The sequence below is a fragment of the Brienomyrus brachyistius genome, chromosome 16 (genome assembly GCF_023856365.1).
Source record: "Brienomyrus brachyistius isolate T26 chromosome 16, BBRACH_0.4, whole genome shotgun sequence".
NCBI classification, from domain to species: domain Eukaryota; kingdom Metazoa; phylum Chordata; class Actinopteri; order Osteoglossiformes; family Mormyridae; genus Brienomyrus; species Brienomyrus brachyistius.
In genome coordinates this window covers 19,246,898-19,391,076 of record NC_064548.1, presented here as the reverse complement: position 1 = coordinate 19,391,076, position 144,179 = coordinate 19,246,898, and the positions used below count along the sequence as shown (strand labels likewise).

The 144,179-nt window shown below is 40.7% G+C and overlaps 4 protein-coding genes across 4 annotated transcripts; 2 read left to right on the top strand and 2 right to left on the bottom strand.

The window, feature by feature from the left end:
• The first annotated feature begins 4,251 nt into the window (after positions 1 to 4,251).
• dis3 (DIS3 exosome endoribonuclease and 3'-5' exoribonuclease) lies at positions 4,252 to 13,066 on the top strand. Its single transcript, XM_048979193.1, has 21 exons — positions 4,252 to 4,775; positions 4,898 to 5,055; positions 5,442 to 5,635; positions 5,741 to 5,814; positions 5,904 to 6,071; positions 6,544 to 6,702; positions 6,968 to 7,081; positions 7,217 to 7,354; positions 7,443 to 7,589; positions 7,960 to 8,076; positions 8,162 to 8,263; positions 8,421 to 8,485; positions 8,566 to 8,650; positions 8,724 to 8,851; positions 9,066 to 9,152; positions 9,289 to 9,445; positions 9,773 to 9,987; positions 11,307 to 11,475; positions 11,896 to 12,054; positions 12,250 to 12,372; positions 12,535 to 13,066. The coding sequence occupies exons 1-21, from the start codon at positions 4,557 to 4,559 to the stop codon at positions 12,601 to 12,603; spliced, it is 2,847 nt and encodes a 948-aa protein (XP_048835150.1). The 5' UTR covers positions 4,252 to 4,556; the 3' UTR covers positions 12,604 to 13,066.
• A 30,149-nt stretch (positions 13,067 to 43,215) lies between these two features.
• LOC125710037 (uncharacterized) lies at positions 43,216 to 44,879 on the bottom strand. Its single transcript, XM_048979199.1, has 4 exons — positions 44,756 to 44,879; positions 44,428 to 44,533; positions 44,248 to 44,306; positions 43,216 to 43,503 (listed from the first exon to the last, which is right to left on the bottom strand). Exons 1-4 carry the CDS (start codon positions 44,852 to 44,854, stop codon positions 43,411 to 43,413), a joined length of 357 nt encoding a protein of 118 aa, XP_048835156.1. The 5' UTR covers positions 44,855 to 44,879; the 3' UTR covers positions 43,216 to 43,410.
• Positions 44,880 to 48,380: 3,501 nt separating this feature from the next.
• LOC125710030 (dachshund homolog 1-like) lies at positions 48,381 to 128,043 on the top strand. The gene is made up of 11 exons (XM_048979190.1): positions 48,381 to 49,078; positions 83,900 to 84,015; positions 89,368 to 89,514; positions 104,014 to 104,186; positions 104,780 to 104,915; positions 105,132 to 105,263; positions 119,264 to 119,415; positions 119,946 to 120,093; positions 121,383 to 121,526; positions 122,887 to 122,955; positions 125,236 to 128,043. The coding sequence occupies exons 1-11, from the start codon at positions 48,582 to 48,584 to the stop codon at positions 125,271 to 125,273; spliced, it is 1,752 nt and encodes a 583-aa protein (XP_048835147.1). The 5' UTR covers positions 48,381 to 48,581; the 3' UTR covers positions 125,274 to 128,043.
• A 12,151-nt stretch (positions 128,044 to 140,194) lies between these two features.
• LOC125709525 (N-arachidonyl glycine receptor-like) lies at positions 140,195 to 142,419 on the bottom strand. The gene is made up of 2 exons (XM_048978083.1): positions 142,319 to 142,419; positions 140,195 to 141,399 (listed from the first exon to the last, which is right to left on the bottom strand). The coding sequence occupies exon 2, from the start codon at positions 141,383 to 141,385 to the stop codon at positions 140,420 to 140,422; it is 966 nt and encodes a 321-aa protein (XP_048834040.1). The 5' UTR covers positions 141,386 to 141,399; positions 142,319 to 142,419; the 3' UTR covers positions 140,195 to 140,419.
• Between the last annotated feature and the right edge of the window lie 1,760 nt (positions 142,420 to 144,179).

Here is a 144,179-nt window from a genome sequence, read left to right as displayed (position 1 = left end):
GGGAGGGAAAAAGGCGGTAGAGGAATATGTCACCTCTGCATGGCATGTGTGTTTGATCTAAAGTTTCCTGTTAGTTTCTCTGAGTGCAGTCAAGTTCAAAGTGCTTCAGAGCCTCCAAGTTGCCAATCTGGTGCTACGCAACTGGAAATAACGGGTTACAGGGAAGATGAAAGATGCTTCAAATTGTTTTTCCAATGGCATTACACAGACAGCTCAACAGCTCTCAGAGATGGTCTGTTACACCAGAAAAGGACTAACTGGACTTACGATTTAAATAAGCGTGTAGAAATAGCCCAAATATGAAACTCTATGGATAAATATTTCCTGTAGATAAACCAAAGGCGCATCTAGGGGTATGATATCGAATAATATCGGACAGGTGTTTTTCAAAATAATACTCATCATTTCAGCATTATTTAATTTAAAGCTCGGAACTGTGATAATTTCATTTTAAATATAGTCTTGCATTTTAAACAACAGATACAAAATTAAAAGAAAACACACGCACAAACCTGCTTCAAATAAGAATGCGTGAAATATGCATTTCTTTTTCATTTCCATAAATAGCACAGCACAAGCAATTCCTTAAATAATGTCAGTAGCATCTGTCATTTCTGGCTCACAATCTGGCCCTTATGTGAATGGGAACAATCCTTTCCCCCTTAATATAAACTCTGAGTATGCTCAGCAACTGTGCTGTGGATCTGCCGGAATGTCAGGCATGCGCTCACAGCTACCCAGCTCCAGTCTTCTCTGACCTGCGCAAATAAGGAATGCCAAGTAGAGATGGAGCAATCACCCCCTGCTCCGGTGCAAGACCTCATGCGATCACTGGGTTGGCGCGCAACGCCATACTCTGCACTGTCATCTCGATCATTTTAATATGCAAACTTTTTTCTTTTTGCCAGACAATAAAGATGTTCTCACATCTGAGGGCAGGCTTGCTATAAAAGGGGTGCTTCCTGTCAGTGATAAAATAATCGCAAGAAGATTCTTCGTGTTCATTGCATCTTTGCTCAAAACCCGAGAAATACAGTCAATGCTTTTAGTCAGTGCTTCATTAATAAATGACATCATATGGAGAAAACTGAACAACCATATGTGTGTAAACAAAGAAAGAAAAGAAACATGAATGTGACAAAATAAGCAAAACTCACATGCTTACCGAAAGTACTGCTATGATTCAGCCTAAATATGTTTAAACAAAAAAAGTTTGCAAATTCAAGTTTAACCAACAGTCACAGCTCGCTGTAACTTTTTCAAGCTATGAAACTTGAATGAAATGGTTTTACTTTGTTCAGTAACTGCCAGCAACAACATAAAGCTAATTCATTTGGCTAATTCATTATAAACATTGCTTTCAATCTTCAGTTTGAGTCCTTTAAATCTTTACATCGCAGTTCACCAGTAACAAATTCACTCATCTGTTTGATCTAACCATCAATCATTTAGCACATGCCAGGATGGTAATGTTTATTATTTTCTATTGTTTAATATGTTTGTATTATTGATGTCAGTAGATCTAATGAGAATTATATGGGACTTTTTCATTCTACCACCCAAATGTTAAAAGCTGGGAAAAGGTACTGTGCTGTGTTAATCACCAACCTATTAGAAGTGGTCATTCAAGTTTGTTAACAAATGTCATAAGTCACAAAGGGAACTGATGTCAGCTTCCACATTTGCGTGCCTGGCTTCACTTAAAAGAACACAAACACACACGCACTAATTACAGGTATTGCAAAAGTGTTCCTAAGAAATATTCCTGTGTGGAAGGTTTAGTGTAGGGGAAAAAAATGCCATGGCCTGCTTTAACGATAGGCTTTGCGGAGCCAAAATTCTCTCTTTATAGTAACTTTTAAAAGATTGTCCTTAAGCATGCTTAAGCATGTAGCCCTGTTGTATGTACCTTCAATTCACATGTAGAACTAGTTAGGGGAGAAAGCCTGCTTAACATGTTTACTTTGGTGCCTGACTTCTTCCCAGTTCTAATTCCAAATGTTTGAAGAATCATATTCATAAATGACAACTTAAAAAACCAGCTGAGGCCCATCGTTCGACACTGGGTGAATCCATTTTGTCTTAAAACTGCTGTATTCGCTTATTAATACGTTTCCAGTCATACAAACTGCAGTGCATTGACACACACCCATAGCGAATGACAGACCACCTGCAGAAACTGTATAAACCAGTATCAGTATGATCAGCTAGTACTGCACATAAATTCACGTTCCTTCTTTTAAAGGCCCAAATTCATGCATGCATACATGATATACCCATTATGTCATTAATTCAAACCGTGTTTAAGGGTAAGATCAATTGATTGCGACGAGTACTGAATATTCAGGACCTAAAATGTGCACTGTCAGTATATGAAGCTGCCCTTTGAAACTCTGCAAGCTTTGTGAACTGGCTTTCATCCTTTCTGACAAATCGCATGGATTCTGAGAAGGATTCAGCCAGATCTTCTACTTCATCTGCTTTCATTGCCCCAGAGAAGACGGTTTAATAGTGTGCTGTCACATTCCTAATAACCACTTCACAGAATTCTAGAATCCCACACTCTGTGTTTGCGAATAATGATAAAATGTGTAGAAAGTCAGCTGAAATGTTTTCCAGCCCGTGAGTTGCATTGCCTTGGCTTTAACGTTCTGTTTTCAGATCCAATCTGGTGTTGCAATCATAAAGTATGAGTGAGAATTGACTCCCCCCCCCCCCCATTTTTAAAGGCACTGGAAGATCTCAGACTTAAAGGAACCTGTAGGAATTGAAATTATTCTGTATGAGGAACTGGAGACAGGACATTCTGGTGGAATGCTGTCTGTACTGTAAGCAAGAGTCAGCTTCATCTTGACCACACCTAATAATTTTAGTAATAAAAATAATAATAATGATGACGAAGATGATGATGAAACAGAGCGATTATATCACAATGACACAAATCCTTGGGAAACATAAACACTCTTTAAACCACTTTAAAATATATAGTTTGTAAATATGTACTGTACAGTGCAGTATTTCCACTAGTTCAATCGATTTCTCACTGAACTGTACAGAGTAAAATTCACTGGCAGCAAGGCTTATGGTTATAATCAATAACAAATAAGTATTTCGACTACAGGACAAGGACTTTTACTAATTATATTTAATAAAAGCATTAAATAAAATTTATCAAATATTAAGAAAATCAATATTTGTGATAAAAAAAAACACAGCTGAAGGAGCTGATTCATTATAACAGAACAGTGACGTGAGGTTCGTTCTCTTTTCGCCCAGCCCCCCTGGAGCTGGGGGTTAAGGACCTCCCTCAGGAGCCCGACTGAGACGTGATTATTCTGCTAACGCTTGAATCAGCAACCTCCTGATCACAGGCACAGCTCGCTGAGCTACACACCTCCCTTTTAACTAGTACATAGTTAAAAAGTAATCTTGAAACTTGAAATTACTTCCTATTAATTCTAATTATTTCTGCTCAAATCATTACCTGACACAGTCTGAGCATTGCACTTGACTGTCTCCCTTTGAGTGCCAATGTTCGTAGAAAAACTGAAAAAAAAATAACTCTGTTAAAGGAATTATACTTTATATAACTTTAAACATCATTTAAGCATGACCGGCATAAGAATCAAGTGGTGTGAATAGTATATAGGGTGACTGGAGAAATGGGGGGTGAAAAGCACATGGTTGCTGTATAAATTATAAATTAGGAGTAAACTGTGTATTTTCCTTATTATGGATCGCCCGTATTACTTACCAAATATAGGGTGATGGTGACGTTGCTATTTGATGTTATTTAAAATTAAATGTGGAATAAACTAATCGATAACTTACATAGAAGAATTCTGTAGAATTCATATCATGTTCATTACAAGAAAAAAATAGAATTTCAGAAGAGCGCTCGATCTTTCCATATTTCATTCTTCCTCATTATTTAAGATTTAGGTAAGATTATTGGCGGCTTTCTCTCTATAAGTCAGGCATTTTGTTTTCATTGGAGGGGATATTACATATTCAACATATATACATATGACCAGTCTGTTTCCAATACATAATATATGAATGTAAGAACACATAAAATTTTATTTGGAACCACGAAAAAGTAGAAACACAGAAGGCCGATAAGTGAACGCGCAACCTCAAAGCAGAGACCTACCGCTACTATGTGTGATGATTCAGTCTAATCACTAGAGGCGCTACACTTACTGAACGTAGTTTTTTTGTCTTTCTACTTAATGTTGGCCGACTGAACTTAAAAGAGTGAACGATACAAAGGCATTGTAGACACATAAAGGCTAGTCTATTAAGAATAGAAATACAAATTATATATTTGCTAATAAAATTATATCACAGCATTCTACTAAAACATTTATAGTACGGGTAGCGTCCTTTATAATATATGCAATAGACTGCCGCGTACTAAAACACCGGAAAGAACATATTTTGGACAGCAGCCTACACGTGGGTTTCTTAATTCACGAGTGCTTGTTGCTGTGTATGTACTGGGCAAGAAAACTTATGTATTATCTTAAAAACAGGGGAAATTAGTAAGCTGCAGAATGCTTAAGTCAAAAACATTTGTGAAAAAAACCCGTTCCGGTGGGATTATGAAGATAGTCCGTGAGCATTATCTAAGAGATGACATTTGGTGTGGAAGTGAATTTTGTGTTGAATGCAAACATGATTCAACTGTGCTGCAGAAAGAAGCATACATCGAAAGCGACTTGTGTTCGTCCCCTCACTACATAATTCCAGATACAAACGTTGTATTACATCAGGTATTGCAATCTTCGTTCGTGCGTGTTTCGGTTTGTGTTTGATTAATTTTTCAGATTAAAATGATTATAGCTCTGCCATCTCAGTACGTGAATTGATTTTAAGTTTCCGCTGTTTACTTTAGATTGATATTCTGGAAGATCCTTTGATCAAGAACGTGATAATTCTGCAAACAGTTCTGCAAGAGATCAGACATAGAAGTGCCCCAGTCTACAAAAGAATCAAAGACGTCATCCATAATGCAACAAAACATTTCTACACTTTCACTAATGAACATCACAGGTATTTGTACCACTTGTGTCTTTTTCAGCCATTACCGGACATTAGTAATGTTCGTTTTTTACACAGTAGCTAACACATTAGCCTAATATTATTGTGTTTTATAGATGAATGAAAACCACTTCTGTGAACAGTAACATGCTGATTTCCGCAGATGTGTCTTTTTTAATTCATTGTCAGAGTATTCCTAGTTTAATTTTTAATTCTGTCTAGTACTAATGCAAAATGATGACTGCTTGGACATGTCCTTCTTATGATCCAGTTCAGCCAATGTTTTCTATTTCCCTTTTCTGTATGGCAGTTGTATTACACTAAGCTGATATATTCTGATATATTCTGATATATTTTTATATGTATATTCTCACATGCCTACAATAATTTGTTTACAGGGAAACGTTCATCGAGCGAGAGCAGGGAGAGAGCGCAAATGACAGAAATGACAGAGCGATCCGCACTGCAGCGCAGTGGTACAGTGGACACTTGAAAAAGGCCCCAGATGCTCAGGACCTGAGGATAATTTTACTTACGAATGACAAAGCGAACAAGCAGAAAGCGGAGGAGTGTGGTCTGAGTGCATATAAATGTAAGGCATGCCTACAATCATCCCGCAACATATTGCTGGTATCTTTGGTTTTCTCTGCTAGTTCATCCTTAAAAAAACTGTTTTATTTGCTTTTAATGACTACAGGTGAAGAGTATATAAAGAGTTTGATTGCTAATCCTGAGCTGGTGGACCGACTTGCTTTAAGTTCAGATGACAACGTATGTATCCAGGCTATCAGTGTGTTGCTCGCCTTCTGATAGTAGTAAGTCTCGCGCTCACGGATCTGAATGCTTTTACTTTTCCGCAGAATGAAATCACAACCAGTAAAGTTCTCTTCCCGGAGCATCTTCCCCTCTCCCGCATCCAGGCCGGGATCAAGAGTGGGAATCTCCTCCAAGGGACATTCCGCGCTAGCAGGGATAATTACCTTGAGGCCACTGTCTTCATACAAGGCGACGGAGAGGATAGCACGGAGGCAAGTTTTTTTGAGATCTATTGGTTAGTTCTGGAAAGTCGGAAGTTTCAAGTTGCAAGTCGTAAATTTCAACTGTGACGCTCCCTGAAGTTGGAATCTCTTCAGAAATCAAGAAGGCAGCACCTGTCTTCAACCAAAGTAAAAACTGCAGTCATATACTGTTTATTACCCCTTATGTATTACTTGTGTCTCATACAATCAGTGATACACACATGACTGTCCAGCCGCTATCTGTGGATATGTTGCTACGGTGTTTGTATGAGCAACGTGCTGCATGATGCATTCTCATCAACTGGTATTGGTAAATGGCTTTTCAGTTTGTACTGGAAGACAGTTAACTCGGGTGGTCCTACATGGAATTCAGCATGTTGGCTTGTTCTGTAGGGTCCACTTGGACAGGGGCCATCAATTTATTGACTGAAGATCATTAACCTCCAGTTGCTCCTCTACTTTCCTCTGGAACCCGCCTCAGGTTCTGATCCAAGGCCTGCAGAATTTGAACCGGGCCGTTCACCAGGATGTGGTGGCCGTGGAGCTGCTGCCGCGGGATGCCTGGGCTTCCCCCTCCTCCTTGGTTCTCCTGGACGAGGGCCCCAAGGCTGACTCTGAGAACGTGGAAGAGGAGAATGTGGTGAGAAGCCATCTGCCTGGGTGTTAGAACACGGTGGTGTGCTGGAGACAGGAATGTCCTTTACACTCTAAAATGACCAGCCGAAATCGAATATTATCCACTGCCTGAATGATTGTTGGACCTGTTTGCAGCTAATTTACGCTGAATTTGCTTCGTGGTTGAAGTTGCTTGAGGTGTATCACTGGTGTTGGTGTCGTTCTGACTGATTTGATTGTATATCTTTAGTCTTGTATGTTTAAATCCTGCTGTAATGTTTCCTTCTCAGCTGAAGGGCTCTGCCAGCAGCACCGAGTCGAAACCTTCCGGAAAGGTGGTGGGCATTATTAAACGAAACTGGAGACCTTTCTGTGGGATGCTTTCTCAGTCCCAAATCAAAGAGGTGATGCAGAAATGTAGTAATACTTAAGTTATTGCTGAAAATTTAAAATCAGTGATTTGCTGCTGTTCGGACTCCCTGCTGTGCGTGTTTATATTTGCATGTATTTATATGCCGTATTAATTTATGTCTTTACAGGCAACAAGACATTTATTCACACCGGCTGACCGTCGTATTCCCAGGATCAGAATAGAAACCCGGCAGGCCGCGACCTTGGCGGGTCAGAGGATCATGGTGGCCATTGATGGCTGGCCCAAGCATTCTAGATACCCCAACGTAAGAGTGACGCCTCTCATCTGCCGGTAATAGCTACCAAAGGATGAAGTACCAGGGCTGAGGTGAGAGGTTCTGTTGGTTGATTCAGGGTCACTTCGTGAAGGCGTTGGGTAACGCCGGGGATAAGGAGACGGAGACGGAGGTGCTGCTGCTGGAGCATGACGTTCCTCACCTGGCTTTCTCTCAGCTTGTTCTCAGCTTCCTTCCCAAAATGCCTTGGGCCATCACAGAAGAGGTAATAAGACCCATTCATTTGTACACAGCAGGCAGTGAGACGTTCTGAGTAATACTGAGCATTGAAAGTTAAGCCCCTGAAATCTACCGAATGGTTCATCTAACTAATGTATTAGTCATACGGGTGGTGTGTGGGTTTGCAACCTGCCTGTGTCCAGAAGGCTGCCGGTTTGAATCCCACAGCTCCTAAGGTATTAATAACACTGTTAGGCTCTTGGCAAGGACCTTAAATTCAATGGCTTTCACCTTTATAGATGTGTGTGTCAGGGAGCCATATGGAGTATGTGGGAATTACAGTTTGCCTACGGAGTTCAATATAGTTCTTGCTTTCTCTTCTGTTACACATTTATTCACTATTTGTTTCCCTCCAGGACATGAAACATCGCGTTGACCTGAGGAAGTTGTGTGTGTGCAGTGTGGACCCTCCCGGATGTACGGACATTGACGACGCCCTTCACTGTCGAGAGCTGGAGAATGGGAATCTGGAGGTGTGTTGTTGTTGAGGTTGGGGGGGGTGTCATGCACTGAAGATTGATTAATGATATATCACCATGGGGTGTCTGCATGTTCCAGATTGGTGTCCATATAGCCGATGTCAGCCATTTCATCAGGCCTGGGACTGCACTGGACCAGGAGGCAGCTAGTAGGGGCACGACAGTGTATCTCTGTGAAAAGGTGGGACCACATCCTGTGTTCAGTCGGACCTTCATGGAAACTCGTGTTTCAGTGATTTTGGCTTGTTCGTGGCTCCTCGGGCCATGATAAATAATCTCTGGTGGACTTAAGTATAATTTATTCAAATTATTTCTTAATTCGTGGTCTTATTTCACAGAGAATCGATATGGTGCCGGAATTGCTGAGTTCCAATCTGTGCTCTCTGCGTTGCAGCGTGGACAGGTGAGGGCTTGCTTTACACTCTTACTGAAAGCTGCACTGTAATGTGTTGGTTTGGACTCTCTCTCTGGTTCGTTCCACAGACTGGCGTTTTCCTGCATATGGGAACTGAACCAGGACGCTGAAGTTCTCCACACGCGATTCACAAAAAGCGTAATAAACTCCAAGGTATGCGGCTGCAGTCTTCCCTCCTTATTCTGAGAGTGGGAATGGAACGGTGACGATGCTGTCTTTGCTCTAGGCCTCGCTCACATACGCCGAGGCACAGATGAGGATAGACGATTCCAGCATGAATGATGACATCACCAAGAGCCTGCGGGGGCTAAACAGGCTAGCAAAGATGCTTAAAAAGAAGAGAATTGAAAAGGGGTATGTGATGATGTTCTTTAACTGGCCCACTCTACATTGTAACAACTTACAATGTCAGAATGTTTCAGTGAACTTTGGAGAATGTTCATGATTTGTCCACATGACTGTGCTCAAATGAGTTCTGGCTAAAGAATAATCTGTATAATATGGTTCTACATTCATTGTAATTGTGTGGCACACATTGATCGTAATGCTGAGCTGTACTGAATTTCAGTGCACTGACCCTGTCTTCTCCTGAAGTTCGCTTCCACATGGACAGTGAGACCCATGACCCAGTAGATCTCCAAACCAAAGAACTCAAGTGAGCTTTTCCTATTGGATGGATGGATATTATTCTGCTTAAAGAAGCTATGGAGTACTTAGTACTTTATAGCCATTGGTATCCCTTTGTTTATTTCACATTTTCAAAGTAAGGAAGATTTCTGTTTTGTTCGTAGGGATACCAACTCCATGGTTGAAGAGTTCATGTTGCTGGCCAACATATCGGTAGCGCAGAAGATCTACGATGAGTTTTCTGAGTGTGCTCTGCTCAGGAAACATCCAGCTCCACCGCTGTCCAACTATGACATCTTGAACAAGGCTGCCAAGTCAAGAGTATGACCTCTCCCAAGCTGTGCGGTCTCTGAAATTCCTTAGCAGTCAGATCAGATTGTGTGTCAAAACAAAATGATAGATTGGTGAGGCTTGCATACTGAGGCACAGTAGGTTGGGGTGCTGTGCCTGTGATTGGAAGGTGGATAGCTGAAATCCCAGGATCAGCGGTGTGATGCCATCGCTGGGCCCTTGAGCGATATCAGGTTTAACCTCCGGTTGCCAAACGGATTGTCTGACTCCCCTCCCTCAGTTGTATGTTGCTTTGAATTAAAGTGTGTTGTGTAGGATGAACTCGAAATGTATCTTGGTGCTGCCGTGTTTGTGCAGGACGTTGTGATCCAGACAGACTCCGCTAAGACCCTGGCTGACTCGCTGGACAGGGCTCAGATTGAGGACTTCCCGTACTTCAACACTCTGCTGCGTATCCTGGCCACTCGCTGCATGATGCAGGCTGTCTACTTCTGCTCCGGAATGGACAGCGACTTCCACCATTATGGTCTGGCATCGCCCATCTACACCCACTTCACCTCGCCCATCAGGAGGTCAGTGGCCTGCTCTCTCTCTCTCCTCTCACTTATGCAAGTGTCCCTTATCTTGTAGGGCCACTCATTCTCAGCCAGTACTATAGTAGCTTAACACAGGTGGACTGAAAGGTTCACTGAGTGAAATGAAATGGATGTCAAAATAATCTTAATATTGTTCCAGCTCAGGTTATTTCTAATTGTTCCAACTTACCTGTTTATTGCACTTTGATAACTTAAATCACGTTATTCATTAATGTAATGTCAGTGTTGTTTTGTGAGGACTGACTAATATTTTGTTTTACACAGCAAATCGTTTAAAAATTATTGCAGATGCTGCAAATATAGCTGTATTTCTTTGTGAAATGAGAAGGAAATGACACTCCATGGTTAATTTATCAGCAGGAAGAAAAAAGAATATATACAGTTGGCACGAGTTTAAGTGTGAATGTACTCCTACTTGTCTTAAGTAGCAGTTACATTAAACCAATTATCATGGAAAAAAAAAGCTTTTTGGAATCCACATGTTCATACCATGTGACCCCTTGAATGTCTATCATGTTACTGAAGCCTGAATGTTTCATGAATTGTTTGGTTTTTTTATACTGTGTTCGGTTGTGCCCAGGTTGGACTTTTACATTAAAATAAACTGCTGCGTTAATGCTAATTTATACCTCTGCGTCGAGCCTACACCGCTGCGGCCTGCGCAGGCGGCCTACACCGTTATGAGCGTTTATACTCCGTGCGCTGGTGTGTCTGTCACTCAGCAGCTACACCGCGAAAAAACTAGGCGATGCGTAGTTTTGGATGTCGCATTTATTGTCTTGCCACCCTGCGATACATTCAATTGTTTAATCATGCTATTGAAATAGGAAAAAAAGAAAGAGATTTGTGCTGCTCCAAACTTCCCGTAGACACATCCGGAGGATTGTTAAGCTGCTGCAGTCACTTTATGTGTGTTTTCCCTTCTGAAGTTAGTGTCTATGCTACTTCACACTTTTTTTTTTTTAAGTCTTGTAAAGTACGAATGAACTTAAGAGGTCAGTGAAATAGGCGCCGTCACCTTGAATGTTTTGTAGACGATGCATAGGGTGGGTTATGTAATGATCGATATAAATAATGCTTTAGTTTCAATCAGCAGTATAAGCACACCTGGGATGTACGCTTTCTTTGCTCCCTTTAAAAAATTAATGGTACCACGCAGACCAAGTTCTCAGTTCTTGTGGTGTAGTTAGGAATTTTCTCTAAGGCTCTGAGGCTGCAGCATAGGCTACGGCGTAAGGTCCACAGCTATACAATACAGAAGTACAAATCAGCCCTTGTTTCTGTTTATTTTGCAGATATGCTGACATTATAGTACACCGGCTGTTGGCGGTGGCCATTGGAGCGGACTGCACCGACCCGGACCTGCTGGACAAACATAAGCGGTCGGCTCTCTGCAACAACCTGAACTACAGGCATAAGATGGCTCAGTATGCCCAGCGGGCCTCTGTCGCACTCCACACTCAGGTAAACCTGTAGACGAGGCTCCCTTTTGGGTTACTTTAAGCTGCTAGTTTAAGACATAATCAAGAGAGACCAAGAGCAAATAAGTTCTGACATTAGTAAATAGAATTCCAGCACAAAGTGAATTTCACTGCACCAAAGACTTCAAGTCTAATTTCAGCCTTTGTGGCTAAATGATGCGTTACTGCAAGTTATACTGAAAACCAGTCATTGGAAATTCAGGTCTGTATTGTACCTATGGATGAGGCTTCCTTTGGGGAGTGCTGCTCACATTTGTATTTTCTCCATGTACGTAGCCTTAAGCATATAATGCTTGGTGAGCTGAACTGACTCTCACTGTTGTTCTGTCTTTTGACCCCTGTCAGCATTCAGACAGACATTGGTGTTAGTATCTGAGTTGCCTTTTTATAATTGTCATTTCAGCTGTTTTTCAAGAGCCGGGGTGTTCTGAACGAAGAGGGTTTCATCCTCTTTGTAAGGAAGAATGCCATCATTGTCCTCATCCCAAAGCTTGGGTTGGAGGGTACAGTCTTCTTCGAGAGCAAAGACAGGATCACGCCCCCTCTGACTTTTAACGAAGAGGTAGCTGTTGTGATTTTTGTTGGCCGTCTCCTTTTGCTGCTGTGGTAATATATTCAGCTTTGTAAGCGCTTCATGTTTACCTTAACCCACATGTACATGCATGGGAGCTCCAGGTATTGTCCTCATGTCGTTATTCTGCGTAACCTCTTGTTGGTCTTTCTACCGCGTGTGGCAGTAACTAACCATGTTTTCCAGGGGCCCACGCTGACCGTACAGAACCACACATTTCACTTGTTTGACAGAGTGAAAGTAACCCTGAGTTTAGATTCGTCAAACATTCAACACCAGAAAATAAGAATGTCCATCATAGAGCCAGTGGTGAGTTTTCCTTAAAACTGTAAATACCTTTTTGTGGTCCGTATGTGTGTATCACACAATGGTCTCTTCTGATTATGCACATCTGTTAATGTGTGTGCTACAGTGAGTACAAATGTCAAAACAAGCTTATTTATTTATTTTTTTGAACTTGTCCTTTTCTAGATTCCAGGAGTCAGTGTTGATCCCCCTGAGATGGAGCCTCAGACGAAGAAAGCCAGGCTTGAGCACTGAGATCAGGGCTCCGTTACATCCGCTCTTGGTGTATTTACTCACCTTCCTGTCATACTTAATTCTCAGTTTTTTATAAAACATTTAACCCACATTGGTACATTTTAAGCATGATATATTTTTTCTGGGACTCCTTGCCAGATCCTTAGAAAAGCAAGTTTGGAAAGTACAAGTAATTTAAGTCTCGAGCCTGGAAACACCTGGTTAAGACTTTGAAATAAATGTTAAATTAAATCCCTTTGCCAGTGCATTTTAAGGATATTATGAACTTTTTTCCCCCTGATGGTGATCTATTTTATAATTTATATTTTTGACAAGATTTTAGAATTTTGTACTTACTGTAGAAATTCCTTATCTTTTTTTTCCATTTCAACTTCCCGGTTTATCAAAGCTTCACAGCAATTCTGTGTTACACATTATCTGACTAATAAATCTTGCTTTACTAAAGGATTTTTTTAAAAATGAATTTTCTGAATTTTCCATTACTGTTGAAGGGAAATTTAACTCGGACTGCTAATATCAATGCTAATATTTCACAGTACTGTTGTGCTCCTGTACTGTTAGATATTTCACACATCTGCCCACTAGATGCTGCTGTTTCCCATCACTTGAATCACATGACGAGCATATATACTACGTATCAGTTCGAGGAATATAAGATTTTTTTTTTCATACTGCTTGGCGAAGAATGCATTGCTATCATCACCATGACACCGTCTCAGATTTCAGGTTAAATATTGCTGGTTGGTAAAGATTTTAGTATTATTAATATTCAGTGATATATTAGAAAATTAACTGTAGTCTTTTATAATAATTTTCTGATATTGCTTTAATATAGGGGGAAGGAATGTAAAAAACAAACATGAAAACACTGTTATATGAGCTGAAACGAACAACCAGCCAATCTGGGTCATTGTTGGTACGCAGAATGGTTTTAACTTTATTGGAGGTTTCTTGGTGTTAATTATAACATTGTAGATAACAAATCTGAATGGAATCCATTCCAGTGATGTTTTACCTGAGTGATACTGCAAACCAATGTGACACCTGGTATACTGTGATATTCTGTGATTTAAATTGATGCTTAAAATGAAAAGCAGTGTGAAAAGGCGTTTAAATACACCATTAGATTTGTATTCAATCAAGAGTTTAACTGTAGCAGCCCTTCTCAGAGTCTGGCCACCCACCCTAGGTCTGGGTTCATAGCCTTTACAAGGCTGGCTGAAGATGTACCTGTCTGCTGAATCCTCTGTACGTACAGCCGACCCTTTGGAGCACAAGCCCCATTCGATCTGGAGAAACTGTAGAATTTTTTGGTCCCTTTGGGAAGCGAACTGAAAAGATAAAAGAGAAACGTGAGATGTAGTGATCTCACAGTAATCTTTGCGCGATCCCACATCGGAGGCTGATGTAAACACGCTTTCAGTCCTTCATGCCCACACTGTACGTATATTTTGCGCATTTATGAGCATTTATGAGTTACTAAACTTTCTCTGCGTTGTCTGCTAGCCTTCATGTGTCCTCTGTGGCCTTCGCGAAACACACACACAAAAAATCGCAATTAATTTCTTATGCCAAAACTACAATAGGAAAAGTCACGATGCAGAAGGGGCAACTATTTTGTGTTTAAGTGCTCTTTAAACGAACCCATTCTCCTAAATTCGGGTATATATATGCAAGTGCTGCTTTGTCTAACGAGAGTCAATCCAGTGTGTTCGTAACAGCTCAGTGACAGCATTATGGATCAATCCAAGAACTATCACTCCAGTCAGCAGTTGATGAGAGCGACCGCTGGCGGATTTTGCGGCCCTTATCCTGACACTTTTACTGGGCTGAATAGGGTTTGCACAACGCGAACAGTGTTTTGTTTTCATTTTTCAAAAGAACAATACATATTTCTGCAAACTCTTCGGTACTAAGTGCAATAGTGGGGAGCATGAGTTCCACATTGGATGTCAGCAGGGACATGCTTTGATCATATCTCTTACAAAGTCATCCAGCAGGAAGACGTAACAAAGCTGCCCACTGAGAATGACAAAAGATGTAACTTGGAGATATCTTCGGAGGGTACAGGCAAATTAAATTAAGGAAGCGGGGTATGTTCACTGTTGTTTGGTACAGGGTCGTCTTGGGAACATAATGAATTCAAAGGCATATAACCTTTCCCCCTGTCCATTGTTTGCTTTCCAAGAGACCTGACAAAGGAAATTCCACATACTGTAATCTTTATCATCTCCTTTCAGTTACACGTAGCCTAAATATAGATTATATCTGTATGTGATGTTTTTCTCGGTAATGTGTTTAAGCTATGAACACGACCGAATGCAGGCTCTCCAGCGTTTAGTATAATGTATGATTGATTTGTTCAGCAGATTTTGTCCCAGCCCCAGACTGCTAAAGTACAATACTTAACATAGCATATGGAAAGTGAAGTTATCCGAAAATCCCATTTGAAAGCCTAGCACGACAAAAACATGCAAAATCGCAACATAATCGTTCGAAGTCTACGTTATAGTACATTGTACAGGATCGGCTCTGCCATTCAGGGGCAGTAGGGAAAGCCTTATATTAGAGGTATATCACAGTTATCACAGACAATCACATCATTGTATTGCACAGGTAATTTTGGAGGGAATCTCTGCTGATAAGACTTTATACTTCTTGTTGATGTCTATGTGTTTCCTTATGGACATTTGAACTGTGTCTCCACTGAACTACAGAATAAGTCCATGTGGTTAATTCATTATAATCATAGCTCTACATAATAAAGAGTAAAAGTTTTTATAGTCATACTAGCTGGTACCCTAATAAACTTTGCCTTGAATTTTTATTTATCAGTTTTGGAAGCATTAGACAACCATTTTGTTACCAATTAGGAATCTGTACCCTTCCCCAGTAATACAAGGATGTCAACAGAATTGGCCACAACTATATATTCATAAAGTGTCCAGTAGATGTTTGGACATAAAAATATTGGATTAGACTTGAATGTCTAAACCAAAATATTCTGGACAACATTGCTGTAAGATTTCTTTCTCATTAATGCTGAATACAGAGTTATATTGATCTTGTTTTGAAGATTAGCTAGTATAAACGCATGTACCCTGCAGTACTTAAGGCTCCAGCTTGCGACAGGCCCCCTCCAAGGATAAGTGGCTGCAAGATAGATGGATGAATATAATTTTCTGCTCTTTCTATTATAGTCTAAACCCTCATCTTAAGTCTTTTGGGTGAGGTACAGCTGTGTATGATCTTCTGCTATGTAATAAAATTTTTGTACACTGGTAGATTTTATTATTTGCGATTGTTTTTAATATTACTAGGTCCATTAAAAATGGAAGAACACCATCATTTTGTAATTACTATTTGTAGTTTCGTCAATGTAGCATCAATTATAAATTCCATGAAGCATCGAATGGACATTGACTGGGTCTCCAAGAAGCACCAAAGAAATACGCAGTTGGATCTCTATAAAGCACTGAACTGACATGTACTGTGGTTTCCATAAGGCACTGAAAATCATTTAATTAACATGTAGTAGAGACTCCATATGGCGCTAAATTGACATGTAGTCCAGACTCCATAGAGAACTTAACAGACATGTAGTAGGGACTCCATAGGGCACTAAATAGACATGTGATTAGATCCCTATAAATCGTCTGACATGCCTCTTTAAGGTATTCAGCTGACATAATGCACTGGACTATGGCTATTCAGCTTTCTTATATTTTACAGACAATATAGTTATTTTATAATTCACACGGTGACACCGGGAGCTTGGGAATATTTTATCACAACCTAATCGCTTAACCTCTTCTTGGAAATATCCACATATTCATCAAAGACACGAAAGAACAACCTTCAAAGCAGTGAGATTTATGCCAAATCTCATACACTTTAATTTTGTGATGTCAGTTGTGGTATTAGAACAAAATCGCTTCTCATTGCCTGCAAATTAGCAAAGACACTTTCAGCTTTGCTGTAGATTTAATTCAAATTTCTGTTCCTATTAAACTGCAGATTTTTTGTGGCAGATTTTCATTAGACCATCTGGAGTAGAATCAGGTATTAATAGCAGAGTTGAGACCACACTAGTCATAATAATTTATGACTCTGGTTAACTTGAGTGTTCCCCATGCAGATGACTCTGAATACAAGTTCAGTTAAAATATGGAATCACATTACAGATATCTCTTCAAAACCAATTCCTGTTATTTTTAAAACAGGGAATATTTGTGTGTTTCATCCTTTTTGTTTCATATCATATGCATTCCAAAATAAAAAACTTGTTTACGGGATGCATTACTTTGTAGAGTCAAGGTGGAATTTAATTGCTGTCTTCCAAGAAACATTCATATAGCTATTTTAACATGCTGCTCTAAGAGTTGTCTCGGTTAAAGTTCAAATTTTCAAGGTCAGCTTTTTATTGAGAAAATCATTGTTTATGCAGTCATGAATCCGTGACATTTATAGAGGATTTAACACAAACATATACGGACATCCATATGTGACAGAACTGAGAACAGTTTTTTATACATACTGAGCAAAAATGAAATGTTTAAGAAATAATTTTGAAAGTGATCCTGCTAGTATTGTGTTATGAAACCACTACTGAGAATATCACCTGCTGATTCCCCCGCCATGTGCAAACAAATCTCATATTAGATGTTTTTCAGGTGTGTGTCCACTCTGATGGAATGAGCTATCCAAATACATTCATTCTGCAGAGTTCCTCACAGCCTTCAACAAACATCTTGCCTCACTGCTTCCAGGAACACCAGAACTTTGCTGCCACTGGCCCTGACTCATACTAATTATCTCTCTTCATTTCCTGCTCTGTTGAAATGGATTCAATTTTCCCTGAATGATTTGTTCTTGTATGTTGCACTTCAGAGGTGGATAGTTTAGGTCTAGCAAGTAAAAATCCAGACCAAGATTAGTTTAGACCAACCAGCCGAAAACTCTGTAAACAGTATTGGGGAAGTTATTCACAATAGTAATCAATTACAAGCAGTTCAGGTCCAGAAATTATGAATCCAGACCAAGGTTTTGTTTCAACCAACCAGTTGAGCATAAAGAGTGACAGTCACAGAGTACTCAGCTGGTTGGTTGAAAAAAAATCTTGGCCTGGATTTTTACTCTCTGGACCAGAACTGTCCACCTCTTTCGATACTGCACTAGTACTGCAGCTCTTCCAAAAATCTACGTAGGTTAATGCAATTATCCTGTCCTCTCAACTGTGGTTGCTGTTTGCGTTTCTAATCAATACAACATGGCAGCAAGAAATAAAATGGCAGCTTTACTCTGCTGCCAACAGAAAGAGCTTGAAATGTTATATAATTAGACACAGCTGCCATCTAGTTCAAATTGTACAGATATTAAAAGACATTGTGACTTACAAGAGAATGTCTGACAGGTGACGAGCGATACCTATTTTAAGAAAAGCTTTAATGCAGCATTCTGCTGTGAAGCCAATTCAAATTAATCCTTATTAACCTATATATGTTTGCCGTGCCTTTACAGGGAGATGGATATATGAAATATGATCTTATCGTAACTCCTGGAAAATCTTCCTTCCTTGTTGTTTCATTCCTTTGGTTTTCACACAGGTCACTCAGATACCTAACACAGCATTCCTCTGGCGAAATCAAGAACTGTACCTAATACAAATGTGTTTATATGTAGTTGAAATTGCTCAATGATATTACAGGCAGAAGGAGTTAAAATCTCGTACACCAAAAGGGGTATTTATGGCCTGAGTGATTCTAATAACTGCCAAGTACTGTAATAAACATGTTTACCGCATAGGAAGGACGTTCTCAGGAAGTTAGCTGTATCAAAGCAGCAGCTGTTTAAGCGATCACACATTGTGACAAGCAAAAACGAAACCTGCCCCTCTGTTATTGTGATACAGAGTGATCTGTTTCTGTCACTGGCAGAAAAACAACAGTAAGAGGAGAGTGAAGCCAGCAGCAATAGAACTAGCGGTAGAACTTTGCATAATAAGAACTAAAATGCCTCTTAAGGCCCGTTCATTAAGCAACAATAGGATGGAAAAGCTGCTGTGATGATGCAAAAAGACCATCAATACTGATTAAATGGCACATTTAGGGATGACAAATCTGCCTTTTCAATCACAGTTGGAATAGTTTATGCAAGTGGCACCGTCAGAGACAAGCTGAGCACCCACTAAGCTGATGTTCTCAGGCAGCTCCTACTCCTTTAGATGCTGATATGCAAATATCACGTTCCAACAGTGATTTCTCATAGTGTTATGTGCATAATTGTGTGCAATCCTGAATATGAAAAAATAAGCAAGGCTTGTGCTTTAAGAAGTTTAACATACATCTATGTGAATGTTTCTGGCTGTGTACACATTCGTCCTATATACTGGTCTGGAAAAAAAAATTAAGAGACCGCAGCAACATTTTCAGGTTCACTCATTTGTCAATTTAGGGGTTTGCTTCTGTGTAAAATATTTTCTTCGCTATCTCCAGCCTGACTCTTCTCTGTTTCTCATTGATGAAGGGCTTCTTCCTTGCTTTGTAGGACTTAAGTCGTGCTTCTAGGAGCCTGATACAAACTGTCCTAGCAGTGAACTTCACACCACTTAATGTTTCCCATTCTTTATGGAGGTCACTTGAGGTCATCCTCCGATTTATGAGGCACTGCCGGATAAGTTGACAGTCATCTCTGGCATTAGAAAGTTGCTTCTGCCCCCTACCTGACTGATTTTTGGTTGTTCCCAGTGTCTCCTGCTTCACTTTGTTCTTTGTGAACTGCCGTCCTAGAAACTTTGAGCCTGGAAGCAGCCTGCCTCGCAGTGTAGCCTTCTGCCAGCAGAACCAGGAATAACCCAGGATTTAATGATGCAGATCATTAAAGAGTATGGAGTGGTCTCTCAACTTTTTAACTAAATAAAAAATAATTAGTTAATTGTTTAACTAAATAGAAATGATATGACTGAATTGATATTTACTGTAAACAGTCTGATGTTTGTGTGATGTTGCTGGTGCAATTTTAAATATTGATATTTAAATATTCTCTTTCTTACATTGTCTTTAGCAGAAAATTCTCAGCAAAGGATATAATTTTCAACTTCTAGTAGAGCACAAAAGACAACTTTATTACATTTTATATTTTATGGGAAACAGAAAAGCTAAGAAATTACCCAGCTCTTTTGAAAACCTTTTGCTCTGCATAATTAACTGTATTTGACTGGAATTAAACATGATGTCTTGGACTGGGATTTAATTAATGTAAATCACCCAACTCGGTCCCAACGATTAATTCCAGTTAATTAGAAAACAAAGCTTACTGGGAAGAGTAAATGTGTGTAAATTGTGAACGGGTTAGTCATTTTCCTTTCCACATCTCTGTAACTGGCACTCTGGGGAATCCAGCCCCCCCCCCCCCCCCCCCCCACTTTGCTTTGATCATTAGTGTGGAGCCCCAGGTAAACACTGTGAATTCTAATCTGATGGAAAACTGTAGCTTTCAGCACCCAACTAGTGATCTTTAACTCCATAGGTTTCTGCTTCTGGAAGATCTAAGGAATATTTGTCACTTTTATGTTTACAACAAGTTGTCCCAATTTACATGTTAATAGTGTCTTTCTTTTCTAGGATTTGTGTTTGGTTGTAAATCACCTAGAATCACGGCACCAGTACTACTACTACTACTACTACTACTACTACTACTACTACTAATAATAATAATAATCATAATATGAAGGTGGTAATGCTTCACATCCCCACACCTTCATTATGCATTGATTATACATTCATACAATATTCACTGCACCATCATAATCCATTTATAATGCATTCATAGAGCATTCGTAAGCACCGTGTAAGTGTACCTTAAGATCCTAATGTACCATAACAACTTTAATATACATTAATTACAAACATTTCAAGATTATATATATACTCTTTATTATAATAAATGTCTGTTATTAATGTGTATGAAAGCTGTGAAGGTATGTGGGATGGGTGACACAGTGGTTTGCGCTGTTGCCTTCCTCCTCTGTGGGAGTCTGGGTCTCTGCCGGGGCTCCATGTGTGGGGAGTTTGCATCTTCTCACCATGAGGTTACCTCTGTCCCCCCCCCCCCCACAGTCCAAATGCATAATTGGAGTTATCAAATTGCCAAATGGGCTTCAGACCTGAATAGGATAAGCGGTGAGGTGTCTCCGGGTGTAAAGGAATCGCTACATGCTTCCTATGAATGCATTATGAATGAGCACTGAATGTTTTACGGATGCATTATAAAGGCATTTTGAAAGTGGAGTTCATGTAAAGTAACTTAAATTCAATTCAAATCATGCCTGTGCTCCGTCTACCTGTCCCACTCCAGTGTAAAGGCAGCCTGTATGAGCATAAGCAGTTAGCAGAGGTATGGATGATAAAAGTAAATTAGGCATGTTAATAAGGCTGGTGGAAATGTGTTTGTTTTCATGCATAACCTACACAGAAGTATATTATTTTATAAGTAGAAGCCTCTAATCAGGCATTCCTGGCAGTATCTGCATTTATTACACATGCTGGTGTGCAAATATGTATGTGTTGCTTCCATCGATTTTGCGCTTTTAGTATTTCTCTAGTAGATTTCCCTTCTTAGGAAAGCCCCACATTTTCTTTTGAGGGCAACGTGTGGCTCAGTGGGCTAAGCTTGTGTGCCTGTAATCCGAAGGTCGCAGGTTCAGCCTCAGCACGAGGTTTACACAAGGCCCTTAACCCCCAGCTCCCTGGGCGCCGCTCCGGGTGGCTGCCCTTTGCAGACAGCTTACTCTACAAAGAGCAAGCTGAGGGGATGTAAAGACAATTTCCCCAAGGGGGATCAATAAAATATCAATTATTATTTATTATCATTTTTGACTCCAGTACATCCTCCTGGACTCATCTCTATCATTTCTGCTGCTTGCTTCCGCTTAAACAGACTGTTCTCTCCCAGCGGCAGGATCCCTGAATTCAATTTAATTAAACAAAAGTGCTTATCCGTCATATTTGTGTAATAAGCTACAGCGATAACTGCATGCTGATTTGTAACCTTGGGTTAAATTAATTGTTTTCTCAATTGTTTGAGATGGTGAGGAAAAATCTCACTGGCAAAGTTACTCTGAGCACATAAAACCTTAACATTTATGTACGTTTCAGTTGTTTATAATAGAAAGAAGTGCTGCTGGCCATAATTGTGGAAACACCTGGCATTTCTGGAATTGTGCTTTAAAAATTACTACACGAATATTGGCAGTGATGTTTATAAACAATCAAAGGATGTTTAGAAATTTCATATATTAGATTAAATAAGTAATTGGAATAACTGGAATAAAGTTCTGCAGTCTCTGAAAATCGGAAGGGTTTCCACAATTTTAGGCACAACTGTAGTAGCTGCTCATACTGAGAGGTTATTTATGATTGAAAAAAAGAATTTTACCGTATGACACCAGAAACAGCAAATTCTCATCTTTCAGCCAGATTCAAAGTTATTAATTTGCAGATTTGAGAATATATGTTAAGAGACAGAGTTGGGTAATTCAGGTCCAGAGATTGAAAGTCCAGACTGGGAATTTGTTTCTACCAACCAGTTTAGTTCTCTGTAACTGTGACTCTTTATACTCAACTGGTTGGCTGAAACAAAATCTTAGTCTGGACTTTTACTCTCTGGACTTGAATTACTCAACTCTGTCAAAAGATGACACTGATTCAGGGTTGACAGTCTCCTTCCAGCTACATCTTCCCTTATTACCCTGTGAAAACACTCTGCAGGCATTAAGACTGCTCTCCATAGCAAATATCCATAGCCAAGCCATCGTACAGATTTCCTTATTAAAGTGTTACTCTCTTCCAAAATCACAGAGTTCATATACCGTGGTACATTTTTTAAATGTTATAGTGTACTGGTCTGTAGGTTTATTGTAAATAGTTCTTGTGTTGCTGTTCCTGGTGTAATCCCTAGGGGGTAGAGTGACTGAGGGTTACTGTAAGACCCTGAACCTGAGGGCCGGTGACACTGAGCAAAGCCATTTTAAGATAATGTCTGATTTATTAACTATAGCATTTTATCCTGTCAGGCTAAGGTACAGGTGCCAGGATTTATTAACTTAACATTTTTAACATCATTTGATGTATTTTGTATGGCAGCACAGCTAAAACCACCTTTTCTGACTATGAAATGTGCCTTGGGATACAAGCCTAGTCTATTAAACTCCAGAGTGGCTCTAGGTTCCATCCATCCATTTTCCACACCGCTTATCCTACTGGGTCGTGGGGGGGGGGGGGTCCGGAGCATATCCCGGAAGCAATGGGCACGAGGCAGGGAGCAACCCAGGATGGGGGGCCAGCCCATCGCAGGGCACACTCACACACCATTCACTCACAAATGCACACCTATGGGCAATTTAGCAACTCCAATTAGCCTCAGCATGTTTTTGGACTGTGGGGGGAAACTGGAGTACCCGGAGGAAACCCCACGATGACATGGGGAGAACATGCAAACTCCACACACATGTGACCCAGGTGGAGACTCGAACCCGGGACCCAGAGGTGTGAGACAACAGTGCTAACCACTGCACCACCATGCCGCCCCAGCTCTAGGTTTCATATGTATAATATAATAATAATAATAATAATAATAATAATAATAATAATAATAAAAATCTACGTTCTGCTGCCAGGGTCTTGCTCGTACTGACAAAATATAAGCAGCCCTGTTTACATTCATAATGATGTTGCCATTCAGAACATAATTCACCTAATGAGGTTTTACTTCCTGTTTCTTTACACACAATATTGCACATGCTTCAGTGTGACAAAGCAGACTGCTTGTACTGCATATAAGCCAAGTCATCAAACACTCGTATATCTCCCATCAATGAACTATTTGCTTTTTTCTATCTGGAATTCAGTGCAATGGGACAATGGAAACAAATGCTTGGTTTATTTCTGTTCAGACAGAACAGAACAGAACAGATTTTTATTATTCTGAAATAATAATAAATGAAAGGCTGTCTGTTCCATTTGCCTCAGGGTTCAGAAACCTGGAGTTATTTTCAAGATGACATCTTTGGAAACCTCTACGATCACCACTGGAAAGCATGTTAATGAACCCCCTTTGTGGAGTGTGTTACTCATTAAGCGGAGTCATTGTGATGCTGTGGTAATTCCTTGATGTGGCGACGCGATGCTCTACATTGGGGATTACCAAACACGCAGGGACAGGTTCATGTTTTTGAATGAACCCACAATGAATGAAGGCACAAAATGCCATTACTCTTTCAGAGCATGTGAAAGAAAGACACAAAATATCTATTACCTGCAGGGGAGCAGAGCAAGCATTGATATTTCCTGTAATGTGGGCTTATAATCAGCACTACAGTAATGTTCAATATAAACAATCTCAATATGCTAATGGAGAAATTAAGTGCAAACACTCCAATTTACTGAAACAAAGACAAAATGCCCAACCATGAAGTACCAAAATACATCAGAAAATAATAACTAATTCGGTAAAGTAGAGGTAGACTTTGCAAACAAGTTAGCTTTATTAATTTAATTCAAATTGAATATTCACATACCAATTTCATAGTTGTAATCCTCAGTGTTCCAAACATCTCCAGGAATCTGGGAAAAAAATATATACGCATAGAAGATGAACAAATGCTTTGCGGAATAATTACTCCACCAAACCCATAAGTGAGTTTGAAATCCTTTCAGCTGAGCGCAGCATCAAATTTTGTTTTGTGTAGCACAATTAAACAATCAAGTGACATCCCAAGAGTGACAATATAAGATACGCTGCAAATTATTCCATGACCTCCATGGAAGAAAAAAGGAACCAGGAGAAACATTTGATGTTTAACTCCCTGCCAACGTGGAGAATCAAACAGAGAAGCAATTTGCTCACAGATTGTAGTTTATTGAGATTCTTCTTACCAGATGGAAACACTTCAGGGAGGCATTGAGAAGCAGCATTATACCGAGTCTAACTCCTGTGATTAAAGCAGAACGCGGTTTTTTCGCTCATACAGAGGCCATACATTTCTGAATCTAACCATGCAGGGAATATGTCACACATGCATACTAGGTGGAATTATTGTAGCACGAAGGTATGTCACTGCAGGAACATCAAAGCCTGCAAAATTATGTATAATTGGTTTAAAACCCATGAATGTCTGAATCTATGTCTTATCAGAGATCTAAGGCAACTCTCTGTCTTCCAGCTACCCAGACCTGTGTATTAGCTATAATCGTCCTGATGGACCATTTATAGGTACTCGCTCGTACTCGCTCGCTAGGTTTCCTGTTTTGTGTTTTTATTTTTCCTTCCTTATCACGATATTTTTCATTCCATGCCCCCAGTACAACACTTTGCTGAATCTTCTCCCACTGGGGCATATTTTGTTTTCTTTCTTCAGAATCTCCATCTCCATCTTAGATATGCATCGTTGTCTTGTCGTATCAGTTTTGCAGCTGCTATATTCAAATTAACACCATTCAACTTAAGCCCTCTTGATATCTTAACCAAATATACAACTGGATGACGTTCAGACTTGTTTCTCTGGGAATGTTAAAAGTGTTAAAATCGGCAGTGGGACCTGCTAAAATCGACAGTTTTATACGTTATTTTTAGTATATATGTAGGACATAATAATGTAAACTTGGTACAGGGTAACACAAATGTATTTATGTCATACAAAATGCGAGAGATGAGAAAATGCCTGTATTTACAAACAGACTTTCTTGTATAAGTAACATATTGCATAAAACAAACATCCCCCATTTCAGTTAACTTGGGGACTCGGATGACAGATTTTTGTCAGGGTTTTATGCTACTGATTATTTTCAACTGTTCTCGCTTTTGTTCCATTTCATTTCAGTCACAGTAACCTAGGCACAAACTTAAATGGCAATCCTAAGATATAAAAGAGTCATTTGCTTTACTTTGTTCCATACCACAATTTGCCAAATAACACACTGTTTCCTTTTTTCATTTTTCCCTGTATGTTTGGCATTTGAATGGTGACAATCCCTTCCTTTTTCCACCATTCCAGAATAGGAGACTCTTTATACATCCCCTTCCCTGCACAATGCCACAAAGTTCTTTTTGCTTTTGTGAGCAGAATGAATCCCACACTGACAATTAAACAATTAGGACACTGTGAGAAATGGACAGTTAAAGAGTATCGGTATCAGAGCGAATGCGTCTGCTGTCTGCGACTTTAATCCAAAGGGTTGCACTGAGGGGGATAAATCTAGGTGCTGAGGTAATACGGTAATTACACCTTGCTGGATCTTAGTGTGTATGTGGCAGAGATTGTGAAAGGCGGGACCCTGCAGCCAGAGAGGCACCTTGAGCATGTGGGTAATTAGTAAAGGCTGTAGGGTGCTGTGCTGTTTTGGCTCTGCTCAGTCGAGGAAGGACAGAGGCCAGAATGATAAGTAGCAGATTGGTAGAAGTGGAACAGGTTCTACTGATACAAGCTGCAAAATAACTTTTTTTTTTATTTTAACCTTGGGATCTCATTAAATTTTTAGCTTTGACAGATGAACTCTCAAAACTGTAGAGGGGAGTCCATTTCGCGACTGACTGTCCGCTAAACCTGGTCTGCAACATGTATTGCTGTCCAGCCGAGCTCTTCATTAATTATGTCTCATTAGGCTGTTGATTTAATTGATCACTTTAATTATAAAATGCAAAGATTTTAGTTAGATTCTTGTACAACTAAATGACTTTGCTTGCTAAAAGACAGTTTAATTTTTTGCCCCGCGAAATTATCCATACAGTGTTAATTTTAATTACTTTTCGATGAATCAGTCATTGTTGATCATAGCCTTTGAATAATTAATAAAATTAATTCATAAAAATGATTTTGAAATCTGCAGATGAATTCAGGTTTGTGAAAGTTTCAGTGAGGGGATACTATGACTGTCTGATGATCATCCATCTATCCAAAGTCAGATTATGGATTAATATTAATTTCAGCAGTATTAGCCAGAACACACGACTTCTAGAAAATAATAATTAATAATAATTCAGTTGTAAATGAAGTGTTTTTAATATCCTTGACTGCTCTAAGCGTAGCAATGCTTATTTTTTCTAGTAATATTCCCATGTTCCATAGAACTGGATATTAATTTGAATAAATGGTCTCCATAAGGTAAAAAAACAGGTATTAGGTATATCTAGATCACACACATACACACATACACACACACACACCTTGGGTATACCTATCCTTATGGGGCCCGCTCATTCACTTATATGGGAAAAATGCTAATACTAACGATGACAACTTTAACCCCTAACCCTGCCCTAAACATAACCATAAGTAACCAAGCAAAATACAAGAGTTTTTGCATTTTTCGTTTTTTCATAGCAGTCACCAATTTTTATAAAATTGAGTTTTTGCCTTATGGGGACCAGGAAACCGGTCCCCATAAGGGGAAAAAAACGGATATTTATCACGTTATGGGGACATTGTGTTACTGCTTTGCAGTGAGCCAGTGCCATACAAGAGCAAAACCCTCATAACTAATAAGACCAGTGACCTAAACCACACGAGTTTCTCGTGGGGGGATAATTAGTATAAATATTTACTGCGTGATGCATTTCGATGTTTTTTAAAAGTCCCTTCCGTGATAACAGGACTTGGGTCATGCGTCTCTTTTTTCACAACATTGCAGTCACATCCTACAGAGGGCGCTGTTGCTTGGTGTTTGTAAGGTTTTATTATTGCCTTGAGTTGACTTGGAAAATTTGTTTTAACTGCTTAGAGGTAATGTCCATCCATCCATTTTCCAAACCGCTTATCCTACTGGGTCGTGGGGGGTCCGGAGCCTATCCCGGAAGCAATGGGCACGAGGCAGGGAACAACCCAGAATGGGGGGCAAGCCCATCGCAGGGCACACTCACACACCAGTCACTCACACACCATTCACCCACGCATGCACACCTACGGGCAATTTAATATCTCCAATTAGCCTCAGCATGTCTTTGGACTGCGGGGGGGGGGGGGGGGGGGGGGGACCGAAATACCTGGAGGAAACCCCACCATGACATGGGGAGAACATACAAACTCCACACACGCGTGACCCAGGCGGAGACTCGAACTTGCGTCCCAGAAGTGTGAGGCAAAAGTGCTAACCACTGCACCACCATGCCGCCCCTTACAGTGCTAACCACTGCACCACCATGCCGCCCCTTACAGTGCTAACCACTGCACCACCATGCCGCCCCTTACAGTGCTAACCACTGCACCACCATGCCGCCCCTTACAGTGCTAACCACTGCACCACCATGCCGCCCCTTACAGTGCTAACCACTGCACCACCATGCCGCCCCTTACAGTGCTAACCACTGCACCACCATGCCGCTCCATACAGTGTTAACCACTGCACCACCATGCCTCCCCCTACAGTGCTAACCACTGCACCACCATGCCGCCCCCTACAGTGCTAACCACTGCACCACCATGCCTCCCCCTACAGTGCTAACCACTGCACCACCATGCCGCCCCCTACAGTGCTAACCACTGCACCACCATGCCTCCCCCTACAGTGCTAACCACTGCACCACCATGCCGCCCCCTACAGTGCTAACCACTGCACCACCATGCCTCCCCCTACAGTGCTAACCACTGCACCACCATGCCGCCCCCTACAGTGCTAACCACTGCACCACCATGCCGCCCCCTACAGTGCTAACCACTGCACCACCATGCCGCCCCCTACAGTGCTAACCACTGCACCACCATGCCGCCCCTTACAGTGCTAACCACTGCACCACCATACCGTCCGTAGAGGTAATGTAATACAAAAAAAAACACACGTAAAAAACAAATCCAGAACCTTTAAATGGATCTGTTTTCAAAATTTTTAAATGTACACACAGATTTTCTACATGTGCATGTTACTCACTTAACATTTACTAAAAATACACTCAGCATTCTTTCCTAACAAACATTATTTTTTAGATTTTCAGTGCCTTTATTAGCAATAAAATGCAATATCTTTGTTTCATCAAAGTGACCTCCTCTAGTAGTTATAACAGCAGAGAAAATTTGAGGCATTCTTCCCTACAAGGGACATTAAATACTGCTCTGTTTCATGGGACTAAACAGGTAACTGGTGCATTGAAAGTTAAAGGACAGTCTAGAATTTGACTGCCGTCAGCACACAACCAGTTAATAAGATGTGCACTGTTTTATACTCTTTCCATGTTATGAAGGAAACTTGTTTTATTTGACTACATTTTCAGTGTTTTCATTTATAGTTGTTCACTCAACTTTTCCACGTTTAAAAAGAATGAAAAGTTTATTAAACAAATGAAAAGGTGATATAAACCTGTGGTGTGCAAATGCTATTGACTGGTGTGTAAGTAGTGTAGAAAGTAGTAGTTCGTTCGTTCGTTCATTCGTTTGTTCTCTCTCTCTCTCTCTTTCTTTCTTTCTTTCTTTCTCCTTGGATTGCCACACAATTGCCATACAAAAATAAATCGAAGTGGATTGAATCGGATGAATAAGGCTCACTAAAGACGGTTTGCCTGAATCGCGGTTACCATTCATCCACCCATCTTCGAAACGTTCTCCCTGGTCACGGTCACAAGGGTTGTCATTCATAAAGAATACAAAACTTTTGTTGATAACAATTTGTAGTTGTTTAACGTGGCCCCCTTTTCTCAAGACCCTCAAGTCCTTTCAGACAAACTCTAACATGATCTGTTACGTCTCAGTGTATTAGACGTAAATGATGCATCATCAACATGTATTCAGACATGTCCAGCACTTGTAAGATCAATAAATGAATATTAGACCTTGGTCACTCTCACATATTTTGTCTCAATTTTTATTTGAAGTATTTAATTTTTTTATTCTTTGATGACTTAAATCCAATCAAACAGTAATATTGTTTCATGCAGTATTAACACTGTATCTATCTACATATGCTAGCTGTCAAACCCAACAATTACAAAGCACAAACATAATTTGAGATTACATTCTAAATCAAATGTATCCATCTTACAGCTGTTTATCCTTGCTGGTGAGTTGGGAACGTATCCCAGGCAATACTGGGCATCCAGAACACAGACTGCAAGCTCTGTGAGGTCAACCCACGTATAAACAAAGTAACAGTTGGCAGTAAAGCATCCTGCTACATGATGTGTAAATTGTGGAATGGTTTGCCAGCTCATGTTCGGGATGCCGAAGCGGTCTCAGTCTTCAAATCTCCACTGAAGACCTATTACTTCAGTTTAGCTTACAGGCAACCTAACACATAACACACCGTAACTATGACTGCTGGTGCCGCTGTACTACTGGTGTACTGTCTACTGTCCTCGTCCATTGATGTCTCAATGCATGTTCTAACCACCCATGCTCTCTGCCTCCTTCCCACATGTCCCGATGGTGCCGGGGGTGGGCACCATCTGAGCTGGAGTCCAGGCTCAGTCCGATGAAGTATGACATAGTGTATGAGACTTACAAACCATGACATTGTAGATGCAGCCTTCAATCTCTCACAGGCTGGCACCAGGACTGCACTGATTGATGGACTTTGGTTTGACCATGACCACAACTTACAGCTTCCTTTTAGCAAACAAGCCCATTCGTTCTTGATTCTACAATGTTACTATGCCTAGGGGGCTGGGCAACAAACTGACCATAATAATAATAATAATAATAACAATAATAATAATAATAATCTTTATTTATGTAACACCTTTCATACATGGAATACAGCTCAAAGAGGGTTTTTTCCTCCATTCTCATCTGGCTTTTTTTTCTTTCATTCTGTTTCTTCTTTTTCCCTGTTTAATTTATTATTCTTCATGAATGATGTAATAATGTTTTATGCAGCAAAGTCTTTCGATAGCAGTAACAAAACCGAATACCCAAAGGAAGCCCGCATGATACAGGAAGAACATGCAGACTCCATGTTTACAGTGCAGACACAGGAAGAACATGCAGACTCCACGTTCACAGAGCAGACACAGGGAGAACATGCAGACTCCACGTTCACAGTGCAGACACAGGAAGAACATGCAGACTCCACGTTCACAGAGCAGACACAGGCAGAACATGCAGACTCCACGTTCACAGAGCAGACACAGGAAGAACATGCAGACTCCACGTTCACAGTGCAGACACAGGAAGAACATGCAGACTCCACGTTCACAGTGCAGACACAGGAAGAACATGCAGACTCCACGTTCACAGTGCAGACACAGGAAGAACATGCAGACTCCACGTTCACAGTGCAGACACTGGAAGAACATGCAGACTCCACGTTCACAGTGCAGACACAGGAAGAACATGCAGACTCCACGTTCACAGTGCAGACACTGGAAGAACATGCAGACTCCACGTTCACAGTGCAGACACAGGAAGAACATGCAGACTCCACGTTCACAGTGCAGACACAGGAAGAACATGCAGACTCCACGTTCACAGTGCAGACACAGGAAGAACATGCAGACCCCACGTTCACAGTGCAGACACTGGAAGAACATGCAGACCCCACGTTCACAGTGCAGACACAGGAAGAACATGCAGACCCCACGTTCACAGTGCAGACACAGGAAGAACATGCAGACTCCACGTTCACAGAGCAGACACAGGAAGAACATGCAGACTCCACGTTTACAGTGCAGACGCAGGAAGAACATGCAGACTCCACGTTCACAGAGCAGATACAGGAAGAACATGCAGACTCCACGTTCACAGTGCAGATGCAGGAAGAACATGCAGACTCCACGTTTACAGTGCAGACACAGGAAGAACATGCAGACTCCACGTTCACAGTGCAGACACAGGAAGAACATGCAGACTCCACGTTCACAGTGCAGACACAGGAAGAACATGCAGACTCCACATTCACAGTGCAGATACAGGAAGAACATGCAGACTCCACGTTTACAGTGCAGACACAGGAATAACATGCAGACTCCACGTTTACAGTGCAGACACAGGAAGAACATGCAGACTCCACGTTCACAGTGCAGACACTGGAAGAACATGCAGACTCCACGTTCACAGTGCAGACACAGGAAGAACATGCAGACTCCACGTTCACAGAGCAGACACAGGAAGTACATGCAGACTCCACGTTCACAGAGCAGACACAGGAAGAACATGCAGACTCCACGTTCACAGAGCAGACACAGGAAGTACATGCAGACTCCACTTTCACAGAGCAGACACAGGAAGAACATGCAGACTCCACGTTCACAGAGCAGACACAGGAAGAACATGCAGACTCCACGTTCACAGAGCAGACACAGGAAGTACATGCAGACTCCACGTTCACAGAGCAGACACAGGAAGAACATGCAGACTCCACGTTCACAGAGCAGACACAGGAAGTACATGCAGACTCCACGTTCACAGAGCAGACACAGGAAGAACATGCAGACTCCACGTTCACAGAGCAGACACAGGAAGAACATGCAGACTCCACGTTCACAGAGCAGACACAGGAAGAACATGCAGACTCCACGTTCACAGAGCAGACACAGGAAGAACATGCAGACTCCGCGTTCACAGAGCAGACACAGGAAGAACATGCAGACTCCGCGTTCACAGAGCAGACACAGGAAGAACATGCAGACTCCGCGTTCACAGAGCAGACACAGGAAGAACATGCAGACTCCGCGTTCACAGAGCAGACACAGGAAGAACATGCAGACTCCGCGTTCACAGAGCAGACACAGGAAGAACATGCAGACTCCGCGTTCACAGAGCAGACACAGGAAGAACATGCAGACTCCACGTTCACAGAGCAGACACAGGAAGAACATGCAGACTCCACGTTCACAGAGTAGATGCAGGATTTAAACCCGCAGCCCTGCACGTGTGGGGCAGCAGTGCCACGAACACCAAATTTGTGAGAATGAATAAAGACCCAGTCACTTTCAGTAATGACGGCAGCCTATTCTGCCAGCTGACTAATAATGTTAGTCGTGTCAGGCAGAATTTCTTTAATTTCCGTTCAGATATAACGACTTTGCTACATTTCACATAGCTCTACTTTGCCAGATGCGCTGTGAATGACTGAGAAAATGAGGCATCTACTAGAAATGTTTTTTGTTGTCCATAAGGCTATTTATTTGTACTATATATTTGCACCTGCAAACCTTGATAAATGTCCTTGTTATGAACAATACTCATTGTCTGTTTGATTGTCTGGGGACTGTACTCTGGTACCATGTATAGTGAAGTAAGTTTAGACATCCAACAATATCCTACCACTTTTACAATGTAGTGAGCGACAATGCAGGAATAATCCAGCGTGCTATTTTGTGGATTTTCAAGGTCTGGTAAATGTATAAGATCATTATTGTGATAACAGTAAAACAATACATAAAATATATAATAATTGGCCTGAAATGTGTACCAAATCACTAGCAAAATATTAATACATCTAAAACGGAGCTGAAAAAGAGGCTGTATCATTTACAACCAAATTATGTATACTAGTTACTGTTAATTGTCTTTTTTGTATGGTCTGCGTGTGCAGGTTTGAAACGCAGGTTTTTGAAGCTCTTTTCTCAGCATGACAGGTGAGGCCATAACTGACATCATCTTTTTAAAATACATTTAGCAACTACACATATTAAAAATTAAACTAAAGTGTAATTTTCACAATGTTCACCAGTTATAAACACATATATGCCTTTAAAATACCTGGTGTCAGGGCATTAATAACATATGACTATTATTAATAAGTTCAACATATCATAAAACATATCAGTTTCATTAATACAAATGTAATTAAAACACGTAATTATACCACAAGGTTCAAGCTTTATGAATAAAATGATAAATTTGAAATGAAAAATGATTAAACGAAAAACGTAATTAAAATGTCCAATTAAGAATCCTAATCATATAAACTGACATTTAAATTAATTACATTTAAACTGCTTTTCAACATAGTTTTATTACAGATTTAAATTGTAAGTTAATAATTACAGTCCTTATATAAATCACTTCATCTGTACATATATGAAACATGTCATTTTTTGGAAAGGAAACTCTTTTCATTATCTTATCATCCAAAACTAAATACCAAACTGATTTTCAGCACACAATCCATTCTTCATCCCAGAATAGCAGCTCTGTGAAATGCATTATTCGGCAAACACTTTTACCCACAGTGCACAGGATTTTTATTTTTTTTTTGGACAAAGCAGGGTCTACCAGTTCCTGAAGCAACTGGGGACTAAGGGCTTTGTTCAACAGCGCAACAACGAAAACACTCTGCCGACCGAGGGATTTAAACTGGTGATTCTCTGCTCACAGGCACGGTATCCTAACCCAAAAAACGTCTGACCATGTTTATTAAGTCATAGAAAGGTACTTGTCATGCCCGGCTCGTCCGCTCCTCGTGTGTGCCACGCCCCCTGCCTTCCCACGTGTATTTCCTTGATTGTACCCTGCTGTATCTGCTTACTTTGATTAGTCTTGTCTGGTTTTAAGTCCTGGTCTTACCTGTTAGCGTTGTCTGTCATTGATGTTAGTCGGCGTGCCATGTTCCCAAGTCCTCGTCCTTCCAATAAATCCCCGTTTTGCCCTAAGTCTGCCTGCTTGCTTGCCTCTCCGCTCATCACCTTACCCGTGCGCCTCTACCGCCGACGTATATCGTGACAGAATGACAGACCACGCAAAGAAGCGGAGCAAGCAAAACCCGGAAGAACCGGTACTCCGTCTGGGAGCCTGCGCGTTGGCCAGGTTTTGGCCCTTGAGCGAGGAGGAGGTGGATGAATCCCTGCTACTGTGGCCATCCGAACCGGACGCCACGGAGTTGCCACCGCCGCTCGAGCGGAATTGCTTCCGGCCTGAGCGGGTGGCGAACAAAGGGGCCGCCACTGTACGAGATGCCATCCCGCGAATCCCGCGGCGTCTTAAAGGGACCAAGCCCGTCTCATCTGTGCAGGCTCAGCTCGTCCCACCGCTTACGGCAGAGACACTCCGGCCAGAGGTAATCGCTCCAACCCCGACTCACATTACCCAGTTCTTCACCCTCCAGGGGTTATACTGGAGGGTGAGGGATGAACTGGCCGGGCAGATGTCGCCCGAAGCGGACCAGCTCGTGATGCAGCTAGAGGAGGGGTTCGCTGCGTTCACTCCTGCTTCCCCCCCGGAAGTCCTGGAGCAGCTCGCAGCGGATCTCCGAGGGCTGCTCCTGCTCCGGAGAGCGGTGGATCCCACTCCAGAACGGCCGTCACTGTCCTCGGACCCTGCTCCAGAGCAGCCGCCATTGCCGCCTTCGCCGCTGCCGCCGCCTGCGCAGCCGCCTTCGCCGCTGCCGCCGCCTGCGCAGCCGCCGCCTGCGCAGCCGCCTTCGCTGCCTGCTGCAGCTCCCGGGCAGGCGCCCCCACTGCAGCAACCTGCAGCTCCCGGGCAGGCGCCCCCACTGCAGCAACCTGCAGTTCCCGGGCAGGCGCCCCCTCTGCAGCCAGCTCCTGTTCCTGACCGTGTTCCAGTTCCTGACCGCGCTCCAGTTCCAGCAGAGGCACCCCCTCTGCAGCCGCCTGCTGCAGCTCCCGGGCAGGCGCCCCCTCTGCAGCCGCCTGCTGCAGCTCCCGGGCAGGCGCCCCCTCTGCAGCCGCCTGCTGCAGCTCCCGGGCAGGCGCCCCCTCTGCAGCCGCCTGCTGCAGCTCCCGGGCAGGCGCCCCCACTGCAGCCAGCTCCTGTTCCTGACCGCGCTCCTGTTCCTGACCGCGCTCCTGTTCCTGACCGCGCTCCTGTTCCTGACCGCGCTCCTGTTCCTGTCCAGGCGCCCCCACTGCAGCAACCTGCAGCTCCCGGGCCGGCGCCCCCACTGCAGCAACCTGCAGCTCCCGGGCCGGCGCCCCCACTGCAGCCGCCTGCTGCAGCTCCTGTCCCTGACCGCCCTGCTGCAGCCGCTCCTGAGGTGCCCCCGCTGCAGTCCCCTGCAGTTCCCGGGCGAGCACCCCCACAGCAATTGCCTGCAGCCCCAGTTCCTGATCTCGCCCCAGTTCCTGATCTCGCCCCAGTTCCTGATCTCGCCCCAGTTCCTGATCTCGCCCCAGTTCCTGATCTCGCCGCAGCCGCTTCCGAGACGCTCCTGTCCCCGCCTGCTACAGCCGCTTCCGAGGCGCCCCCACTGCAGTCACCTGTAGTTCCAGGGCGAGCGCCCCCACGACGGCGGCTTGCAGCGCCTGGGCCGGCGCCCCCACTGCAGTGTCTTGCAGTTCCAGGGCGAGCGCCCCCACGACGGCGGCTTGCAGCGCCTGGGCCGGCGCCCCCACTGCAGTGTCCTGCAGTTCCCGGGCGGGCGCCCCCACGAGGGTGACTTGCAACGCCCGTGCCGGTGCCCCCTCTGCAGCGTCCTGCAGTTCCCGGGCGGGCGCCCCCACGACAGCGGCTTGCAGCACCTGGGCCGAGGTCCCCACTGCAGCGTCCTGCAGTTTCCGGGCTGATGCCCCGGCAGCCTGACCGTGTTCCTGTCCCGGCGCCCCGGCAGCCTGACCGTGTTCCTGTCCCGGCGCCCCGGCAGCCTGACCGTGTTCCTGTCCCGGCGCCACGGCAGCCTGACCGTGTTCCTGTCCCGGCGCCACGGCAGCCTGACCGTGTTCCTGTCCCGGCGCCACGGCAGCCTGACCGTGTTCCTGTCCCGGCGCCACGGCAGCCTGCAGCAGCTCCAGAGGCGCCCCCTCCGCCTGCAGCAGCTCCAGAGGCGCCCCCTCCGCCTGCAGCAGCTCCAGAGGCGCCCCCTCCGCCTGCAGCAGCTCCAGAGGCGCCCCCTCCGCCTGCAGCAGCTCCAGAGGCGCCCCCTCCGCCTGCAGCAGCTCCAGAGGCGCCCCCTCCGCCTGCAGCAGCTCCAGAGGCGCCCCCTCCGACTGCAGCAGCTCCAGAGGCGCCCCCTCCGACTGCAGCAGCTCCAGAGGCGCCCCCTCCGACTGCAGCAGCTCCAGAGGCGCCCCCTCCGACTGCAGCAGCTCCAGAGGCGTCCCCTCCGACTGCTGCAGCTCCAGTCCCTGTCCTAGTCCCCGAGGTGGTCCCGGACAACTCCATCTTGGCTCCTCCCTCTTCGGAGGTGGAGGAGCTGGAATGGGACCCCTCGGGGACAGAACTTGTAACCCCTTGTCCCTCGCCCCGGCGACTTCGACCCCGAACTAGGGTCGGCCTGTCTGTGTCCCGCAGGGGAAGGGGACACAGACGCAGGGCTGGGGTCCCGCCCGCCCTGCCCCCTGGCTCGCCCTCCCTCGCCTGCGCTCTGGCTCGGCTGGCGCCTGCGGGTCCTGGCCCTCCGGGTCGGCTGTCGCCTGCGGGTCCCCCTCCGAGGCTTCGTCGCCCCGCCTCGCTCCCCTCTCCAGAGCCTGGTCGGTCGCCTGCGGGCTCCCCGACGGCGGCTCCTCGGTTGCCTGCGGGGCCTCTACCTCCGGCCCTCCCCCGGACGTCACCGCCTGCTGCAGCTCCCCCCTCCTCCGGGCCTTCGCCGTGGGCCCCTCCAGCTCCCTCGTCCCCTTCCCCGGTGCTCCCTCCTGCTCCCTCCCTGGCCCCTCCGCGGGTCCCTCGCCCTGCCTCCTCGGCCCCTCCGAGGTCCCCTCCGGCTCCGGCCTCCCGGCCGCCTGCGGCCCCTCCGGCTGCCGCCCGTCGCCCGCTGGGTCTCCCTCGGGCTCCCCTCTGTTCCCCCTCCTTGTCTCCCTTCGCTCCTCCCTTTGTCCCTTCGGTCCTCTCTCCTCCTTCCGCCTTTGTCCCACCTCTCTCTGCTCCCTCCGGCTCTGTTCCTCCTGTCTTTGCTGCCCGTCCTCCTCTGTGCCCTCCGTTCACTCCTGGCCCTTGTGTCCCGCCTGTTCCTTCTGTGTCCCCTCTCTTTCTCTGTCGGTCCGTGTTCCCCGTCCTCTGTCAGGTTTTGTCCCTGGTCCTGTCTTTGTGCCTGTTCTGTCTCTCTGTTTAGTTCCCGGTCTTTTGTTCTTGGTTTTGGGTTTTGTTTTTCAGGTCTTGGTCCCCTCGTCCCGTTCGTCGCCTCCTCCTGGGCGCGCCCGGTGCAGCGCGCCTTTGGGGGGGGGGCTCTGTCATGCCCGGCTCGTCCGCTCCTCGTGTGTGCCACGCCCCCTGCCTTCCCACATGTATTTCCTTGATTGTACCCTGCTGTATCTGCTTACTTTGATTAGTCTTGTCTGGTTTTAAGTCCTGGTCTTACCTGTTAGCGTTGTCTGTCATTGATGTTAGTCGGCGTGCCATGTTCCCAAGTCCTCGTCCTTCCAATAAATCCCCGTTTTGCCCTAAGTCTGCCTGCTTGCTTGCCTCTCCGCTCATCACCTTACCCGTGCGCCTCTACCGCCGACGTATATCGTGACAGTACTAAAGTCCTTTTACCATTTTCAATGCAGTGTTTGGTAGCAAATACTCAGAAGAGCGTGGCATGTGTGTGGAGAAGAGTCCTGCTTTGTCAAATTCTATAAGTAGATGCTGTATATATGTTGGGTAGGAGGAGAGTTAGGGAGATGCGGGTCTAGGCAAATACTTGTTGAGGTGTGAACTTTACTAAGCCAGGTGGTTCATTAGGTAGCAGTGATTCCTTCAGGGTGTCTATCCTCCAGGATCTGCAGGCACTTTGTGCACGTTTGTGGCCGGCTGAACCTTTCCTTCTTTTTGGTTTTAAGCTTCGCAGAGGGAGATTGGCCCGCTCTCTCGCTGGGGAAATTGGTGCCAGCTGTATTGTGTTTGCAGTGCTTGAGGAAAACATGATTGCTGTGGACCTGCATGGCGCTGATCGGCCCCTGCTGCCGCATGGTACATTCCCAGTTGGTCGTCATGTGACGCATAGTGCTCTGTGTTTGCCCTGATTTACAGTACAGCTATAACCAATTGTGTGGCTCCCTGGAAGGACATGGAGCTGTCTTGTTGCTTGTTGTCCAAAGACAGTAGGTTAACTGGGGGGGGGGGAGCAGTCCTGGGGGGGCGGAGCCCTGTGTAGCTTAGTTCTTTCCCTGTTCCACCACAAATGATTCAGTTCAGGAGCTGAGTGGTAATTAGCACAAGGAGTTGAATCAGGTGTGTTAAATGAGGGGAAACCCAAAAATGTGCAGGGCTCCGGCCCCCCAGGACTGCAGTTTGACACTCCTAGTATAGATGAATGCAGAAAAGCTACAAATATATATATATATATATATATATATAGAAAAAAAAAACAATTTTGCATTCTCTTGCCCTGTATAAATTAAAAGACATAAAAAATGTCCTGATAATGAAAAAGTTTTCCAAAGAATTACATCAATATACTTTTTCTTTTACTATTAAAGTTATTGAGAAAACTATTTGGAGCACAATAGACCCTAATTTGTAAAGAGATAAAGGTAAGAAAAATGAGGAAAAACTCCTATTTGCTTGACATACTCTATCCAGCGGGGCCTGGCGATGATGCTGATTGGGAAATTGGAGGCGCCTAAGGGTATAAAAATCCACCCTGGGATGCTGAAATCCTGCACCTTAGCTGTGTCCCTGATTTAGCGACAGTGTATGGAACTGCAGCACTTGCCGTCTACGAGGGATCCCATCATTTTGGTGTTGGCCGGTGGATAGAAATGCCGCGAGATGTGTCTCTGTAACCTGTTTGAATGTCCATACTTGGTGACTCAGACAGTCATAGTTACTTAGCTCTTATTCATTTTGACCACTCATGTGCTTGGTATGGGGGCACTGTTATCATAGGGGATTACATCTTACAATGGAGATGATTCACCATATCACAAACTCTGTCAGTCACAATGGGCTTGTATCCACTGGCATTTACCTTGTTTCTTAAGGGAATGAGTGGATGCAAATCAGGCCAACACAAGATACAGCAGTACAGCTTCCAGAACCATACAAAAAAAAACTTATTGAGCCTGTCAGTTTTATTTGACATGCTAGATATAGTGACTGACGTGAGCGCAGAGTTAAGGGTGGCTAATTTAACAACATATTTTTTCTTCCATAACAGAGGACGGATGACATTCTTTACACCACTTTCCTGGTTTACACACAGTAAACTGACCATCATGTACTCGTCTCTGAATTTCCCGTTGGACTGTACGCGGTAAAATTTCAGCTCTAGTCTTATATTATTTGCAGCGGAGTGGTCCAGAGATTCTCATCAGCTTTGCCTTGTAAGCTGAAATAGCAAATTAACGTCTTTGTCCATGCACTTTTGTAAATAAATGCCATGAGCAGCCTAAGCAGTCGCCGTTACTAAGGTATCCCCCCCCACCCCCGAACTAATTCCTCTCCCCAAATCCCCAATTAAGATCTCTTCTTCTATCCATAGCATGAATTATTGTAAAATAATGACCGACCAGGCCACCCTATATTATTTATAATAACCTCCAGGCCAATGGCACGCCGATTATTTATTACAGTAATGAAACTAAGCAGAAACACCTGTTTTATACCAACACTACAGCACCCCTTTACTCAAGCGTTTTCTTTTTTTGAGGTTGAACCTGAAGAATATGTCAAATCACTGATGTTTCAATGTGTTCTCTTTTCTGTGCCCAACAAAGTTTTTAAATTACGGAAACTTTGGCCTTGGTAGCGGCACATTTTGCCTAACGTGACATCTCTTTTGAAAACCATGCCCCCAGATGACAAATTTGCACAATTCTGGCCAGACTCAAATGGGTAATTACATTGTTTTTCCAGCGCCAAGGATCTACGGCCACACTGGCTTATGGTACCAGACGGGTCTGCTTTTAAAATAGCAACTGCAGCGCTGGAATCAAACTTCAATTCATTAAACTGTTCATTACCTGTCGCTCATGATTAAAACTTCAGCAGATAACGGTCTCTAAACGTGGATTATTTAAGTAATACACAGTAAATTTCTTAAATAAATGCAAAAAGGGGCATTAAACACACTTATTAAAATAACTTTTTTTTTGTGAATAATTCGAAAGAAGACACATGCTTCATATAGCATAATTAGCAGGGAGATGTCAGTGAGTAATCGCGGAGTTTCCTGTGGGAATGGCAGCCGGGAGGCGCGTACCTGCCGCCGGTGTTATGCCGAAAAAGGCATCCCTGCCGTAGAATGCATGCCTGTCTCGGGAGCGCGCACCGCTGAAAACAGCGAAACGAAAGCTCTTTTTTATAATGCGTAGAAATGATCGTTCCTGTTTACTTAAACTCATAAAACTCACGTAACACATCACATGACGTTGTATTTTGTTAAAATACAGATATATAACACAAAACAAATAAAATAGATCGCTGATCTGAAAACGCTTTGTTACTTAATGGGCTGTCACTGTTGATATCGATTCAAAAGTTCAAACCAGCAGACATTAACGTGGCAATATAAAGCTTGTTACATTATAAGTGTGTATCAGATGCACAGCAACACTGTTTTTTCACGAAAAAAAAAATTGTTACTCAATCTTTTTAAAATGTCTGGGTCTCGTTTTAATTAATGGCTAAAATAGTGTTGCACCATGTAGCTCAGATGACACTGACCTGTCTCTAAATTGTATTAGTTAGACGTGCATGGGGTTAGTGCAAATATAATGATGAAGTTGGTGAGGGGCTATATTTTTTTCTGTGTGGGGGGGGGCAGCGTGTGGCTTGATTGGCTAAGCCTGTATCCATGTAATCAGAAGGTCACTAGTTCAAACGCAGCCTCAGCATGTCTGCAGGTTCTTCAGCAAGGCTCTTAGCCCTCAGCTTTCTGGGTGTCCCACCAGATGGCTGCCCTTTGCAAACAACTTACTCTATAAATAGGGAGGTGTAAAGACAATTTCTCCATGAGTATCAATGAATTATCTATTATTATTATTATTATTATTGTTGTTGTTGTTGTTGTTGTTGTTATATACTTGATGATGGGAGCTACACAAATCCAAAATCCAAGGGGATGCCTTTTTCGGCAAGCACCTGCCGGAAAAGGCATCCCCCCCGTTAAAACTGGCTGTACTGCAGCTATGCAGCTGAAATTTGCACAGGTAACTTAAAACTCTCTAAAATAAAAAGTCCCAAAGGCACTTGATGATTGGAGCTGCACAAGTGCAAAATCCAAGGGGATGCCTTTTTCGGCAAGCACCTGCCGGAAAAGGCATCCCCCCTGTTAAAAATGGATCTACTGCACCTACACTGCTGAAACTTGCACAGGTGACTTAAAACTCACTCAAATACAAAGCCCTAAAGGCACTTGATATTGGGAGCTACACAAATCCAAAATCCAAGGGGATGCCTTTTTCGGCAAGCACCTGCCGAAAAAGGCATCCCCCTGTTAAAACTGGCTGTACTGCAGCTATGCAGCTGAAACTTGCACAGGTAACTTAACACTCTCTAAAATAAAAAGTCCCAAAGGCACTTGATGATGGGAGCTGCAAAAATGCAAAATCCAAGGGGATGCCTTTTTCGGCAAGCACCTGCCGGAAAAGGCATCCCCCTGTTAAAACTGGCTGTACTGCAGCTATGCAGCTGAAACTTGCACAGGTAACTTAACACTCTCTAAAATAAAAAGTCCCAAAGGCACTTGATGATGGGAGCTGCAAAAATGCAAAATCCAAGGGGATGCCTTTTTCGGCAAGCACCTGCCGGAAATGGCATCCCCCTGTTAAAACTGGCTGTACTGCAGCTATGCAGCTGAAACTTGCACAGGTAACTTAAAACTCTCTCAAATACAAAGTCCCAAAGGCACTTGGTGATGGGAGCTGCACAAGTGCAAAATCCAAGGGGATGCCTTTTTCGGCAAGCACCTGCCGGAAAAGGCATCCCCCCTGTTAAAAATGGATCTACTGCACCTACACTGCTGAAACTTGCACAGGTAACTTAACACTCTCTCAAATACAAAATCCTAAATGCACTTGATGATGGGAGCTGCAGAAATCCAAAATCCAAGGGGATGCCTTTTTCGACTTGCATTTCTTGGCTTTGTTTCCATAGTCTTTCTTTGCGTTTAGTTTGGCTCTTGTTAGCTCTTGTTTCACCTGCCTGCCTTTATTTTGACCCATCATTGTCCTTGTTACTTTTTCCTTTTGAGTTTCTATTATAATTAAGTCCCCTTGTTTCTAAGGTGTGCTGTGCACTACCCTATATCATACCATGTTGTAACTACATCTTATACAAAGCACTTGATAATGGGAGTAACAGAAATGTAAAACTTTTTTGGACCCTGGCTTCTGGTTAATCTGGCTGTACTGTAACTACACATGTGATACATGCACAGGTAAAATAAACTGATCAAAATAAAGCATACTGTAATTGTATATGTACTCATAACTACAGTCCATTTACTCTTACATTGTATTACATTTTTTTCACAATCACAATGAAATCTAAATGGAGTAATTTTACAGTAGGATTAAAATGATGATAGGACACCTTTCTCTGTATTACAGTTTGCCATAACATTGTTGGCTTAGTAATCATGCTAATAACATCGTATTTTATGTTTAAAAGAAGTTATGTGGTTTTGAGGGCAGTATATGGTGAAGAAGTAGAAAAGTTTAATTTTGTTTTAAAATTACAAGACAAAAACAATACTCAAATTATTCAAATTTCACAAACAATAAAAAAATAAATAAAATAAATAACATTGATAAATAGTTCCAAACAAAATATTAATACAATAATTTGAATAACAATAATAATAATAAATAATAATAAATAATTATTATTTGTACAAAATAAAATTACAAGAACATGAACAAATAAACAAAAAAATAACAAATTGCTCCAAATTAAAAGAACAAGAATGAATAATTAATCAATAAATAACGAATTTTTCCAAATTAAATGAACAAGAACATAAAAAAATAAATGCAAACAACAATTAACAAAAAAAAGCAAGAACTGAACATTTATTTACATGCAGGGCACAGGTAGTTCTTGTGCAGTGGCGGCCTCTGTACGCACTCATGGTGGTACCACCTCCCACAATTATCACAGCAGATCTGAAAAAATAAAGTGAAGTGATTATCATTGATGACACAGCACAGCACACAACAATGTGCCCTACATGTTCAGCCCATATGTGACATCATAACATAGCAGTGTGCAGCTATTATTTAGTGCCTGGGGAGCAGTGTGTGGGTATAGTAGCTTGCTCAGGATATTTTGGTGGTACTTTCCTGACTTGGGATTTGAACCTGAAACCTTCCAGTCACAAGCACACTTCCCTAACTAAAGGGTCACCAATGCCCTTAAATCACCACTTCTACTGCTGAGTGCCATATTTTGTTTTACAGAAGCTATCTCCTTTATAACTAATGTAATACACTAAACATTACATTGCTAGTCTGGCACAAATAAATTATCTTTATCCATCTGGGTAATTAGAATTTACATATAGGAAGCTTTAGTTCACATATTAGGCCCACTATATGAAAGTAATGATGTAGGTTCTCAGTAGGCACTACAATACAGGGGGTGCATGCATCATACACCTCAACCTGCCCCTTTCCATCCTCAAAAAAAACTAAACCTTAAGTCTATGGACATTATCCTAAGATGTTCAGATTACATATTTCGCATTATTCATCCTTACCGAGTACCTAAAAACATAACTAAATTTTGTATTATTATTATACAAAATATAATATATTATTAAATTTTGTATTATTATATTGACGACTTGACAATGAGCAGCTGTTACAATGTCAATCAACATCTGATTGTCATTATACTGTAGAAATTACCCAATTTGGGTCTTCATTTTCATCCAACCCACAATAATGACACAGGTTGCTGAGATTGTCTGTGAAGATAATACATACATAAACATTAACAATATGCATTTCAGAAGAAAATTTGTGCATGGTAATATCAACATCACCACCGAATACACACATTTCAGAACATCACTAAGTCTAGCACACCTGATTCTTCAAGAAGTTTCATTGCAACATCCCACCTCATCTGGTTCACAGCCTCCTCTGTGGTCAGGATGTTGATTGGCACTCCCTTCAAGATGCACTCAGCAAACTTAAGGGCATTGTGAGTATTTCATCAGGATAAGGGAGCATTAAAAATACACTGTAAATGTTACCCTCATGATAAACAAAATGTAAATCTTGTTTTATATATCATATGATACTTTAAAAACTACCTTCAAACTTTTAAAAGAGTTAACGGTCATTTACTATTTCTATTTAATTTCACTGATGTTAATGCTGATAACACAACAGAAGTCCCTTGTACACTTACTTTTAAAGTAAGAATGCCACATGATGAACCGTCTCGCTGACGTGCATGTGGCAGAGCACTGCAGGGCCATCTGGACACATTACACCCCTTTTTCCGCATGAAAGCCCTTCAGAATTAAAAGATTGTTACAAAAAACCTTTGTTTACAAAATAACACGTATCTGGTGTTATTGTTATAGTCACGACTGAATTTACCCTGTTGCTTCTGAGCATCTCTTTATATTTCCTGAAGTCTCTCCCATTGGGTCCAGGAAAACACACTTTTTCTCATGCGGAGAGATCACCTGCAATGTCATCCATAAGATGTGCATTGTATGTTTGGGGTTGAGCAGTTTGAAATGCTAACATTCCATTCAGAATATGCAGGATCAAAATGATCTATAGAGAAACCTGGGTGATTGTTTTATTTTAAAAAAGGGTCAAAAACCCTGATGTTTGTCAGAGACTCTAAATATTTTATGTGACACATGCAGTATGTATAGCAATATTTGATAGTGTTTTACTCTTCCTAAGACCTTCTTTCACATGTACTTGTCATACTTAAAGTTATCTAGGGTAAAAGGCTTATTTCAATTCCAATTACATTCACATGCTTGACATTATACTTCAAGCCTTACCATCAGCATCCAGTGGTAATGTACATTAACAATGCCCAAAACTGTTTGGAAATCCATTGGACTCATCTGAAAAGATATTGATTACATTTAAAATATTTGAAATATTTTACATTGTAACATCTGAATAGAATTGAGTATAAAACAGGGATTACATTTAACAATATTATACTTACTTTAACTTTGGATGTCCTCCCCATCCAGATTGCTGTCATTTCATAAGAGTCAATCATGACTGCCTTACTCATGTTGACCTTATTGTTCTCAATGACCAGCAACCTTAAGAAAGCATTAATTACCTAAAATAACATAGAATATTATTATGAATGCATAAAGAATTGATCATTACCAGATTCTGTAATTTATTTTGTTTATAATTACTATCACTATTATTATTATTATTATTATTATTAACAATAATAATAATAATAATAATAATAATAATCATTCATTGACCGATGTAGATAAGAACAATTTATACCCAAAATGTGAATAATTTTATACATAGAAAAAATGTAAAGACGCTCTCAAGCTGCTGGTGAGGACCAGTCTTCTTTATGTCCCAGTAGAATATCTTGTATGGTCCAATTTTGGACAACAGTACATGCACATCTTTGCCTGCCCAAGCATCGTGGAGATCTGAGCTGTTACGTAACAGTTTTAACAGGGGGATACCTTTTCCGGCAGGTGCAGGCCGAAAAAGGCATCCCCTTGGATTTTGGATTTCTGCAGCTCCCATCATCAAGTGCCTTTAGGACTTTGTATTTGAGAGAGTGTTAAGTTACCTGTGCAAGTTTCAGCAGCGTAGGTGCAGTAGATCCATTTTTAACAGGGGGGATGCCTTTTCCGGCAGGTGCTTGCCGAAAAAGGCATCCCCTTGGATTTTGGATTTGTGTAGCTCCCAATATCAAGTGCCTTTAGGGCTTTGTATTTGAGTGAGTTTTAAGTCACCTGTGCAAGTTTCAGCAGTGTAGGTGCAGTAGATCCATTTTTAACAGGGGGGATGCCTTTTCCGGCAGGTGCTTGCCGAAAAAGGCATCCCCTTGGATTTTGCATTTGTGTAGCTCCCAATATCAAGTGCCTTTAGGGCTTTGTATTTGAGTGAGTTTTAAGTCACCTGTGCAAGTTTCAGCAGTGTAGGTGCAGTAGATCCATTTTTAACAGGGGGGATGCCTTTTCCGGCAGGTGCTTGCCGAAAAAGGCATCCCCTTGGATTTTGCATTTGTGTAGCTCCCATCATCAAGTGCCTTTGGGACTTTGTATTTGAGAGATTGTTAAGTTACCTGTGCAAGTTTCAGCAGTGTAGGTGCAGTAGATCCATTTTTAACAGGGGGGATGCCTTTTCCGGCAGGTGCTTGCCGAAAAAGGCATCCCCTTGGATTTTGGATTTCTGCAGCTCCCATCATCAAGTGCCTTTGGGACTTTGTATTTTAGAGAGTGTTATGTTACCTGTGCAAGTTTCAGCTGCATAGCTGCAGTACAGCCAGTTTTAACAGGGGGATGCCTTTTCCGGCAGGTGCTTGCCGAAAAAGGCATCCTCTTGGATTTTGGATTTCTGCAGCTCCCAATATCAAGTGCCTTTAGGGCTTTGTATTTGAGAGAGTTTTAAGTTACCTGTGCAAGTTTCAGCTGCATAGCTGCAGTACAGCCAGTTTTAACAGGGGGATGCCTTTTCCGGCAGGTGCTTGCCGAAAAAGGCATCCCCTTGGATTTTGGATTTCTGCAGTTCCCATCATCAAGTGCCTTTGGGACTTTGTATTTTAGAGAGTGTTATGTTACCTGTGCAAGTTTCAGCTGCATAGCTGCAGTACAGCCAGTTTTAACAGGGGGATGCCTTTTCCGGCAGGTGCTTGCCGAAAAAGGCATCCTCTTGGATTTTGGATTTCTGCAGCTCCCATCATCAAGTGCCTTTAGGGCTTTGTATTTGAGAGAGTTTTAAGTTACCTGTGCAAGTTTCAGCTGCATAGCTGCAGTACAGCCAGTTTTAACAGGGGGATGCCTTTTCCGGCAGGTGCTTGCCGAAAAAGGCATCCCCTTGGATTTTGCATTTGTGTAGCTCCCAATATCAAGTGCCTTTAGGGCTTTGTATTTGAGAGAGTTTTAAGTTACCTGTGCAAGTTTCAGCTGCATAGCTGCAGTACAGCCAGTTTTAACAGGGGGATGCCTTTTCCGGCAGGTGGTTGCCGTAAAAGGCATCCCCTTGGATTTTGGATTTGTGTAGCTCCCATCATCAAGTACATAACAACAACAACAATAATAATAATAATAGTAATAATAATAGATAATTCATTGATACTCATGGAGAAATTGTCTTTACACCTCCTTATTTATAGAGTAAGTTGTTTACAAAAAGCAGCCATCTGGTGGGACAAACAGAAAGCTGAGGGTTAAGAGCCTTGCTGAAGAACCTGCAGCCAATAAAGCCACACGCCCCCCCCCCCGCAGAAAAAGTTCATCAAGAACCAACTTCATCATTATATTTGCACTAACCCCATGCACGTCTAACTAATACAATTTAGAGACAGGTCAGTGTCATCTGAGCTACACGGTGCAACACTATTTTAGCCATTAATTAAAACGAGACCCAGACATTTTAAAAAGATTGAGTAACAATTTTTTTTTTCGTGAAAAAACAGTGTTGCTGTGCATCTGATACACACTTATAATGTAACAAGCTTTATATTGCCACGTTAATGTCTGCTGGTTTGAACTTTTGAATCGATATCAACAGTGACAGCCCATTAAGTAACAAAGCGTTTTCAGATCAGCGATCTATTTTATTTGTTTTGTGTTATATATCTGTATTTTAACAAAATACAACGTCATGTGATGCGTTACGTGCGTTTTATGAGTTTAAGTAAACAGGAACGATCATTTCTACGCATTACAAAAAAGAGCTTTCGTTTCGCTGTTTTCAGCGGTGCGCGCTCCCGAGACAGGCATGCATTCTACGGCAGGGATGCCTTTTTCGGCATAACACCGGCTGACTGACAGCCCCGTACCGGCGGCTCCTCCCTCTCTGCGCCTTGCGACCGTAACAGCCGCACTTCCCAGCTCCGCTTCTTACCATCATTACCACCGCGATCTTAAACCTGCTCGCCAGCGCGCCATGTCCTAAATCTCAAACTCCTCCCGGATTAGTGTTTCGATTTCAAGTGGCACTTTTGCACACAGGGTTATACACTTAAAACTTCTTTTTTTTCACAGGTGACCATGGCCGCACCGGCTGCTCTGATTTCCCCGACTCCCTTGGCGCTTACTCCTCCGATCTCAACTTCCACCTTGCCGTCTCCATCTCCTACCGTCGCTCCTCCCGGACATCAGTTCCGATCAGAGCTTACTACCATCGCCGGCAGCTCCCAAGCCGGCAAACCGGTGTACTCGACTCCATCTCCCGTTGAAAATACCCCACAGAACAACGAGTGCAAAATGGTAGAAATGAGAGGAGCAAAGGTTGCATCTTTCACGGTGGAGGGCTGCGAGCTCATCTGTCTGCCCCAGGCTTTCGACCTGTTTCTCAAGCACCTGGTCGGCGGGCTGCACACCGTCTACACCAAGCTGAAGAGGCTGGAGATCACGCCCGTGGTCTGCAACGTGGAGCAGGTGCGCGTCCTGCGCGGACTCGGAGCCATTCAGCCGGGAGTCAATCGCTGCAAACTCATCTCTAGGAAAGACTTCGAGATCCTTTATAACGACTGCACGAATGCCAGGTGAGACTTTTTTTCCCCGAAGTAGTTTTATATAATCGAGCTTTTCCACACCTGCCCTAAAGTTAACTCAGGTCTTTTTAATAGTTACGTGTCTATGAATGACAATTTACCACTGAGAAGATATTAGAACATAACTGGAAATCAAAGAGTAAAAATGAAGCAGTGCTTATGTATAGTCTGATTAGTTTCATTATTGCAGATTATTCGGGATACTCGTGTTTTTGGGTTAGTCCACCTGTAGATTTAAGCGGTTTTTGTGTTGGAAAGAAGTCAGGAACGGAAAAGTGCGGATGTTATGAAATTGGCTAATGACGCTTGTAACGGTTACAGTAAATGTATAAAGTAATAGCGAGACATCATCTATGCTTTTATTTTAACAGCCCCCCCTCCCCCCCCCCAAAAAAATAAAAAAATAAAATAAATATAAACTGGATTTAAATGAACTGAAAATTCTCAGTTTATTATGTGGTGAACTACATCTTTTACCTTGCAGTGAACCACTATCACGTGGGAAATTTACAGCGCTGTCTGTTTCAAGGCTGTGTTTAGTAAGAATCACATTGCTGGTAGGGCCAGAAATACGTTACGTGGCTGAAATTGTTATTCAACTTCAATCAATGTTATTGACTATGCTTTTTTGCGCACGGTTGGAAGCAAGCATCCACATTGCTCAAACGGGTTAATAGTTCAGCAGCCACGCGTACATGGACACTGGATTTATTGTAGTCAAAGCGATCCCAAAGCCACGTAGTCTTGAGATGTGGCAAAGTACAGAAGAATATTTTTACTTAAGCTGACAATGATGATGGCCACGTTATCCTTTCATTAGACTGTTTCCTCACGTGCTCATCTGAGAACATACTGTACCATCGGCCTAACGCTTGTGCAATTTATAGAATAATTGATTTTTGTTAATGCCCTTTCCTTAACTGATTAGAAGCTCTAAACAGTCACAAACTGATTCAACTTTTGGTTTAGCGTGGTTTTAGAATGATAAAAATATGTACTGCTGGTCATTTAGAACAGTCTAAATATAGGTCCAGATTTTTTATAATTATGAGTAAGCACGCAATAATGTTCAGTATCGCTAAAGCTGGTACCAAGGAAAATGTTAATATGACTGTATTTATCTTGGCAATGGACAGAAGTCTATATATAACTATTTCATGAAATGAAGAAGTAAGGAATTACACAACTCAGTTAGCCAAAAAGCCATACTTGGTTTTCCATATTCAACCAAGCTCAATATGCTTAATGATTACACCTCTCATCTTATGGATTTTTTTCAGTTTCTCCTGTTATATCCATTTTCAATATACATCCATCCTTTTGTGGGAGCTGAGGGTCTGTACCTTTGGGTCGGGCCGCCTAGGCTTGCAGGTGGGGTTTGCGCTTTGCGGGCCACCAGTTCATCAGAAGGCAAAGCCTTATGCAGACACATGTCATCACCAATTATCCATGCATGGATTATGAATGTGTAAAGTATAAAGGAACCACAAAATGTCTGTGGTGACACTCTTCAGTTTTGAATAAGCCGAACGTGAATTTTCCTGTATGGCTTGACGTTCTTAAACTTTTCATAGTTTTGATTGTGTCATAGTTTGCAAGCTTTGTGTTTGATTGAATAGATTAGATTAGATCAGATTATATTAAACTTTATTATCATTGTTCAGGTACAACGAAAATGCAGTTTAGCTTCTAACCAGAAAGTGCAAATAATACAGCATAAATCGTACATTAAAGTGCAATAGTCAGTAAGTTAAGAAGATACAATTAAAGTGGTTACTAAACTTAGGTTTTGCTTCAGTGCATGTAGTACATGCGGTACAGCTTTTTAGTACAAAATCAGAAGGATTGTTGTTATGTCTGACTTGTACTGCTGTCAGAACCGTCCCGCTGTGTTTGATGGACTTATTGTTACTGATCTGTACCTTCAAAAAGGGACTGAAAAGTGATGCTGAGTCTGCTGGCCGTGCAGCTTCATCAAGGGGTTTTACATTCACATAAAGCCTCGGCCTGAGTGAGAGGTCTGTGAATCATAATGGCCGGTAATGGGAGTTAAAGGGTAACTCATTGTTACTCTCGGGCTTAGGGAGGCTGTGAGTGTTCGTGTCGGGGATTCGTGGGGCCCTCTGCCTTGCAATGCCCCCATTTCCTTTCTTAGATTATTGTCTGTTAAAGTATGAATTCATTCATTATGTGTGTGACACCCAGAGCATGGCTGCTTGCCAAGACTTAATTCTGGCAGCAAAAGATCTGCTTGCCAAGATTTAATTCTGAAAATTGCTGGATGATGGAAGAGAGAAAAAGATAGACTTTAGTTTGACATCAGTGACTCCGTTCATGCTTTTCTTGTCTGTAATAACTGCACAATATCTTTGTTTGTTGCTGTGACGTTGCTAATTCATTGGGAGAACTACTTCAATATGCCCGAAAGCAGTGGTACTCAGTTTGCTCTCCCCCTCCCATCCCCACCTCAATCAGTCTTATATGGTCCTTAATAGGCTAATAATGAATGTGGCAAGTTGAAAACAGGGTGGGTTGAAATGAAAACATTCTGGCGTGGGGGGGCAGGAACAGGATTGACTCTCTACTGCCCTAAAGTGTTTTTCTTACGGGGGGGGGGGGCTTGGCTCCTTCCCCCAGGGTCTCTGTCAGCTCTTTCCTGAATGAATTGTACCTGCAGCTCAGTATCAGATCTATAATACCTCTTTGCCCCCCCCCACCCCTTAGCAGAACTTTCTCTTTTCTCTGTTTCCTGATCATTACATTTTTGCAGCAGGTTACCTTAATAGGATGATCTGACTGTGTTACTGATTCGCCAGATGTCGGTGCGTCCAATTAAAATGAAATTAACCAAAATCTTTAACCTTATGTAGATATTTTACTGTTAACTAATTGGTTAATTTGTGCTGATTTCTCTATTATACTTAAACATATATCACTGTAATCTTTTTTTTTTGGGTCCTCAAAATATGTTTTGATTAAATAATTTATGCTTCTCATGTTTGCCATAGTTTTTTTTTTTTTTTTTTCCTTCCTATTTTCTTTCCTCCAGATATGAGGCATGATTATAGGTGCTCTTGTGGAAAATCTCTTGCTGGATCAGATTCACCTTTTTCCCCGCCAGTGTGGCTGCTAAGGTGCTTGTCACTCAGCAGCGATATCCAGCAGACACCCGACCCGCGGTGATGGTAACTTCAAAAAGACAGTGACAGATGTTTGAATAGCTTGTTAGAGAGGAGCAGAGACCGAATTAAGATTAGGCCTCTCAAAAAAATCAGAAATTCATTAAATAGGCAAATAGACCATAATGTAAAAAACTGACTTTTTAGACGTTATATTTACACACACACACACTGTACACACACATACACAAAACAGGGATTTCTTTAAAATATGCTACACATTTTGTAAATGTATGTTTTATACAATCATTTTAAAATGGAGTTAGCTGTGTATTTGCAGAGCTTGTTTGGATTTGACTGATGTGCCGGAGCCTATTGCGAGGAAGTGAAAGTTATAAAAGAGACAAATTATTCAGAGGCCTAACAGGCATATAATTGCCAGTGTACTACTGTAAATAGTTATCCTTCCTTAGAAGTACATATTCATCACGGCCAGATTTTATACGCAAGAAATTTTAATCGTGGATCTTATAAAGTAGATTTATTTAAATTATTGAAATGTGAGTTTCTGATTGTTGACAGTTGATACTCAGCAAATGGGGTAAATCCTGTTTTTCCATGTAATTACGTTAAAACCTGGGCACGTTCACCAAGTATAAAGGACGCAAACTTGTAACTGTTAAGAGTTTTGTTCCAGATGCAGTCCTTCTGTACAACTTGTGATTCAATGCATCAGATAAGCCACGAAATGAGAACATAAAGACAAGAAATGTAACTTTCTTTCACAGTGTCCACCTAGAACCCGGGGTCCTTTATGCAGCTGTAATTCTCTTTTTATTTGCTGTGCACGTTCCAGGTAAAACGTTAACAGGAATTATCAACAAACTGTGTCAGAGAAGACAAAAATAAAGATTAGTTTGTTCTACTGATGATCAAAGCAGATCACCTAACCCCCATAGTTGGCTGCTTCCTCCTAACAGAGGGGCAGGGATCGAGGCCTTTGAACCTCACATTATTCTAAAGCAGTCCGCCTTGGTATAACCAGACTTAATTAAAGTAGGTAATGAAACACCAGTATGGACTCAGTGTAGCATTGGCTGGTCAGAAGGGGGGGAACCGTCTGGATGGTGGTGGTGGTGGTGGGGGGGGTTAGGAGATCTATCTGGATTACGCTACTTCTGTGTCTTTGTTTTTAGTGTTTAAATTATCTTTATGTTTGATTTTAATCTCTGTTGAGCCATTTCAAAACCTCTCGTAAAGTTACCCCAGTGCTTTCAGTAACCGTCCAATATATCAGTGTATTTGTTTATTCAACCACTGGCAATCCACGTTTGGCTGATCAATACCTCCTCAGGTTTTAATTTACTAATTAAGTTAAGTAAGTGAGCTATTGGTGAAATTAAGAAATGCATTAAATGACTGGGTGCCAGTCTTGGGTACTTTTTTGATAACTTGTCTTTATATTTTGCTATTGTGATCCTGTTCATTTGCATATAATCTATTTTTATTTTAATTTTTTTCTCAGAGCAAGTATACACTTACCATTCAGATAAATTGCTTTAAGCATTTTCTTTGATGGCCCGAGACCTTTTCACGGTACTCTATATGCAAGGAAACTGGCAGAACTAGGTGGTTTGTAGAAAGATGTCAAAATTTGATGAGGTTTGAAGGACCTGATGAGGTATTGCACTGCCGCTGTCTAATAGTCATATTGATGAATAGATTGTTCTCAGAAATCATTCCATAATGCCCAAAGGCACATTTTATGAGTGCACCAACTGGTGAACCTTTCCTATCTTTTTACTGTCAAATCACATTATATTTATATATAATTGCACAAATGCATTTGCAAAATTGTATCAGTACATTTTTCATGATTAAATTATTCGAATAAATCGGCCTTTATCTTGACCCCAGATTGTCTAATTACGATTGATAAACTAAATAGATGTTCTGAAATCGGAATACAAGCATGGCTAAAAAGCGGCAAATTAGAAGCCACATGACTGGAATCCTTTTCTTACTACTTCACTCACTATTGCTGTACATGTGAAAAATGCAATTTCTTGTTAGATCTGACCAGAAAAGGACATTTTTTTTCTTGATTGTTTAGGTACGCGCACACACATGCACAAGCGCACACACACACGCACACGGACGCACACACACATGCACATATCCATGTAGTGTTATTTTTGTCCATCGTAACTTTGTAGTTCCCCTCTTGGGAGTAAATGGTCACAATGCATGGAATACAAAACACAGAGCATAAAAGGGGCAGTTGGTCTTATAAGAATTTAACAAGAAGAAGAAAATAAAACGACACTGCCACTGTGAACTGGTGATGCGAAGGAGCCTGCGTCCTTGCCCTACTTACTCTTCTCACTGATGCCATGCGTCAGCCCAGCTGGTTAACTGGGCAGTTCATTAGTTCTCTGAACAAGCGCCTGCTGGGCACCATTAGTGGTGCAACAGTTCATGGGCACAGGGAGACAAATTTTCAAATCAGTGAATCTTGTCCTGTGGTCTGTCCTTGCGTCCCAGTGTAAATATCTGTATTAGAGATGGAGGTGATTGATTATACATTATTCGATAGCAACAAAGTTAAACAAAGATGTAAACAGACTAATGAGAATATCACAAATCAGTTGTTCATTTAGTTTATCTTTCATGTCTTGTATGTAAGGTTGAAAAACAAAATATCTCTTCTTGAAATGTGAGTACTGAGGTGTAATGTATGAAAGAACGTGAACAACCCAATTACATGGAGTTTCTCCCCGGAAAAACAACTAAAATGAATGACTTTAGCACAGGGGTGTCAAACTGCAGTCCTGGGGGGCCAGAGCCCTGCACATTTTTGGGTTTCCCCTCATTTAACACACCTTATTCAACTCCTTATGCTAATTACCGCACAGCTCCTGAGCTGAATCATTTATAGTGGAACAGGGAAAGAACTAAGCTACACAGGGCTCCGCCCCCCCAGGACTGGAGTTTGACTCCCCTGCTTTAGCAATTACTTTTTATATGGGGAAATAATGTGGATATAAACTGTTTTTGCAGTAAAATAATGTATGTGGTAGAAATGGAATTAAATCAGTTAAAACTGATTATATAAACACGAAAAGTTCCCTTCCTGCAAACTGACAGCATCATTCCTGCTCTTTCCCCAGCTTTCACTGCATGTTACTATGTGTGTGTGTGTGTTGCACGATCTAGAATTGTTAAATATATAAACATAAATATATGTTTAAAGACCCACAGGGAATTCAGGCAAAACAATAACAATATATTAGGATTTTTGTAAACAATTGTGAAACTGCTAAAATACTGCGGATGTTGACTGTTGAATCCAAGCATTACTGTTTAGATTTACAGAAGCACATTTCCAAAAATCGTTGCAGTTTTACCTATAAACTACATGTCTGTAGTATCTTTTAGCTATATGTATAACACTTAATGTGGCGTGTACAGTACCAGCCAAAAGTCTTGGCACGTCCCCTGAAAATCATTTGTTTTCCTACAAGATAATGACCGTAAGCACATTGAGGTTACACAAGTACTGTGTTATCTTGTGAACAAGGAGTGCTGTGACAGATGACCCGGCCCCCACGACCCCCTAACCTACACCATGTAGAGCTGATCTGGGGTGAGTTGGATTGAAGAGCAACAGCAAATTGGCCGACTTGTGCCCAGACCTTGTGGAGACTCCTTCAGGACTGTAGGAGAAGCTTTCCAGGTGGCTACATCTGGAAGCTGTTTGAAAGAATGCAAAGAGGCTGCAGTGCTGTCAACGAAGCTAAAAGGGCTATTCTGATGAGTCAAAAATCTGAGAAATTTCTGTGATGCTGAAGACTTATCTTGATCATTGCAGTATTTGATATGTTTTACTTCACTGGCCTGAGGTCTTTTACTGTCAGTGAAGAGCATAGCTAAAATGGAGACAAATGCATCAAGATTTTTGACAGGTATTCTAAAAATAATACGTATGAGTAGAGCTAACGATTATCCACGAGAGAAGCATAAACGTTTCAGGATGTGGTTACATGGTGACTATTTGAACGGATCTGAAACTTTCTATGAATGATGTGCGGCAAGAAAGAGTATCATTTCCAATCTGTGTGTAGCTTAGTGTAAATGTGTTTAGCAGACGCGTGGACACTGTCAAAAACAGTCTGACGTGTTCTTAAGCACAGCATCAAAAGCAAAGTGATCGCTTGGGAGAAACTGTCAGGCATTTGTTTGATTCATTAAATGCTGATTCCCGTGAAGGGCATTCATTGAATGGGAGCTGGGAGCTGTTTGTCTGCCTTAAGCAATATTTGTTCAGAAAATCTCAGAAGATCAATCTAAAACCAGGAAAGCACAAATCCTGGTACGTTTTGTGTTCTTTATTGATTCCATGATTTTTTTTTTCTTTTTCTACCTTCCAGTTACTCTCATTTGTTGCTTATTGTGGTAGATGCCCTCTAAATGGATCAATACCTGGGTCATCACTCGCTATTCAAATCAATTAGGCAGGAAACAGGTTATGTATTTATACATTGCACAATAATGAACTTGCGTCATTTCAGGTAAAATTATGTAATCATTGTAATTATCTAATGCTAGAAATAGTTTCTTGAATTTTACTTTTTTAAACTGAAATACCTTGTTTCTGCAAACAATGATAAATGTGCCATTTATTTTTTCTCATTCTGTTCTGTCTTTGAAATATTTCAGCCATTAATCGACAGTAACGAAGTATCTAAGTCTGGACGTTCTGTAGCACTTAACATGAAGTTCATATGACGTACGTTCTGCGGTGTGTTGGCGCCTGCCCAGGGTTGGTTCCCGCCTGCGGCTGTTGTTCCTGGGATAGGGTCCGGTCCCCCTGCGACCCCAGTGGGGATTAAGCGGTTACGATTATGGATGGATGGATGACATACATTAGAATGTTCTCCTTTCAAACCATTATACCGTCCTATAAAAGAACTCTTTGTATAGCAATTTATTCCAGGTTGTTAAAATTACGTATAATTAAAATTCAAAGACATAATGATTTGAAACACGCGCAAGTCTGGTTCAGGAGGTCTTAACCTTATGTTTTATAAAATGATGAAATTTACAGATTTTAATATGGATTTATGCTAATTCTGTGTACTGCTCTTACTGCCCTATATCAGATAATCCAAAGGCTTTTCTCTCTCAACAGTTTCGTGAGATGCTGTGTATTTCATACACTCAAAGGCCACTTCATTAGATGCACCTGGCTCAGTACTGGGTCGGATCCTCATTTTCCCTTCAGAATCACATGAGGTTTCAATGTGCTGTGCATTCAGAGAAGCTTTTCTGCGCGTTACTGCTGAGCTGATCTGTTATTTTTGCACTCGTGGTCTTCCTGTCATCTTCAGTGAGTCAATCCTGCCCCAATTTCTCTCATTAAAAAGGTTTTTGCCAGTGACTGGCCGTTTCTCCGTTTGTTGCACCCTATTCTGTTAGCGCTAGACCTCAGTGTATGAAAATCTCAGTGGGTTAATAGGTTTCCGACCTGCAGTAATCGACAGGTACGTCTCCAACGATGAAGCTACATTGAAAACCTGGGGATCTCAGCTACTCTGATGTGTGACTGAAAAGCCTTTGACCCCCCCTGCATGCTGCGTATATGCAGCGTGCGACGCGACCTACCGTCGACAAGTAGGATGTCTGCATTAACAAGCAGGTTGCGCAGGTTTACCTGATAAACTGGCCACTGTGCCCTTGTGTCTGTATGCTTGTTCTGTTTGTGGCGGCTTAGCTGTAATCGGGAAGACGGCACGCAGCAGTAAATCGCTCTCTTAGCTGGTGAACAATTGCCTGCTTGCTCTGCTAGGCCGGGAAGAGGATCTCGGTTCCTGTCTTGCATATCAGCTGTCTCATGTTCACTGCCCTGCCGCTCAGCGTCTTTTGTCTTTTGTCCCTTTGACTGGCCGTTCCGTGTCTTTTGCTCCGGGTCCTGTGGAACTTCAGATGCGTTCTCTTGTAACTCGGCGAAAGTAGATTTATTTCCTTTTATTGATGCAGTAGTATTCATTGTGTTATCCTATTGTATTCTGTGAAACTGATACTAAATTTTCCAAGCTTATTGGAATAGCTGTTTAACCCTTTGCTGGTTCTTGCTATAGGGCTTATGATGTTTGCTCTGATTTACAGTAGAGGGAAGGATTTCAAGACGTGTATGTTTGCTGGGATTTAAACCCACAACCTTTGCATTGGTAATACAGTGTTCTGCTTTTTGGGCTCTAAGTGCACCCTGTTATACTATGTGAGATCGCTGCTCTTCCTTCTTTTTCACAACCGCAAGTGTTAATAGTGAAAGATCTTCCTGGAAAGTGTTCCTGGAAGTTGTTAGGAGAGTGTTCTTAGTAGTAGTGGTAGACAGCTAATTATCTATTAAATGAGTGACTTTTCCCACAGTCAGAGTCTGATCTGAGGTCCATGATCCACAGAAATGTAATCTGTGTAGGTTCTACCTCATGATTAAGGTTTGAGTAAATAAATAACAATGTCCAGTTACTGTTTCCAGTTATTGTTTTGAGATCTCCCTAATCTCCGAGGACATATTACCCATCTTATTCAGTGGTGCAATATTTAAATTTTTGGTTTCAAGCCCAAGTCCAAAAATACACATTTTAGGCCCTCAAGAAATACAACATGGTTCAAACATTCTATCTATTCTCCCGGGCTTATTTTGAAACATTGTCTCTTTGTATTTCCTTTTTTGGAGTATTTGCAGATTTCTCTGTATTTGTGTTTCTCTTGTGCTTGTTTTGGTGCTGTTTCTGCGAGCCTCTTTTAATCGGTTAAACTCATGTTGTATGTTTATATGCAATGCAGAATCTGGCACAAACAGAAATGTTAACTTAAGTACTTTGTTTACTCTAGCTGATAAATTGATATTATGAAGAGACATGAAATGCAGTTGGTGTTTGCAGGTGGGATTTATTGTGTAATCATGATTCACTGACAGTTCTCACAAGAATAATAATTTGTTTACTCTCTGATATTTTAGGGACCTTATTGCCACATTTAACATTGACAACAGAAAGGACTGTTTTGATTGTATGGATACTAAGTAAACCCCCCCCCCCCCCAACTTTACTATTTGCCAGCAGTTTCCATTTCAAATTAACTGCCATTGGTTAGCAGTCTCTGTAACATGACTTTTGTGAGTCATTTTATTTCAGTGGTTACTGATCAACAAAAGGAAAAGATTATTTTAAAAGTTAATACTGTTGAAGAGTGGAATTGTCATAATGATGATAACCTTGATTTACAATAAAATGGACCTGGACCTTTGATTGCGCTTCATAGGAACGCTTCTCCATAAATGATCTGAATGGAAGGATTTTGTTGAGATTTTTTTCTCCCATCTTGCTTTCACAGCCAAAAATGTATGCTCAAAAGATGATGACGGGAAATAGCTTTTGCTGATAAAAATCTGCCCTTGTTGCTGTGTTAAATTAGTGGCAAGTCAGTGTAATCACTGAAGGTGTACTTCACGCACCTCATACTGATAAAAGTGTACTTCTGCGATGTCCCTTAAAAGAGAAGCTCGGTGTCTTGAAACTTAAATAAAGTTTATTTTAAAAATAAAATGCACATTGAAGTATTTTTTAGGAGTGCTGCTTTTTGTTAAGCTTTTTGCTGAAGGCTTCATAAGTTGGACCCAATAAGTAGGTTATTATGCATTATATAAGATATTGTGATGTCTGCAGGATTGGGACATTATGCAGTAATCAGACTCTTTTTATCTGTAGTCCTTAACAGGGCTCAGAGCTGCATAAACACAACAAGACTCAATCGCACCAAAGGCACGTGACAACAAGAGTACTTGGCAGAACACACTCTCTGACAGTGGAACTGAGGAGGTCACTGCACAGACAGTAGCAACTACACATAGTGCAGTGGTTCTCAAACTCGGTCCTCGGGACCCACTGCCCTGCTTGTTTTCCCGCTATCCCTGCCCCACACACAAGTCCCAGCTGTCTTTCAGCTTCTGATTGACTGAACACACCTGATCCAGGTAATCAGCAGTGTTTAGGGCAGGGATAGCTGGAAAACAAGCAGGGCAGTGGGGTCTGAGGGATCACCGATGCCACAATATTAATTTGAACGCAATTGGAAACAGGTTATATATTGTTGTGTATAGTATTTAACAGATTATTAAAATGTAATATCTGTAAGAATATTGAAATTAAATATTTCACGCTATGTGTGACAGTTGTGTGATGGATTGTGTTTTGCACAATACAAATTTTCAGCTGTCAAGGTTTGCACTATTTGCACAAGCTACCTTTTCCATCTAACATAACAGCACGTGTTTCTCTGCATGTTCTGTTGCTGCAGCAGCTGGGACTGCCACTGGGAATATGCTTGGTGCAGTGAAAATCTCACTGGATTTGAAAAAAAAAAAATTAACTTGCATCACCGAGGCATACAGTGTCATATGAAATGGAATGTGTTACTGTTTTTTTATCAGTACCGTGAATGAAGCGAAAGAAATCAGACATGTAGGTGATCTTTCTAAAACTATATTATTTGTTATATAATCTTTCCTTAGTGTCATTAAGGGTTATGTATAGCAGTCTATGAAGGCAGAAATTGGGAACAATATATGTATATATTAATATTTTTATTTACATTTTTTTTTGTACTTTTAAGTGTTTGATTATTTACAATGTTTTTATGTTCAGACAGTAAAGCAACAGAAAGTTAAAACCATGAAATTTAATACATACACATATTGAGTGGTAGTTCCCTTTGCACTTGTGGCTTTCTTGGTAGTTTTAACGCTTTCTGTCATTCTCCTCTGACCTCTCTTATTAGCAAGGGTTTAATACACAGAACTGCCACCAACTGTATGTCTCTTGTTTATTGCACCGGTTTCTGTAAACTCAGGACACTGTGGTCTGTGGAAAATCCCAGCACGGTGGCTGGTTCTGAAATACTGGAACTGCAATGTCTGGCAGGAACGTTCACCCCATGTCCAAAAACACTGATCGCTTAAACCCACTAATCATGTGTGTTAGCCATTCTAATGCGTAGCAAAAACTGAGTGAACCTCCTGCCTCTAGCCCAGTGGTTCTCAAACTCGGTCCTCGGGCCCCACTGCCCTGCTTGTTCTCCAGCTATCCCTGCCCTACACACTGCTGATTACCTGGATCAGGTGTGTTCAGTCAATCAGAAGCTGAAAGACAGCTGGGACTTGTGTGGCAGGGATAGCAGGAAAACAAGCAGGCCAGAGGGGCCCGAGGACCGAGTTTGAGAACCACTCTAGTCTGTGCACTATACTCACTCAGAGTCATTATCATCTGCTGCTTGCAGGAGCAGACCGTTTGAGGGGAAACATTATAAACTGAGTGTATGTTACAGAACAATTTGCAGAAAGTAGCAGAAATTTAGCAGGTATCCTGGGCTTTGCGTATCAAATGCCCCTTCCATCTGTCCGCTCTGGAATATCGGACTTGGCAATAAGGCAACTTACTCTGCTTCCTCTGGCATATGGGTGGTGGATATGCTAAAATGTAATTTGCTTCTGTAATTGTATTGTCCCATTTCAAATTGATCTGCTTTGGAGATCATGTTTATAGGTTTATGGGACTCTGACATATCTCTTAAACCAGTACTGGGTAATAAACTTCACACTGATGCTCTGGAGTTGGCATTTATTTACATTACCGCTCCGCACTCCAGGGACAATGTGCAATAAAGCAGGTGTGTTGCTAAAATGCACATAATAATGCGTACGATTGAAAATGCATGCTTTATAACTCCTGCCCACTGAGATATACAGAGCGCTAATTACAGCCTGGATGAGCAATGGCTGGTAAGAACATCTGTTTCCTTTTGAATGCTTCCTCTGTGATTCTCTTTTCAGTCCTCTTTTATACGTTTGCTTTATTACATTGGCTGGCAATATGCACACGTTATTAACCGGGTAATTGGAACACGAGCACCACAGAACTCTACATGTGGTACAACTGTCATTTGTAGTTCTGTCAATGAAAATTTGAACTGTTATCCAATGTTGGTTAAGGCTTGTCCAAAGTAATAAAAAAGTAAATAATTTCATTTACTAGGAATCTTGTAGGATCGGCAAACAATGGGTAAAAACTAATATTTAATATTAAAAATTGAAATATAAATTCCCCATTGCTTATCCAGTGTAGGCTTCCAGGTTGAGGTCTGCAGCCTATCGGAAGGCAGGCAACACCCTGGACGGGATGATCCATATAATATGGCGTATAATATGCTGTTATAATATGCTGTAGACAATTTGGGGTCACCTACTTACCTAACAGCATGTTTTTGGACTGTGGAAGAAAACCAGGGACCTCGGAGGTAACCCGCACAGGGAGAACCTGCAAACTCCATGCACGTACCACCCGGCTGGGAACTGACCGCACAACTCTCCAGGTGTGCAGCAGTAGACTTTTTGCTGCCCTTAATTCCTATCAGATCACAGATGAGAATAATATGTTAGACGAGGGATACAAAAAGGCACACGGTATCTGTTTTTCTCATTACGAAGACATCAGAACACAACAAATACTATATTAAATGTCCACAAAAATGCCCTGCAAGAGAGAATTTGTACCCAAGGTCTGTGATAAAACACGCATTAACTAATAAGGGAGCTTTTTCACCAGAATTTGTATCCACAGCGAATAGTTATTTCTATAGCATTCTGGAGAGTTGAGATCAATTAATTCTGCAAAAAATGAATTTACTGCTGCAGAATAAAATAGCATAATGGAACATTAGGTTCTCCTTGACCCCAAAAGGGTAGAGAGTGATTTCAGCATATGGCATGTGGCCTCTCGTAAGCACATGCTAATTACAAATGAAATAAAACTTTCTGAATTTGCAGTATGCTAATGCTGATGTTATGTGATGCAGGTAAAGCATAGCAAGAAAAGCCTGCAAAATTAGCTGGAACATCTAAAACCTTTCTCCAAATTATTCAATATTTCCAACAATTTAAAACTTCAGTTGTTAATTAACGGCATGGTCATTTTTATTCCCCTTGCACAAATAGCTTTGTTTTATTCTGTGTAGCATTAAAAGTAATTATCAGAGGACAGACTTGGAAGGGTCAAATTAGATTAAATGTTCACTGTTATCCATTATAATAATTTTCGAATCATACTTTTCTGAGCAAGCAAATTACATTAAAATGTAACTCACACACATTTTATGTTTCCCTGTACTTTTTGGATGTATTAAATGTCTGAAATGTGTATAAAGAGTCTTCAAACAGGCCTGAAAGCGTCCCACGTAGAGAGCTTTGATGTTGCATGAATCCCCTATTCATTCGGACTCGAGCAACATAACCCAAACGGCAAAATGAAGTGCTGCGGTGGACTGGTCAAGCATACAGTTAGAAATATAGGAAATTCAGTCTTTATACTCAATCATGGTAAAAGACCCGTTGATAAATCTGGAGTTCTGTCTATATCTATGAAAATAAAATAAATGCTTACATCTGGCTTCCTGTACATAGTGCTGCACAACAATTAATACATTTTATTGGTTCAAACCAGGGCTCTTCGCATCTGGCCCTCGATTCCAAATCCAGGCCGTGTTTTCAGTTCTCCCAGGCAGTTAGCTTAGTAATTACTGATTCTGATTGACCACAGAGGCGTCACACACAGCTCACAGGTAAAGGAAGGCTGGAAAACCAACAGTGCTCCGACCTTGAAGACTGTAGTTTGAATAGCCCTGGCTTAAATGTGTAGTACTTAGTATGATTTTCTGCTAATTTATAAGCAAACAATCAGTCCAGTTTCAGGAATAATCCCTCACTCTTTCTTTCTCACAAGATATGAGGAGAGCTTTACAAGCCGGCCATCTCCCTCTGCAGCTGGAGATCAATCAGTCAGTGCTGAACATGAAAGTCAAGCCCCAGCAGCGAGTGAATCTAGTGGGAGTATCAGTGCACCGAATCCAATCCGATGGATGTAAAATATGAGAGTGTTTATACTGTTTGAGCCAAGCATCAGTGGACAGTAAATCAAGGTCCTATAACAGCTTCCCATTCCTGGTTCCTTACCACCACATATACTTTAGATGCTGGAACAGTTGCTCATCTACAGGGAACTCATTTTCATTCTATTTTGGTTATTCTAGCTGGAATATCTTGTTTAGTTCTCTTTTTGGTACATACATAATTGTCAATATATTTAGGACATTAGCAGCACAGGAACGCTACAATATGTGAATATATGAGTACACCGGTTATTTTTTCTGCTATCGACGCTGTAATTCAGAGTTGGCCCGACCAAATGCATTAATCTTATGAACTTTATAAAGACGCCAAGTGTCTTTGAGCAGTACTATATGGTGAGAGTCTAGAACACGGTTCATGACATGAAACCAGTGTGTCATTTATTAAGAAATTTCTAATCTGTAGTGAAGGTCTGACCAGTTGAACGGTTTGCGCTGCTGGTATCATGCGCATCCTCAGCTGAGAACGCGCTCCCTCAGTGCAGCAGTGTGAGGAATCTGCCGGAACCTGCTTCATTTATTTGGTTTAGGGAGAGGAAGACAGTGGAGGGGAGGGCGGGGGGGGGGGTCATTTAAAATCCTACTGATTCTCATCTCTATTTTACTAAAGAAATTTGGTGCCTTGTTCACTCAAAAGTGGCATGTTCAGCTGCTGTTTTCTCTGTTTAGTCATGGCCTGACAGCTAAAGAAGGACAGTATTTTGTTCACACTGATCGACACTTTGGGACCTGTTTGTGCCTGTATTATATTTACAAAAAAAAAAAGGATGCAACATGAGATGTAGATTATCCACATTTAGTGAAAACCCTCTGTCAGATACGACATATTGTCTTGACTTTACAGACATTGTTTTGATGGTTATTTTTGGCCCTGCAAGAATGACCAGAATGCATTTATTATTAACTTGCTGTTCTGTGTTGCTTGTATTGATTATTTAACATGTATCTTCCAATCGACCTTCATCCATTAAACAGCTGCTATAGATTCGGTGAGCATAACACACAAACTGCTGCGTTTTCTATACGAATACAGTACATTTTATGCCATAAATTTTATGCCTTTTTCTCCCAGCATCATTTCACTTTGTTTCCTCTATGGTTACTACCTGAGCTTGTAAATGAATCCGAATGCATAATGATTGCAAATAATGATACTGACAATGATACTAAACTCATTTGTGGCATTTTTAATGACATGAGTCTGAGTCACAGTTTATATCTAAAACATCGCGTGATACGGTGTGATTAGCTGTCTGCTTAACCCATATCATTTGCACAAGCCTTGACTATAGTACATATACATTAAGCAGTTCTGTAAAGCTGTCCACTGATATAAATATATCAAGCTTATTTTACTGTGAGCGAAAAATAAGTTTGGTTGAACATGAATTCTGCTACTTGTTTGTTTCTCATAAAGTCATTCATTCTTGTTTAAAGACCTTGAGCTAACAAGGCTTATTTGAACAGTTGTATCTCTATCTCTGTGTTGGTATGTCAGTGATCTGGACCCGGCTCCTGTTTGTTGGAAATGGAGTAGCTGCATTGTGTGAAATGTTCCTGAACTCAAGCTGGTGTTGATTTCTTTGCAAGCAGCAGAGAAGCACAAAGAGAGCGGTGTATTCCTTTGTAAAACCACATTTTATTAAAACCAGCAGTCAATATGTTTCCTTCAAAAGAGAAACTAAAGTCGCATTTCTCATAACAGCCTAATAGCACAGTGTGTAATAACAGGAAATATTGAATTTTCCTTTTTTTGGCGGATCATGAAAACCAGGCCGTTTTCAGTTCATTTTTCGTTGCTTTTTTGAGTAACAGTCATCATATTTCCCCCTACACTTCCCTGCAGAGACCAGGCATGATAGCTAATGCAATGCAAACACTTCTAATGCTACTGTGCGTTTAAGGAATTAAAAATAAATCTCATTTTTAATCTTTTTTTTTATTATTATTTGAAAGCAGTTCAAGAAACCGAAGTATCGCAGAAATAATAGCAGGTTACATCAATGACACTGAGGTTCATGTGGGATACATGCTCTGCTGTTATCTCACTGTCAGGAACATGTGTAGTGATGCAATGTGCAATGACCATGCCAGCTTATCACACAAACTTTCTGCTGATTCAAGGTGATATTCTACTTTGTACCTGCAGGGTTCTTTCTTCTTTTAGTCCTTTTGTCTTGGCCTCATTCTGCGTTCCAGTTCCGGTTCCATGTTATTTTATAGGCACTCGGGAACAATGCAGAGATCAGGTCATGGAGGTGTCACTGTCAGAGAGTCTCTAATTTACGCTCTGCTCAAGAAAAATACCATTAAATATCCTTCTGTGAAATAACAATGGCAATATTTATGAACTTATCTCAGGAGTCACAGGGTATGAAGAATTTAATAACATAAAATATCATGATTATAGGGAACAAAATTATCACCATTATCACCATCCAAAACGCTGTCATTGCCTTCCTCAATGCTGTCACTGCCTTCCAAAACGCTGTCACTGCCTTCCAAAACGCTGTCATTGCCTTCCTCAATGCTGTCATTGCCTTCCTCAATGCTGTCACTGCCTTCCAAAACGCTGTCACTGCCTTCCAAAACGCTGCCACTGCCTTCCAAAACGCTGTCACTGCCTTCCAAAACGCTGTCACTGCCTTCCAAAACGCTGTCACTGCTTTCCAAACTGCTGTCACTGCCTTCCAAAACGCTGTCACTGCCTTCCACAATGCTGTCACTGCCTTCCACAATGCTGTCACTGCCTTCCACAATGCTGTCACTGCCTTCCACAATGCTGTCACTGACACAAAGCAAACCCATGTTTCCTGTGCACGTGTTTGGGAGACTATTGCTAACTTTGGTTAATGCAGGACCGTATTTTAATGTGAGTTTTTCCAAAGTGTGGTTGTCAAGCACATTTTTAATGATCATTCATATTCGGAATGATAATAGTAACCATCGGTAAACATTCCATCCCTAACACACAATCAAAATGAGAACGTGCAGACTGTAAGCACCACATTGCCAGCGTATGTAGATATGTGTATACACACACATTTAATAACATTATGTATTTTATTATAATCCAGTGATTTCCAGGGGTGATAACTTTTTTTTGTCAATTTTTAATATATTTATTCTGCGTTTCCATGGTCAGAATCAGTACATTCCCTGAAAAGGCCTTTTCTTGGTAGTCAAACGGCAGTGAGTTCTGATTAAAATATGAGTGTGAATTGCCGGGAGATTGGAGTGTTACTAACAAAAACTGAGACCAGGAAAGGCCAAGCTGTGTTTTATACCTGGGAGAATAGCTGAAGGCTTCTACTGCCTGAAATTAAACCAAGCCTGTCCATTTTGTGTTGTAAAAATGGACCTTTACACTTTCATTTTCCAAACTCTTTAAAGGCATATCATTGACATCCAAATTTATGCTCTTATAATGTAGCCTGGGTCATTCCATAAGGCTGGTGTGGAGGCCCATCTTTGTTCTTTAAATCTGGGCGATGCTCTTGCTCCTGTGTACTGATTGACAGAAACACAATGTGTTTATGTGTAGATTTTTATATTTTATGTCTTAATGTTTTGCCATCTGCGATTACACTTTGAAAATATTTCTTTGGATAAACTGTATTAGTCAAAAGTTTGGACACACACATCCATAGAAAGGTTTATTTGTACTATTGTCTGCATTTTAGAATATGGAATTATATGGAATTATGCACTCACCAAAAAAAGTAATAAATATAAAAAAAAATATTATTTGTTGGTGGGATGGGGGGGGGGCACCACTGGTCTCTTGAACAAGGCTAACCCTACTGTCTCCTCTGCGCCAGTTTCATAAGGTGGCCTCCTGGGATGCTTTTCCAGCTGGAGGTGCCATATATGCTGAGCACTTCACTATCTGGTCAGACTCCTCCAAAACCATTTCTACTATGTTTAGGTCTGGCGGTTGGGTCATGCGATGTGACACTATGTCTCTCCTTTTTAGGTAGCTTGGCATGTCAAAACATTTGACTGGTACTATGTATTTGGTAATTTGAGTATTTTGTGTGTGAGGCATCCAGTTTCTGTTTGTCGTGTGGGGTTGGGGGCAGCGATAGCCTGTATGAGATGCTACTGTAGTTCTATTAAAGACACCAGTTCCTCTGAAAAGCATGTCAATGCGGCAGAAGAGCTTGGGGAGACCATAGTTAACACAGATAAAAGAGCAGAAGAGAAACTGGACCCAAGGATGCCGCTAGAGATTTTAGACTCCATCATACTGGGTTTTAAACCCAGACCAATCCAATTATGTTCCAGATTTTTTAGGGCCTCTGCTTTCCCTCCTTACTGTGCCCCAGTCCGAATTCCCAGCGCGGGAGGTGTGAGGTCACTGCACAGTTTTGCACAACTTTGGTTTGTTTGTAATGATGTGATTCTCCGTCTTTGTCTGTCCATCTAAAGGGACCATGAAGAGATTGTGCAGCTTGACACACATTTTGAGGGTAATTAACATGCATTCCTATCTCGGTGGTTCAGTGACATCAGGGCTGTCCTCCTCAGCACTGCGCTGACAGAATATCTGTTTCTGTGTCAGGTTTTAGCTGCCTGCTCTCTTTACGCAGCTATATGTCATTACCTCCCCTGTGCTCGAGCTTCTGTAATGACATGACTAAAGGTCTGCTATTTGAGGCACTCTGCGAGAAGCACGGTTTTTACCTCCAGGAGGCTTTTTGTAGAATCTGCCGGACAACAGACAATCCAATTATAAAAACTCAGCCATCTTTAGTATTACGTAATGATACTCTACATCCCAATAATTTAAATACATTTATACCGATATCAGAAACATAGATTGAAGAAAAGCCGCAATTGTTATGTCCTATTTCTGTGGAATTGTCTCACTGTTTCCATCCAGCTTCTTTTTGAAACCGGTCCATTTGATGGCGAAGCCATTACTAAATCGCTCTTTTTACTTTTTTTATCGCGCAGCAGTCAAATAGTCAGATCATATCGCTGCTAAATCGCAATAGGATGGGTCATTTTCTTGGCGACCAGTGAAGAAAGCCGATTCCCGCTTCTGTCTCCGAGTCCTCCTTAATGGTGCACGCACTTCTCTGCGTGTTCCCAGTTATCCCCTAGATAGCACGTCACAGTCCTTCTCAGGTCCCTGATGGCTTCAATAAAACTCGGCAATAAAAATAGCCAATTAAACTGGAACAGACACTTCAGAGGTAGAAACTGGATCATTTAATTAACCTTGAATATCAGCCTTGTTTAAAATAAGGTAGCGTGCCATTTATATGAGCCAGCTTCTTTGGTACATTTTACTTACATTATCTATCATGCTTTGTAAAGCCGTGAACAGAAGCCAACCATTATTGCCTGTTGTAAGATCTGTGCTTCTGTTACCCAGAAGGCCATCAGTAATAAGACATAAAATTATGGGATAAAAATCTGAATAAATAATTATTATTATGAGAAAACATTAGTAATGTGACATTTCATCTGCTGTGTTTACATATCCATTTATCTCCTAAAACAGCTGAATATTTACTGAAGTAGATCAGATTTTAGTGCTTCTCCGAACAACAGCAGGATCCTACCGGGTTTGATCCCAAAACTTTTTCTTTGCAAAAGGAATGTGCTTTTTACAATAAATCTGCAGCTCTCCTGCTTCCTGAATTTAGTCTGACCTCGTTGAGAATGCAATGAATGAATTCTTCTTATTATTAATAGTAAAAATGCTAAGTAATAAACGTTTAAAGTAATGAACTGAAAATGTAAATTAACATATATTGTGTCTTTTAGCTTTTCTTTGTTCTTGGGACTTAAATGGAGCATCAGATTGTACCTGTTTTGTTTCCCAGTTCTCTGTTAAATGTGAGCTTTTGCTAAATGTTACTAATTTTGTTGTGGAAAGTTTTAATTACATTTGGCGAGCTCACCGTCCACAGTTTGGCAATGGCCTGTTTAGTTTCATGTGTTCCTTTGGAATTCACTGGAGCAGCAGAACAAATGGATTAGTGAGAGGAGAACATTTCATTCTTTCATCGTCAGAGATTTCCCTAGATGCCGTTTTCAAATCGCAGCTGTAAATGTCAAGCGTGTTATTGTAGGAGTGAGAGGAGTCACCTTGCAGGAAAATAGTTGGACATAGAAGTAACTGTTTACTGTGGAAATTTATGTTGGTTCTTACTGTCACATGAATTATTTGAAAGCTGAGAATGTTTACTTCCTTATAATACCTGTAGTCTCAGAGATAGGTCGGTAGGCCTGTCCACCGCAAAAGTATTTGCTATTATTTTCTTCTACAGTTTGTTTTCGCAGTTTGCTGGGTTGGTTGCAATTTTTAGCTAAAAATCTGTCTGTCTACTGTTACTAACAGCATGAGGCTGCAGTATCCGGCAGACTTGTCCAGCCGAACCCTTTGCTATTTCAGTCCTTTTCTGCTTCTGCCTTTTTTGTTCTTGTTTGTTTGCCGTTTCTTGTGATTTGTCCATGGCCACAAACTGAGAGGTTTATTCCGTCAGCCAAATCGGGGCAAGATATTGAATTGCTAGCTCACATGTACTTACCTTTTGTTGTACGCGTTCCACCATCAGTGCATGTGATGTCATTTACTCATCTGTTGTACATTTCTACAAAGAACACCCTACGTTTAACCTGTCTCTACTGCAATAAAAGGTTCTCCCTTCCGAAAACCCCATGTAGAGACCCAGGGATGCTCCAATATCCCTAATGACTACAGATCAGTGGTACTAACATCCCATGTTATAAAGAAATTCTATAGGCTAGTCCTCCTACATCTGACACCACTCCTGGAGGACTTCCTGCACACACTGTGGCTTGCATTCCAGGCACATATATGTAGGTGTAGAAGTGCTATCCCACAGAGCTTGGGTCCACATGGATGAGTGGATTACATGGATTCTCTTTGACTGCTCTAGTTCGTTTGACAACATTCGGGCTTCTCTGGTGGGGAAGAAGCAGGATGCAGGTTGAGGTTGCAGTGGTTGCCTGGATCGCAGTTTTCCTACATTATTTGGCTGCAGTTTCCCCACGTCAGTAGCCACATACACCTCAAACGGATGCAGCTTCGGCTCCTGCCAGCTTCAGAAGTTCACTGATGGCTTTGTAGTTGTCTGGTGGTTTTTGTTGGTTGATTTAAGAAGCTTCGCTTGCAGTTCTGTGCTGGAAGGACGAAGGAGCTGGTGGTGCAGAAGAGGTAACCCTTTAGTGCTGCTGCTACCCAACAGAGAACTGGCACCATTGGGAAGCACCTTGACCCACCGGTTAATCCTCAAGACATACGACAGGCTCTCCTCTGTACAAGCTGCCGTTCACTTCTTCAGTGCTTCTTGTCTTCTCCTCCCAAGCCCCGCCCACCTTATAGGATTCTTCCTCGGCTCCTTTGCGCTCCCTGATCACTGCATGGACAGTCACTGTGCTGGGAGTTATTTATTTTTGTAATGCTGCGGATGTAAGCTTTGACTGTTGGGTGTAATGTCCAGTTCCTTAATCACTACGTTGCCTGCATCATACCTGGCGAGGAGCGCATGGGGCCATTTACGGGTTTCTCTAAATGCCACCGGGGGGGTGTTGAGCAGCCCTTTCCACCCGCCCGCTTACGAGCCTCATTCGCTTCACCCTTCATTATCAATGGGCTGTGCTTCTCTCACCAGTCTCCCATTTTCCCCAACTGTGGACCACTCCTTTTTCTGCTCCCCCCCCCCCCCCCACACACAAGCAGTCTGTCTCACTTTGTGCCCTTGGTGAATAAGAGGTCAAAAGCGCTGTAATGATTAATGAGGAGTGAGTGTGGGATTGCTCTTTTATTTTCCCCCGCTTATTCCTGCTGGACTACCTCCATTTCATTTGGAAATGTCATGCACTCCGTGAAGTGTGAGTAAACGCCCGCAGAAATGACACCGGAGCAGGACCGTCAGGCGAAATCCAGACAAGGACCGTCCTTTACATCCTTGTTTGAGTGGCCATTCAGAACATTTTTATTCAGATAACCTGACAGAGATTTGCATCCATTCACGTCCATGTGGTGACCATTAAAAGCCTCAGCCATTACTGAAAAATGTAATGCGTTAGGAATATCTCTGTACAGAAATCTTCAAACCCCAGCTAATTAAATAGAGGGTTCTCCTCTAGTCGAGCCCAATTATTTATTTCAACATATAATTAAATGTTTATTTTCTGTTGTGATAGATGTAGGAGAGCTGGGGTAGTTCAGTGCAGCAGGAGAGAATCTGACGGATTAGACTTTACAGAACAGTGAGTATATTAGTATACATATGTTTGCCTTTGTTACTGTGGGCAAAACACGGAATATGAATCAGTAAGCTGGAATTTCTCTCTCATTTTGCCGCAGAGAACGAGTAGGAAGACCTTGAAAGTAAATTCCTGTTAATTAAATAACCGTAATTAACTCCCCATATATATATGTGGTTGCTCTGCCAGCACATATACTAAAATTGGAACTACTGAGAGATCTGCACGGCCCATGTGTAAGGTACCATGCAGACTTGGAGGACTGTAGCTCTATGGGTAAGTGCTCAGTGCCTGTGGTCAGAAGGGGTCTGGTTGGGACAGTAGTTTTGCCATTGGGCTCTTGGCCAATACCCTTAACTCCAGTTGCCCCGAGGACTGGGTGACCCCGCTCTCTCAGTTATACATGACTTTGGATAAAGCGTCCGGTTGGGCCGTCGGATTGCACAATGGATTAAAAAAATCTGAGCTGGCTTTCAAGGAATCAGCTGCTTCATTGTGCTGCCTAGAGATGTGACCATTCCTAAATACTGTATAATGGGAGGCATTCAGGCAAGAGAAGATGTACTGTAGAATGAAACGTATTTAATTACAGATGAAAAGGGCCCCTCATTGGGACCCGTTCCATTCTGCACCGCACAGCATCCATGATCTCTTCCCTGTGATTTAATGAGCTGTTTCCCTTCATTTCAGCTATTTACGTGATTTTTTCTGGTGTGACACTGGATACAGTGATCACATTGCTGTTATGTCCTGCCGTTACCTCATTACAGTGAAGAACAGATAATGAATTTGCGGTCCAGTATCCCCTTCCTTTGTTATCCATCATCTCTTTATTAAAACACTAATAACAGAAATGCAAATGCCGCGGATGAGTTCTAGCTGTTGTCCTGCGTGTGCTGACAGTGGGAGCCTGTACATTATGGCATGTAAATTATGGGCTTCATTATGTATGAAGCTAAGAGGGGATTAAACAGGTGTCTTGAAGTGTCCCTTGAGGACAGCTTCATTTCCTTTATTGTATGTATCGTTTATTGTTGTTTTAAAAGTACGTCTGTACGTCCACATTCATATTATAACTTCACTGAGATTTAGCATATAACAGCTAAGCTGTGATTTTCAAGAAAAAAATGCAACCGAAGGAATGGTAGCTATGAATTATTTTGTTCTTACGACTGATTTTAATACATTTTACTGTCCGGAGAGACATTAATGGAACGTAATACGGAATTAATTGGATATTAATGATATCATTGTATTGTTCTGTAATTTAGGAGAGGTATTGCTAATGTAGTATAGCTAGAGTTGATGTAACTGAGCAGAACAATTACTGTTTCGTACTTGTGGTGTGATCACAGAATGTTTTTGGAAAGACTTTACGTACACGAGACAGAAACATAAATCAGGGTTGTCTAATAACAGATGCAGTAGAATGTAAAGATCTTCTCTTGGAAAGAGGGATTTCCCTCCACGCAGCAGCTCCCGCCTGGTAAATAACATGTGATATAATATGCGTGGTTAAACTCGGTTGGTTAAAGTGAACTTTTCCTTTCCGCTGTGTTTCTGCTTGAATGGGCTGATCAAGGGTACAGGAAGGTGAGGGGAAGCTGTTCAGAACTGAAGCCCAAGAGAAACACGCAGATCCAAGCCATGCGTGAGACCGTGTGACACTGCAGGCAAGAGAGCGCAAACAATGCTGCGTTATTTTACAAAAGGATTTAAAAAGATAATAACGAACTCAGGCAATAGCTCCAGTTATATCATGGGCAACATTTAATGCTAAAGCAGCAAGCTTAATTGGGGGAAAAAGGTTAAAAAGACAACCAGATTGATTACAGATATTTTCATATGTGAAAAGAAAACAGATTTTTGGATACAGTCCCTGTTACTTAGACTAAATTTACACTGACTTTATAAATTACTTTAAAATTAGACTATACTAAATAAATTGTAAGCGTGTCTGCATACAGGAATCTGATGCTTAAAATTGTATAAGAATGTGGTTTAAATGAGTAAAGATTGGAATGATCCTGGAACGTTGGAGCATACTTGTTGGTTTAAATACTAAGTGGGGAAAAAGTGAACTTTGACGGTGGGGGAAATCATAATATAGGAATGGCATGTAATAAATCAACAGAAGGCAGCCAGGATATGCAAACAGTGTCCGGTTAAATTGCGTGAAGACAATTCAGGTCAATAAATGACTAATCATTTACAGGATCAGCTATTTTTGCTCTTCACCAGAGTTCCAGAACAGACCTGGGTGGGAAATATATATATAATGTGTGTGTGCTATATTGAAAAGCACAGACAAGACAAAAATTGCGTGCAAACATTGTAAAAGACTGATAAAGTACACAAATAGCACAAAGAGCATGCTTCAGCATGTCCACCGGGCCCACAGTGAGCTGAGCGAAGATTATCAAAAGGGCAAACCAGGGTAAAAAGCTGCACATGCAAGCCTTAGTTTATTTATTTGAAGATTTTTTTTTTATTTACTTATTTTGATTTGGGATTTTTTTAAACAGTACTTTATTGAATTTCAGTTACACTGTTAAGAAGAGGACACGTTTTGCAAAGTTTAGAACTGAGAATCGTAAATCGTATCGAATTGCAAGTTCAGTGTATCGTTCCATCCCTACCAACAACTCTGTAGAATCTGCTTTTGGTAAGTTGTTGGTGTCTTAGCCTAGTGATACTTAACTAATAACATTCGAGAAGGAGTGCGGTTGTACTCCTATATATCACGGCTGTGATTTGGTCATAGGCAAATCACACTATGTATTTTTATTGTATTTGCTCAGTCAATACTCTCACATCACAAAATAAAAGGTTGAAACTGCTCAGTCAGACAGAACCAGACATGTGCTCTTCGTTTAGTGTTTTCTTGACCCAGTAACATCCGCGTGACTGTTGCATCCTTATCATATGTATTAACTTGCTAATGGGGATGAGCGCTGCTTCCAGACTCATAGCACTCATCGATCGCCTCTTGTCCAATCAGATTTCTTGGTCAGAACCAACTGTTGTATAATTGTAAATAAATAAGCATGGATGTAAATGTATTACAAACACAGTTGTAGTACAGGCTACATAATAATTTGGAATTTCTCAAAGGAACAATTAATTTATGGTCTAGTTTAATTACATTTCTTTCATTTAATCTTTTTAAACATTACAATGTCCTGCTTTGACCCAGTGCTTATGCAGCATGAGGTGAGAAGACGTCGCTGTCCGGTTTCTCTCAGTAATAATGTGATCATCGCTTTATTCATGAGGATCTGAGAGCTGCTCACCGGTACACAGAACCAGGGAATATAGCTGCCGCATGCCTCTGTATGCAGACAGGAAACCCGGATCACCAACAAACACCAGCCTTCAGTGGCAATCTGGTGACATTTTGATTTAATAGAAACTTGAATCCGGCCGGCTCTCCTGAGCACACGCCCTCCTCCTTACGATCTGCCATATCTTGCACTGACACAGTGTCAGTCTCATTTCCTAATAAATATTTCCTCATTGTTCGAAATCGGTGCAGACGGAAAAACATCTAAGATGATACAGTGAATTTCACTCACTGTTGTCTTGGAATCCTTAGCTGTTCCACTATGGAATCTGTTACGTCCCATTAATTTCATGCCACGCTGCAAAGCGGAGAATATTTAGTGGTGGGGGTCGACTACCAGAACAAGATTATGACCAGGGGGAAGGGGGAGGATACTACCAGAACAAGATTATTACCGAATATTTGTAATTAAAATTTTAATGACTTTAATTAATTTTTTCCCCGTTTTGGTGAAGTAGCTGTAAATGTCACTATATTGCCATGACGCAAATTTCAAGTTAATTATGGTCTTGAAGTTAAATGAAAATCATATGAAGATGCATCCATGTTAGATTGTGATCTATGAAATTATCATTTGGAAAACTTAAATTATTCTTTCTTTTCCCAGCACATGTCTTAAGCTTGTGCTAAAGTTTACAGTAGGACCTCACACCTCTCTGATTTCCCAGGGACGTCTGACAATGGTAATGTGCCTCGGTAGTGTGCCGAGCACAGGATGATCTGAAAACCTGGAGATGGATGGATTGTATTTATATATACTATTCCTCCAGGTTAGACCTTTAATAATACTGCTAAAGAGTTATTATTGTAAATGGAACATCATGAGTGCTATTTCTGACCATTTTGTTTATTTGGTTATATAATAAAAATATTAGCAGTATTAGTTAGTTTTTTTTATTTATATACTATCCTTGTAACTAGAACATATGGAACTGGAACATAACAAATACCAATCTCATCATTTCATTTTATGGTTCTGCCTAAATAAAAAAAAAAAAAAAATCTTTCACGCTACTTTATCTATATACTCATGCTGAAAATGGAACATGATGATCTTCATTTCTGGTCGTTTTATTTATAGATCCGTGTTGTAAGGGCCATTACACATTCACGCTCAGTAACGGTGTTAAACAAACGCGGCTGCCTGGTCTGGGTTCCGCTCTTCATTCCGACGCGGTTTCGATGTTACGCAGACTCAGCATGAGCGCAGAACGTAAAAATGCATCTCATCTCACTGCAGCCGCCCAAGAAAGGGCAGCTTTTTCTCTTATATTCTAGTGCGATATTGATCTTACAATCTTACTGTTCCATTTCGTAGCTGCCTCTTATGATATTCGTCATGCTGTCAGCCCCCCAGTGCCTACAAATTATTAGAAGTCAGTGTTGACGGCTTTATTCTTAGTGGAGCTGCAATTCATCGGGAATACGAAGCTCATGTGCTAAAGATTTATGACTGCTCATGTTGTGTATTTGAAATTGTTATACAATTGTGTCTAAGGTGCTCTCGCTCATTTAAAGTTCAAAGGCATTTATCGCTACTGTAAGTTATTTTCCCTCCAAAATCTCAGCAGATTCTACTTTATGCGGCAGTGATGCTAAGACCTAGGAGAGTCTTATCGGACCCAGCGGTTCTTTGCAGATTTTTTTTTAATGTATCAGAAATAAATGTATCATCCTCGGGTCAGTAAGTCGGAGGCGTTCGTGGCGTTCCTGTTCACGTACCTGCGACACCATCTGGATATTCCCACTCGAGGCCACGCGGAGATAGCAGCAGGTGTCACAGCTTCTCCTGAAGGATTACAGCACTTATGAGGTCATCAGCAGAAAAGTGGATGCTCTGTCACAGCTGTTGTGCTGGAAGAAGCCTGTGCCAGGGTGCCATCATTGAGAACAATGTGAAATATTCAGCTTGGTGTACTTGCTAGATCCACATTAAGATAAACTCAAGCTAAGTCAACAAGATATTTAGACAGCGGGTGTCATTGTTTCTGATAATGAATTATGAAGAATGGGCATGACTTTAGTTTCTTTCGGTAATTCTTAATATAGCCAATGTCTCATGTTCAATAACTGGATATAGTACATGTTATTAATTACTAACAAGGAATAACAGCCACATTAAATAGTGTATTAGAGTAGCTAATTCTAAGCTACTCTAAGTTCTAAGATAAGTTCTAAGCTAAGTTCTAATCAGATCTTCACTGATTCTCATATTAAATCCTTTCTCATTTGGCAAACACAATACTACTTGAACTCAAAATCACAAGAATTCACACGATATCTACATGTATACTTTTATTTGAATTGACTCACTAAAACAAGCACATTTTACTTTGATTCTCCTCTGGTAATTTAAAAAATTCCGCAGAGGTGTACAAACGTATATCTTTGATATACACAATTTCAAAATAAAAATGCTGTTTCATATTTCTTATTGGATGTTGCATGCTGAGAAAAACAAAAGTAATTGAAAGGTACAGCTGAGTAGCACACGGTCTGTAAGGCATGGGTGGAAAATTAGATTAATCAGGATATGCTGATTCTCTCATTCCAGATGTTGGGAGTTGAGACGTACCTCTCAGCAAAATGAGCTCCTTCCCAGCTAGCGTAATTGATGAATTGTATGCAGTATGCAAATTGGGATCCATAAATCTTATGAATGACAGCTTAATTTATGTGAATCTTAATGAATGCAGGATTAGATTTTAATTAAATATCCTGAAAGGCAGCCTGACTGGTACGTTTTTAAAGCTTTATTTTGAAGATCCAGTTCGTGAAAATGAAAGATCAGTAAGAGAAGTTAGATAAGATTTTCTTACAGTCTGAAGATAAGGCGTGTTCTGTTTTGCGAACTAAAGACACTGCAATTAATACACATCTCATTTTCACTGTCGGGGGAGTGTTCATTTTTGCACATTTGATTAACTACATTTGCTTTCAGCCATATCTGATTTATAGCAAGCGGTACAGTATCTGTTAAATTGAAAATGTCGTCAGTTGGGAATGAATACTGTCAACTAATTAGGCATTCATCATCAGTCTGTGTGATGTGCGCAGCCTGTTCACTCTTTATTACTTACAACTGAAATTATAACAAATAATTCTGGGTTTTACAGCTCTAGAATAAAATTAATTTATAATGAGTTGTTGTGTCATTTCTGCATTAACATTGTTAGTAACTGATTGTATTTTATTTTATAAAGCAAAAGTCGTTTCAATACAGCATCCTGGGTTTAAGGCCATTTTAGCAATATGATTTATGTTTTTTGTTCACTTGTACTGAATGGTGTTCACCTGCCCGCTAGTTTCACAAGTCTGAGCATAGTGTAGAAACTGATATACAATCTGCCATCGACAGACTGCATGCAGTAAATGATTTGGTCTCATTGACTGTTGAAACCATTTTAGAAGAGGGTGCTTGTGGCTCCTAACAAAAGGGACAGAGGACTTTATATAAGCCACTCGCGTACATCCTCCTGGATCTGATAAGAGACGTCCAGCTACGTGGCGATGGAGCCTTTGACACGTGTGATCAAGAGACAACAGCAGTTCTATGCAAATCAAGCTTCCGAAAATGGATGCAAGGGGAGAGAAACTGCAGTTTGAATACAGTGATTTTTGTCTGTAGGGGTCTTGCTTTATTACTTCGATGAATACAAACCCCCTTGTTTGAATTGCATTATTTTGGAAGCTGTGAAAATGCACATTGCCCTAAACTGTGCTTCTCTCTTACTCTGTCAGACATATGCATTTCACTGATGGTGATTGATGGTAAATGCTCAGTTATGCAAAGCATGTTATATATGTTTGTCGACAGTCAGACATACATGTAGGGATACAAAGCCCTGACTAGTGAGTACAAAGACTTTTTCCAGTATATTCTCATGTTACATGATTTTTTTTTTTTTACTATGAATAAGACCTTGTTATATTTCCCAGATCAACCCAAAATAGAATGAATGAGGCATGTGTGGGTATTGCTGGAAAAGAAATGAAAAATAAATGAGTGATGTGTCCCCCCCCCCCCCCCAGTTAAAAGGTTACTCAGTGTGATAAAGGCTACTTTAGTAATTTGTTTACTCTCTACAACAGAAAGATAAAACGAGAACAATTAAAAATTCTATGTGGGAGATTTTAAAAGGTCAGTGACATTGGGTTAATATTTAATAGGGCCAGACTGGCTCTGTGCGGGGAAGTTATTTAGTGGGGCAGAGACAAACTGATCAGGTTTGTTCTTTGATTGCAACGCTTCTCAGAAATGCGAGAAAAAAGTAGACATCGTTTTCGAATAAAAGTACACAGTCTAGTTGCGGAATATGGACCCAGCCTCGACAGCAAAAGACACTAAGTTTCCTGGAATTAGATATAAATTTGAATCTGTACTTTTTAATGTAAGATTTTTGTAAAAACTGTTTTCTGGACTTGAACTGTCTGCCTTTGCCTTTAAGATTTCCATTTTGTCCACATGTCCCTTTTGTGGCACAGTAAACTATCTCTTTGCACATGTTATTGCACATGTACCTTTAATTAGTTAATTTTTATTTACATTTATTTTCGTAATGTTCTTTTTTTAAATGCTGTTTAAGTATTGTGTATTTTTTAAATTTGTGTGCCCTGCACTTTTTGCACCATGTCTGCTGTCTTTGCACTTTGTTTATCCTGCCAGGAGCTGGGAGGGAGCAAAAATGTGCTGGGGATTGACTGCCCTGTCCTGTTATGCATGTCTAGTTATGATGGAGCTCTTTGTTGATTGACAGCAGTGTCTTTAGTGGCAGGATGTAGAATAACTCACCACATTAATGGTTTTTAAAGTGTTTTTGTTTTTTTTTGTGAGGAAGAGGTCAAGAAAGTGTTTGTGCTTTCCTGATGTTGCATCGAATCAGGCTCTGTGTGTGTGCGGGGGGGGGGGGGGGGGGGGGGGGGGGTCTTTTGTCTTCTGTGTGATTTCTGTAGCAGCAGTGGTGTGTTTTACACTATCAGGTTCCAGCTTTCATTGGTGGGTCAATTCTTTATTTTTAACGTACTTTTTGCTTCGGGTCAAGTGTTTTGTTTTTTGTCTGTGTGTGTTTTGTCTGTGTGTGTTTTGTTTTTTGTCTGTGTGTTTTGTTTTTTGTCTGTGTGTTTTGTTTTTATTTTTCGTTTCCTAAATTGGAGATGGGAATTCAAGCTTAGTGCTAACAAGGTGTGTAAACAGAAGATAATGTGTGATTAGTGTGAAAAATACAAAAAAAAGTTGTTATACTTAAGTGCTTAGCCAAATACTCATATTCTTCAGCATAAACCCTTGCTGTATATTGGTATATAATAAATATGATATTTGTTGTCTTAGTATATTAAATGTGTCTGGAGGTTGGCACTTCTGAAGAAAAGTGACTTTTAGACGACTGCTCTCTGAACCCTTGTAACACTCAGTTATATGCAAGGTACTTGAAACATGGGGGAACCTGCAAAGAAACAGATTATAATCTTGATAAGGATGTAATATTGTGCGGCGTGTGTTTATTAGCTAGCAGCATGAAGCGTCTTCAATGTAAATAATGAGTCTTTTGCCCCGTATGATGTGTTAGTGTCCCATAGTCCGGCTCCTGGCCATATGTCTGAAAATCCCCCAGAAGGGATTGTTGTTCTGTGTCCTTCAGAGATGCTGAATCTGCTTCATTACAAATAACTTGATGGAACCCTCACTGCCCCGGGACCCTTTGCCCCAGAGAACCTTGGCCTTGTCACCAATTTAGGGATGGGCTTCCAGGAACTCTCTGAAAAACCCATTGATTAGCTTCATGGAGTAAAAAACCCATTAGGAAAACAATATTTATCTATTCTTTGAAACGGAATTGCTGCAGAAAGAATAACAGGAAGCGTGAGCGCATTTGGTAGCTTTACTCATTAAGGGGCAGTGTTATGATCTTAGTAGCCTTGCTAACAGGCCTTGCTCTGCTGGCGATGTGATTGAGTTTCAGCTTTCCCTCAGCGATGTTGTCCTTTTGAAAATGGGAGAGATGATGTGAGAGATCCATCAGAATGGACATGCTGTATTGTTGCCTTTTAGGTAGATTACGGTGTCATTGTGAGGGGAAAATAGCTTGTGTTGAAGTTGTTTTTGAGCGTCATCACCTATAAAGTTATTTTGATTTGTTCCCTGACAGACTTTAAACACTGAAACTCGTTTTAGGTAGGCAAGTGTTCTATGTATTCTTCCAGTTAAAAATGACTGTTAACCAGTCAAAACATTGCTGAGGAATGATCGCCCCGTGGAGTTACACCAGTGGCGACAATACTGTAACATCAAAGCACAGAAGACAATGCATGTACTCCTGTGCATTAACTGTTTAGGATATGTCAGTAAGGGCAGGAATCCGCTGACAAGTTAACCAACACAAGTGCAGCTGAAATACAATACTTGCTGAAGCTTAGTTAGATCCGTGTTGTTTGCGTTGTATTTATGCGTTTCGGGGGACTTGCTGATGGCAGCCAAGCTTTCAAAACACCTTGGATAAATGCCCTGCAAATTGAATGCAGTGGCTGATACAACATCATGGATGGGGCATTTTTTCCCCCTTCATCATTGGTACTTGTAATGTTGTTGAGTGAGCATTGTTTTGTTATAGCCATTCATGAATTATTCAGCTGGGCGCTTTGAGAGGGGGAAAGAGAGAGAGAGACCATGTAAGTGTCAGTACTGTCCCTTATGAGATCAAAGAGAGAAATCTATAGGAGCAGGACTATGGCAACATCTTTGTGGCGCTTATGCTGATTGGTCCCTTGCCTTTTTATCTGTCAGTTTTACATGCTTTTCTACAAAACAGAAGCCAAAGAAGCGCAGGAGATAAACATAAAACATTCATGATTAATGTGGGCCTGCTTAGTCAAAGCAAGCGTGCTTTTCATTTAACGTTGTGGTTTTTACTGCTTTTAATTCTGTTATTTCACCCCTTAATATGAGCCTGTGAGTGATACAGCCTATAAGTGATATTTGATTAAGTTGTTAGAATGATGCATTCTTGGATGTTAAACGTGTTTAAGCCCATCCAATGCATTGTAAGCAAAAATATTTTTAAGATGGTGCCAAGTACACAGTACATAAATATTCCATTGAAACAAATAACATGGGAAGTCATTTTGCAAAAGAATATTATGAATCCTGTTCTATGTGTGTAAATGTGCCGTAAAATGTATGATTTACTGAACTGGGTGTCAAAGTAGCAAATTACATTCCAGCACTGATAGCATTTCTTGCGAGAACTTCCTGCACTGAATCCTGTGCATGCTTGTGACTTTTTTTATTAGTATTGACAGAATTTGCCTTCAGTAAATAGATTATTGCAGTAATCTTGAAATCATGAATGCAGCCAGCTGACATGTTAAAAGATGTGTTTATAGGATATTTGGAAACGGGTAAAGTGTCAACATGCCGCAGTAAGGCGCTAAAGCAAAATGTTCATTTTGCAAGTTTGAAGCACTCCTTCGCACCAACTGACAATGAACTTAAATATTAAATCAAAGGTAACAATTCTCTAGGCAGCCAACATCTTTTAGATACCTAAAAATCCTTAAAACACTGTTTATTAAAAAATATTAGCAACAAAACCAGCATTTATTTGAGTTTCAGAAAATCCATAAATCAACAGTGACCCAAGTGCAACAATTAGAACCAGTTAAAGGTGTAATTCTGAAGCTGAATACTGCATGCTTGAGTTCAGCAAACACCAACAGGGCAATTCAAATTGTGACATGATATTAATATGGAGAATAAGGTAACGAGGTGTGGGTTATCAATTATGCATCAAAAAGAAGCTGAGCTTCAGTAAAGCAAATGAATTCAGTATGTAATCTAATTAGTAAGGGTCTATTACGGCGAGTTACAGAAAGTGAACCTTCGTAAAAGGAATTTATTTACAGTATATGTTCAGTGGTCGGAGCAAAATTGCATTTTAATGTCATCTGAAAGTTAATTTTCTCTCTCTCTCTCTCTCTCTCTCTCTCCCTCTCTCCCTCTCTCTCTACCTCTCTCTCCCTCCCTCTCTCTCTATCTCTCTCTCTCTTTCTCTCCATCCCTTCCTTGCATTTCCGTTTCAGTTCCAGACCGGGAAGGCCCCCAAAAAGGTCACAAAGTGTCTCATCCCAAGAGAGTCCGCATATCATGCTGAACTCGGTACCCAGCCTTATGTCACCAGCTGTCATTCCACCCGCAGGTAAATTCTGGGCCTTTTCTCCAGTGACGTCTCCTGGGTCTCCACTACCATTTACCAGTATGAACTGATGTGTAAACTAGTAGTCTCTCAGATTCTTCAGTGCGTTTAATTTTTTTTTTTAATTTAATAATATATAAATGCTTGAATTAATAAAAATAAATTCTCCTTTTCTTTGAAAAAGCAATACCTACAGTATTATAGTCATTATATTTTAAAAGAATTTATTTTGATGTAGCAATATCCTTTTATGTAGATTTTAGTCAAATTCAGCCAGAATGACGGAACATGTCCATCAGGACATAGATCAACAAGATGATTCGCTCCTCTGTGGCTGCATGAAGCTGGTGCTTTATTTTCTCAAGCTTCAATATAGACAAATATGGAACTAATAATAATGCAAATTCCATGGATTAAACCCAAGCTGATTTTGTGTAGCTTTAGATGGCATCAGAATGCATATTACCTTTACAAGAGAGCTGTAATCAGGTATTTCATGCCAGCACTGGGACCAAATGGCTTTCAAAATTCAAAAGCACATGGAAGGGTGTAGGGCTGTGCGATATGACGATATGTATATCGGATGGCAAAATGAAAACGGCTATCGTTTCATATTATACTGTGTTTTATTTTGCGGTGTCTCAAAATACACTGTTTACCGCAACATTTTTTCATCATTTGGACGACAATTTATTACGCGCCACTTCATGAGATGTGACACTTCTATGAAAGTTTTTATTGGACTTTAGTGTTTGTAACCCACAGAAGACAATCCACAAATATGTACCACAATCCACAAACATCCACAAATATGTTTTTTGTTTTTTAAATATGTTGTGTAAAATGATATCCATAAAAATTTGTAGTGTTTTGCACATTTGTGGATCACCACCTGTCTACTGCATTCGTAAATCGTTACATTTGTGACTTTCCTCCTATTTATTTGTGAATTTTTGTCCAGTTCCTACTGCTACGTATTTAAAAATGCTTTTGGGGGGAGGGGGGTCAGAGGTGGAATATGAGTGAAATTTTAATGTTAATTACATTCATTTTAATGTTAATTACGTTAATTTTAGCCAGATAAATGAACAGAAATTGGATAGACTGGAATGGACCTGGCGGGCGACATGGTGGTGCAGTGGTTAGCACTGTAGGGGGCGGCATGGTGGTGCAGTGGTTAGCACTGTTGCCTCACACCTCTGGGACCCGGGTTCGAGTCTCCGCCTGGGTCACATGTGTGCGGAGTTTGCATGTTCTCCCGTGTCGTCGTGGGGTTTCCACCGGGTACTCCGGTTTCCCCCCACAGTCCGAAAACATGCTGATGCTAATTTACTTGCTAAATTGCCCGTAGGAATGCATGTGTGAGTGGATGGTGTGTGAGTGTGCCCTGCGATGGGCTGGCCCCCCATCCTGGGTTGTTCCCTGCCTTGTGCCCATTGCTTCTGGGATAGGCTCCGGACTCCCCGCAACCCAGTAGGATAAGCGGTTTGGAAAATGGATGGATGGATGGATGGATGGATGGATGGAATGGACCTTTAGCTCGGTTTAAGGTCCTCTCCCCATTGATACAGTTTTTGAGTTTCCACATCCAAAGCAGAAACTCTGCCTCTTATAATCCCTCTATTAGTCCTTAGTGGAACATCCATACCTTCTATCCCATGTTTAGTAGTGAGGTGTCCTGCATGGGTGTTGTATGCGATGAGGTATATATACATGATCTGGAGAGCAGGTTGCAGGTTCTGTGAGGGATTCTAACATGGATTCTAGATCCAGGTCAATCGTTAGCTCAGAATTTATCCTGGATAAAAAACAAATCAAGAATCAAGAATTTATATATTGTCGGATCACAACCAATTCTACACCCTTTTTGCCTGGATTCAGTCCAGCTGTGTGTTTTGAGGTCTCAGTAATATGGAGGAATACTAAGCAAAATGCAAACATCATAAAAGTTAGCATAATGATGTTAGAATTATTGAATGTTTCTTTAGACTAAAATAACCTTATAATGTATTGAGCAGAAGTTACAGCTCAAGCCTGGAGTCCAAAAAACGCAGCCTATCGCACGGCACACACTGACACATTGAGGGAAATTCAGAGTCACTAATCCACTCCGACCGTATGTCTTTGGGATAGGAGTGGAAATCCACACAAGCAGAAGACTCAAATTTCACACGCACGCTCAGACACACAGCTAAAATTGGCATGGAACCCACAATGCTAGATTTGTGAGATCAGAGGGCTGCCGACACAATTCTACTCTCATTTAAACTAACTAAATAAAATGAAGGGAACGGATTAATTTACTTTGCTAACGCAGTATAAAAGGTTCAGTTCTACACATTTTGGCTGTAATCTCAGGGCTGACACAGATTACTTCAGTGTAGACTGTTGCTTTAGCAATAAGGAAGAAATGTAGTTTGGCAGTAAGACCTTTATTTGGAATGTGGAATTTCAAGCAATGAAAAGCATATTTGGATTCGGCGTTGGGTAAATGAATCGGTGTGATGAATCAGGAATGTGATGCTGTAGTAACTACTGTTATTGTTCTGTTACCTTTTTTTTCAACATCTCTGACGAAATGGAAACAAAAACACTCTGAATGCTGGTTTTTTTTTTTCCTGCTGATCCTGATCTGGGTACATATCCTTGAATTTGTTTTCTTGTTAATATTTGATTGTGTTAGGGTAGGTTCTGACATGATTTAACAGAAGAACAGTAAATATTTTTCCTGTATCTATCTGTGTTTTTCCTTTGAGTTCCTGTTTCAGGCAGATCAGAGAGTGCCGTTGTTTGCCCTTGTGGGAGGGTAAATCTGTTTTTCTTGAAAGTCTGTTTCAGATATGTACCGAACTTCACCACAAAATACTGCGTAACAATATAACAGAGCAGACATGCCTGGCCACTGCTGGCCACTAGGAGGCGATAGTAAAGTCATGGCTTTACGTTCTTTTTTTAAAAAAACATCAACCTGTAATGGACGTATAGGAGTGATACTCACACGTCTTGTTTTTAGATAAACACTGTGTGTTTTCTTTTTCCTTGACATGCTGAACTGATTGAAAGGTAGTGATAACTTTTAGTAAATATTAGTTACACAATTTATTTCAGGAGTTATAATGAGAGTAAGGATTTTGTATACGGAAAGGACAGAAATTAAGGTACTTATTAAGCAGCTGTAAAAACCAACTGACATTTCATTACTGTGGATGCAGTGGATTTTGCTTTGTCATTATAGAGTATTCAGTGTAGATTGATTACAGTACATAAAAAATGAGTTTTAATTTTTGAATTAGGCTTTAACATCCAAAAATTAGAAAATTGTGAAAAGGTCTGAATAATTTCTGCTTTTAGGGATTACCGTAGTTTATTTGTAGTTATTTAATTATCTATGACTACCCACTGTATATTGGGTTTAAATATTAAAATGTACTTAAAAAATTCTGGGCCTTCATTCTTGATCTAACATGGACTAAATAACTTAGGTGTTAAGTAATGTACCATTAAACAAATGATCTTTCAATTTAAATAATCACCACCCTACCTGAAAGAGTAATTCAATATATACATATATGAGTATATATGGGTTTGGCTTTATTTACTAAGGCGTAGGTAATCAGAATGAAATTTTATCCACACTGACTACGAAAGAGCTCACATGTGTTCTGGATTTGTTAAAAGGCTGTTCTGACACCATGAACGTATGGGGCAGCGTGCATGATAATTAATAAAGAACGATGTAACAGCACACAAAGGCATAGCAAAGACAAGTCATTCCCACACAACTTCCTGCATAATAATAGATCTCTCATATTTATTTAATATGACATCTGCTCCGAGGGTTTTCAGGCAGTAATTTTTGCCACATTCTCCTGAAAAGAACAAGTAGATTAATAAATCAGGCTGCTCTGGCAAAGCTGAACTCGCGGTTTCTTACTGAACCTGTCAGACAAAAATTAAGGAAATTTGAAGGGAATAAAGTACATCTATTTAATCTTTTTAAAATATTTATGAAGTGCTAAAAAAAGAATGGAAAATGTGGGTAATCGTAATGGCAGGGGTGTAAAGGTGCACAGTACTTATAAGTCCTGTGTAAAATCTATGACTGAAAATCGTTGGAATGATTCTAAGAATGATAAATTACTGAGCAACCCAATAAAAAATGACCTTCACGTCAGAAACATATGTCACAATAATGTTTCCTAGGTATGCTGACAGGATCAGTATCCATGCTATATTAGGAATCTCAAATTAGATGTTGGATTACCCTTATAAAATGACCACAGTGGTGAAGGTATCCCCATTTATGTGTCATTTCCTGCACATCACAACTGAATATAAAGTCATTTCTCAGTTTCGGTTGTGACATTACACCAGCAGTTCCTGCTTGCTGAACACATCCCATCCAGTATTTAATTTTTAATTTAATCTATTGCTATATCATTGATTTATACTGCTGTAAGTTGACTGTCATGCCTCTCAGGAGGATGAGATGGTGGCCTCACACCTCCAGGGTTGGGAATTTGAACCCCAAATCCAGTGGTGGGCATGGTTTTTTTTTCGTTAGCACACTATTGGCTGACTACATGCTGATTGATCGATAACTTCAGGGTTAAGTTCGTCTGGGCTAAATGTAAGTGAATGGTGATAAAGTCCATTTAAACTTGATTTCTTACTTAGCCAGAGAGTTTGTTGGATTCAAGGTATCCCAGTTTAAATGGACTTTATCATCATTTACTTACATTTATCCCACACTACCTTAACTCCGGAAAACCATCCGGCTAAGCATGAAATCCTGATTTGTGAAACAGGCCCCTGGTTGTATTTTCTGGGTTTTGATTGCCTGAGCTATAGAGCAATACAGAGCTGACATCCTCTTTTCTAGTTCCGGGTAAATGGCGCCATGTTTGTTGTCCCCAAGCAGCTTCACTGAGGGCGGAATGTCAGCATGCACTAGTTGTGAAATAGGGCTTCTCCGGTGAAAAAGGCATGCCTCTTGCGAGTTTAGCCGTTAGCATTTATCATTAGCTTCCGCTGCATTTTTTAATGGTTTATCAGTTTAGCATTATCAGATTAAACTTTGCAGTTAGCGGATTAGCAGATGTCGAAGCTAACTTTCCGGTTAGCTGTGTCTGCCACTGCCCAAGTCCATATCTCCCACCAAGATGAGCAGAAACACTGAGAACTTACAAAATCCTCATTGAATATATATATTTTTATTATTATTCTGAGACACTGGTATTTGTGTCTTTTTATTGGTCCAAATAAAGAGCAGCTGAAGTACCAAAATGAAATATGTATCTTTTTAAAGACCCATGTAATTTTGTGAAGCATTGGCATGTCCTTGTGGTCAAACAGGTCTCACAGCTTCAGCTGCCACTAGTGCGGTAATCTCTGAAGCCATGAAAGTAAAGAAGATCAAGCTGGAGATCATGAGCAGCTACCAGAGTGGCGGTAAATACCATGGTGCCGACTCCGAGAACGGGGACCTCAGCTCCAGTGTTGGTGAGTTCTCCTGTCTCCTCTCTCTTCCTTACTGTAGAAATGGGCTTGACAGGCCTGTTGCAGGAATGATGTGTGGCCTGTTGGCTTTCCCGTATAAACCCCCCCTTAATCTCTCAGGAATTACCATTAGGATAAATATCGTGGTGTTTGAGTTGTGAAGACATAGTGAGACAGACGACAAAACTCAGCTCAATGAAAGCTTTTTATTAGACATCTCTAAAAGAACATAGCAGAACCACAAAGCATGGATCTTGATCTGCCATTTCAAAGCAGGTGCAATATGGGGGGGGGGTGTCACACATTTCACTAGCACTTTAAGACATGGTAGGGGGATACTCAGACGCAAAGTGGCACACAAACGATAGTAATTAAAGCGCATAGATATGCTGGTACTGTAGGAAGGTTACAATAAAAGCTGTAGGGTGGGGAAGCAACAACAACACACCCGAAGGGGGAGTGGTACACTTGGGGGAAATACAAATAAATTGCAGGCGTGGGGTGACCCTGGGTCGTCTGCGACACGCAGCAAACCATTTTCAGGAGCTTGCACAGGTCAGCCGCGGTGGTGCAGAGCTATTTAATTGAAAGACCAAATGGCTATCAGGATTTGGTTCACCAAATGGGCCACCATTGGGCCCCTGAGCAAGGCCCATAGCCCCAACTGCTCCAGGACTGCTGGACATTGGGTGACCCTGCACTGTGACCTGTCTCATCAACAACAGACAAGACAGGCAAAGAACAGTTTCCCTACATGGATGAATAAAGTATCATTGTTATATTCTATTCGCTGTAGGGGCACGTGGAAAAAAAAACATCTTTAGTTTACCCGGAGGGTAGCAAGATACCTCAGTGTGTCACACTGTTACCGCCCATCTCCTGGGTTAGGAGTTTGAATCTTGCCTCTGCTCTATATGTGTGTCAGTATAGTGTTGTTGGGGCAATGTTTTGATCAGATCCAAAAAAAAATAAATACAGGCTTAGTTGAAATTATTTACTCTACTGAGTGTCACACAACAACATGCTTCAGTGTAGTGTTTGTACGGCTCCACCTTCCTCATCCTATCGTAGCTTCTCTTATAGCACTAAACCACAAGTCGTGTGACCATCAACATGCACACCTTTCTAAAAACAGAAGGTAGCTTGATCTTAAGTACTCGCGTACTTCTCATGATCTTTCATTGATCTTTCGCCTCCTTCAAGACTTGGCTTCTTTTTCCGCTCTGTCTAGTTCCTGAACCGCAGAATGTCTTCCTCTGCTATATGGTCCACCCTTCCACGGTGGTCAGGGGTGCAGGACCCCCTGTTATCTGTAAAAACTGAGTAAAATCTTTTGGTCCCCTTTCACTTTGCTCCACGAGCAGGCGAAGAGTGTATACTCATGGAGCAACGTGAAAAGATACAAGAACGTGAGACACAAAGATCACTGTAAGATATCGCGTGAGAGGCTGCCGTAGACACTAAAAATCTCCATCACATGTAGAGTGTTTTCCCAGTTTTGTGCAGGTTTTCTCTGGGTATTTTCTTCCCATTTCTAATGACATGCAGGTAGGCTAATCGGCGTCTCTCGGCTGCCCATAGCGTACGACAATGATTGTGCACACATCTCTCCAATGGCCTGGCATCCTCTCCAGGCTGCACGTTTAGAAGATGATGAATGTAAATTATAGGTGGAGGAATCTTTAGCTATTTTGGTAATGCACAATTAATGGAATACCTTTGCCTCTTGATATCGATTTTCTTTGACGTGACTGTTGAAGTTCAAGGATGAAACGTTGCGCAGCTCAATATGTTACAGGCATTGCATTTAATACAAGGGGTAAAAAAAAATGCATCTTCACGTAAATCGATTATCAGAAAGATTTATCCGTGGCTTGTCTTCAGTGGGATGGTCAAATGGATTTCTGAATGTATTTTAATTGAAACAGTAGACTTACTGTAAAGGCTTGAATTCATTGGCATTGAAGGCAGGTTGCATTTCGAGCTGAATCCATTAAGGAGGCGAATGCAGATAAAGGTTAACCTTTAAAAAAAAAACTAAATATGTTATAAAGTCACTAAAACAAACCAGACTGTGAGTTGTATTAACAGGGCCGTGACAGCAAGCGTCATTGGGACCTGGTCCCAGTGTTTCAATTTACATTTTAACCTTGAGCACCAAGCCTCTACTGAATGATGTGAATTGTAACACTGGGAGGTAGTCTCTTAAGAAGCAAAAAGCTGTGCTGAGATTGGTTAAATATGTGACAGTAACCCTGTTATCCCATCTACCAAGAATGGGTTTCCTTTTCTTTAATATTTACCTGCACCATTAAGACGGCCGTGTGTGCGGTGATGGACAATCTGCCAGTGTCATCTGAAGGTGACCTGTCGGCACATGCTGACAAATCTTATCCCTGCAGAAATGTGCAAAATAAATCATTAGATCAGGCAGCCGCTCATACCAGATTTATGATTTGAATTAATGTTACGATTGGTGGGAATAGGAGCCAAGAAAAATGATGTCGGGCACTTATGGCTGATATTGATTGCAGGATGTCTGTCCAATTTCTTGTTTATCTACAGCAGGCACATGACTAGGGGACCTGTCGGAGTTACGTAGAGTAGCGTGTCATTGTGGCCTGTTTCTTTTCCCCTTGTTGTTTAAGCATGCTGCTGTTCACTGTAGTATCCCACATATCGTGATAGCTGGCTTGTTTGACATATCAAAAGAACAGACCCTTTGTACCTCATAAAGGTTGCGATAAAGTATCGAATCATAAAATTCCCAGGGGAAAAGTCATTCTGACTGTCGGCTTGGATTTCAGTAACAGTACATTTTTTTATTGCCATTTCATTACAGCTTTAGCTTCATTTTCTTTTCTGAATGCTTAAGTTTTCATATTACTATCAATAGATTAACCCTCTGAAATTTTCATTTCTTGACGGAAATTGCTACAACTAACATTCCTCCCTCAAAGCCTATGGGTGTGGTTTCAAAAGAGAACAGTCTGTTACAGTGAGAGCCACCTTTATAAAGTAACGTGCTGTTAATTGAAAAGAGTGGAAGTGGTGATTGGAACTCTGTAAAAGGGGATGTCCATTGGCCATGATGTCTCTATGCATATTCTAGACAGAGCTCTCTGCTCGAGGACCACGGTCGTTAGCAAGGACAAAGTTACTCACCTTTATCAGAGCATCTCATTAATATTTATCTTATTTGTTTTATCATTTTTAACCTGTTTCCAAAAATATTTGCTGTAAAGCAATGGGTTATGGTGGTGCCCTTTTTGGAGACAGAGGTGTGAAGATCAGAGGAGAGATTCTGTGAATGAGATAGGAAATGAGAGGAAAAATCGGATTGTATCAGATCCACATATAATTCTGCACTGTGCTTTTAACAAGATGACACAAACAATTCCTGTGTATTTAAGTGTTAAAAGGTCAATTTGGATGCATAAGCACTCTGCATGCTTGTGTGTGTGTGTGTGTGTGTGTGTGTGTGTGTGTGTGTGTGTGTGTGTGTGTGTGTGTGTGTGTGTGTAGCCTGCCAACTCTCCAGGTCATGTTCCTCTCCAGGGAATACGTTTTATTTCTCCTCTATTTTGATTAATACACTACTACCTCTTCAGTCTTCAGTATCCCAGTTTGGACTATGAAAAACATTTAGTCAACGAGATCCCCTGCAGCAGAAGGGCTCAGTGCATTGTGTGTTTTATTCTCTGTTTTCTTTTCCTGAAATCCTACAAAGTTTCCCTGCCCATTTCTTGTATATTCTTATATACCCAATGTATTATATAAATGTATCTACACACATGCATTATCCATTGCATCTCCTGCTGTAATGTTAGGTCCATGTTTTGTACTGGATCTCATCAAAAAAAGCTGCAGGAAAGGCTGAAAGTGTGAACAGTGTCTCTTGCTCTTCGCCAGGGATCCGCAGACTGGCCCAGCTGCCATCTCAGGCTGGCTACTGTGATTTAATTAGTCTGTTTATGTCCTTTCTAATAATAAATTCTGCTCTGTAGAAGGGCAAATGTAGCCAGAATGTGGCTCTCGTTAGCGATGGGGCTGGACCCCACAGTGTATGGACCACATTTCAGCTATGCGGCTGCTTATCGCAGAATCACTGTAGACACTGCGTCACATGTTCTGTAGAGGCCTGATTAGCCTCTGTCGTTTACCGAATGTTTGATTAGCAGTGCTACTCTCATTACCTGGAGTAAGATGGCTAGTGTTGTGTTAAAAAAATCTGGAACGACAGAGTTCTCTAGAAGCTAAGTCAATGTGATGGTGGATATAACAATGTCAGGTGACAAGCACTTGAATTCACTTTGCCTGGGTGTGGAGGTGGATATTTCAGGTACAGAAGGTAAAAATCCAGACCAAGATTTTGTTTCACCAACCAGCTGAGTTTATCGGAGTCACGGTCACAGAGTTATAGAGTCACAGTCACAGAGACCTGAACTGGTTGGTTCAAATAAAATCTTGGTCTGGATTTTTTCTTTCAGGACCTTTGCCTGTGTTTTGTACTAATCACACTCGACTGAGTTGTTTTAACTCCCTGGAAATGTGCCCAAATGCTGTTGCCAAAACTTTCACCCCAGTATAGCCCTTCTGTTTTGTTTAAATATCGTTCCCTTTTGGCAGAAAACAGAATAGCAGTCCTGTTATTTATCACTGCTAGATTTGTTAAATCCATCGCCCCAGGGAACATCATTTTGAGTAATATCTGAATGTGTTATTACATTTGGACTTTATTCTGAAATATTTCTAGCACTTGGTTGGCCTCCACAGCAGATAGATACAGTAATAGTGCCTTGACCCCGCTCACTCTTGCTCACTCTCTTGCACCATGTCTCTCTCACAAACACATCCTAACTTTCCGGAAAGAAACACACATAAAATAGTGACTAGAAGATCCTTTCCTAGAGACCCATTTCTAGTAACTGAGTAACTTACTTTGTGGTGTTTGCCCAATAAATGCCAGATCTGCATGGTCACGTTCTTACTCATTCTTTTGGCCTAACAGCAAACACAGTGGGATGAGAATTGTGACTGACACAAACGCTACATACCGCTGCGTTACCAGCTTTGCTCTTTCTCCTAAGCCGTTAACTAACCAAGCTCGTTACACTTTGCACAGTCAAATAAGATAATTTTATGAATAATCAACACGAGGCGATTAAATTCCACCATTTCACATTTATTGATTAACTGTTGGTTATGATACAAGGTCCTCAATGAGTTAAGTTTACATACTAAGTCATACCGTGTTTCACCACTCGCTTTGGTGTCTCTGGGGGTCTGGAAGTGAGCAGAAAAACGCTTTAAAATATGTAATGAGATATTCATTGTAAACCATTATATGGGATATTATTGAGGGGGATTATCCCCCCTTATACTTTTGTATAAGTAAAACTCCCATGAGCTGGAGATCATGCTGTTGTTGCAAAGGACCCAGATTCAAGCCTGGACTGGGCCAGGTCACTTTTTTGGGGCGGTGAGTAGCTCTGTAGTTTAGGACTCTGCTGGTAATGGGACCAAGACATCTAGTAAGTTGGTCCCGCCTCCGCTAGTTGCTTGGACCCACCCTCCTTGTAATTTGATTGGTTGTTTCTGGATTCTCTGCTGATAACTGGACGTTGGCTGTTTCAAATCCCATGGTGGGCAGAGTGCTTTCATCATTGGGCCCATAATCCCAGTTGTTCCTGAGACTAACTCACCCTTCTGTCCCCGCTGAACATTTATTTGGATAAAAGCATCTGATAAATACGTTTAAATTAATAACAATGCTGCATAAACTGTGTTTTCTATCCCAAGTGGAGCATGCTTATGTATTGCACTCCTTACCATGAAAAAAATGTGGCAGGGAGGGTATGATTTGCAGAAGGTGCAAGGAGGCAGCTGAAATAGTACTTCGCTCATAAGCCTGCTGGAATGGATGCCGACTGGCATTGACTGAAAGGGATTTTCTACTAAGTATCACACAAATCCAATTTATTCATCTGTCTTTTGACAAACCCTGTGTGAGTTTTATTGATTCCTCCTGGATATATCGGTCCTTGATGGAAAGAACTGCTAGTAATGTCCTTTGCTTGCAACAGACACCGGGTATCAAATATCACCAGGTTTCATCTGAAACTAGGTGAAATAAATATCAAGTTCTGCAGCCAGTAATACCTGCTGAAGGTCAGTAGAGTGACGCACCATATCATCAATTGAAAATGAATCATTTTAATTACGCTCAAATACGTTGGTGGTTGATGTGTTAAGTTCTCAGATGTTCACTGTAGCCTTGTGTCAGTCAGCGCCTTGTGTCAGTCAGCGCCTTGTTAGACTTGGGAATGTAATAGACCATATGTTTCTGTGTCTTCTCAATAAGAAAACATTTCAGTTCTTTTATTACAGCCCAGTTCCTTTTTTAGAAAACAATCTTGGAACTTAAATTGGATCTTAATCAACCAGTTTCAACTGCAATTTTAGAATTCTGTGGTAGACATCAGGTACTAAGGATAAAGCGTTTGTTAATTACAATTTCTGATAAGGATAGGAGAGGAGGAAATGGAGGAGAGAAGACATATATGTACTGCATGATACGCATCTATTCATATGGAGCTTATCATCCCAGGTTTTATGTTGAAATGATTAGGGGTCAGTGCTGAAGTCTTTCTAACCATTTTAAATTAATATCATTGGTTTGAGTTGTCATATGAAATGGCAGAATGCTGGGTAGCTATACATGTTAGGGAGTTTGTGTAGCCGAAAACCAGCAGTTAAGTGGGGGCATTCACGACCAGCTACGGACAGGCGGTGATCGCTGACTGACGATGCTGTGAAAGGGAAAGATATGATATATGGTGTCTAGGAGAGTCACATGCCTTATTGGCGTTAACAGGCAGGAATATAAAAACAGCTGTTCTGATATTAGCTGTGTCGTGAAAGCTTAGAGGGTCTGGTGTTTGCTAAATGCATAAGAACAGTTTGTCGGAAGAGACCAAACCTTTTATATATCTACACAAGGAGTTTTTAGTTGGTTGTCATTGATAACCAGCACTGAATAGGGGAATTGAAATGTGCCTGTAACCCCAACCTTTGGTGAAGTTCAAAATATATTAATTAATGATTATATACTTACACAGAAAATCTTCACACCATGCTCCAGACTATCAGAAGGCTAAATCACACATTTGATTAACTGGTGATTGTTTGGATGACAAATCAGCAAAAGGAGCCTCAGCTGGTGAAGGTCTTTGAGTTGTCTGCAGAAGTACCTGAGAAAATTCATAGAAGACCGACATGAATTAAACAGAACCAGTGTGGTCTGATAGAGAAAATTAGTATTTGCTGTCAGACATGAGTTCAGCTCCTGAGTTGACATTCACTCTTCAAGCACAAGAAACAGGACACAGAAGAATCTTTATATTGGGCAATAAAACCGTGGTTCCAAAGAGGTCTCAGACCTCCCTGTGCCCTTAGTAGCAAAGAGAAAAATGAGTGTAATCACCCAGTTCCTTGTCATAGTTGTGTTGATATTATGTCAGGACTGGCAGGTAGTCTTAGCCACATTGTTTTATATTGGCATAAAAAAATTAAATTGCATTTTTGCGTGCTGTAAAATTAAGATGAACTTTAATGATCCAATTCGATTTATGTTTTACGTTCTCTATTTAGCAGACACCTTTGTACAAAGCAACATGCAAGTCAGGCTAATAATACATTACAAATATACAGGACAAAAGTGTCAAGGAGTTAACTAGGAATACGTGAAGTCAGGGTGAGCATCCAACGAATGCACAGGTACAAGTGTGTGCAGAACTGGAGCAGGAGCTGCACGACAATGTCGAACAAAGCAAGAACGTACTGTAATGCATAAGACTACTCAAGGACCAGAAATGCAACATAAGAACATTCAGGGAACCTAATGAGGAATCAGGCAAGTAGAGGAAATCAAATGGGGTCTTGAGGTTTTTTGAAGGTGAGGCCGGAGTCTGATGACTGACTGTGGATCCGTCATTGTACTATTGGAGAACCACACAGTACAAACCATCAAGAGTTTAGTTCCTTGAGTGGTGGAGGGGGCTCCCAGAAGTGCTTAGGGGAAATTCTGGGGTAAGCAATGGCGAATGCAGAGTGGTGAGCACAGAGAATCATACATATATTGCAATGTAAGCAAAGTGTAAAGAGAGCACTAATAGTAACGACAAGGAAACATTGTGCAGATTTTTCTTTAAGTACACTGTACAAGTAGAATATCCTGAACAACACTAGATTGTAAAATTACATGCATAAGTATCGTGATAATTAATTAGCGGATCAGTATGTGAATTATATACATTTTCTGAAATATTTTTTCTAGGTATGGTTGTGTTTCTGGGGTAGCCCAGTGGATAAGCACGATTCTCTCCCCCCTCCCAAGGTGGAGTTTTGAAGCTCTCTGCTTCACTTCACACGTCCTCCCCTTGTCCTCTGGCGTTCCTGCCCTGTGATGGGTTGGTGTTCAGGCTGGACCCCTGCCTTGTGGCCTGTGCTGTCTGGGAGGTACTGCTGGTGACTCTGACCAGGATTAGTCGTTGAAAGGTGGATGGGATGTGTTGATAATATATGAGTTTTTTGAAAGGATATACTCTCAGTGATTGTTACTCTCAGTGACAAAAAGACTTTTAGAACTTACTACTTTGTTATATAAAAATACACTTCCAGTCCTATGTCTTCAGGAACACAACAATAGTAGAGCATTCATGTATTTGTTTGTTTGTTTGTTTGTTTTGTTTGTGTGGCTGTTAGTGTTCATTTAAAATTGCAATATGCAGCATAAGTAATGATATTCTGGTCTATAAATTTAGAACTTTGTTTCACGGCACTTGCATATATGTGTATTTTAAAATGATTCTTCTGAAACTCTCCTAATAAGTATACATTCATATGCTAGAATAAACAATTATTTACCATTTGGAACTATTTTTGGCTGTTTAGTGTCTGCATAATATGTTCCAGCTATTTTTTGGCGACTAGTTCAAGATGGATTTAGTAAGTCTTGCTTCAGCAACATAAACAAGCGAGCTGCAAATTTCTGACACCATCGGCAGGTTATTCTTGGATTGTTATGTGCAAATAAAATAATGTAACAAAAATATCACAATGGATTCAGACCACTCATCACATAGCCAGCAGCAAATAAAATGAACAACTGCCTCGTCAAGTCAGTTAGCCTTAAAACATTTTGTAAGAGTCCAACTCCATTGGCATAATCCAAATTATAAAGAAAAGGAAATAAGAGCACCTGTCATGCATGTTAGTTGCTGTTAGGTAGATGTGGGGATTCACCAGTGATGTGTTCAAGACCATCTGTTTTGTGATCAAGATAAGATCAAAATAAGATGGAGACTCATCCAACCCAAGACCAAGTCAAGAGCAAGACCTGTCCCAACCAAGACCAAGACCTGTCCCAACCAAGACCAAGACAAGATCAATACTTGAAAATTCGCAATCAGAATTTAGATTTTTTTAGTAGAGTGCACCCATACTGGCGTTATATTTTCATTTATGTAATTCCAAAAGACCCTATTATTGAAAACTTTTAATGTTTACATACTCTAAACAATAATGCAGATGTATAAAAAACATACATACTGTAACAAAATCACATACACAAAGCCCTCCCCCAGCTCCCTGACGGTGATAGTAAATCACAGCTCTAACAATCAACACTGAACAATAAACACTACCAACAATGTTCAACACAATCCAGCATAACAGGGGCAGTTGGTGATAGAGGACTGAAACAAATACCTTGGGAATGTCTCTCCAAAATGAACGTTCCAGTTCCTGATGCGACATGAGGTGACTGCGAGCAGGGTCTGGGACCTGGGGGTGTGGTGGTTGGGGGGGTCTATATCATTAGAACATTACAGAGCAGTAAATTATGGGTATGAAGCATGTAATTTAAGGTTATTTGTTGTTGATATTAACGCACCATTACAAGCCAACATCAAGCAGACATGTTTTGATATCCAAATTTGGCCTTGAAATGTTTTCATGGACACTATTACTGATACCGTCCTCTTCATTAGCTGTTTATTATTATTTTTATTTACATTACGGGAAATGTTAGTTAGCCTAATCTAGTCCAATATGAAAGAAACCCAACCTTTAACATTGCCAGAGTAGCCTAGCTTACGCTTACATTTAACATGTTTCATACAATTATCTTTACTCTGGATGCTATACCAGGTGAGCGCGTGCGGTTCGCGAGTTTCGCATCATCTATCATGCTTATACTGAATGCTCTAGTGCTCTCTCTCTCTCTCTCTCTCTCACACACACACACACACACACCCCAGACACTGTTAATGACCCTTTCAAACTGAATTAAGAATACACTTACCTGTACCCCGCAGACATTTTCAACTGCTCATTTTTTTTTATTATTCAGGTGAATATTTAGCAAATTTTATTTTTAACTCTAAAAAATGACCGAGGTCCAGACCTCAGTGACCTCTTACTTGGCCGGCCCTGATTGGAAGTGCTCGCCAGCCAAAGATGTATCCACTCAAGATGGACTCACACGGACAAGCGGCACCGGACAGCACATGCATCCAGACGGAAACTTCTTGGGATGGGAACGTCTTTCACGTTCATTTTTAAAGGGCCTACTTTCTCAATATAGCTTCCCAGCAGCCCCTGCCCCTTCTGAAGCTGCCCAATTTCCACTTGGTGAAGGGAAAGGGAAATATTTTTGTATATCAATTCAGATGTTTTGTAATATTTCGAGACTTATGGCCAAGACCAAAACAAAATGGGCTCATGACCAAGACAAGGCCGAGATCAGGTTGATCGGTCTCGAGACCAAGACCGGATCTTGAGAACTACAACCCTGGGATTTACTGTGCAGCACTTTGGTTTCCCTCTTGATCAGACCCCGAGGTTTGTTCTGCATACACTTGTCTGTACTGTACATTATGTGACTGTGAGAGATTGGAAGACTTTCCAGGGTGTTCTTACCACATGCTTTCTGAGATGCCATAACCTTGCATTAGATATGTGCTTTCAAGGATACAAAACTGCAATTCAATAATGATTTTTGAGATCTAATATTACCTTCATCAGACTATAAACGCAGCACTTTCATATTTAAAATGTCTTAAAATATCCTTGTGCTGTTAGTGTACAATTAATATGTATTCAAAAGGCATGAGGATCCAAGGGGATCAGGTAATATTACTCAATTATGGCAAAAAACTGCAATCTGTTACACCTTTCCTACCCAAATCTTCAGAACAACCTATGATGCATAAATATACACACAGTGGATGCAGACTGCTAACATTCTGTTATTTCAGCTTATTCTTGGGGCTGTTCTGCCTCTTTATTCAAGAACATGGGATTTGTCATTATGTCCTTTTTAAGAGCTGACAGATTGTCCTTCCTCTGTCCCATTTAAAACCAGGGGATTGCTTCATCCTGTTCTTTTGTCCAAGACACTATGCAATGAAGAACTAGCCTATGATGGGGTGAAACCATCCTTTCCTGTAACTGCTTATCCTATTCAGTGTCGCGGGGGGTTCAGAGTCTGTCCCAGTGGCTATGGGCGCCAAGGCAGGGAACAACACGAGATGGAGCGCCAACCCGTCGCAGGGCACACTCACACAGGCACTTCTATGGGCAACTTGGAAACTCCAGTTAACCTCAGCATGTTTTTGCACTGTGGGGGGAGGAATGGGAGGACCTGGAGGAAAGCCCATGACAACACGGGGAGAACCTGCAAACCCCAAACACATGGAACCATGGTCCCAGTGGCAACAGTGTTAACCACTGCACCACCATGCCACCCTGACTGAGATCATTTTCATTAGTTATTGAATAATCCCATTGTTATCGAGTAATGTCAGAGGCCTGGCTGAGTGCAATGCCATTTCAGTCAGACTTGCATAAATAAATAAGCACCAGCTGACATATTTAATCACAACAGCTTGTTATAAATTATTTGCTGTTTATGTGTAACATGAACAAGATTTTCAATTAGAATTACATGATTCAAACTAAAGGCTGTTTAAATGGAGCTTCCATCCAATCTGCCATTATGTCCGGGGAGTATTTATTTGCTGAGTGCATGGCAAGCAGCCCCTAGTGTACTTCAGAACAGAAGATTAATTGATTATAAGATGCTTGGCCTTCTGGGTGAATTTTGATTAAGAAAAAATTAATTATCGATATAAAAAGAATTTGTTCTTAAAGCAGATAATACTGACAAAAGGAAGAATTCAAGAAAATCTTGACTTGACTATGGTAGAAACAATTTTGATATCTCTTGATTTTAAACATAGGTATTAATACTTGCAATACTTGCGCATCATATTGATGATGGGTGATGCAGGGTTTGGCAAATGAGGCTAGTTTGATGCAGCTGAGATTTTACCACTTGGGTACAAATTCAGGTTGGGGAATTCTTCCTAACTTAGTGCGATTGGCTGACGATGACCATGTTATGGTCAGCCATCACGTATGTTACATTTCTAGAGACCATTGATGGTATGAATTGAGAAATATAAATAAAGGTTTATATATTACTATTTTCCCGCGACCCAGTAGGATAAGCGGTTTGGAAAATGGATATTACTATTTTATTTGTTTATGTAATGGCAGAGAAGTAATAACCTATTATGTATGTACTCTAGGGGTGGCATGGTGGTGCAGTGGTTAGCACTGTTGCCTCACACCTCTGGGACCCGGGTTCGAGTCTCCACCTGGGTCACATGTGTGGGCAGCTTGCATATTCTCCCCATGTCGTCGTGGGGTTTCCTCCGGGTACTCCGGTTTCCCCCCACAGTCCAAAAACGTGCTGAGGCTAATTGGACTAAATTGCCCATAGGTGTGCATGTGTGAGTGACTGGTGTGTGAGTGTGCCCTGCAATGGGCTGGCCCCCCATCCTGGGTTGTTCCCTGCCTTGTACCCATTGCTTCCGGGATAGGCTCCGGACCCCCCGCGACCCAGTAGGATAAGTGGTTTGGAAAATTATTGGATGGATGGATGTACTCTAAATTGTACATATGATTTGTAGTTCATTTTATTTTTGGTAAAACCACCATGTCAGTGGAAAGTGAAAAAATATATATATATTAATGTCTACAAGTGAAGATGACCAAAGGTGGTGTTCGCCTTCCTTGGCTTTAATCCTGTTTCCCTTTTTATGTTTCTGGATGTGTCCTGTTAATCTGCATGCTATCTTTCTCATGGTAATCAATTTTCCTTTCAAGGGGGAAAAGGCTGGAAAAGGCTATGGAACTAATTCTGTGTCTGTCTAATGCTGTCTTTCTTTCAAAAGGTCCCTCAATTCATACTTCCCTGCCCTTTGTCCCCTGATATTTCCTTCAGAAGTGAAGTTGAACTGTTTTGTGCACTGGCTCTCTTTGTGCAGAGACGTTTCCGTTTTTACCCTCAACACACTGGAAGTAAGAAGCGCGGCTTAATCACACACTAACATTTGATTCTACAGTCTGACAATGACAGTGGCGTCTTTTGATCGCTTAAAGGGGATGACAACCTGGATTCACTGCTGGGGAATATGCAGTACTGGTGCCTGGCCTGTGGTCTGAACATCTATATCCATCTCTCTTTACAAAAGGGACATTCTTATCATTTATCTTATCATATTTTTGTCTGTTTATTTTGCTATCCCTTTAAAATTAATATCAACTTCTGATGTAATTGTCATAATTCTGCATAGTGTGCGTATTGTAATTTAATGTAATTATAAGGGATAAGACTGATTGAAATCATATTTTATTCATCTACTTGCAGTGAATTTACTGGGTTGATTTATGCAATTTAAAGTAATTTGAATTATATATTTCATTATTGTTTTATATCCACAATAAATTGTTAATCCTGATTAACGCATTTTCATAATTTACTGTCTTACCCCAGTTAACAATACTGATTCTAAAGCAATTATATGTAATGCTATCTAACAATAATTTGAATATAATACTGAATATAAACCATTTTATTTGAAAATGACCCTTTGTATTGTTTTTTAGTTTTAATAGTAAATTAACTAAGGAACAGACGAGTGACTTGGCAAATCAGAAGTTGTATAGCCGATGACATTACATACAGATGTAAAGCAAAATGTTCCACTGGGTGAGAAAAGGAAAAACCTTAGTCATTAATATCAGCTACACATAAATAAATGGCAGCCATTTTATGCCCTTAACTGTATTAGACTATAAAATAAGCAAACTGGACCAATCCAGGCATGGTAACAGAAAAATGAATAAAGCTGACAGACAGTGAGAAAAACAGTTGCAGTGTTTTAGAGCAAAATTACATCTATAACGTGACACAGGTACTTTTGTTGCTCTGCTTTCATGGTCTAATAGCAGCATATTGTTTACTATTTAAAATAGTTTAAATTGATAAAATTTCGTTTTAAAAAACACGCTGATGGTGAGAAGCGAACATTCTTGTCTGACTGTGAATTCATCCCCATGTACATTAACCAAGCTGGCACTGTCCCGTAGGACTGGAGCACCCCTTCATGATGATGCCCCACCCTCTCATCCCTGTCAGCCTGCCTCCGGCTTCCGTCGCCATGGCGATGAGTCAGATGAACCATCTCAACACCATTGCTAATATGGCTGCAGCTGCTCAGGCACAGAGTGCACCGTGCAGGATGGTCACGTCTGTGATAAAGGTGACAGAATGCGCACATGCCTCCCTGCATCTTATCAGAATGCACTGGTACAAACTGAGAAAGTGCTTTTGTTCACAATTTGATTTTACTTGGATATTTTTTTTTCTTTTTGTTTGTCTTAGTTGACAAATATAGATTTAGAGCTTTTGTTGGATTAAAATAGCACAACTGACAGCTATTTTTCAGTAGCTTTACGCTTTATTTTTGATATTCTTAATAGCAGTATTAACCAAATAGACCAGTACAGTTAACTGAGGTTCCCCAAAGTGAATTTAGTAAATCTTATAGAAGTATTCTGTGAATGTATGAAAAGAGTAGCGATCCACCTTCATAACTAATTAATTTTGAAGTGAATAACATAAGAATCACAACATCCAACAATGATTGCTAAGCATGTCATATAATTTCGCTGGAACTACTGAAATGGCCAAATTGCACGTTTGGAATTACATTAATTGTAATTGTAGTGAGGTAATCATTTTAGTATACTGTACCGTATGCTGCACATGGTCCATCATGTGTAATAATACACTAGCTGGACAAGGTTGCATGCATGTATGGTACCCAGACTGATTGCTTTTTTCACTTGGCAGGAACGCACCCCAGGTAGTCCATCTCCCGCCCCCTCCATGGAAGAGAGAAAGAGGCCGGGCAGCCAGGCGTCCTCTCACCAGAGCACGAGTGTGTCCACCTCCCCCGCCCATACAGAGAGCTCCTCCGACCGAATCCGTTAGTACTTACACAGACAGATCCGTGACGTGTTTCAACATTGTGTGAGCCGTTTAGCACTATTTACCATAAAGTTCAAAATACTTAAAGATGATTTTCACAGTGATTAGCCCACCTGTGATTCAGTCTTGATTTACCTTTGTGAAAAAGACGTGAAAATAAATATGTATGTTTCAAGTCACATAACCTGTCTTTTTGTATATATTAATGGTGAAGCTGCACATCAGAATGGACTCTCCATGAACCATGTGCTTCTAAGACTGTCTCCAAGCGTCGTCCCAATGCCAAAGGAAGGAGATCTGGCCACTCACAATGCCGGACAAGAGAAAGTAACCGAAACTGAAAAAGGTTAGAAATTTCCCTTGTATACGCTTACATTTTGCTTAGAATTACAGCTGTTGCGAGACGTCTTGCAAAGTTCAAATATGCCATGGATAAGACAAGCTTCCCAACGGCACACTAAGGAATTTGTATTTAAGGCCAGATGTTTCTTTTTCATTAATGCAGGTTCTGAAACATCCTCTGAAATCAAAAAACATTTAAATATAATAATGTCTAATCAAAAAGACCGTAACTGCAGCATGCTATGGAAAAATTCCTGAAGACAGAAAGGTCCTGTTTGTATTTTTTTTAGTTAATAAACATTCACACATCTATTAAAGTTTAACAGTTAAGTTAGTTACGTGGAAATTGGTAGCTGAGTTAAATGATTGTCTGGAGATTTTCTTGGGATTTTGAAAAAAAAAAGTCTTTCTGTGCTTGTGCTATTGCCATTTGCCACTTATATTTAACGCTAAACCCTAAAAAGCTAACATTCAGAGGTTTATTTTAATTCTGGGTTCTCTAATGTGTTCACCACAGGTCTCAGGCTACGGAAAACATTTTTATAAAACGATCCATTAATGCAGAGGAGTGAAGCTAAATTAGTTAACAATTTGCTGAGCGTGAATTAATGAACAGAGCTGCGCCTCACTCCCACAGTTGTAATTTTCATAATAACCTCAGCCCTTCATTTGGCAGGTTGTTTAGCTTTTTGAGTTTGAAGGTTTCCATTAGTGTAATGAGGACTGTGCAAGGGCGAGCAGTCAGCACAATTTACACAAGGAAGCTGACATAATGCATAAGGCAATTTAGGCAGCACGCACAGTATACGTATGCATGAATGCAGTCAGATAAAAGCAATTGCACTGCGAACTCTGTAACTAACCAATATATTTAACTAGGTAGTATCATATCATTACCTAGTCATATATCATAATGTTGTGTGATTATAATAATGCATTGCTAGTTTCACATACATACATATACTCACTTGGGACCATATGCATACTGTATACTAAATTAAGGATGGCCATTTGGAATTCTGGCATTGTTTAAGACTTTGCCTTTTTAATTGAAAATGTTTATCAGAACAGTTTGCAGAAACAAATTTGGTAACATTTTAGTACTTCAATTATATTCCTTCATGGCTTATGATCCTAGTAGAGCATTAAATTACTTTTATGTATTACACATTCATTAGAGTGGAAAGCTTGCACTGAATCATCTGAATCGCAACCTGATGATCATCACTCATGTCTTCAGCCTGTTATATTTTTTAAGCAAGTTCGTTCATGGTGTTGATGTAAAATAATAACATTATTGCTTGGTTGTTTATGCAACTAATGGTTCAAACTGAAATAGATCATCTAGTCACCAGGCATGGAAGTATTAAGTATTTCCTCACATCACCTTATTGGTGGTATTTCCTCTACCGGCAAGGAATCTCAATGAAAGAATTTCCTTAAAGGACATCATATTAATTAATATGTTGTTAATTACTATTTGATAAAAAAAAGAATAACAGAACAAGAATAACAAACATTTGTGAGTATTGGGAACTATAAGGAAAATCATTCCTCAACTGTGTTTTTTTCATTGACGTAAATGAGATGATGATAAAATGCAAATTAATATGTGATGCCGGAAACTGAGACGAAATGTACTGACAGTGTCATCCGGTGACAAGTTTGAAATGGATGCAATCAGAATAGAATAGTTAGTTTTGATTGTAGCTGCACATCAATGGATAATGTTGATCTAACCGACTTCAAGCGTATAAACCATGTATCCTACTGACAAGTAGAAACCATGCAGTTTTGTCTGTGAAGTTGGTCTGTGCCACAGCCAGCTTTTAGCTTTTTCACGGCCTTTGAAGTTCCGTGCTATGGACTGAAATGAGTACAACCCAGTTTTCGCTAGTTTGATACTTGTTTTCGTTTTTAAAAGAGGACACTTGAATTTTCCGTATTCAAATTACATTTTTTTTCGTTTGTTTGTTTTGCCTTTCCTGATCTTTTATTTAATGATACATAAAGGCCATATTTACCCATTTTAAAATTAGTGCAATGTTTTATATTGAAACCATTACGACAGTTAAGTCCTTAAATACCACATCATCAAACTTAATGCCATGGCCTTAATAACAGTGTTAATAAAAGGTGTTTCCTTTAAGGAACTGTAGAGAGAATAGTGAGTGACCAACTCACTCTGTGTCTGTCTGGGTGGGCATGAAAATCATCTAATTTGCAAAAGGGGGAACCGGCAGAAAAGAGAACCGCCATTTTTATATCGGTTCTTGCTTTTATGTTAGAATACATAGAATATAAATATGTAAATGTATGAATAACATAAATGACATTTTCAGACATTGGCATTAGAAAACACACAAAGGAGTAATCACCTGACTGGCGGGGAAAGATGATGCAAATTGTCGTGCAAGTGAAATGTGCGCTAAATGAATAGGTATATTTTCAGACCTTCATATCACAAGATGGACTCTCAGCGTTCAGGTAAAAATACATTTAAATACTCTCACATTTCCGAGTGATCCATCCAGTACTTCTAGAAATTGTATAAGCTGGTGAGTGTGGGATGAGTACGACTTAGATAGCCTGATCCAATGACAGGGCTGTCTGAGGAATACAATGCTGTCGTTTCTGACAGCACCAAATCTAGTTGAACAATGGAGTTTACATGCAGTATGTAAACTAGGATATGGTGAAATAGACTGGTTTAAGTAAAAGGACAGGGTCGGACTTCATCAGACTTTGGCTTAATAAAATGGACTGGTGAAAGGGCTAATTAAAGGCATGTGGTTCTTCATTAAAGTGCCTTGAACCACAGATAGCCTGAAAGCTGCTGATAGATACTGCATGGCCCTCTTTGGATTCAGCCACTAAGTATTGCGGTTGGTAATAGCAGCAGCATTTTGATCATTTTGATTGTTGAAAAGTGAATACAACACGAGGAATTTGCTATTAAAACGTCACCGGTTAATGTATCCATTTGTGGTTCTTGTTTTTGTTTGTTGTCTTTAACCTACAGTTAGAATAAGTTGGCAGAAGACAGAGGTTATTTCACCTTGGTATTGGATACTGACATTGAATGGATTAACAGTTCATTTGTATGAAAAACAGCCGATTTTGGATGTATCTTTGGTAGATCTTCACAGAAGCACCCCGATGTATGTATTTGAATGCATGGCTTAATATGTCTGTGATATTGCAATGGGTCTGTGATCTCCCGCTCACTGTGTTTAATGGAGCTAATGGCTTCTATTACTGACCTTAATTCCTGCTGCAAGTGAGCAACTGTACCTGATTTATGATAATTATTATTGAGTTCCATCGTTTTAAACATAATATGCAGTATCAGTTTTACATCATTAGTTATAAAAGGTTTGCTCAAGTTTTTTAAGTTAAAAGAACGACCATAGAAGCCAATATGCATTACATAACCACATGCATGATTAAACTACAAAAATACAGTCTCATGTTTACGATATTTTATATCTTTGCAAACTTTGTCCAAACGTTATGCTTTGTTCCAGCACATCTTATCCGGTGGAGGATCTTGATAGGTTGACTGGTGATTCTGGAACCTGATCTAGGTAGCATCGGGTGCGAGGTAGACGGATACCCTGAAGAATATCTCTGTCAATTGCAGGGCCCACACATAGACTCATCGACATATTGTTACAGCATTAAATACAAGGTGTCCTGCCAGGGTGCATGCTGGTATCCTCCACATGCTGATTTGATTTAAGTTTAAATCTGTGACCTGTAGATGAGGCCTTCTGATGTTAGTGCCTCCTGATAAAGCGAGGGTGTGCCAAATATTTAATTGCAGTATGATTCTAAATTCCAGATCTCATTTAAGATATACTGCTGATGACGCAAATGGTTTATATTTTTACTTTTTTCGTGTCTTCAGGACGTCGGAGATAATTTGGGCCTTTGTTCTTCTGTGAGATAGCGCATGCTGAGAATATATTTTCAGAGGGTGTTTTTTTTTTTTTTAGGAATGCTACACAGAGAGAACTGCTTTTCATTTTAAAACACTTTAAAATGCGTCAGAATGATCGCTTCTGCAAAGACGAATGGGCTGGACGAGGCGGTGAATGTGCTGTGGTCAGCTAAGCAATTCCGGTCTGTGGAGAGTGCTTTTAGTGCCTTATCAGCAGTAGTATGCAGCTTACAGATTGGCTGTAAGACATTTGAAGCTAAGCGGTAAGGTGTGCTTAGCGCTTAAATGCAGCACCCTTGGGGAACTAATGCAGGAAGTGGCGTTAATGTGCATTTTTCTGTCTGTAAAGTGCGGAAGGCACTATTCTTCAGCTAGTGTCATCCTCTGAGTGAGATGATTAGGTGTGAGTCTGTGTTCATTTATTTATATTATTTCTGTTTAAGTCATTTGAATGCAATACCATTGACAATGAGGCTGCATGCAGGTACTTAACAAAAAAAAAACATTAAAAAGTTGTTAAAACGAGAAATGTCTTGTGAAAAAATGTCCTGTGGCTGTTATCAGAAGAACAGGGTTATAACTCTCATGCTTAATCAGAGCCTCTAGTGGCCAATGGTGGTGAACAATGACTTATGGCATTGCTTTTGTTTCAGATTCAGAAAGTACAAATCCAGACCATGATTTTGTTTCAACCAACCAGTTGAGCATAAAAAGCCACAGTCACAGAGGACTCAACTGGTTGGTTGAAACAAAACCCTGGTCTGGATTTTTACTTAATGGACCTGAAATGTCCACCTGTTTTTGATTTTGAGCAAACTTCGCTCAACGAATGCTGCTATTATTATTATTATTATTATTATTATTATTATTATTATTAGTAGTAGTAGTAGTAGTAGTAGTAGTATTGCTGTTGTTATTATTACTATTATTATTATTAGGAATACTGTACTATTAGAATATGTACACACACAGACACACACACACACACACACACACACACACACACACACACACATATTGGAACAGAAATGTTCTCTAACATCAGGCACAATTTTTAAATGTATTGTCATAATACTATTCTCCATGGGTTCTTCTTGGACACGGAAGCAAAATGAAATTAATATAATTTTAGCGGAATTTAGTGAAATGTGAAACACTGAAAATGAAATATTTGACTCGCCGGTGCATTAAGCTGTTTTATCAGTATGTAATTGTACGGCATATGTTTTTGAACTGTGAAATAATTGTTAAATAGGCATAGCGAAGGGATAAGGGGTGGGGGGAAATTCCTGCTTTGGGTCGAAGACGGGGGCTCACTCCTCTGCTGAGAGCTTTAGTGCTCATTGCAGTCACCTTGACTTTGCAGCAGGACAGAAAATGCGCTGCTTATCCTCTCCAACCCCAGCCTGTCAATTAGGTGTTTAAAAATTAATCTCTTTAACTGGAAATACCATTCCAGCTTCCTCCCATCTGTAAATGGATTGTGATTAATTCAAGCAGTGTGAAGCCAGTGTTATGAATAATGTTATCAAAACCAATTTCCACACATTCAACACAGGGTGGTTAGACACCCTTAAGTAAGTGAACTAGGCTCCTTCCGTCTGTCCCGTGATATGGGTTTAACAGAGCATCTGACCCTTCTGCTGTGTTAAACTTTACAATTGTGTCTCTTTTCTTTTTTTGTTCCTTTTATCTTCTTTAAGCCTCTCAGTACATACAGCCAGGACTGCTGCCAGTGTTGGCGGTCATCAGAACAGAACAATGGCTGGGTTCCCCAGTGAGTCTCAAGTCCCATATAATGACTTTAACACGTCCTCTTGTCCTCACCGAAACACATTTAGCTGCGGTCGTCTGCTATTGGACGCCCTGCAGGTCACTGTGCCGGTCAGTGTGCAAATCACTGAGCGGATTTCTGCGTAGGTCACTGCAGACGAGTGTGTAGGACTGTGTGACAATCACTGAGCGGATTTCTGCGTAGGTCACTGCAGACGAGTGCGTAGGTCGGTGTGACAATCACTGTGTGGATTTCTGCATAGGTCACTGCAGACGAGTGTGTAGGACTGTGTGACAATATCTGTGCGGATTTCTGCGTAGGGCATTGCAGACGAGTGTGTAGGACTGTGTGACAATCACTGTGTGGATTTCTGCGTAGGTCACTGCAGACGAGTGTGTAGGACTGTGTGACAATCACTGTGCGGATTTCTGCGTAGGTCACTGCAGACGAGTGCGTAGGTCGGTGTGACAATCACTGTGCGGATTTCTGCGTAGGTCACTGCAGACGAGTGTGTAGGACGGTGTGACAATCACTGTGCAGATTTCTGCGTAGGTCACTGCAGACGAGTGTGTAGGACGGTGTGACAATCACTGTGCGGATGTGTTTCTGCGCAGATCATTGGGTTTATAAACAGTTGCGGTTGGGGTGTGGTGTTATATAGTGAAAATGTAATTACAGCATATTTTTCAATTTTTATAACAAGTGTAAATACACTTGACACTCTACTTACATGGGAATTAAAAGAGAAAGACAAACGCTTATTTTCTATAGCTATTCCAAGGAGACTTGAATGTATAAAGGAAGATCCTCCGTCTGAAGCATGACATTTCAGAGAGAGGTCTTCAGATGTGGCAGAAATGTTTATGACTAGTAACGACTCATAACCGCTGTCATGTACAATAAATTACAATAAATGGTGGCGTTCCCTTTGTTTTCCCTGTAAAAAATATGGAAACTTGTGTGTGTGTAGCATTAAAATAAGGACAAAAACACAGTAAAGAATCATGACACTACAGAATCAATAACTGGTTTATTTAATCTGATAATTTATTTTTCATAAAAGAATAATTTTACAATGAAGTTCATTTTTAATTGAGAAATATCTTTTATGATGATCACCTTTTCCACGTTCTCTGGGTGCTGAAACATAGTACTCTAAACAAAACCTTTTCGTAGACACACTAGGGACCTTCTTTAATCTCGGCAAAGTGGAAACTCTTTGGATTTCTTAGAGCAAAGCATTTCTCTGATCCTGAATAAATTAACATACCGACTTTTACACCAAAATAGTGATGGAACCTGAGGAACTGCTGCATTTTGCAGTCAGAGGCACCCGACCTGGATATATTTAATAATATCGTGTTTGTTTATATATTTTTCCAAAGTGTCATACAGTTGAAGACGACATGGGGTCATATCGTAGGGTTGAACAGTGTCCCTGGAGCAGTCAGGGTTAAGGGGCTTGTCCATAGACCCAGAGGTAATATGATTACTCTGTCAGTCATGGTCTTTGTGGGGGGGGCAGTGTGTGGCCCACTCGGAACTCTGCCCCTATGATTGGAACGTTGATTCTTCTTTTGGGGGAGACTGACTGAGCTTGAACTCTTACTACAAAGGTTGCTCTGATCTGTCTCGGTGTCTCATGGAGAAAAGAATGGAACATCACTATTGTGATCATTGATTTTTTTTAATTGTTTTTTTACTTTTTAAAAGTTTTTTATTACACCCTTTAATCAGTGTTAATTTCGGCAACGAAAATATTGATGATAAATATTCGTTGACCGGCTTTTATTTAATGACTACATTCGAACGATAGCATAAATGAAAAAAAAAAATCATTGACAGTGGAAATTAAGGCAAAACGTTCGTTATGCTCTGATGAGTAAATACAGGTAACCTTGTGTTATGTAGGAAACTGGAATGGGAATTGTGGGGTTGGTCTGTGGTGTTCAGGTGTATTTGTTTTGCTGAGCAGGGATATAAGTAAAGGGGAAAACTGCGAAAAGTCACTCTCATGTCCAAGTGTATTTATTCAGGTAAACGGCATGACATTTGGCGACGAGGAAGGCCAAATTCAGCCTGCCACCATCCGCTCCTTTCCTTTTGGTCTCCAGAGTCCCCCCCCCCCCCCCCGTGGTTAGATAGTTTTGGAGTATACTTAGCCGCTTTGGGCTATGAGGATTTATCGACCAAGAGGAAATTAGCGATTCTTCTCCACTGTCTGGGCATGGAAGGGCAATGGATTTTTAGTACTATGGGTGTTGCTAATACCTACGAGGAGGCAGTGACACTCTTAACGGCCCCCTTCACCAGCCATAAACGGACTTTACTCCGGCGGTACAAACTCCACAAGCGACTGCAGGGACCCGGTGAGTCATTTCAAAACTACGTCACTGTCTTGAAGGATCTGCCGCGCTCATGTGACTATGGGGCTCTGCAGGATCAGATAATTCGTGATCAGTTCATCGAAGGGGTGTTGTGTGACAAAACTGGGGAAAAACTGCTGCTTGAAGCCGATGATTTGACTTTGGACAGAGCAATGGAAATAGCGCTGCAGGTCGAGGTAGCCAATGAATGCTCCTCTCTGTTGGCGAGTGCCCGCCCACTCGCAGACAGTCCAGCTCAGCAGCACGTGCACACCTACCACACTCAGGTCAGCCCCTCCTCTGCCGACGACGGTCCGCATTCGGAAATGGGTGTTCCAGTGCAGCTCGGCAGGACAATCGGAGCAGTTTGGACAGCTGTAGCAACTGTGGCTCCAGGTCACACCATTCCAAAGCTCCTCATTGCCCTGCTAGAGGTCAACAATGCCGGAATTGTTTTAAGCTAAATCACTTTGCCAGGGTGTACCGTTCCACCCCAGCTGCCCCGCCATCACAGACCTGGCACCCCGTCTGCTCCGAACGTCTGCACAGAGATTAGAACGCCCTCCGTTCTGGCTCACTTTAACCCTGATTGCTTGGTGTTTTTGACCTGCGATGCCTCCGCCCGTGCACTTGGCGCAGTCCTGTCACAGGAGTAGGATGGTGTGGAGAGGCCCATCGCCTTTGCCTCCAGGGCCCTGACGCCCACCGAACAACGCTACTCGGTGGGTGAGCACGAGGAGCTTGCCTGCGTATGGTCCGCGGAGAAGTGGCACCTTTACCTCTATGGGTGGCATTTCATCCTTCGCACGGACCATCAGTCCCTGACTACTTTGCTGTCAGCGTCAGGCACTGGCCATAAACCCCTGCGTCTGTACAGATGGGGCGAATGCCTCCGCCAGTACAACTATGATCTGAAATGTACCCCTGGGAGAGACAATGTGGTCACTGACCTCCTTTCACGTTCGGTAGACGTGCCCACACATATTGTGTCACCGGTTGGGGGGGATGCCGAACCTGAACTCATTCGGATGCTCTACACACCCTTGCAGCCAGCGGTGTCATTAGAAGAGCTGAAACAGGAATCTGAGCGCGACCTGGTCCTGATTACCCTTCATACGTACATACAGTCTGATTGGCCAGTGAAGGTGCCTGCGGTTGGTCTGTGGTGTGCATGTGTATTTGCTTTGGCGAGCAGGGATATAAGTAAAGGGAAAAACTGCAAAAAGTCACTCTCGTGTCCAGGTGTATTTATTCGGGTAAAAGGAATAACACCCTGGACAGGTAACCCAGATCACAGTAGCCATCTCAAAACACTGGTCCATGCATCTTTCTCATTGAATTATTTGTTTTTCCCACTTGTTGCCTACCTGAGCAAATTCCAGCTTCCAGTATAACTAACGCTACTTTCATACTACATGATTTTAGCCACAATTTTCCATCGCCGACAGTTTTTTAGAAATTGCCGACGAAACCTTCAGATCTGAGGCAAATCCGTGTGCAATCTAGCAGGCTAAATATGTGGACCTGTCGATCTCTAAATCCTGTAGGTGTAAAAGGTGCTGCGACTGGCAATGGGTCCGCCGATGAGCCACAACCAAGGAGAGTTTAAGATACGGGGTGAGAGGAAACCCGAGGGAGAAATTTAGAAAGGTGTGCAAAGTTCAGTTTGTTTACGAACTGTTCTTAGTGTTCAGGGACACACACGCATGCAAGGGTCATCTTTGACACATGTATCTTACTGAAACTAAACCGAGATAAGTAAACTGTATCTGGTGAACAGAAGGATAAGTCACATAACATTAATACTTATTAATGCCACAATAATGTCTCTTTTTTGTCGTTTCAGCAATTTTACTGTATTATTTAGTTTATTCATGTTTCTGAAGAAGGTCTATTGTAAATTGTGAAAACAGTTTTTGAACACAGTTAAATGGGCGTTTGATAGGCGTTTAGATTCCCTAATAACAAAAAATATTACAGTATAAAATTGGCATACGGTTGAATTTGATGGGTGCTTTAATGAGCTAATAAGAAAAATGAAACAGGGAAAATGTGTTTGTTGTTGATGTATGCTGAAAAAAATATTACCATTAAAGGAAATATGATTGTATTGCACCTTTTCCAACAAACTTTAGGCATTCATTTTTATGTATGAAAGTATGGTAAGTCAGTAGCACATTCTCAGCCTAGATAACTCAGCGTCATAGGGTATGCTTATGTATACGGTATGCTTATGTATACGGTACGCTTATGTGTACGGTACGCTTATGTGTACGGTATGTTTATGTATACGGTACGCTTATGTATACGGTATGTTTATGTATATGGTACGCTTATGTGTACGGTACGCTTATGTGTGCTGACTTCTCAAAGGAATTTATACCGCCAGGAGAAATATCCTGCAGCGAAATCCATTTCAGTATCATTAACCTATCTGAGAAAATTACGACTAAAAAATGGACTAGAATTAGACTAAAATTAAACCTGAGTTCCATTGACTAAAACCAACTAAAACAAAACAAAAACAAAAGACTAAAATGTGACTTTAATCCAACTAAAATGTTCAGTACGTGACTAAGACTAAAACTAAATTTAAAATGTTTGCCAAAATTAACACTGCCTTTAACTTGTAAAATATAAATACAATCTATAGCTATAAACATACATTCTTATATACAGCTGGGGAAGTGAGGAGAATATTTCAGGTTATATAATAAGGAGGACAGTGGACATGGTAAGTCATGTGTTTTCGGAATCATGGCTTATCTGTACTGGACACATGGCATCTGTTTCACATTCGTGTGCGGCTCATACTGTTCAGCGGAAACAGTGAGATTCCGTTTGTGACACAGTCGACCTGAAAGGATTTCATTAGTATTTCACAGTGTAACACAATGAGCTTCCACACCTGCCATGGAAACGCATTACACAGGATCAGGCCCCTTACTCCACTGCTTTCAGTCCAGCATCTGTCTCTGCAGTTAAGCTCACGTCTGTGATTTCGGGTGCATTGTGTTAAATAAACAGCAATGTGAACAGCAGAGGGACAAAAGGGTGAAAGATTGTTAAATATAAACCTTAAAAGGTCGCAAATAAATTTCATATCTCTTATTACATTTTCATTTTTTTTTACTGTTTGATTATTGAGAACAACACTGACTTGTGGTAACGGGAAATAAGAGTGTAAGTAGTGAGAGTCAGTGGTTGCATAAGGTAGGGATGTACGTAAGACTTAGCTTTCTTGTTTCAAATGTCTTTTGCATTTTATCTATTTTTGTTTCTGTAAACATATGGTCATAACTAGCCTCTGTGGACCATTTTAGGAAGCCATTCTTTAAATTACCTTCAAGCCACCATCTGTGCATCTGTCTTTATAACATCATCTCCAGGGATTAAAAGTGTTTATGCAAGATTTTTAAATGAATTTATTTAATAATAATAAATTTATTAAAGACAGACGTGGGTCTATAGATCATAAAGACTGATAAGACAAAATCTAAAAGCTGAACATGATTTCTGGTTTGTATTTCAACCCTTTAATTGTATTTTCTGAACATCTTGGATCAAAATGTCACATTTTTCGGGGACAGTGGACCTGAGCTTGGTGTCCCAGTTGGATTATGGATCCTTATTTTAAGGTTTTAGACTTAAAAGAAAGAAAACAAACATTGCAAATCACAATATTTTTATCCTGCGTCTGGAGTGAGTCGAGTAGCACTGTGTCCTGGCTTTTCCTCTCCATCTGCTTCCCAGTGAGATGGTGGCTGAGGATGTGGGAATCGATACTGAATGTTTCATTTTGAGAATCGATTCTAATGAAAAAAAATAGATTTTCTTTACCTAGCAATTGAAATGTTTTTATTATTATAGGTAGCAGGGCATTAACTACTACCAGGCAGGGCCACCCGTAAGGGACTGGGAAAATGGAATGATCGGCAAATTTTTATTACAGTATAAGCCGACCCCTCCCCCAGGAACCTTCACCGTAAGGGTTGGGCCAGCTCCAAATATGGGTATCAGTAATACCAACCTTGGTATCGGATCGATTCGGATCAAAAAAAACATCAGTGGCTCTTGTGTTGTTTGCCACCAGGAAAGAATGCTAAAGGTCTCTATTAAGCATCTTTACTTGGACTTTTATCCCAATTTGGTATCAAAATACTGCATGATTAAAGTGATCAAAGAAAGAATAACACGTTGTGACTTTAAAACGAATAGTATCTCTTAATCTGTTAAATTCCAGGGCTGCTAAAGTTTTATCTCGTAGACAAAGGAGAGATTCTCTGATACGTCCCCCAAAACTTGATGTACATGCAGAGTTTAGGCTATTTACATGAAATAAGCAAACTAAAACAGAGCGTGATTGATGTGTCAGAGCAGGCTAACTCTTACACCTCCTTGAATAACAACACATTTTTAAAAGTTTTTTAGCGAAAAAAAATTAGCCCAACCCCACATACCTTTTTGAAGCTCAAATAGCTTTCATTTATTTATTTGTTTAAAAAAAGCCTTATACTTATCTCATGAAGGGGATCAAGTAACAGGTCAATGTTTGATGTTAATACAGATACGTGTGCATTTCATTATAAATACTTCTTGCTCCACGACCAAAAGCAGTAGTAGTAAAAAATATATAGTTTGTAAGATTCCATTTGAGTTACACAAAAGAAACGTAAACTTATGCAAAAGTTGGGTTTTACCACACCGTGAAAAAATACTATTTTTGAGATTTTTAGATGTAAAAAAAAAAAACGTTACAGCTCATCGTCTTTTGCTCCCCTGGGTATAGAAAACATGCTATATGTCAAAAAAAAGATCTTTTAAAATAAACAAACAAAAAACATTTCTGAGCTCTGGGAGGTATTTGTAATTCACATGCCAGATTTTATCAAAATGAAAACTGGTGATGTAAAGGCCATTTGTTGCACTACAATGGAGTGACGCCTACAGGTGCTTTACAGTAATACTTCGACTGACTTAGGGCTTAGCGGACATTGGTGAATAGTGCCGGGATCCCTTGTTGTTTGACTTGGATTTTGTATTCACATCAGTGATACCGTAAGGCAAGGGAAAGTTAGGGCGACTCCAAGGGCCCCTGAGGGATATATGGTCTAGAAAATTTGGAAAACACCTGGATTGGTCTGGACTGGGGGGCCCAATATGATAAGCCTTCATGGGGCCCAAAATCTCTAGCAATGCCCCTGATTCACGTTGCATGTGAATAAACAGGACATGAAACAAACAAACGTGTGAAAACTAGTTCAGTTCAAAATTTTTGTAATGTTTCATCATGTTCTCAAATAACCTACTAATGTACTGCGTTTAATTTCGGACCGTCTTTCACCTTTCCTTTCCAGTTAGCGATCTTCCCTGTCATAAATGCTGTGCATGCTGGGATTAAATGAGTAAATTTAAGGCTGTGTGACCTTAATCATGGTCTGTAACAGACCAGAGAAAGAAAGTGTTCATCCAAATGGCCCAGGTGGGCTGCATGGCGTAAACCTGCATTACAAGGACCGTGCCTTTGTGTACGAACGCTGCCTTAAAAACATGAATGACCCGTAATAGCTTTTCCCACCAGAGGTCTGATTGCTTTTGTGTAATTGAATGCACTAAAAGTACACATGGCATCAATAATCAAGCTCTGTTTAGAAACAGATGAGGGATCTCATTAGTCATTTGCAACCCATTATAAAGGGAACATGCAATTTTAATGGCGTACAATACCGGTGTACACAAAATCTGCCACATTCAGTTCTCCTGGGCCCTAACAGTAAATTTTCCCTTATTTTTTTATCTGGCTACATTAGATTGACTTGAAGTCAAAGCACTTGTGTTCTGATGAAGACGAAGTATATCCTGTGTAGAGGGGGCGCGTTAGGCCGCCTATGATTGGGGTTTGTGAACACTATCATTCGTAGGCTATGATGAGGCTCCCCTGTGTGCTCCGGAGGTGAGGGACTGCTATGACAGGCTGTGTCTACCTGGACAGGCACTACCCCCCGGCTTCCCCTCCCCCCTCATCTGTCCCGACGGCCTGTCCTCCATCGAGACACTACTAACAAACATACAGGTACACCCACATTTCCCATACAGTTACTTGTTTGTTTGTTTATGTGTATTTATAGTTCTTTGTCATCATCTCAAAGGATTCAATGATTCAAAGGAAAGAATTCCTTTGTAGTGAACTATAATATAGATAAAATGCGTATGCAAATTACAGTTGCATGCAAGTATGAAAACAAGGTGCTGAGATTAAAGTAACCGTGGTTAATAAATAAGAGCGGTGATTGATATAATACTGCGAGTTATTGCTGTCTATTCCTTAAACGTGGGAGGAAGCTGTTCCTGAGTCTGTTTGTACTTATGTAGAAATTCTTCAAACCAATTTAATTACAGTGATTTTTAAACTTAATGCTGCTTGTAATATATGGATACCTATAATGCAAGACAGAACTGGGACATAAGCTAGCTATGGTAAAATTGATGAGTCCCACACCCCCACAAAAAGAAAACATTCATGTTACTTTTATTCACCGGGCCATTTCATAAATTCTGTAATTATTTATGGAACAGCGCTAAACTCTTGAAGCACATCTCCAGGGGCTTCTGAAGGTCGCCATTGACAGTGCGCGAGCGCAAGAAAAGCAGGTGCAGCTGGAGAAGACTGAGCTGAAGATGGAGCTGTATCGAGAAAGGGAGCTTCGGGAGACACTGGAGAAACATTTGGCAGTGGAGCAGAAAAACAGAGGTAACCCCCCCACCCCCCCCCCCCCACAGGAGGGAAACATCAGTCTTTACTATCAGAGGCAGATTGCCAACACAAAAGCAAACCATGGAATTCAGCATCAATTTGCTTTACTTCCAAGATAATTAAAAGAGAAATATAGCAAATACAGAACTAAAAATGTGTAATTCAGTCCTGTTTGATTTCTTTTTCATTTACATGGATTTTGCATAATGGAAGCAATAAAAAAAGTATTCTGCCATAATTACATTGTAACTCCTTTTACTGAACTATTGTCGTAAAGCTTGATTTCCACTTTCAAGTTTAATGATTTAGATTGGCTGTAAATGGAAGCACACTCTTGACTGTCTAATTGTAAATACTTGAATATTCCTGAACGATTTATTTTTGTAAACAAAAGTTTCACGTTATTTAGTATCTTAGCATCACAGGGTCATTTGGAATGATTGGTTTTCAACTACAGTACCAGTCAGAAGTCATTTGTTTTTCATCAAGATAATGACCCTAAGCAAACACAAAGGTTATGAAAGTACTGTGTTGTCTTATGAACATGGAAATAGATGGAGTGCTGTGACAGATGACCCGGCCCCCCTCAATCCCCCGACCTGAACCCTATAGAGCAGGTTTAGGATGAGTTAGATTGAAGAGTAAGAGCAAGACAGTCAACTTGTGCACAGAACTTGTGGAACCTCCTTCAGGACTGTAGGAGAAGCTTTCCAGGCAGCTACATCTGGAAGCTGTTTGAAAGAATGCAAAGAGTCTGCAGTGCTGTCAATGAAGCGAAAAGGGCTATTCTGAAGAGTATAAAATTTGAGAACATTTGACAACACTTCTTCAATATTTCATAAGTACGGTATTACTCCATTGCCTCGGGTGAATAACGTAGGCAAAACACAAACACATGCACTATAAGCAGGAGTGTCCAGACTGGTGTACTTAACCATAACTTTAATGAGCAATGAGTGTGTGTGCACATCGCGTCATTCATTTTCTATGAAATTTCGATTTCGTTTTTAAAGAGCTTATTTGAAAAGCTCTGGGTAGTAATTTTGCGTAATGTGAGTCACAGCTCTCTGTCTCACTGTGTGTGTGAAAGGATCAAAGCTGGTTGACCTCCATGAGCGTGAGACCACAGGGAGTCACCTCTGAGATACCACTTACTTAGACTAAAGTGCAGGATCTCCTGGTCATATTATAGTAATATTATTTGGGTGACATTTTAGTTTGTGGTCCACACCAAGAGGAGATGTGACAGTCTTCAGCTTGGGCTGCTTTCTTGTTTTTCTCTCTAGCGATCCTTCATAAACGCTTAAAAAAGGAGAAAAAGACAAAGAGGAAGCTACAGGAAGCACTGGAGTACGAGTCCAGAAGGCGGGATCATGCGGAGCAGATGCTGAAGCAGACGCCACCAGCGCCGAGCCTAAGATCTGCAAACGGTCGGCGCTTTAATCTGCGTTACCTGACTTCGCTGGTTTGAATGGCAGCTGCACACTTATATCTCATTCATGAATCAGATGGATAAAAGTCAGGCTTGAACCCATAGACGTTCTTCCCCTTTCCTGTACCTAGTCCTGCTTTTATCCCCATGTGAGGAAGACAAAGGAAGCCACATGGCTTAGCGAGCCGGTGCTGAGAGTGCTGGGCGTCCCTCCTGGGGGGTGTGCAGGGGCTCCTAAAGGGGTTAACACAGTGGCAAAAAAGTGGCTGCCAGGTCCACCAGCGAGCAAGAACTACACAGAGATTGTGCAGTAGAGGCCTACATATAATAAGGAGAATATCGGGGTATATGTCTGGGACAGACGTGCACACCTACAGACCTGAACAAGGGACAGATGTATTGAATGAACACAAACAATCATGGTCACTTGACTCTCTTTCCTGAGCTGGCTATGCACCCTTTTCCTTCTTCATTGTCTATTGTTGGACTCAGGGGTGTTCTGCCCCCCCTACACACCCAGAGCAGCATAAAACAAAATTTGTTAATTCATTTACATTATGAACAGTACATGTCAGCAGAGCAGAAAGTGGCGAAGTATTAAAAAGTGGGTGTGAGGAACCATCATGTGACAGGATGCAAGCAGAAGTATTTCTTCTGATTTTCTTTCACTCGCTCTTTTGCTCCTCCCTAATCAAATGGCACTTTAGTCGATCGCCTGTGCAGCCTACAGGGCAGTCAGGCTCTGGTTCGGCTATATTGCCCAACATTATTTATAGACACTGTACTGATTAAGTAGCTGGAAGATGGATGAATTACTTAGTTTTGTCCGTATTATGTTGTGTTTTTAAATGTTTTCTCGCCAGCTTATATTGATGCTGTTCTTGGTACAGGACAATGGTGCGAAGAGCACTGAATAGAACAAAAACAAATATAAATGTGTATATGACTGTTAATTCTCATCAGATGATGGTTTATGTAAACAGTAGGGGTTTGTTAGGCAATGTGTCAGTTGTTTTAAAACAAGCGAGACGTACTGTGATACAACAAAACATGCCGTAAAAACTAACCTATTATTGTAATTGCAATGAAATTGCAACAATCTATGAAATTATTATTATTATCGTCATTGTTGTTGTTTGTTTATTTGTATATTTATTTATTTATTTATTCAAAATAATGCCTATTTAGGAGTCAATATGTTCAGTTCCGCTTCAGTGCCGTTGCTACATTGTAACAGCGCTGTAAGACAGCGCTTGCATGGCAGTACAGATTCAGTTATTTATGTCATTATGTTTGAATAATCGGAAACTGCTATTTTTCTCTTAATTTATGTATTGTTGACCCTTCCCTATCCCTAGACTCGTTGACCCAAGACATTGAGATTGAACACAGTAGCGGCAGAACAGATGCTGAAAGGACAATACAAGGTACATGCTTTGAAGAGGCTGTAAATTTGTTTCATGCCGCTGTGAATGAGCTTTATTTTATCTCAGCCTGCTGTTCAGGCATGCACCTTGCCATCTGGGCTACAATTTCCTCAAGTCAAGATGAAGGTCAGAGTAAATCTGTCCGGATATTGTACTTGTGTGGAAATATATGTACATTTTTTCAGTGTTATACAGCAATTTATTCTCTAGTCTTTTTCCATCATGTTCCTCAGTTCACTCTGACACGCCTTTGTCTTTAGATATACTGTCGTTTTTTGTGAGAGGCTGAAACTATTTGGGAAAATTCTGAATTGTGATAGTCAGTACAGCTCCATGAAACTTTTTTTTTTTTCGGTTAATGTTTTGCACACTTGTTAGTCAGCCTGTAGGTCTTTTTCATAATGAATGAACAGGATATAATGATTTTTATATGACTGCTGTGGACCGTGATTCTGAAAATAAACTGCAGGATAGTATATCACACAAGACACATGTATGCCCATTTAATTTGAACTACATTGTCAGTAATTCATATCACACTGCAGTACTCTGCAGTCATGGGTGGACTATAATTATCGTGAAATGGCATAGAAAAGTGCTGAATATTGTCATTAATTACACAAGCTCACAACCGAAGCTCATCACACTTAAAAAGCCTGCAAGAGCTGTGTAATACATTTACTGTGCTTCTGTGGTAAAAGAACACATTAATGAGAGAATCATTTAGAGAATTAATTATTTCTATTTGTCTTGTGTCACACTGTCTAATTCCGCAGCATTAACTGCTTGCACTTTTATTAATAGATTTTCCAGTCTTTGAATCCATGCCAAGAAAGGACTTGCAATGCATTTTCCGACTGCGGACTTGTGGGATTACATGACGGACCTCTCTCCCATTATTCCGCATTGATGTATCCATGGGAGGAGTGTCGTTATTTGATTCCAGGAACTTTCCACTTGATGTATTCCTGGAGTTCATACAGATAAATATATACGAAATTTTCCCAGTGTTTCCATTGCCATTTAGGAGATATATATTTTTTTGCACAATTAAACATAAAAACAGTTAAAGTGAAATTAAAATTAAATGGGTGAATCTCAATGAAGCAAAAAGGCAGTAATTAATGGTTCCCTTAATTGTCTTCATGAAATATTTGCATGTGCATAATTTGCATAATTTACTTGTATTAATTAATCTTTCAAAGGAATTTTATGCTGAGGAAAGTCAAGAAAAATTCCCTTTGTTTTATTTATAATAAAACTGTTCATCTGTTTTTTTTTTTTTTTGTCTTTAATTTGTCACGTATCATGGTAGCATTTATTTTAGGAAATGTAGCATTCAGCAAAATATTAGAATATTGAGTAGAACGAAAAAACATCAATTTCTTAATATTTTTAACCACGTTATATTACATGTGAAGTGAAAGTATGTTGTGCATTTCTTTAATAATTGTACTAACGAATATCACAGATATTCGGCAACTCTTGACAGTTTTCAATTACCGTTTTCCATTTTATTCTGAAAGCCTTCATTACCATTTTAGACACGCATTACTCTCATGTGTCATTTTTACTGAGGTTGAAGAAACAGGCCGTTCTATGGCCACCTGTAAAAGAAAGTGCTTCTCTTTTGAAGTATTGCATTAATGCTATAATCAGTTATGTACCTTTATCTATTTATTGTTCCTCATATGAAGAATGCCTTTTGTATTTGAGAACAGCAGGTCAATCCTTTTATATCAATCAGTATTTAGGCTTGATGTGCTGTTTCCTCTTACGCTTCTTAGGTATTTCCTGAGGTCACCATAGGGCCTTAAACTAAGTTACATTTAGTGGTGTTTTCACAATTGACTGATTATCTACTGGTGCTGCGTTTTGAAAATTTGTTATGGGGTAGGAGGTGACTAACAATATTTACATTTATTGTAATGCTTCTTAAAAAGAGTGGGGAAAGCTTACTTAAAATTCTTTATATGAAGCACATCCACTGTAGTTTCTCGGAATCTCCCAGTAATTAATAGTGAAACAACTCAAGTACTGTAATTATTTGTATAATATTTATATTGTAATGTCCTTTAAAATAGTGATATTTTGCCATTTTTATTTAACAATGTTGCACTATCATGTTGCTTTTTAATTGAATCCATGTTCCATTTCTAAATATAACAAAAAATGGTGCTTTGTTTACAGTTAAGCTGACTTAATGAGCCACATCCCGCCCGAGGTATTTGATTAGACTAAATGCTTTGTGTCTTAACACCTTAATTTGTTGTATTACAGATGGGAGACTCTATATGAAAACATCAACAATGTACTGACTCAGCTGTGAAGAGTGAGTACAACATAGAGTATCCTTTGAAGCAGACTATATGAAAACATCAACGATGTACTGACTCAGCTTTGAAGAGTGAGTACAGCATACTGTATCATTTAAAGGATGCTATCTGAGAACATCAGCGATGTACTGACTCAGCTCTGAAGAGTGAGTACAGCGCACATTTGAAGGAGACTATTCGAAAACATCACTGATGCACTAACTTGGCTTTGAGGAGCATACAGTATCATTCGGAGGATACTATCATGGTCTCTCTGAGATACTCATTCGGAGGATACTCTCATCATGGTCATAGTAGCATCCCCAGCTGTATGGAAGGTTGTCTTTGAAAGCCTGGGGCATCCTGCCAGTGGATATAGAGTGAGTGTGCTTTTCCTGTAAATAGAAGGTCTGTTTTTTGTTTTTTTGTTTTTAAATCCACCGTATGCCGTATGACAATTTCCTGTTCGGAAGACTAAAACAGTTTGAGAACATGAGCGATATCAGGGCTCAAATGATTAGCAGTTTAGAGTTTTACACTGCATCCTTATAAGAAAAGGTTTTGGTTTATCTTTACATGAAAAATATAGCTACTACACCTACTGTACCTACTACACCTACTGTACCTACTACACCTACTGTACCTATTACACCTACTGTACCTACTATGCCTACTACACCTACTGTACCTACTACATCTACTGTACCTACTACACCTACTGTACCTATTACACCTACTGTACCTACTATGCCTACTACATCTACTGTACCTACTACACCTACTGTACCTACTACACCTACTGTACCTATTACACCTTCTACACCTACTGTACCTACTACACCTAGCATCATACAAAACCATGGATTTCATGAAAAACTACTGTCAGTTTTACAGTGCAGTGATGAAATGGGCACAACTAGTAGTTCAATGATGTATTTTCTAAATTAAAAACTCAGATCATATTTTTTTTTTGCTACTGCTGTATATAACAGATGAAAAGTAATGCTGAGTGTCACAGTTGGTATGTGTGTATAGAACTAGAGAACATTTTTATGTGTGTAGTACAATTACTAACGAAAAAATGTGTATATATTATGTGAATAAATATATTTATTTTCTATTATCGTTATTATTTTTATCTTTTTAGAATAGCTGCCATTTTGTCAGCATGCATGCAGGCATGTCAATGTCCACAAATTATGATGATTTATCGATTATGCTGCATAAAAAATAAATATAGGACTGATTTGACCCAACTCAAAATTCACTTCATACTCGTCCTATTGCTTGGATTGTTCCCTAAGTGTCTTCTGTATTTTGTTCAAGCTTTTGTTTTAATATAATTTACAATGAGCATTTACGACAAAAACATGAAATATTGTTTGCTGTTCTACCGAAAATCGGACAACATATTTCATCAAATCTTGAACTGCCATTATAGGAAGGCTTTTGCTGATCAGCATCAAATTTCCAGCTTATTAATAGTCAGTATATGAATCAGTGTTTTATTTCACATATTTAACCCTTTCACTGCAAAGTTATATATGATATATGATAATTTATCATATATCAAAAAAATACCCTTATGCTGTGAATTGTTTGCCAAATATTTGTATAGTGTGAGAGCCAGCTTATCATGTAAGCTGTATTTACAAGAATAACATACCAAAACTTGCCTCAGTATAAATCATACCATTTTAACTTTTTACAGTAGCTATACACTGCACAGTTCACTTGTTCCATGGCCTCTTATCCATTAATCTCCCTTTTTTGTGTTTGCAGTTAAGCAGCAATAAAACACTTAATATTGGTTAAATATAGGTACATTTAGCCAATTTTATTCATAGACAAGGTACTTTTAAATCTTGTTCATTTCTGTTAGGTAAAATGCACCCCTGAATTTTTTAGCTTGAAATGGCGGATAACTGAAACTCTGATAATTTAACGTTATTTAACGTTATAAAAGCATTGAAAGGGTTAAGTAAAAAATCTGCATGTAACATTGAAAATAGCGACAAACTGCTCTTAAAATTTTATACGCTCTTGGGTTAAGCATTTCAAGTAGCTAAGCGTACTATGTTTAAAGCTGTCCTTTTGGTCAGTGTTATGTATGAAATGAAGTCTCAAAGTCAGTCAGAGCCATGTTTCAAACAGAATTTAATTTCCAGAAATGCAAGTAATATACAAATACAATGAAGATAAAACTTATGGATTCATGACATTAAACTGTGGGTCAAGAGTATTAGGGATATTGCTAACTATGTTTAATTACAATCATTAATTTTGCAGAGTAATGGCGTACTGTAATTCCTAAACATAATCGTGTGAGATCTTACATTTTGTAAGGCACTGGGCAGCTACTTTTAATTTCATGATTATCATTGTCATACAATTATTACCATTATTTTTTAACCTTAATTTGTTTTGTAATTTAAGTGAACTCCAATGTGACAGTCACACTATCTAACGAGCCCAATGTATTTTTTTATTTGCAATATTTTATATAAATAACTTTATGCTTAAAATGTACACAGTTACAGGATGTATGATGGCATTGCTCTCCTTCTATTTGTATTACAGTGCAAGGATGTCTGTGTGTTTAAAGAATACTTAATTTTGTTATTTCAATTGTGAGTTTAGTTTATGTGTTTGTATGAATGTGGGATTTTGAATGAATGTGTGCATGCATGCAATTGTTTGCATGCGTGCATGTGCTATATAAGTTACTGTTACTCCAAAACAAAATCAGAAATAAAAATACTGTGTCATGTAAGATGCATTTGTTTGATATTTGTTAATATCTGATTCATGCCCGTAATTTGATTTATGCCTATAGAATTTCAGTGAAGCCTTGTCATTCTCTCCTTTTCAATGGTTTAAATAAGTATGGTGGGTAGATAGAAAGAAGTGAGTCAACATTAAATATAGCTTCAGTCTCGATTATTGCATAATCAAATAGAAATAATGTCAATGGAGGATCATAGATGGTCTAACTTGCAATTCTGCCAGTTTCCTCAAAGTGCTCATGATAGGAATAGAATTATTCAGAGCAGTTATGACTTTTGAGAGAGAACTGTTTTCCTCTATTACTACAAAAGGTCACGCTAATTCAGTAATAAAAAATATGGCTTTCAGATTCAGAAAGATGTGTTACCAAATAACTAAATGTGCCTATGATTTACCCGTTTAGGACATTACTGGAGTGTAAAAACCAGGTGTGTTGGCAATATACTAGGATGAGTGGACAAATGGATGAAAAACTGTATAAAGTAATGAAAAAAGTGAGCAAAAGTCCCTCCAAATTCTTCATGCACATTTTGAAATTTCCTTCTATTTTTATGAATGAAGTTGAATACTTGTTCTATATTTTGAGAATCACTACTCTACTATTAATGTATATTAATACTATTAATATAAACTATTAATGTATTAAATATTCGAATGATTATGAAGGCGTGATGTGAAACACTGTTTAAGAAGTGCCTGTAAAAGCAATTAAAAAAAGGACAATCTTCTGACCTATACCATATCTCTTAAATATGACAGAAACATGACATACCGGGGAATAACATTTTTAATGACTGATGTCTGTGATCTACATTTGTTGTAAACATAGCCATTGCAGACAAAAACGGTCACATCTGATGGTTTGATCTGCTGTAGCTGCGTAAAATAATCTTCAAAGTAAGATTTATGCCATTTTATAAAATAGACATTTAGAACTTGTAGCTACTCTCACCCCCTGATGTATACTGAGCGCGTGAGAGAGCCTGATGGGAAAACAGCTGTCACCCAAAGCTGGATGAAACGATGCTATTTCACCAAGCTCTCTCTTTCATCTGAAGTGTATTATTCCACATAGATATTCTGCCTCTTGCGTTGTGTTTCCTGGCTACATTTTTTTCTAACATTCTCACATTTCTCATGTGTTACAATAGACTCAAAATGTTGAAACCTTGTGGGTATTGGTTCTCATTCTGATTATTCAGAGTTATATCAGTCAGCTGATTGAATCTGTAACTGTGCCTTTAAATCAGCTTCACCGGTACTGATATGAGTCAGCTTACATGTTAATAATACAGTTGTATCAAAAAAGCTTTAAAAAGGTAATACTACTTGAACGACAGATACACTGAGCAAGATTAACCTATACTGACTTAAATTTAGGCAACGGCTAGAATCTCCTTCAACCGGGAATGTGAGACGCAAATGTAGAAAACACAGTAAGTTAAATAAATCTCACAAGGGAAGGTACTGGTTCAGGTTGAGGTGTCCCCAATTTAGCAGAGACCAGAGATGTGGTCTGGCCTCCCGACAAAGTTTTACAGCTTGAGCAAACTGGGAATAAACTTAAAGGCATTTAATCAAATTAGGACACAATGTGTTTTAACGAAATGGAGAAAGAGAATTACACGACAAGGCCCATGGCTCATTATCTAAATGAACCTTTTGCGGAGCACAGACATTGAAGGCCACAGGAAGGTAAAAGGCCTGAAACGGGAGGCCTGAGTTTGGACGTTACACAGTAATTATTCTTTCATGCTTGTCTGTGCACTTAATGAAAGTGAAAAGCTTAGAAACAGAACAGAGGAATATAATGTGGCATGAAATTGAAGGTAACCTTTAAACTTTTGGTTTATTCGCAAGAAGTCAAGCTGAACTTTTTTGAAAGTATGCTTGCTTAATTTTTGCCCCTTATTTAATTTATCTGCTGCATTGGATCTGGAAAAAGTCACATGACTCCACCCTTACTGTCAATATGCAGGTTTTATTGTCCTTGTAATCATCACTGTAACAACATCTGCATCATTTTCAACAGCTTTGGACACCTCTAGCAATGGGCTAAAGAAAATATAGGCAATATATTACAATTTCCCACAGTTCCCTGACCTGTATGACAGCCTATTATCAACCTTATCTTAGTCCGCTGTTATTGTCGATCTTAAATTATTTAACAAATGTTAAGGATATCTTAACATTAAGGAATCTGTTTCCAATGCCTAATAATATTAAGTATTATGTATGAAGAGCTGACGATTTAAACTGTGGTTTAAGATGAGTAGTGAGAGCAGTGGAGGTCTTGTGGTCCCTGTTGGATCTGTTAAAAGTTAACAATCCTTGTGTGAAAGATGCTGGTCCTCTTGACATTCATCAAGTTATCATCCTTTAAAATCATCACAATATCACCCCTAAAGAGAGCTGTTTGCTTGGAAGCAAAACCTTTTAACTCTTAGATATCATTAAGCTGAGTTTTGTTGCTGAATATTCATAATGGTGATGCGGTCCCGTGCATTTCCAGGAGCCCCAGTGCCTGATGCGTTTCCAGCACTTTCCTGTAAGGCGGCCCACTGGGCCCAGCATGGGAATTGGGAGAGACACCAGGTGATACTGAGCTGTGGAGGTGCACTGTTGATCTCACAGGTTAATGAAAGTACTAATATCATTGAGGAACCACAGTGTCATCAAGGTTCTTAGAAGACACCATTGAAAAAACCTGTTATATATAGTTAGAAATATAGATATAGAACCTGTTATATATAGATAGAAATAATGTGTATATCTCTTTATAGTTTTCCTGTGTAAATATTCATTTTACTTCCTCTGCCGGCCCCTGGAGGGTGGACTTCTCTGTTGGGTCTAGTTTCTCCCAAGGTTTCTTCATTCTGGGGGGTTTTTCCTTGCCACTGTCGCCTCTGGCTTGCTCACTGGGGGCTTTGGGCTGGGGTGCTGCACCTTTTTTTCTCCACAACTAATCGTTAACTAATGATGAATTTTTCGAAATTTAAAAGAGGTGGAATCAATCAACAAAAAGAAAGTCCGTTCATCTCATCGTTCCTTTTGCAACAGTCATGTCCTCCTTCCTACATCATTGTTCAGTACATTCACTACTGTTTTAGTGTATTCTGTTGAGCACATTGGAATGGCTGGAGAAAACCTGCCTTTGACGATACAGAGCACATCTGTCAGACAACCGCCTTGGCATGGTCAACAAGCGGCTGACTTCCAGTGAACCATGGAAATGCTGAAAATGAGCAAAGTAGTAAATGTATTAAGATTAGACTGAGATGGGCTGCAACCTGGGACCCTGGCCAAAAATGTAACGATGGCTGTAAAATCCTATAATTACTATTTGAAAACTGTGCTGAAAGACTCACATGTAGCTTGTAAGGGCAGCTGAGCTAATGAGCATTTGTTATTTCTCCGCTAAGGACACGATTTTCATCGGGTCATGTTCGAAGCGAAGTTATTTTCTCCTGCCGTCTACTGGTGACATTTTGAGAAATCGCTGCCCATAATGGACGGATGGCTTAGAATTCTGTTCGCGACAGCTGTAGCGCCTGGTTTCGTTCTCTCCTGAGTGGTTAATGTAGTTGTTCTAGTGAAGTTGTGGGGAAGATTAATGGACACAAAGGATGTGTGCCAGTTGTGAGGAGAAACAGCACTAGGCGAGCCAGAAGCCATCTGTTCACTCGCTTTTACGCCTTTTTTTTTTTTATGGAGGAAACAAACAGATGGATACAAGGCAGGCAGCTTTATTTCTGAATTACTGCAGTGCACAAACGTAACACTTAAAAAGACACGGAAGCCGAGTAAGCAACCGCGTAAACTAACTGTTTGGTTTGGTTCCTTGGGTAGATGAATAAGCTTATAAAAACATTTTATACTAAGAAGCACACTGGACATTTTTAATTCAATTTAATTCTATTTTAATTTTTATATAGCGCCTTTCACAACAGAGTTGTCCCAAGGCGTTTTACATGGGTGTGATGCGATACATAAAAGATCGGAAATTAAATAAAGAAAGGCAAACGACAACAGAGGAGAGGAACCAAAAACTCTCTAGTAAGGAGAAATAAAACCTTTGGGGGTCCAAGGTCAACTGGCTGCCCACCCCCCCCCCCCTTTGGCATACAAACATCGATGAAAACAGAATTCACTGGGTCTTGTTTACATCTTTGCTAACAATCCATCTCTTCTGGTTGTACATCTGGCTTCTCTGTTCAGAGACGTCACAGAGCAGATCATTTTTAAAATGAGAGAAGTGAAATTAAATATTAAACGTGCACCTCAGCTCACCAGATATAGATGAAAAATCCAAGCACTGGTTCAATGGATTGTTCAGTCATTTCTGATTTGGTCAAGAATTTTTAGCCCGGTGCACGTCCGCTGAAAAATGACGTTGGCCCGTCATATGTGGACTTGAGATAAATCTGTCGCAATCCTGATGAGTATCTAAGGTTTCCCAGCACTTAGGTTGGCAGGGCTGAACCAGCAGTGCATTATTCATGCTGGCTAATGGTACCTCAGACCTGCCCGTGTAAAATGGCCACAGTTCAATCAGTTAAAATCAGTTCGTCACCAGAGTGTTTTACCTCGCTCAGTGATCAATTATTGTTAGACAGCTTCAATGGTTTACCTCTAGTTATAAGGCAATTAATAGTGTTTGGTTTATTTGCCAAAACCTGCTTATCATATGATATGTAGCATCGTTTTAGCTACATAAAAAGAAAAAAATTAAGCATTAGTAACGTCATAAATATTTACAGCTTTAATTTGTGTTAAAACATGATTCTGTTTCTGTAAATTCTGCCATATCATATCCAATAGGCCACGAATCTCTCTATCTGTAAATAAACAGACGTCTCGTTTTCCCTTATAAATCATTATCAAATATCAAAAAGTCACTCGGCTGAAAGAACGGTAATTATTGTTGATGCAATTGTTGATTCTCTTTACTAAGCAATTAAGGCTAACAGCATGGATTCGAAACACAATGCCATCAATATAACAAAACTCACCTGGCAAAAGGTGGAAATCTATCTGCCTTATTCATTTATATTGTCAAAAATTCTGCTTTGGACCTCAGGATACCCAGTAATGACTGTAAAATGTAGCATTTTTATATTGCGCCTATAGAGATGTACATAAAAACATAAAAAAGGAAAATCATGAAGCATCATCCCCAAAATAACTTAAACTAAAACAACACCATACTCTTCAACATTTAAAGATCATTGTTTTTAAATATTTTTTGATGATCTATTTTTAAGACAAATTGTATTGCTAGTATGAAATTTCAAACAATCGCAAATATTCAGTAACTGTTAGAAACGCTGCGTGTTTTCTTACAGCACATGTGCTGCCATTTTTGAAAAGCTGTCGGAAGAGTACAATAGGATAATAAGACAAAAATGTATATCTTACAGTGACCTTTATGTGAGGCGAGGAGCAGGCCTCTGTTTAAACATGCAACAATGAGAATGGTTACAGCTGGATACCGGAATCACGCCTGTCTCCTCGTTTGAGACTGACTGTACACCAAGTTGCGTGATTATCTGTCAGTGTCACATACAGCTCATTAAGATGGTGTCACCTGTGCTCTCAGAAAATATTCATTCAACAATGTGAGCCATTTACAGCATGTATCCACATACATAAAAATGGCCACTCCATGCAAAAGCTGCTTTGTTGTCAGAACAAGAAGGAGAAAACGGTATTGTAACTTTGCATTGTTCAATGCTGATTCCTTTTTTGTTTCCACAAAATGGCACCTGTACTTCCAACCTGTAAATCACTGCGAATAAAATGCAGCTGATTTGCCGCTTGTTTCCTGCACAGTGGAAGCACTTTGCATGAATGAACAATGTTTCCCTCACCAACAGAAGGGCAACTCGCGGATCTATATGTAACTGCATTTAAAAATGAAATACTTTCAAACCATTTTGTCACTGAAAGCAGCAAGATGACTTATTTAATATTGCTATAGCCTTTGACCTCAAAGGTCTATTGAAATCTCACCTTTTCCTCAATGTATATGTCATTAATGTAGGTTAGAATGAATAAATTTCCACATTGTAGCCATTCTGTGGCAAAAGCATTATCCTTAGTGTATTAACATGCAGCTAAACGTACTTGAGGAATAAGTGCTTATTATTAGTGGCCAAAATTGTGGAAACACAAGACTTTTGGTATTACGTTAAAAATTACTACGTGAATATTGGCAGTAATGTTTATAAACAATCAAAGAATGTTTAGAAATAGTATATATTGGATGATTAAATAAGTAGCTGGAGCAACAGTTGAATAAAGTTCTGCAATCTATTAAGACTGGAATTGTTTCCACAATTTTGCCCACTAATGTAATTACTTATTTTACTTGGCTGAGACTTGATTGAGGTCATTTAGAATCTGACACATCGGTACAGCTTGCTGATTTCCCGGAGCAGGTCCTTCGTCCACCATCTGTTATATCGTTATTTATTGCCGTTATTGTTGGAATGTTATTGTGAGCTGTTTGCTTCCACTTTCCCCGGTGATTATTTCTGTCCTTGCGTCTTTCACGCCTGTGGATGATCTCTTTTCTGAGTAGGGACAAAGCAAGGGGCTTAACACAGCAAACAAGCAAAATTGCATGTGTTTATTTGATAGCTGCCCTCCCCACCACCTGCACACAGCTGCAAGTCAATTGTAGCAATGCAAAAGGATAATAAGTACAGTTTGTCATATGCTCAATATTACAAAGAGCATAGCTCTGTGAGATGAAAGTATAATAATGATTTACGTTACATCACACTGCCTTTGAGCTGAGGTTGTGCAACTTGCTAAGTGAGGCAGCATCGAAAGTTAAGGTCCAATCCAATCTGGACGCAATCCATTGTAAAGAAATCACATTCACGAATGAAGTCAATAACTTGGTTCAAAGTGAAGAGATGTGGTCTGAGTACATTCATGAAGAGAAAGGGAGATTTTGCAGCCTTGATGTTCATTAAATTAGCCTGTAAGAGTCTAATGTGCTGCTTTTGGCCAGTTCAGTACTTATATGAGGTGATATGGTGCCACCTACTGGACATGGGAGTAACTGGTGCATGTAGAAAAAAAAATCATGTTTACATTTTCAGTCGTGCTGCATAACGACGTTTCGTTCAATGTTTTTTACCAGACACTTCCGTCCAAAGAGATTGCAATTGTAAGCAGAGTCTGCCAGTCCTATAGGAACTGGTGTTAGCTGGCCTTAACTGGCTCAAGTGCTCATCGGTGGCATCACTGCTAACCAGGGGATGTGGTCAAGTGGTACCTTACCTAGCATGCAAAGTTCTTAGAAGGGACTGGGTTGCAGTACCTAAGCCAGAAAGCACAGGGCATGAGGTAAGCAGAACCCTAGACAGAATGTCAGTGTGTTAGAGGGGACAGATTTACTCACTGTGCTTAATAAGGAGGCTCACTTAGACAGCATGTCATTCGCGTGTCGGAAGGTACTGGAGTATCAGAGGGATTTGTGGGCGGGAATGAAACCCACAAGAGGTGTGACACCACAGCGCTACCCAAGACTCATGATGCTTCTCTTGTGAAAGTCCATTCATCTTCTAACCACTTACACTTCTAACCATGCAGAAATACGCTGCTCAAAAAAATGTAAGGAACACTTTTTAATCAGAGTATAGCATCAAGTCTATTAAACTTCTGGGATATTTATCTGGTCAGTTAAGTAGCGGAGGGGGCTGTTAATCAGTTTCAGCTGCTTTGGTGTTAATGAAATTATGAACAGGTGAACTAGAGGGGTAACAATGAGACGACCCCCAAAACAGGAATGGTTTAACAGGTGGGGGCCACTGGCATTTTTCCCTCCTCATCTTTTCTGACGGTTTTTTCACTAGTTTTGCATTTGGCGACAGTCAGTGTCACTACTGGTAGATACCTGGACCCTACAGAGGTTGCACAGGTAGTCCAACTCCAGGATGGCGCATCAATACATGCCATTGCCAGAAGGTTTGCTGTGTCTCCCAGCACAGTCTCAAGGGCATGGAGGAGATTCCAGGAGACAGGCAGTTACTCAAGGAGAGCTGGACAGGGCCGTAGAAGGTTCTTAACCCATCAGCAGGACTGGTATCTGCTCCTTTGTGCAAGGAGGAACAGGATGAAGGCCATTGGTGTGAATGTTTCTGATTGTTTGGTCAGAGACAGACTTCATGAGGGTGGCTTGAGGGCCCAACGTCCTCTAGTGGGCCCTGTGCTCACTGCCCAGCACCATGGAGCTCGATTGGCATTTGCCATAGAATACCAGAATTTGCAGGTCTGCCACTGGCACCCTGTGCTTTTCACAGATGAGAGCAGGTTCACCCTGAGCACATGTGACAGATGTGAAAGGGTCTGGAGAAGCCATGGAGAACGTTATGCTGCCTGCAGCATTGTTCAGCATGACCGGTTTGGTGGTGGTCAGTGATGGTCTGGGGAGGCATATCCATGGAGGGACGCACAGTCCTCTACAGGCTAGACAACGGCACCTTGACTGCCATTAGGTATCGGGATGAAATCCTTGATCCCATTGTCAGACCCTATGCTGGTGCAGTGGGTCCTGGGTTCCTCCTGGTGCACGACAATGCCCGACGTCATGTGGCAAGAGCATGTAGGCAGTTCCTGGAGGATGAAGGAATTGATACCATTGACTGCCCCCCACACTCGCCTGACCTAAATCCAATAAAACGCCTCTGGGACATTATGTTTCGTCCATCCGATGCCACCAGGTTGCACCTCAGACTGTCCAGAAGCTCAGTGATACCCTGGTCCAGATCTGAGAGGAGATCCCCCTGGACACCATCCATGGTCTCATTAGGACCATGGCCCGACATTGTCAGGCATGTATACAACCACGTGGGGGGCATACAAACTACTGAGTATGATTCTGAGTTACTGTAATGAAATTCTGGCAAAATGGACTAGCCTGCCACATAATTTTTCACTTTGATTTTGGGGGTGTCTTTGAATTCAGCTCTCTGTGGGTTGATAATTTAATTTCCATCAAACAATGTGGCATCCTTTCCTTCCTAACACATTACCCAGTTTAAAATCAGTATAGATATCCAGCATGATTTTTTTTTCCCCATTGCGCAGTACTGTGCAAAAGTCTTTAATGTAATCTTTAAAGCTATTTAACTAGGTAGTGTGTGCAATTCTGATAAGAACAAAAAAAATAATTTAGCATCAGACATGCAAATTAAGAGTAACACAGTTAAAACCAGTAAGAATATTTTCTGTTCTCCAAAAAGTCACTGATATCATGTTGGATGGCAAGATGAACACCACCTCATTTCCCAAACCTCTCCTCAGGGGCACCTCAGCCGTTCCATGTATTTGTTAAATTTCACCACCAGCACACTTAGTTAATTAATTTATTTAGTTTAAAAAGTCAATGAGACATCGATTAGCTATTCGAGGTGCGCTAGTGGTTGATTCAAAGAATACATGTATTGGCCGGTTGCTGCAAATATTTGGGTGATTTTAGCAGAGGTTTTGAAATGACTAAGCTAACAGACTTTGCCTGGCATAATAACATAATTATACACCAAGATGAAGATCATTTAAACATTATTTTCATTGGCTGCCTAAGACGCATGCTGAGGATGGGCTGCCCCCCCCCATCCTGTGTTGTTCCCTGCCTTGTGCCCATAGCTTCCGGGATAGGCTCCGGACCCCCCGCGACCCAGTAGGATAAGCGGTTTGGAAAATGGATGGATGGGTGGACACATGCTGAGACCCACCCTGGAGCAGGTCTGGGTATGATCCTGCCAGTGTTTGCTGCTGGTGGCCAGACCGTCGAAATAACCTTGCCTTGCCTGTGGTCACAAAGGTGCTTTCCTATGCTGTGCCAATGAGGCAAGCTTATGTGGGAAGGACCCAGATTAGCATAGAAAGACAGAAATAGAAAGGTATTGGCTAGACACCGCAGACCTTAAATCCACACATATTACCATTCTGGACCCTCGGGAGATTATTATTGTATATCTACAATGGTTTATTCCTTAGGTTTTTGGGCCCCATGAGAGCACATCGTAATGGGGCCCCCAACCCAGACCAATCCAGTAATGTTCAAGATTTTTTAGAGCCCCTGAATGATATTTGGTTTCTTCACAGGGACGCTGGCCTCTGTGACAAAGTGAGGACTTCAGCTCCATGGAATGAGGTGGTTCCGGCATCTTGTAAGGATCTATGACTAGTCAAAGTTATTATTTTACTTTTTAATGGATTTACACAGTTTCAAATTTTATGGGAGTAATACAGGGGTGACCTGTGCCTCATTCCGTCATGGGGGGCCTGTGCTCAGTATGGCTGCCTGAGTTTTATTCCGGTATTTTCCCTCCCTCTTGCACGCCAAAGACATGCAGTTCTATGTCTGTCATACAGAATTTCTTTGGGTACTCAGATCTGCTTCTGCAGTTAGGTTCCACTGCATACGTTTTCAAGAAAATTTCAGTGGATTTAGTGAGTTTTGGAGATTTAATTAAAGTTTGGTAACGCTTTCTATGAATGCCATGTCTATAATAATCTATGAACACATTCATTGTGCATTCTAATGCATTCATAAAGCATTAAAAATGTGGCTATAACTTACTTGACTATAAATATTTATAAAAAAGGCATAACACATTATAGCCATGTTTATTATGCATTATGAGTGTTTCATGAAGCTCTCTTATGCACTGTAAATATCATATAGATATAATGCAGTAAAAAATACAAAGCATCTTTAATTCTTATACCAACCATTATAATGCATTATTAAGATATCTATAAGCTTCATTTGAGCGTATGAAATATTATAATCAGTAATAAAATTCCTTATGGAGCGGCATGGTGGTGCAGTGGTTAGCACTGTTGCCTCACACCTCTGGGACCTGGGTTCGAGTCTCCGCCTGGGTCACATGTGTGTGGAGTTTGCATGTTCTCCCCATGTCGTCGTGGGGTTTCCTCCGGGTACTCCGGTTTCCCCCCACAGTCCAAAAACATGCTGAGGCTAATTGGAGTTGCTAAATTGCCCGTAGGTGCGCATGCATGAGTGAATGGTGTGTGAGTGTGCCCTGCGATGGGCTGGCCCCCCATCCTGGGTTATTCCCTGCCTCGTGCCCATTGATTCCGCGATAGGATCTGGACCCCCCCCCCCCCCCCCCCCCCGCCAGTAGGATAAGCAGTTTGGAAAATGGATGGATGGAAAATTCCTTATGACTGTCAACAGAATATTCTGTAATGCTTTATTAATTTTTATACCGACCAATATAATGCACTATGAAGGTATCTGTGATGCATTATAAATGACAGCTTCAAGTATTGTAAGTGTTACCAGAGTTCTTTATTAGATTGCATGATGACTGAGTGAGTTTTGCTTCCTAATACTGTAGCGTGTGATGAAGAAGCCTGACATGAGACCATTGGCAGTCTCATAAGATGGAAGATGGGTAGATCATTTTCTCTCTGCTGTTTTAATTTAGTAGTTTTTAAAAATCTGTCATCAAAACTGGTGGCACTGAACAAGATTTGTAATCCCAAGGAAACATGAAACACTAAAGTAATGAGGAATTTCATTGATTCTGAGTTTGTTTTCTTCATAGATCAAACATTTTGTTACAGTTTATCTGTTTCCTGAGTGAAATCAATGTCTGTTATCTCAGACCCATTTATTTTCTTTTTGAAGAACCTCTGTTATGCATGAGAGAGGAAATCCATCCATCCATCCATTTTCCAAACGGCTTATCCTACTGGATCGCGGGGGGGTCCAGATCCTATCATGGAAGCAATGGGCACGAGGCAGGGAACAACCCAGGACGGGGGGCCAGCCCATCGCAGGGCACACTCACACACCATTCATGCACACATTCACTCCTATGGGCAATTTAGCAACTCCAATTAGCCTCAGCATGTTTTTGGACTGTGAGGGGAAACCGGAGTACCCGGAGGAAACCCCATGACAACATGGGGAGAACATGCAAACTCCACACACATGTAACCCAGGCGGAGACTCAAACCTGTGTCCCAGAGGTGTGAGGCAAGAGTGCTAACCACAGCACCACCATGCCGCCCCAAGAGAGGAAATCATATAGCCATAAATTATGCTATAAATTAATTAAATATATATGAACCAAAATACGTAATATTATTTGTATATGTTTTTTCTAACATCAAAGGCTCATTTGTAAATATATTTGCAAATGCAGTAAGTTTGTACACTATACAAGCAAAAGAAGGAGGAATCTATGGCAGTGTTACTCAATCCAGTCCTTGTGAACCCACAGTCGATCCATGTTTTTGCTTCCTCTGAGCCCCCTGCCAGACAGTCCACATTTTTGCTTCCTCCCAGCTCTGTACCAGCTCTTGTTGGTTCAAATCACAACTGAGGCAGCGTGGTTATATCTGCGGCGGCTGCGCCGATAGTTTCTGTACCGGACGACACTGATGACCCGTTCTTTAAATTGTTTCGACACGATGTAGAAGAGGAGGATGTCCAGGATCGTGCTGAGGTTCATCAGGCATCCCACGCTGGAGGACCAGGTCCTGAGCTCGTCTGTTCGGGGTCTCACCAGCTGGATGATGAAGCAGATGTGATAAGGCACAAAGCAGATGACTATCTGCAGCAGCAATGTGACGATGATGCGGACAGACTGCTTTTTCATCTTGGACTTGAGTTTCGCCGCTCGGCCACATGTGAGGTTGTTCAGAATGATGGTGTTGCAGCTGATTATGATGCAGACGGGCACCAGGAAGTAGAAGACGAGCCTGACGAAGCTCACGGCGCCGTCCACGTGCAGCTGTGCCACGTCAAACATTTTGCTGCAGGTGGTGAAGTTGGAGGCCTGGTCAGGGTCCTGCTTGATGAAGAGAAGCGGTAGGCTGATCCCTAAGACCATGATCCAGACACCCACGCTGGACAGCACGGCTTTGCTGACGTTCTTCAGCTCGTTGCTGTGTCGACACTGCGTTAACACGACGAAGCGGTCGGCACTGATCAGAGCAAAGAGCCAGAGTGCCATAGCTGGATAGAATACGGTAATGGCGGTGCAGATCCGACACAGCAGGTCTCCGAAGGCCCATCTTTGCTGAAAGTAGTACACCAAGCGCAATGGCAAAAGGCAAATGAACGCCAGGTCTACTATGGCTATGTTGATCATATAGATCGTAATGGACGTTTTCTTCTTGGTGGACAGAAAAAATACCCACAGTGCAGTGACATTGATTACAATGCCGAAGAAGAGCATGAAGCAGTAGAAAACTAGGCCAATAATGCTGTGTTCTTCCAGTGTCAATGCCCAGGGTATGTTCTTGAAAGAGACGTTCTGATCATTGTGCATGTTCTCCTGATTTCCTGGGGATGGAGCGTGTGCAGAACACAAATCCAGCATTAGGGTTACTAGGCACAGGGCACAAAGCTGAGGTACCGTATATAAATCACCCAGAGATGTACTACTTTTTAGTATTTGCTTGTATTATATCAATAGAATTAACATATGTTTACAAACACATTTTATTTGTATAGTTTAGTAGTTATATAAGAAAAATATTATATTAATATTATATAAATAGATATCCCACACTGAAAACGCTTTATTGTATTTCCAAAATATAGTAAATATGCTATATATTTTTAGATTTGTTTCATATTGACCTACTGCTAGATTTCTGCAAACATCTTGCAGCTACATCGTTTTTTCCCCAAAACCATCAAAGTTAAATCAGTACACAGAGTATGAAGCAGGCAGGTCCCATTCACTGCTGCTCCTTTTCCATGCATTAATCTTAAATCCTTGATGTCTCAATTCCCACTGTCTCATCACAGTTGCAGAAACATGTTGTATTAAGTTACACGCCTGCCTTCATCTTTTGTAAGGGTCCTTTATAAATTACGCACCCCTGAGTCTGTCCTGTGTCAGTTAAAGGTTAAATCTCAACTGAAAACTGAAGTTGAGTTAAAAGAAGAAATGAGAGAAACTGCGGAAAATATGGAAATAGCCCAACCATAATATAATATTATTCTTTTTTTTTTTAGGGATACATTGTGATGAGTAAAATATTACAGAATTTTGTAACGTACTATCGGGGTGTGATGCTGTAAAATTTCAGTTTTACACTAAATTGAAGATTTGAAGATCTTGCTTCAGACGTTGTTTCTAAGCATGACTTTGATAAAAAAAGACCTTATGGTTGCTCATCATATCTCATTTCACACCAATAGCAATATCACTACTTTGCAAACAAAAGCAAAAGTCTTCCGAAAGTGTCCTTACCTTACTGGTGTTAATTACAGATTCATGGAAACCTGACACTCAGATGAACATCTATTAGGACGACTGTCTTATTAATTCCCGTAATTAGAGGAACTGATGTTGTTATATGAAGTTAGTGCATAGGGCATTAGTGACACCCACCTACTTCCGGGTACTTTGTAACCAGAGTGAGGGAGTCCAGGGCAGGAAACTTTATCGAACGGCTTAAAAGTCATGATTTTGGTATAAAATCTAGATTAAATGATTTCACTGGGTTTGCTTCAAAGTAAGTTGCTTTAATATGCTTTTTTATTTTTTTCAGTTAGGGTTTAGCTCATGAAAATCTAACTTAGAGGATCTTTGGCTGCCAGCAGTCAGACAAAGTGACTCAACAGGAGAGAAGGGTTATGAAATTTGCTTAACAACACAACTTGGTGGGATGAAAAACATAACTGAAGAAGGACGAACATCTCAGCTATTGAGATTCATGCAGCTACGGGCAACAGCAGAGTGCAGATGATTTCATAGCAATGCAGATGTTCATTTCACAAACAGGGAGATTCCCAAACAGTCCCCCTGACAGTGGAAAGTACCTAGAATACACTTCAAGCCCAAAGTATGTTGGTTTCATAGCAGAGTGTGCATTCATTAATGTAATTCTGTTGAATCTCTGACACCATGGCAAGACTTATTTATTATCTTTCTTAGAAATTAAACATAGAAACATCAAACAAGTGAATCACACTGGACAGGTAATCAAATGGCTTTTTAAAATACATTGTCTTGGTTTTTCTGTCGTGAAGCCAGACATATGGAACATGTCTTATTTGCAAATGAAATCATCAGACAGGTATCTTCCAGGAGACTGGAAATGCGGTCTGTGGAATATAAACCCACAGAATATAAACTTAATGATGAATCAGTTCTTATCGGGGAGTATCTCACCACAATCACGTGAACAGCAATAATTTTTTCACTTTACAATATTTATCACTCGGTTAAGATTTTCATTACATTAATTAGCCTAACAGTGACAGTTCGAACTGTATAAATCTCTTGGAGATCTTTTTATTGTTGGATGGATTTTATTTTTGTTTTTCATGTACCTTACATGGCCACATTTTGATCATTTTATAAACCTGTTGTCTGATGGATAACAATCAATTACATAAATAAGACGTGGCTTGGTGGTGCAGTGGTTAGCACTGTAGGGGGCGGCATGGTGGTGCAGTGGTTAGCACTGTTGCCTCACATCTCTGGGACCTGGGTGCGAGTCTCCGCCTGGGTCACATGTGTGTGGAGTTTGCATGTTCTCCCCATGTCCTCGTGGGGTTTCTTCCGGTTACTCCGGTTTCCCGCCCACAGTCCAAAAACATGTTGAGGTTAATTGGAGTTGCTAAATTGCCCATAGGTGTGCATGTGTGAGTGAATGGTGTGTGAATGTGCCCTGCGATGGGCTGGCCCCCCATCCTGGGTTGTTTCCTTGTCTCGTGCCCATTTCTTCCGGGATAGGCTCTGGGCCCCCTGCAACCCAGTAGGAGTGTCTCTAGATTACGTGAGTGTACATGATGATGGACAGACATCACATCTAGGGTGTCCCCTGTGTTTCAAAACAGTACATGGAACTTTTCATTTGACAGTCATCTGGAGTCTCACCAAATTGCATGTTTACTTGTATATGTATTACCTGTCTACCCCCTACTGTGATGTTTGTGTGTATGTATGGTTGGTTTTTCCGAATGCCGCCACGGTAGGCAGCCAGTTACCGCAGCTCCCAGCTCGTTTTGCTAGCTGTCTGGAGCTGCGTTGACACTCAATTTCCCCATTGTGGGATCAATAAAGTATCATTCATTCATTCATTCATTCATAATAATATTTGTTT

Bases quoted from the DNA above. Each gene is read 5' to 3' on its own strand.
- LOC125710030 (XM_048979190.1), top strand. From the start codon at position 48,582: ATGGCCGCACCGGCTGCTCTGATTTCCCCGACTCCCTTGGCGCTTACT. The intron at 104,187-104,779 runs GTGACAGAATGC...TTCACTTGGCAG, and splicing joins TGGTCACGTCTGTGATAAAG to GAACGCACCCCAGGTAGTCC. The intron at 122,956-125,235 runs GTACATGCTTTG...GTTGTATTACAG, and splicing joins TGCTGAAAGGACAATACAAG to ATGGGAGACTCTATATGAAA.
- dis3 (XM_048979193.1), top strand. From the start codon at position 4,557: ATGCTTAAGTCAAAAACATTTGTGAAAAAAACCCGTTCCGGTGGGATT. The intron at 8,264-8,420 runs GTGGGACCACAT...CTTATTTCACAG, and splicing joins CAGTGTATCTCTGTGAAAAG to AGAATCGATATGGTGCCGGA. The intron at 8,852-9,065 runs GTATGTGATGAT...ACTGAATTTCAG, and splicing joins AAGAAGAGAATTGAAAAGGG to TGCACTGACCCTGTCTTCTC.
- LOC125709525 (XM_048978083.1), bottom strand. From the start codon at position 141,385: ATGCACAATGATCAGAACGTCTCTTTCAAGAACATACCCTGGGCATTG.
- LOC125710037 (XM_048979199.1), bottom strand. From the start codon at position 44,854: ATGCGGAAAAAGGGGTGTAATGTGTCCAGATGGCCCTGCAGTGCTCTG. The intron at 44,307-44,427 runs GTGTGCTAGACT...TTATCTTCACAG, and splicing joins GAAACTTCTTGAAGAATCAG to ACAATCTCAGCAACCTGTGT. The intron at 43,504-44,247 runs GTAATTTCTACA...TTATTTTTTCAG, and splicing joins AAAATGAAGACCCAAATTGG to ATCTGCTGTGATAATTGTGG.